This window comes from Schistocerca nitens, chromosome 6, assembly GCF_023898315.1.
Source record: "Schistocerca nitens isolate TAMUIC-IGC-003100 chromosome 6, iqSchNite1.1, whole genome shotgun sequence".
NCBI lineage: Eukaryota > Metazoa > Arthropoda > Insecta > Orthoptera > Acrididae > Schistocerca > Schistocerca nitens.
The window spans coordinates 657,814,100-657,957,054 of NC_064619.1; the positions used below are offsets into that span (position 1 = coordinate 657,814,100).

Consider the following 142,955-nt stretch of genomic DNA (forward strand, 5'->3'; position numbering starts at 1 on the left):
GCATTACCTGGGTTTGATTGTGTTGCGCTGTGACGAGTGCCTCCTGCTCCTGACTAAGATGCTGCAATGCCACAGTAAGAACCCCTTGCTGATCAACAAGCTGGGATAAAAACTCATCAGTAGCACCATCACACATTGTAGACACAGCGTAACTTGGACACACAACACAACTGAGAATGTTAGTACAACTTTATTAGACTGTGGCTTGTATGCCAATCGCTATAAAATACACTGGACACAATAAGGCAAATGTATGCAAGCAGTAATAACATGATACTGAGGACAAGTGTTGTGTGGCAGGGTTTAAATAGGCACTTGCATGTGCTCTAGTGGGAGTCCACAGTGCTGCTCTTTGGTGACACACTCTCACGGATGTCAACACACTACTAATGCACGTGGCTTTCAAGTGTGTGCATATTACTGCACTTATCAGCGTAGAAGTGCATGGAGTATTGAAGAAGTTAATTACTAAAGTAATTTTGAAACAAGGCACTGTGTTTATTGACTAGTTGGTTTGATTTTTGTTTAAATTTTGATTTGCTTTGTTTGTGATAAAGTAATAGCTCATGGAGCCCGAGAAAGATCATAGGTCTATTAAAAGGATGCTAAGTATTGTAGTTTTTCATTGCATCTCCTTTGTCAACTTGTGTGTTTAAACTATGCCTGTCAGGAATAGATTTTCCAGAGAGGTGCAAATTACACCCAGGAAATCATTACACACTGACCAGCAAGCTCTTCTCAAGTTTCTCTGTGTGCTACTCTCCTGTACTACATCACCATTGGCCATTAAAAGTGCTATTTTGATCTTCAAAGTTAATGGTTTTGAATTATGTTTGATGCTTGTGAGATGCATGTAGTTTGTAGGAATATTGTAATGGAGCATAAGACTGTGGCTGCAGGACAACTCTGCTGTCATAAATGTAATTTATTAAAATTTGCATTTGTGATAAATGCAAATGCAAATTATGTTTCAAAATCCAAAAACACGAATCTATGTAATAAATGCTATTTCATAGTGAATAGTAACCATCTGAAAAGAGAAAGTTTGAAAGAGGTTTATTTTGTGCATGTAAATAACAAAGCAGAAACCAATTTTCAGTTACTGGTACTGCACATCATCTGACAAATGGCAATTTGGAAAAAGAATCTGCTTAAGAATGCGTTTGGTTTGCAGCCAGAGACTGTGTGTGTGTGTGTGTGTGTGTGTGTGTGTGTGTGTGTGTGTAGCATCTATCCTTGTCATAATATTGTCATTACTCCATCTTGGATTTTCCATTGTTTGTTGTCAAGAATGCGTCACACAGCTCAGAAAGGACTCTGCAATATGCAGATTAAGGCTTATTATGCTACAGATTCAAAATCAGTGTTTACAGATTTTGTAATTTATTGAACTGGGTGAGCAAAGAAAGATAATATTGAGAAACAAATTTAACCAGAGAAAAAAAGTTCTGTTCATTGTTGAGAAACTGCTGCGCTTCTCAGCTAAAACAATTAGGCTGAAAGCAAAATAGAGGAAAAGAAAGAGAGGAACAAAAACAAAGATTATTTCAGATAAAAAGTGTTGGGAGTTTTCCCAGGAGCTAACATTCTACTCAAAAAGCTGTCTGTAGAAAATAAAAACTATTCATCCTCTTTTTTTTATTATCATTTTATCACCAATAACATTTTGATCACTTGTCTTCAGGCTTACCGCATCGCAAATGATTAGATTTATACGTTTAACCGTTTACAAAAATGAAGGTGCCAGTTGGTTATCAACCAGTTGTAAGCCTTCTCCATTATTATTCTGGGTGTACTGGTAAGGATGTGTTTGGGCTCTTTATCAGTACAGTTGTATCATCACCAAACATAACAATTTTTGAAGAGTCCCCAATAAATCATTCACTTGGACGAACAATAGGAAGGGGCCAAGCTGATCCTTGCAGCACTCCACAATTAACATTTCTTCTCTCTGAATTTTATTTATTCCTGCTATATCATTTGATAAATCAACCCTCTGTTTTCTGTTGTTAAGGTACATGTCTATGCATGCAGGAGGATCTTCAAGGCATATATGTCAGTTTCCGTAGCAGAATCCTATTATCCACACTGTCAAAAGAACATGCCAACAAGGGGATTTTTTTTATTTGATTGTAACGAGGCTACATTCTTCCTGATCGTTACTTAAAATTAATTAACTTTTTCCTGGAGTTGATTTTGATGAAAAAAAACATAAATTTGTATTATCTCATTATTTATTGACAACAGAACTGCATTCTCGACACGTTTAAATAAATCACTTCACAGACATCATTGATCTCTTTGACAAACAGACTCTCAAGCAAATTCAACAACAACAACTACTGACTGATTCTCGTGCAGTCTCCTGCATCAATTTATATAGGATTTTAACAATAGCTTCCCAAATAAAGCATTATTAAATTTGTACAATTTCAATGTTACAATTAAAATTTATGAAAGGTAAAGAAATTGCTGTTACAGCCGAATAAGGTATGAAAATACAATATTTGAATAACAATCTTTTCTGCTACGGAAACTGACATATATGCCTTGAAGATCCTCCTGCATGCATAGACATGTACCTTAACAACAGAAAACAGAGGGTTGATTTATCAAATGATATAGCAGGAATAAAAGTAGTTTTTCATAAGAAAATCATTCTGAACTTTAATTACAATAATGTCTCATATTATTTTAGTTGGGTAATTAATTACAGTTTGGATTTGGTTACTAACATGCAATGGTATTACAAATCTTGTGCTGTATCCGACTGCATATGAGAAAGTTACAAATAAAGCCTCAAATTTTGAAATTGAAAAACTGTGAGATGTAAACAAATGGAGAGTTAATTAGAAATGTAATTACAAGGATTATTAATTGCAGAGGAAGACATAAGAATAGATAACAAATGAAAATACATGGCTTGCTAATAACTTTCAAGTCATTTCTTAAGATAATGATGTTCTTTGTGTTAACTTGTTACTTGATTGTAATTATGGTAATTAGAGGTGCCAGCCACCTATGCCAGCACTTGCACAGCATTTTAATATTTTCCACCAAATATTTATTCCTTCAATTTCTTTGTTATGCGTTCACTCCAGCATTTGTACGTAATGTTGTTAATGACAACAATCTCTTGATAATGATGACAATATACCCTCCTCTAGAACATTCCATACGCCTTCGCAATGAATATCAAGATTGTTATCAAATAGGACAGAATGATATATATAAAGACATACATACAAGACCTTAGAAAGCACTGAATTGTCCACTAACTATCCGGATGCATATAAAAAGAAGGCGGTATCAGACATTTCATGTGAATTTTGGGGAAGGCTGTATCATTACATGGTTGTAATAGAACTGAGTTTATGAGGTCATATATTTTCTTCGCAGAAGTCAAGCTGAGTTGTTATGGGATTTGTGATGTATTCACGCCATAGAGAATGTCTAATAAAGCCAATTGCTGCATTCCTTCTTGGTTCTCAATCATGTATCTATGGACTTAAAGAACATGAGTAATGATAATTTAAGTTATGACATATCCTCGTGGAACATGCAGTGGTACTACAGTAGACTCTTGCTAATCTGGCCATTTCTTGCACGCATGAGTGCTGGATTATTGTCTTAAAATTAGCATAACACATAGAAGTTATACTTTATTAAATACAAAGTGAGGTGTTTTTCTTGTTGCGAGTTAAGTGATCGATATATTGTGGGATGCCAAGTCTTTACTCATTCCCTGTAATAATAGTTACCTTCCATTCCAAATTTCCCAACTGGCGTCTTGTTTTCTCTTGATGTTGTGGTGCCAAGTATTTGACTGCTAACTTCTTTTCTGACTGCAGAGGTGAGAGTGCTATAGGAGAGCTTCTACATTAAAACAACTCACTATGAAATCACAAAACACTGTTTCTGTAATTCTTCCATATTCAAATATGTTCTTATCTCACAACAACTGATAATTAACAAAGCTTTTAAGACGACATATTCATACATGATGCTTCAATGCTTGCCAAAAACAATAGGTTCGTACTTACCTCAAGATAACATAGCATAGAATCTATATAAAAATATTCAATTTTCTTTAATGCTCAACCATTGTCATTAGGTCCCTTTCTTCTTTTGAGTCCAAAGCATGACTGCAAAGTGCAAGTGACCCCTCACTGGCCAGTCCAAATTACACATCCATCATTGCATTCTGCGCTGCGTCCACATTTTTCTTTCTCATATGTGCACATAAATTCCAACAAGCACCACCACCGTAAATCCCCTTTAAGCTGCTACTAATTAATGTTTTTCACATGCATATCTTTCATTGGCATAGTAAAAGGAAAGTAAGACGTGTTGCTATGCTTTATAGCAACATGTACCATTACAAAATATACAATCATTTTTGCAGAAAACTTTGTCCTTGAGTGTCCATATAAGTAGTTTCACTGTGAAACATGCCGCACATTTGTAGTTGTCACATTTATAATACGCATCTGCAGTAAGCATTACCACGCAGTGGTTTTACAAGCATTAGATTAGTCGTGCATATTTCTGGTTGTTGCACAACGCACTCCAGGAAGATCTCTGCAACTTCAGCACCAGCAGCGTGAGATATCTTCGTGTTCTTTCCTCCTATTTCTCTTCTTCATCACTTTCATTGTAACTTTCCTGTACACATTTGATTATCTGTTCATCTGTTAAAGCTTGGGCATAAATAGTTGCTCATCCAACATTGTACTCAGCAGCAATGGCTTTCTGCGAAGAACCTCAGTTCAGCTTATCTCTAATGTTGAGTTTTTGCTTGACATCTAGCATAACTTGTTTCTTTTTAGAAGCCAAGTTACTGAGCTGTAAAGAAAACCACAATTTCAAACATATATGTAGCGTTATGTAACATTTTAATTAACAAACAACATCGTTGTACAAGAGAATTCATTCCTGTATGCGTAATTTTGCTTGAGCAACTAGAGGCTGGATGTGACATAGATTACTATGAGGCCAGATTAGCAAGATATCTAATGATCACTAGCCACTGACAGACAGAGCATCTGAATATAGCTTCAAGATATATTTCACATTTTCCCCAACATATTTGTTTTGTAGCTAAATTGTATTGCTCCTACATTATTATACACATGCAATGTTGTTGTTGTTGTTGTTGTGGTCTTCAGTCCTGAGACTGGTTTGATGCAGCTCTCCATGCTACTCTATCCTGTGCAAGCTTCTTCATCTCCCAGTACCTACTGCAACCTACATCCTTCTGAATCTGCTTGGTTTATTCATCTCTTGGTCTCCCTCTACAATTTTTACCCTCCACGCTGCCTTCCAATACTAAATTGGTGATCCCTCGATGCCTCAGAATATGCCCTACCAACCAATCCCTTCTTCTAGTCAATTTGCACCACAAATTTCTCTTCTCTCCAATTCTATTCAATACCTCCTCATTAGTTATGTGATCTACCCATCTAATCTTCAGCATTCTTCTGTAGCACCTCAATTCGAAAGCTTCTATTCTCTTCTTGTCCATACATGGCTACACTCCATACAAATACTTTCAGAAAGGACTTCCTGACAAATCTATACTCAAGGTTAACAAATTTCTCTTCTTCAGAAACGCTTTCCTTGCCATTGCCAGTCTACATTTTATATCCTCTTTACTTTGACCATCATCAGTTATTTAGCTCCCCAAATAGCAAAACTCATTTACTACTTTAAGCATCTCATTCCCTAATCTAATTCCCTCAGCATTACTCGATTTAATTTGACTACATTCCATTATCTTCATTTTGCTTTTGCTGATGTTCATCTTATATCCTCCTTTCAAGACACTGTCCATTCCATTCAGCTGCTCTTCCAGGTCCTTTGCTGTCTCTGACAGAATTACGTCATCGGCGAACCTCAAAGTTTTTATTTTGTCTCCTACTCTGAATTTTTCTTTTGTTTCCTTTACTGCTTGCTCAATATATAGACTGAAAACATCAGGGATAGGCTACAACCCTGTCTCACTCCCTTCCCAACCACCGCTTCCCTTTCGACTCTTATAACTGCCATCTGGTTTCTGTACAAATTGTAAATAGCCTTTCGCTCCCTGTATTTGACCTGTGCCACCTTCAGAATTTGAAACATAGTATTACAGTCAAGATTGTCTAAAGCTTTCTCTCAGTCTACAAATGCTAGAAACATAGGTTTGCCTTTCCTTAATCTATTTTCTAAGATAAGTCGTAGGGTCAGTATTGCCTCACGTGTTCCAACAGTTCTACGGAATCCAAATCGATCTTCCCCGAGGTCGGCTTCTACCAGTTTTTCCATTCGTCTGTAAAGAATTCGTGTTAGTATTTTGCACCGTGGCCTATTAAACTGATAGTTCGGTAATTTTCACATCTGTCAACACCTGCTTTCTTTGGGATTGGAATTATTATGTTCTTCTTGAAGTCTGAGGGTATTTCGCCTGTCTCATACATCTTGCTCACCAGATGGTAAAGTTTTGTTAGGCCTGGCTCTCCCTAGGCTGTCAGTAGTTCTAATGGAATGTTGTCTATTCCCGGGGCCTTGTTTCGACTTAGGTCTTTCAGTGATCTGCCAAACTCTTCACGCAGTATCATATCTCCTATTTCATCTTCATCTACATTCTCTTCCATTTCTATAATATTGTCCTCAATTACATCGCCCTTGTATAGACCCTCTATATACTCATTCCACCTTTCTGCTTTCCCTTCTTTGCTTAGAACTGGGTTGCCATCTGAGCTCTTGATATTCATACAAGTGGCTCTCTTCTCTCCAAAGGCAGTATCTATCTTACCCCTAGTGAGGTGAGACAAGCCTCTACATCCTTACATTTGTCCTCTAGCCATCCGTGCTTAGCCATTTTGCACTTCCTGCCGATCTCATTTTTGAGACGTTTAAATTCCTTTTTTCCTGCTTCATTTACTGCATTTTTATATTTTCTGCTTTCATCAATTAAATTCAATATCCCTTCTGTTACCCAAGGATTTCTACTAGCCCTAGTCTTTTTACCTATTTGATCCTCCGCTGCCTTCACTACTACATCCCTCAAAGCTACCCATTCTTCTTCTACTGTATTTCTTTCCCCCATTCCTGACAATCGTTCCCTAATGCTTTCACTGAAGCTCTCTACAACCTCTGGTTCTTTCAGTTTATCCAGGTCCCATCTCCTTGCTGTGCTGGTACTGCGAATGGCTGAAAGCAAGGGGAAACTACAGCCGCAATTTTTCCCGAGGGCATGCAGCTTTACTGTATGATTAAATGATGATGGCGTCCTCTTGGGTAAAATATTCCGGAGGTAAAATAGTCCCCCCCAATCGGATCTCCGGGCGGGGACTACTCAAGAGTACGTTGTTATCAGGAGAAAGAAAACTAGCATTCTACGGATCGGAGCGTGGAATGTCAGATCCCTTAATCGGGCAGGTAGGTTAGAAAATTTAAAAAGGGAAATGGATAGATTAAAGCTAGATATAGTGGGAATTAGTGAAGTTTGAAGGCAGGAGGAACAAGACTTTTGGTCAGGTGAATACAGGGTTATAAATACAAAATCAAATAGGGGTAATGCAGGAGTAGGTTTAATAATGAATAAAAAAAGAGGAATGCGGGTAAGCTACTACAAACAGCATAGTTAACGCATTATTGTGGCCAAGATAGATATGAAACCCATGCCTACCACAGTAGTACAAGTTTATATGCCAACTAGCTCCGCAGATGATGAAGAGATTGATGAAATGTATGATGAGATAAAAGAAATTATTCAGATAGTGAAGGGAGATGAAAATTTAATAGTCATGGGTGACTGGAACTCAATAGTAGGAAAAAGAAGGGAAGGAAACGTAGTAGGTGTATATGGATTGGGAGTATGAATGAAAGAGTAAGCCGCGTGCTAGAATTCTGCACAGAGCATAACTTAATCATAGCTAACACTTGGTTCAAGAATCATGAAAGAAGGTTGTATAAGTGGAAGAACCCTGGAGATACTAGAAGGTTTCAGATAGATTATATAATGGTAAGACAGAGATTGAGGAACCAGATTTTAAATTGTAAGACATTTCCAGGGGCAGATGTGGACTCTGACCACAATCTATTGGTTATGAACTGTAGATTAAAACTGAAGAAACTGCAAAAAGGTGGGAATTTAAGGAGATGGGACCTGGATAAACTGAAACAACCAGAGGTTATACAGAGTTTCAGGGATAGCATAAGGGAACGATTGACAGGAATGGGGGAAAGAAATACAGTATAAGAAGAATGGATAGCTTCGAGGGATGAAGTAGTGAAGGCAGCAGAGGATCAAGTAGGTAAAAAGACGAGGGCTAGTAGAAATCCTTGGGTAACAGAAGAGATACTGAATTTAATTGATGAAAGGAGAAAGTACAAAAATGCAGTAAATGACGCAGTCAAAAAGGAATACAAACGTTTCAAAAATGAGATCGACAGGAAGTGCAAAAAGGCTAAGCAGGGATGGCTAGAGGACAAATGTAAGGATGTAGAGGCTTATCTCATGAGGGGTAAGATAGATACTACCTACAGGAAAATTAGAGAGACCTTTGGAGAAAAGAGAACCACTCGCATGAATATCAAGAGCTCAGATGGAAACCCAGTTCTAAGCAAAGAAGGGAAAGCAGATAGGTGGAAGAAGTATATAGAGGGTCTATACAGGGGCGATGTAATTGAGGACAATATTATGGAAATGGAAGAGGATGTAGATGAAGATGAAATGGGAGATATGATACTGCGTGAAGAGTTTGACAGAGCACTGAAAGACATAAGTCGAAACAAGGCCCCGGGAGTAGACAACATACCATTAGAACTACTGACAGCCTTGAGAGAGCCAGTCCTGACAAAACTCTACCATCTGGTGAGCAAGATGTATGAGACAGGTGAAATTCCCTCGGACTTCAAGAAGAATATAATAATTCCAATACCAAAGAAAGCAGGTGTTGACAGATGTGAAAATTACCAAACTATCAGTTTAATAAGCCACAGCTGCAAAATACTAACACGAATTCTTTACAGACGAATGAAAAACTGGTAGAAGTCGACCTCGGGGAAGATCGATTTGGATTCCGTAGAACTGTTGGAACACGTGAGGCAATACTGACCCTACGATTTATCTTGGCAAATAGATTAAGGAAAGGCAAATATACGTTTCTAGCATTTGTAGACTTAGAGAAAGCTTTTGACAATGTTGACTGGAATACTATGTTTCAAATTCTGAAGGTGGCACAGGTCAAATACAGGGAGCGAAAGGCTATTTACAATTTGTACAGAAACCAGATGGCAGTTATAAGAGTCGAAAGGGAAGCGGTGGTTGGGAAGAGAGTGAGACAGGGTTGTAACCTATCCCTGATGTTTTCAATCTATATATTGAGCAAGCAGTAAAGGAAACAAAAGAAATGTTCGGAGCAGGTATTAAAATCCATGGAGGAGAAGTAAAAACTTTGAGGTTCGCCGATGACATTGTAATTCTGTCAGAGACAGCAGAGGACTTGGAAGAGCAGTTGAACGGAATGGACAGTGTCTTGAAAGGAGGGTATAAGATGAACATATACAAAAGCAAAACAAGGATAACGGAATGTAGTCAAATTAAGTTGGGTGGTGCTGAGGGAATTAGATTAGGAAATGAGACACTTAAAGTAGTAAGGGAGTTTAGCTATTTGTGGAGCAAAATAACTGATGATGGTCGAAGTAGAGAGGATATAAAATGTAGACTGGCAATGGCAAGGAAAGCGTTTCTGAGGAAGAGAAATTTGTTAACATCGAATATAGATTTAAGTGTCAGGAAGTCATTTCAGAAAGTGTTTGTAAGGAGTGAAGCCATGTATGGAAGTGGAACATGGGCGGTAAATAGTTTAGACAAGAAGAGAATAGAAGCTTTTGAAATGTGATGCTACAGAAGAATGCTGAAGATTGGATGGGTAGATCACATAACTAATGAGGAGGTATTGAATAGAATTGGGGAGAAGAGGAGTTTGTGGCACAACTTGACCAGAAGAAGGGATCGGTTGGTAGGACATGCTCTGAGGCATCAAGGCATTACCAATTTAATACTGGAGGGTAAAAATTGTGGAGGGGCACCAAGAGATGAATACACTAAGCAGATTCAGAAGGATGTAGGCTGCAGTAGGTACTGGGAGATGAAGAAGTTTGCACAGGATAGAGTAGCATGGAGAGCTGCATCAAAGCAGTCTCAGGACTGAATACAACAACAACAACAACAACAACAAAACAACATCTCCTCAAATTCCCACCTTTTTGCAGTTTCTTCAGTTTTAATCTACAGTTCATAACCAATAGATTGCGACCAGAGTCCACATCAGCCCCTGGAAATGTCTTTAAATTTAAAACATGGTTCCTGAATCTCTCTTACCATTATATAATCTGAGGCCTTCCAGTATCTCCAGGCTTCTTCCATGTATACAAGCTACTTTTATGAATCTTGAACCAAGTATTAGCTATGATTAAGTTATGCTCTGTGCAGAATTCTAGCACGCGGCTTACTCTTTCATTCATACTCCCAATCCGTATTCATCTACTACGTTTCCTTCCCTTCTTTTTCCTACTATTGATTTCCAGTCACCCATGACTATTAAATTTTCATCTCCCTTCACTATCTGAATAATTTCTTTTATCTCATCATACATTTCATCAATCTCTTCATCATCTGCGGAGCTAGTTGGCATATAAACTTGTACTACTGTGGTAGGCATGGGCTTCGTATCTATCTTGGCCACAATAATGCGTTAACTATGCTGTTTGTAGTAGCTTACCCGCATTCCTCTTTTTTTATTCATTATTAAACCTACTCCTGCATTACCCCTATTTGATTTTGCATTTATAACCCTGTACTCACCTGACCAAAAGTCTTGTTCCTCCTGCCACCGATTTTCACTAATTCCCACTACATCTAACTTTAACCTATCCATTTCCCTTTTTAAATTTTCTAACCTACCTGTCTGATTAAGGGATCTGACACTCCACACTCCGACCCGTAGCACGCCATTTTATTTTTCTCCTGATAACAACGTCCTCCTGAGTAGTCCCCGTATGGTGATCTGAGGGGGGGGGGGACTATTTTACCTCCAGAATATTTTACCCAAGAGGACGCCATCATCATTTAACCATACAGTAAAGATGCATGCCCTCCGGAAAAATTACAGGTGTAGTTTCCCCTTGCTTGCTTTATGGGGGACACACATAAAATAGAATAAAAATTAAAACAAAACTTGCAATTTATATCATACCACGGATATCCCATCTGCCTATTATTCACATAGAACAAATTATATATACCAAGTTGCCACTCACCATAAAGCGGAGATGCTGAGTCGCAGATAGGCATAACAAAAAGACTGTCACAGATAAATAAAGCTTTTGGCCAGTAAGGCCTTCATCAAAAATAGATCTCTCTCTCTCTCTCTCTCTCTCTCTCTTTCTCTCTCTCTTTCCCCCTCTCCCTCACACACACACATCTCACACACAGGACCATTGTGTTCTTGTTACATTTCATCCTGGATTTTCCATTGTTTGTTATTATACATGGAATCTAATATATTGGGTTGACATGAGTTAGGTAAGAGAGGAATTTCAGCTAAGTACTTCAAGAAACGATACTGAACAATTGGAACATGTACCACAAGCACAATGTAATCAATAACAAAAAACAAAACACAAACCAGGTTACCCAACAAAACAGTAGATGCAGTTGATTAATGTCTGATGGTTACAGGCATAGGTCGTGTGTGACGTAGGGATGGAAAATGAGATCACATGTCTTAAAAACTGCTTGATGCATTTCTTTTAATGCATGTCTCGTGAAACTCGAGAATGTATGCATGCCTCTGACATCATGTTTCTGCAGTACTCAGAGTCTGAAGACTACAACAGGCTTGGATGTCTTGTGGAATGGGGCAATTCATCAAGTCAAATGAATATATGCCTGTGTGTGTATGTGTGAACTGCTGGAACTGAGAGCAGACAATACATGATAAAAATGTGGTCATTTCATATGAGATGCATCGTTTTTTTCTGTGAATAAGAAAGTGCTGTACTGAACACCATAATTGTACTGAAGTTTGTGAATAGGAAATTGTGGGCCTGACAATATTTAACAAGTGTCAGAAGATGAGGTAAATTTCATATTTGTGCCCAGTAATGTTTTGAAAGCCAAAATACAGTGAACATGATCCGCCAATTGAAGAACCTTGAAATATTAGAGGCAGTCGGGTATTAGCAGTACCTCTTCTTCTTTGAATATTGCTAGTGTAGATATGACTAATAACAATAGCAAGTTACTCATTTTCTGGGTATGAAACATACTTCCATGATATGGTTAAAACCATTTGAGTTGTATCATCTTAAATACTGCAATATGTGGTCAGGTTTCTTTGCTGTTGCCCTATCAAATTTTTTCCATACTTGTGTGCTTTTGATCTGTCTTCATGTACTCAAAAAATGTAAAAGGTATTTGACTACCTAGATATTTCAACTTTTGAGTTTGTTTAGGGAATAAATTATTGTGCTAGCAAGGAAATATACTGTAGATGTAATTTACATCTGCTGCACAGAAGAAGAAGAAATTAATGTTTCAAAAGGAATAAAAGTTTAACAACCTTGCAATTTAAACATGAAGCAAATATTCAGGACGTGTACAGTGTTTTTTTTAAAAAAAACTGAACCTGTGGTCAAATTCATGTGGTAACATGGGCTGTGGATGTATTTGGAAATTATAGAAATTGTGCCTGAAGAAAGATAATTTGTTGAAGGATACATGGTGGTGACTTACTGTCACAGTATCAACATTCAGAGAGGGATGAAAATTCGAAATTGTGATTTATTTACAGAATTTGGTACAGAAACCTATTTTTGAAAAAGCATATATTGTCAGATTAAGTGCCATTGTAAAAGGTGTCTTTTTTTTTTCATCTGTGTAAGTACTATCTAGAAGTAGTTCTTAATTCTGTTAGTTTCAATGTCTCCACTGCTAGCACTTTGCTCCAGTTTTCTCAAAGACATTTTGTCACGTTGCTTTTAATTGCAGTGTGATTCCTTTTAGTAGAGGATTCTAAGATGTCCCACAAATTATCGACATACTTAAATCACGAGGCTGGAATGTCTTCGGCTGTATTGACATATTGTGCCGGAATAACATTATAATATTTGTGGCAATATGCTTAATATCATTTTCCTGTTGGAAGATCAAATTGTTGTGGTCTACACCTGTACTCCACAAGCAACCATTTGGTTTGTGGCAGAGGTATTTTATTTTATTATTTACCTCATATTCTATTGTTTGCAGTCAAACCTACTTTTCACACACACACACACACACACACACACACACACTCACTCACTCAGTCACTCACTCTTGCCTGTCACTAAACCATGTTGCCCATTATTCCACCAATGAAAGACAGGTTTTCGACACCATCAGAACTTATAAAGTGTTCCCAAATGAAAAGTAGTCTACTTTCATACTTGAAGAAATTTCAGTAACAATATTATTATTACAATTCATGTGGAAAAGTACAAATGTACATCATTGACACTGATACAGCGATCTCATCACCTAGGAAGGGAGTGGAAAACTTCAGTGTAGAAACTCCTGGGTTGCTGACAGATCCAGTTTCCCATGGTACCCTGCATTTCCTTGACACACGTGAACCTCTGACCTTTCAGAGACTGTTTCAAGGGACCAAAGGTATGAGAGTTACATGGAAAGATATCGGGGCTGTAAGGAGTATGTTCCAGGTCCTCATATATAGGCTGTTCTACACTGCATGTGGTATAGCATTGTCCTAGAGAAGCAATATTCCATTTGATAGCTTGCACCCGTGCTTGTTTTTGATGGTCTGTTTGAGCCTCGGCAACATGTTGCAATACGGCTTAGCAGTAACTGTTGCACCCCATGTTATCCAGTTGATGAACAGAGGTCTTCTTTTGTAGCCCACTGATGACTAGAAGTCCTACTTAGTTTGTCATTTCTGGAGCAGCGAGTGTTTTTGAACTAGGGGAGTCGGGATGCTACCACTCCACGCTCATACATTTGGAGGCAAGGCCAAAGTGATGACACTATGTTTCATCGCATGCCACTGAGCAATGAAATCCATTCCTTGCTCTGCAAATCTCAACGGACGGGCCAGGAAACCTCACATTCTCACCATCTGATTCTCAGAAAGACCTTGGACACCTACTGTGCACAAACTTTACCATGACGAAGCTTCTGTTGGATGTGATGCACAGTTCCTTTTGCTTATCGACAGTTCAACAGCAATGTCACATGTGGAGATCCAACAATTTGTCCATCTGAGCTTCTCCACAGCCAAAATCGTGGTACTGCCGGTAACAGCTTGCTCCCGTCCAGGGCATGGTATATCCTTGATGTTTACAACTTCCGCTTCACAGTGCTGACAGAACTGGAATATTGTGCACTGTGTGACACACTGCTCTCCATACTCCTCTTTCATCCTGCAATAAATTTGTGAAGTGTGTTCCCATTTTGCATAAAGAAATTGGATAACTTTTCTTTGTGCTGATCATGAGGAATCCATCATGCAAAGAACTGCAGATACAACTCTCCAGAATTGCGAAAGTGCTGCAATGCTGTTAACTCAATTTGTGCAACTGACCACCATGCCATCTCTCAGCAGCCACATTTGTGCTCTGAAATTACATACACCACCACTACAGTTAGGATCACCTTTTCAATTGGACATAACTTATTCTATTCGTCCACAAGCAAGCACTGGCTCACTTCTTTATTTCGTAGTTGGAATTACTGTACATACTGTGCCGACAGCTTTGTATGTGCTAGATATACAGTTAAAATTATAAGGGAAATCAGTGAAATAAATAGTAGCACCATGTGAAATGCATTGTTCACTACGATGTGGTGGTTACAGTCAATGGGCTGGCGATATACTGGTCACCAATTTACAGTTTTACAGTTCCTGCCTTCCACAGTTATTCAAAATTTGAGATTTCTGGAAGTTCCTGGAGCTTTTTTATAAAATATTGGAATTTGCTAGACCAGATTATGCAAGCAAAAATAGGAACATACACTGTTGAAACAGACAGTTTAGGTCTGTGTATGCTCAGCAAACTTGCAAAGTGCTGGTTCTAACAAGGAAAATCCAGAATGGAATGTAACAATATCAGAGAAGGAAAGTTTCTACTCACCATATAGCGGAGATGCTGAGTCGCGATAGGCACAACAAAAAGATTCACATGATTAAAGCTTTCGGCCATTAAGGCCTTTGTCAGCAGTAGACGCACATACACACAACGTGCGCGCGTACAATGCAACTTGCACACACGTCTGCAGTCTTGAAGAGCTGAAACCACACTGCAGTGACCTACTCACTAACTGGTTCTTAATTCTGGGTTTCTATATTCAGTATCCTTAATATAGATAACAAACTAAGTTTTCATTAAGAGCTGAATAAACTGTGTTCTGCCATTATTTATTTTATTTGGTCTTACTGACTGTAGAGCAAAACTTTTTATGTTTGATAGGAAGAAAATTCAACTTTGTTTAATGAGATACAATAAAATGTATTTGCTCCTGAACACCTTCCAAACTGGGTTTTGCTGTGTGTCAAATATGGTTGTAAATAAACACTTCCATATTAATGAAGAACAGGTGCTCCAGCCACAAATGTAGCCATCAAACTTGCATATCAACTGCTCAATTGCCACAGGTGGCTGTTTTGTCATATGCACACAGCTGCATTTGCGACTACAATGGTTGCGCTTTGTCAATCCACAGCTTAATTAAATAGGACTACTACCTCTGAATGCTCTTTACATTAACAGTATGTTCATTTACTTTTTCACATGTTACCTATTTAACTGTTTAAAACTAGAATGACAGAAGGATTCAAAAGACCCTTGCTGTATTTTTACCTTCAGTGTTATATCCATTGTTTTACTTTGTTCATGAAATCATATGACTATTCCTAACTTTTTTTTTCATCTTTACGAAGATGTATTAGGATTAACAAAATATTAACATTTTCTTGGAAATTCCATTTTATATATCTGAAGGGGTCAATTTCTGTTAATTATTTTCTGAATATATGTAACTAATCCAACAAGGAACTGGCAAACAATCAGCAATTATGCAGAATCGTTGCTGCTCGTTGTTGCATCATGGCACGTGCACATTCCAATCTGCCACATACATACCATGTCATGCAGGTAATATTATCTGTCCATGAAATATTTCTTCAAACATGTCATCTCAGCATGGACTTTCTGATGAAGAAATGTGACATTTCTTAGAGAATTCTGACACTGACTGAGAAACTGACTTCACTGATGAAGATGAGGATTTTGTAGCAGAGACAAGGGAAGGTGAAGAAGACATTGTGGACAAGGAAGGATTTGGGCAGGATGATTCATATGCAGATCTACATAAATCCTCACTTCATCCATAACAGCAGGCCGTGTTGAATGTCTCAACAAAGATAGTCACTAGGGATGGAAGCAAGTGGGAGACTGCAAATTTTTCGTCTTCTGGAAGGAGGTCAGCTGTGAACATTCTAAAGGAGAAAGGCAGTCCCGCTATTTATGTTTGCCAACGAGTAGTGGATCTGTCATCAATGCTTTCCACATTATTTTTGACAAAGCAGTGCTACATCTCATGAAGAAATACACAGAATCAAATGTTCAAAAAAGTACTAAAAAACAGTTATTGGATCGTGTCACTTGAGGAGCTGGAAAAATAGTTAGCTGTCTGAAATGCGCAGTGTCATTTGTACAAAAGGTATGTCTGCAGATGGTATTTGGTCACATTACTAGGGACCTACTTTCATCAAGGACCACCTTGTGAAGGAACAGATTTAAGGAGCTTCTCAGATTTCTCTGTTTTGATAAAAAATGAATGAGCACCGAACACCTACCAGCCAACAAATTTGCTCTTTCATCTGAAATTTGGGGACATTTATGGAAAACAGTATTAATTATTACTACCTTGGAAAAAATGTAATCATAGACAAATAACTATTACCAAGCAAAACAAGATGCAGGTTTACTCAGTTTATGCATGACAAACCTGGTCTCAAATTCTGGATTGCTGCCAATGTAATGACAAAGTATATACGGGGTGATTCTTAATAATGTTTAAAAACCCCTGAAGTGGCATAGGTGATGCTGATGCAAGTAATTTGATACACGTGGGGCAGCAAATGTTGACAAATACACCTAAAATGGATGAGAGAAATGTTGAACATGTGACGTCGGCAGGTGACATACTTCGCCACACCTGCAGGGCTGTGAAGGGGTGATTGAGTGGTGTGATATTTGCATTCAGGCAAACGCACAATTTAGTAAACGTGATCTGTTGTAAACATAGAAGTTACAAAATTATTGTCCTTTGTATAGCCAAGGAAAAGCTGTTCTTATTTTGTATTTCTTTCCATTTGTCGCTTTTTTTGTTTACAGACATTATTTAGTAAAGAAAATGCAGGTCATTTACCAGGAACAATGCAATTCAGAAGAATATACTCATTTATTGCATTTTTGTTGTACTGTACTTTGCACTAGACCAGCAGAGACTATGAGATCGTTAAATAAAATAGTAAATTTTACTTCAATGTCTACTCCAGTGAAAAAAGTACTGTCTGCTAGACACAGGTGAACCCTTATCCCCAGATGCTAAAGTCATTCGCGTGGGACCAGAGCCACACCGACTTAAGTACTTGACTAGTATTGGTATGATCAGGTGTGACAGACTGAAAGGCTCAACTGCTGCACATGTGGTGAGGTATGTCATCTGCTGCCATCACGTGTTCAACATTTTTCATCCACTTGTGTGAGATCTAAAGCCCCACGTGTCTCACGTTAAATTGCTTGTCTCAGCACCATGTACATCATTTCAGAGGTTTTTAAACATTAATAAGAATGTAGTACGTAATGCCTCACCACAGCTTGGCAAAAAGGACACACATAGAGAAAAACATCTGCTTGGGTAGTATGTCATTCTACGCCTCATGGTACAATTTCTAAATTAAGGAAGAAACGTGAGGACATACAGTTTCTTCACATCTCTTCAACTTGCAAAAAATTTCAAAGAAAATAAAACTTCATTACTTGGAAGATCAATCACAAAATCTCTGGTGAGGTAAAAAAGTCAATTGCTGAAATACGCTCCATCACAGTCCTGTACCAGACTTGCAATACTGACTGTGCTATGACCATATTCCAAGGAAAGAAGAATAAAAATGTAATTCTTCTGAGTACACTGCACGCCAAAGTAGCAATAGGGATAGAAGAGAACTGAAACCATAATATTATACAACGCAATGAAGTATGGGGTGGATGTGTTTGATCAAATGACCTATATATATATACTACAAAGGTTGCATGTAGGAGATTGCTGATGCATGTCTTCTACAACATTTTGGACATGGGAGCAATAAAGGCATGGATCACTTATACAGTAGCATCAAGCAAGAGAATGGGAAAGAAGTAGTTCATACTTCAGTTGGTGAATGAGTTCTTTTGAATGAAAGAGCTGGAAGAAAAACAAACAAAAGAAGAGGATAAAGGACCAAAAACATCTAGAAAGTTGAAGAAGCCTCTGCAAAGGCAACAAGATTAGTGACAACTGTGTAAAGTGTTCCAAAGCTGTGTGGAGCCAAAAATACAACAAAGCTGTCAGTAAAACACGGGAGACTATAATATGGACCATATGTACTACATGTGTGTGGAAGTTTCTACAAGTTCTTAAAATATGAAAGTCTGCAGTTTATGAAACTTGTTACATGAGTCATGACAAATTGGTTAAGATATTTTTTTGTGGAAATATGAAAGTAATTTACAAATTATTGTGTTAAACAGTTATTGTTACAACTCAAAAAAAGGTAGGGATTGAAAAACACTAAAATAATTTGTTTAAGTCAAATGCGGAAAAATTTAATGCAGGTCCAAAATGATCCCTTGATGCTATTTTAGGAATGTCAGACACTCATCCATTATAATGTTAAAGTTACTTCCACATATATCTATCAGTCAGCAAGTGGCATGTTACTTGTCCCTTCTAAGCTTGCTTACAAGGGTTTATGTAGCCACTCCTAAGTTAGAATTAGAGAGCAAAACACTAGTGTGTGACAGTGTTCACTACCACACACCCTGAAAGTTTAAAAAAAATGTGATTTGAATTAATTGTGTGAAAAGCCAACAAGATGTACAGATTGAAGTTTCAAGGCAGCCATCACTGTAAACAGAAGATATATCTTGCTGCTGACAATAAAGTTGTGAAATAATAGAGCTTTTAAGGTAATAAGCAATGCTGGAGAGGGGGTGGGCAGATAGACAGAAAAAAATGTCCTCTAACTCAGGACAACCAGGAGGCACATATACAAGAGCCTTCACATAACCCTGCAGAAAGAAACCAGTGGATGTCATGTCCTAGATCCAGATGGCCAAAAGCAGAACATGGTGTCATTATGTCTAGTATGACAAATCCAGCTGTTTTTAAGATGTTCATTTAAAAATGGACAAATCTCTGTACACAAATGTGGGGCTGCTCCAATCAAAATTTTGAAACTTCTTTTACATTCTATGTACTTCATATCAATGTACTTCTATGCATTAAATAGTTGTTTGTAATTGCTATATTCCTTTTGAATTTAGCTGTGTACAATGCTTTGGTGAGTATATCCATACACTATGAATGTGAGCATTGGTGTCAAATGGGAGATGAGCTCTGTTAGTGTTTCACTAGTGTATCTACATTACTAAAGTATGTTTCTTTTAGAGTGCAATGGGACAGTTTTTTTTTATTTATAAAGGTACAGGATGTAAATGCTCAATACTGAAACCATGATAAAATTTTCACTATGCACCCACAATAAGATCTGTCTTTAGAGAACAACCATCATTACATTGTAATTTTTTCAGTGCAAAAACATACATTTTAATTTTGTGTGCTCAGTAGGTAGGTTTTAATCAATCCAGAGTCTTCCAGGGCACTTAACTGAACCGTGTGTTACATCATAACAGGTGGTGCACACACTACAGATTGTGACACACCCAGCCATATGTGAGTGCTGCTCCTTGTCTTCAGCAAATAGAGACTCTTCCCTTCCACTGATGTAGATAATAACTTGCAACTGAAGCAATCCAGGAAGATGAACCCAGATTTGTTTATAAGGAAAAAGACATGTACACCATAAAAAAATAAGTTAGCTCAGAAAAACTCTTAACTGGGAGGAGCTTTAGAGTGCACCATGAGAGAGAGAGAGAGAGAGAGAGAGAGAGAGAGAGAGAGAGAGAGAGAGGGAGGGAGGGAGAGAGGCACTTTAACAGTAGACTGAAATAAGTTTTGTGGAGGGAAGTCTGGCTTCAGTCACACTTATATTTTATGTACCCACACATATTGCATTTCAAAATGCATGGCTTCATCATCAGGCATAGATTGCTCAAATTACAAAGCTTACTGTAAAAAAATATTAGTCCCTCTTTAAAAGCGCATACATAGAATAATCAACATGATCAGTCATGGGTAAATCAGGTGGTAGACTTCATTTTTTAGGTAGAATACTGTGGAAGTGCAATCAGTCTGCAGAGGAGATTGCGTACAAATCACTCATTTGATCCAGTCTGGAATATTTACTCAGGTGTGTGCAACCCATACCAAATAGGACTAACAGGGAATATTAAACATATACAGAGAAGGGTATAAATGGTCTCAGGTCTGTTTGTCCTGTGGGAGTGTGTCACAGAGATCTTGAAGAAACTGAACTGGCAGACACTTTATGATAGACGTCAACTACACTGAGAAAGTTTATTAATAAAATGTCAAGAACCAGTTTTTAAGTGATATTCTAGCAACATACTACAACCCCCTACGCATTGCTCTCATATGGATCATGAAGACAAGATTAGAATAATTACTGCATGCATAGAGGCATTCAAGCAATCATTCTTCTCACATTCCATAAGTGAATGGATTGGGAAGAAATCCTAATAACTGGTGAAACAGGATGTATCTTCCACTATGCACTTCACAGTGGTTTTCAGAACACAGATGTAGATGTGGATGCTCACTATGGAGAACATTAGATGGTGTAGAATTGGTACCAGGCAGTTATGTGACTAAGAATAGTTGACATAAGTCATAGATGCCAATGAAATGGCATGTATGTGTCAGTCACCTGTATGGAGTCAGCACAATTATATGGGTTGACCTGGAGATGTAACAATCAAGAATGAAGTTGTCTGATTTGTTGATGTGTCAACACAGATTGTCCAACAGGACTACAAGTAATGGTTTATCAGCTGCATCCAAGTAGGAAACTGTAGCAGATATGATCATTTTTCACAAGTAATGCGTGTTGTGTGGCATAATTAACGATTATTTAGAGGACTCAGAGTAGGGAATAGTAAATAATGAAATGGGATAACTACAGCAGCTTGTCACCCTTCAGTACGTGATTGTGGTTTACTGCTTTCACAAGGATCATGTGTCAAGAAGTATAATGTAAGACAGTAATGTCTGTTGGCTTAATTTTTCAGGTTGATAGTAGCACTTAGTTGAACATGGAGTCTGAAATTGAGGCTAGGCACACAGCAGCATCTTCTTAGTCCAGAAATAATCAGTGGATGCGTAAGTGTGCGTGGCAGTGAAGAGTGGAACCATGTTTTACATTGCAAGTGACCAGAAACAGTGCAGGAGTCATCAGCAGATGTACTCAGTGTGCGGACAGCAAAGAAGGAAATTACGTTTTATATTGCAAGTTGCCTGAAACAATGTGTGTGTAAACAAAAGAACATTATGCAATAGAGAATTACTGAATGAGGCAGTGCAGGTTTAAGACATTGATCACATATTTGGGAGAATGGAGCTGCTCTGTCCAGCCATCTTGATATGGATTTTCTGTGTCCTTGCTAGATCGCTGAGGCAAATAATGGGATGATTCCTTAAGCAAGGCTATGGCTTTATATTCATAAAGCCTAGGTATGTCTAATTTTGTTTTGCCTCTGGTATTATGGTGGTATATGTTTTCCCTCATTTCAAAATCTGCTATATTGTTTTTTGCATACAATGCTGAGGCGTATATATAAAGATTAATAACTGTTAATATTTTCAGTTGAATGAACAGTGGCCGGCAGTGCTCTGATCTACCAGAATTGCTCATTGCCCTTATCACTTTCTTCTGAATTTTTAGAACTTCAGTGATGTGAAGAGAGTGTCCCCACATCAGCAGTCCATACTCTATATGTGACTGAAAGAGTCCAAAATAAATAACTCTTAAATATTCTTTTGCCACCAGGCTCCTCACTTTCCACATTAAATATGTAACTCGAGACAATTTTGTGCAGGTATGGTTGATGTGTGTTTCCAACATTAACTTAGAGTCTACATGAATTCCTAGAATTTTAACTGCTTTCACCTCTACCTATTTTGACAATCCTAGTATACTCTGTTGGTTTTTATCAGGTTTGCAAAGCAGTATATTTGATAAGAACCAATTTAGTGCTGCTTCCAGGCAAACTTGCATCATATCTTGCAGAACTGATATGTTCTCAAGCTGAACAAGCAAAGTTGTGTCACCAGTATAACAAGTAACAGTATTGGGGATACAATGGGGTAAATCATTGACTGCAATTATAAAAAAGAAGGACCCAAGGACAGCACCTTGTGGGACTCCTGTCTTAACTTCTAGCAATTGTGAGTCTTTGTTTCTGACATAGGCAAACTGCTTCCTATTGTTTAGGTATGATTCAATAACTGCCAATGCAGAGTCTTGTACACCATAGAATTTGAGTTTAGCAAGTAAGATATCATGAGAAATGCAGTCAAATGCCTTACTTAAATCACATAAAAGAAGTGAGGCTTTATTTTTATTCTCAAAGGCTGTTATTACTTCATTCACAATTGAAAGAACAGCAGTGGTGGTATTTCTTCCCTTTGAGAAAATGGGAACTATTGTAACTGGTCAGTAATTTTTGAGATCATGTTTGTCCCCTTTTTTGCACACTGGGATAACTTTCGATATTTTTAGAGTTGTAGGATGGACTCCACACTTTAGATACATATTAAACAGAAAGGCCAATGGTTCACTAATTATATGCACTGTTTTTTAATTGTGTAATTGAACAACCAAGAGTAGTCCATGATCTTGGAGTTTGAGAACTTTGCCACTACCTTTGTAATCTCAGTGGGTGTGATTGTCCTCCATTTAAAGGTATTGTTTGCAGGTTGATGCTGCTTAAGTAGATCACTTGCATTAGTGTTTGTTGTTTCAATTTTGTTCCTAATATCGCTTACAGAGTCCATGAAAAAATGATTAACTTTATCCGGCTCAAGAGCTATGCTATGTTCATCATTCCTGCAATGCTCTTGTGCAACAACATTCCATGCAGCTTCGCACTTATTAGGAGCCCCTTCAACGTATCTTTCGTATGCTGTTCTTTTTGCCATTCTAAGCTTAGTTCTGTAGGTTCTCTTACATTCAAGATATGCTTTGTACAATTCATCTTTCTGCTCCATTCCATATTTAAGAGAATTTTTATACATGTGGTACAACAATAACATATTTTCCCTTGTATTGGTAAGTTCATCTGTGTATCACTTAATGTTTTTCTTTATAGGTTGGCTTTTATGATTGATTTTTATAAGAGGAGGACAAGAATACCACAAATCTAAATAAATTTTAATGAAGTTCTCCAAAGCAGTTTCAGTTTTATTTATTCCCACTTGACAGTTATATATACAGTCCCACTTAATATCTCTGAGTTTCTGAATGAGTTGGTTTACTACTTCTTCCTTCTGCCCTCTAACCCACATTACCTTTTCCTTAGCATTGGCACCTGTGTTGGAGGGGAGTCCTTTAGTTTTGTTTTGGTTGAGTGTGAGGAGTATTGTATCATGGTCTGCAAATCCCCCACCTACTATACTGACAGTGTACAAATCCCTATAAAAGTTAACAATGATGTTATCTGTACATGCTCCATCATGTGTGACATTTCTATTGCTACAATATACACTGAACATTCTGAGGAGGTTGAAAAAATACTTTGTGTCTTGCTCACAATCATTTCCCATTTCTGTATTGAAGTCCCCACAGATAGCAATTTTTAATTTAGATTTTAACAACTTTTCCATTATTAATTCAAATTTCTCAAAGAAAACACATGTCACCTGTCCTAGCCCCTGAAGGCATGTTATATGTGCCATATGTCATATTTTGACCCACTGATCAGCACTGTATTACCTTGGCAAATCCAATATCACTGTGAAATGATCCTTGGGTGAATAAAGATAAGTAAAATAAACCAATAGGGAATGGAGGCAAATGTCGTACATTGACAGTGACAATCAGTTTGAACCCAACGGGAACTGCTGCTGATGGTGAATGTGGTTGTGTCTCAACCAGTTTCCAAATGAACATTATGAAGTGAACTGCATACACACACTAATCTGCACTACGTGAGTAGGTTAAACAACAGAGAAAATGGACAGTAGCTGGATCAAGACATGTTTTGTGGTTTGGCAACTCACTCTTCAAATGATAGAAGGCATCAAGTACGCCAATGGCTCAGGTTGGAGGTGGTTCTTTGATGTTTTAGGGGTGTTTTCTATTCCATGCCTAGGGTCCACTCATTCAGGTTACTGTGAACATGTACCAGGATACTGTTAACATTGTTGGTGACCAAGCGTACCCTTTACTATGTATCTTCCAATTTGACAACAGCTGCGTTCACAGGAGTGCATGTTCACATGCCTTGTTTGACAAACACTTAGGCATCTGAATACATGATGACTGACTGATAGAACACCTAATGTTATTCCTATGGAAAACAACTACCACTATTTTCAACTGTAGTTGAAAGGTAATAGTCAAAATCTCCACAATTTGGTGGTTCTACAGGATCTAGTCATCCTCCCTGTGGGTGGCAATGGTTTCCATTGTCATAAGCTTCTGATTTTATTCAAATTTGATGTGGGAAGCTAAGCAAGAATTTTTCATCCAATGACAACTCCATAATTAGCACTCTTTTCTTTACACATTAGATGGGATTATATCTATGCTCAGATGATGCATAGAAGATGTTACAAGCAATACAGCGTATTTTGAGCTAATGGTAAACAAGTATGCTGTGCAGTTCTCTTTCTCTCTCTCATGTGCCAGGACTGTAAAAGTGTCTCCCCCCCTCCCCCTCTCTCCCTCTCCCTCCCCCCTCTCCCCCCCTCTCCCCCTCTCCCCCTCTCTCCCCCCCCCCCCTCTCTCTCTCTCTCTCTCTCTCTCTCTCTCTCTCTCTCTCTGTGTGTGTGTGTGTGTGTGTGTGTGTGTGTGTAAAACAAAAATCAGTAGGTAGTACATAGTGATGAGGGGGTACCGGATAATACAATGTAACCACAACATCATACCACACTCCTCCTACCTTCATGGCTGTCATGTATCATGTGGTTTTGTCAAAAATGTTGACCAAGCAATGGGGCATAGCAGTTAGCACACTGGAGTCGTCGCATTTGGGAGGACGATGGTTCACACCAGCATCTGGCCATCCTGATTTAGGTTTTCCATGATTTCCCTAAATCACTTCTGGCAAATGCTGGGATGGTTCCTTGAAAGAGCATGGCCGACTTCCTTTCCTATCCTTCCATAGTCTGATGGGACCAATGACCTTGCTGTTTGGCCCCCTCCCCCAAATCAACCAACCGACTAAATATGTTCGTTTGGTGCTGAAGAAATGAAATGTGTGTACTGGCTACATCAATGTTCTGACATTATCTTCTGCCACTTGGACTGGTGGATTGTGTATTGCTACATTAGCCTCCATTGTTGAGGTCATTAAGTACTTCAAGCAGCAATGGATATGTGGCAGTCATTGCTGGTGTGCTTAGAGGTAAGGTTAGTGTTCTCAAACTAATCCTATTCAACCTGTCCAACAGTGTCTGTGCTGCAATTGTTATAAGTAGAGCTATGATGTTATGTAATTACATATTCTGTTCCTTTATATGTAGTTATAAGAAAAAACTAAAATGTCTACGAATTACAGTGAAAGGACCCCTAAATCAGAGTTTTAAATTACATATTTTGAGGTATAATACATAGTTCACACTATATCATATAATTTTACATTTTCATAAGTCCCAGAGATTGTTGTGACATAGCAAGAAAGATAAAAAAAATTAAGTTTTGTTGTTGTGTTTCTCATATTGCTGTAAATCCCATTACACTTAAATCTAAATTGCACAAGTTCAATGTGCACAACAATGATTTATTTTAAATGCTTTCCTTTCTCATTCTCAAATGCTTCACACTGTGTAAAGTCAGTTGCATTTAAGTTAACCATGGTACTGGTTTCGTCTTCATTGTCATAAAAGCTGAAAACATGGATTTCTATCAACAGTGCTTTAACCACCGATGGCTGAATAGTCCTCTGTGAAACATGCGATAAATTTATAGGATGTACGATGAAATCTCAAACTGAACACCACTCACAAAGTGATCTACATGTGAGGAATAAATAACAGATTTCTTAGGTAATGAGGATCTACTTACACAGTTGTAGGGACAAGCTACATCATATAATAGTGAATTTTTAAAGAACTGTGCTTTGCATTGGTTGCAGGGAACATACAGCAGAAAAACTTCAGGTAGCCGGAATTCAACCTTTCTTACAGAAATACTGCAACTGCAACATTTCTAACTAGTTCATCCCCAGGAAGAATGATCTGGATTCTTGCTATGTTGACATATTAGGAGAAAAAAAAAGAAAAAAATCGGGGCTGACATTGGCAAATCACTTATAAGGATTTCTGCCAATGGGGCAGTGGATGTGGTAGGCTATTTCATTGCTAATATAATTGTGGGCAAGTTAGACTCTGAGGCTGCATCTAAGCCCTATTTAATTTGTTGTAGGCCTTTGGAGGAACAAATAGTTCAACAATTGCTAGATTCATTGATGATGGTCAGATGATGTAAAAGAAGAGAGTGTCATATTGATGTAACTGATGCTGGAAAGTGGAGAAATTGCTTAATGTATTTTATTCTAATTTAGTGCACGTTACATGTATGGCTCATGCATTGCAAAAAGTGGCAGAGAGAGTTAGACAACAATTCCCAGAAGTAAATACCCTGATATCAACAATGAAGAAGCTTTTCTTGAAATGTCCTTAAAGTATACACTGCTACAAGTAGCAGCTACCTGATGTACCTGTGCCTCTAGAGCCAGTGATAATGTGGGCAACATGGACTGAAGTTGTGATTTTCAACAGTAAGCATTCTGAAGCTGTTAAGTCAATGGTAGAGAATTTTTCTTTTGATCCTGCAGTGTCTAGCAGTGAATCCTTGTCAGCATTCATTCAACAGTTTTAAAGTGCTCAATTCAGTTTTATACATTGCTAGTCACTTCAGCTCGTTTCCCAACAGTATCAAGGAACTGGAGACTTCAAGTATGCCTCTCTAAGAGAATGTGGGAATAATGTAGGATGTAGTTCAGAAGGTTAGTGTTGTAGCAGATGAAGTGGGTGGTGTAGTTTCTAGCAATCTGCACTGAATAACAATCCTGGATGTTCAAATCATGTCATTTTGTCTTGCTTATTTAACGGTAAAATTGTACAACCCCCTGAGAATATTATTTCTAGCACAACCTCTCTGTATAGATACACACCATTGACTTCATGCGAAGTTGAGCAATCATTCTCTATTTATAAAAACACATTGTCAGACAGAAGACTGTGAATGGCAACAGAACATTTGAAAAAGTATATTACAATTTATTGTGTATTCCATTCCAGCATGATTTAAATACTTGAGTAGGAGACACTAGTATTTTAGTACTTTGTAGCAGAAGTGAACTTATTTACTTTACTTTCCATATAAAGTCTCTTCTTCCAGAACTCTGCAGCTTTAGTGGCCTTTTCATTGCACAAAAATGACCTTCTGTGGTATTTGTATTTGTATTTTATTTGTCTCATAATATACATTTACTTTCATCCGGTCCATACATAATTCCCTACACTACTTTTTACCAGAACAGGTTGATATTGGACATAGTAATATTATTAAATTGTTTTTCTTATATGATGTAACAGTACATTATATTTATATATGTATACAATATTATATACAATGCTATAATATTAAACAGTCACACTACTCAAATGATGGCCATAGTGCAAACAAATTCTACCTGTGGAAATATGAGCAAATGTTCAATTGTCTGTGTTTCTCCACATTCACACTGATGATCTTCAGAGTAGCCCCACTTAGCAATGTTTACTTTGAATTTTGCAACTTCTGTTCTTGATCTATTCAGTGTTCTTGTACTATACTGTAGTTGCTGCCCTTGGGGCAGCACCCTCTTTGGGGTGCAGGTTAGTATTTTGCAGAGTGTCTAATCATAAATATAGGGGACGTACCCTGGAAATGTTGAACTAGTGTAATGCCAATTTCTTGTACCATTGGGAAACATCAGAGAAAAGTGGCTAACATTTGATAAGTGAACTGATTAAGAATTAACATAGATATTTGACTAGCCTAACTGTAAACTTACATTTTCTAGCAAAAAAATAAAATTTTGAATTTGACATATAATTGCTTCATTGCATATTTATTTACGTATTTCACCAATTTTGGGCAACACATTTATGTACATATTTCTTAATTTGATATTAAATAAAATCAAGGTTTTAGTTATAAGCTGCTGTGGCAACTAAGATCAAACCTCCTGCATTGAAAGTCATAGTTGACAGTTGCCAAGTGTGGTGATTTGGGGCAATATATGCAACATATCCTGCAGGAAAATCTGTACAGCATCCACTACATTAGATTAGGTTCCAAATGCTGATGGACTGTTTCTTCACACAATTACACATTTCAGCAGGGCAATGCTTTCCCACATGTAGTGATGAATGGGCAAGCTTCCTTAGAAGAGCTACAGGTATGATTTCTTCCCTAGGCTGCCCATTGAACATATCTGGGGTATGATTTATTAGCATCTTGTTCATTTTAGTCCTGCAGCAACAACTGTAAATCATTAATAGGCATACATTCAAACCATTGAAATCCCATTATAGAGTATCCAGAGCCACCTTTGTGCGGATACCATGATAAGACATTCTGACTGGAACAACTGAGGACAAAAGGGGACAGTTTGAGGTCAGAGGTTATGTTAAGTTCTCTACTTGTAATCAGTTATGCTTAGTCATTCACATAATTTGCTGTACAAGATTAACTTACATAAGATTTATCCTTCGTGGTGTTGTGGTTTTACAAAAATACAAAATTTAAAACAGCATCAGTAAGGATCAGCCACTGCAACACCTATAAGGAAGTTCAACAGACTGCTGCTATATACCCGGTCTGGTACTGCGCGCCGCAGAATTTGAATCCCCGCCAGACGTCACGGACATTGAAGATCCTTAGAGGTTTCTGACCCATTGCACTGTAAGCTGTGGTGGCACGTGCGTCCTGGCCCGCATTTAGTGTAAGGGTGCCACAGCGGAACACGTGGTACCAGTGGCCAATAGTGGCACACCCGATAGAGTATTTAAGTGCCTGCCTTTCGCTCAGCCAGCGAGTCTAATCGTTGCCCGAGTCTTGACACATCGCCTCGACAACAGACAGTGTATTTATCGTTCTTCGTTTTCATTACTAGTGGACGTCTTGGATTCGTTTGGTTGTTTCTGTCACTCCATTGCTTCTTGTGTGTTATCGTCATCAGGTCTCTCTCCATCATCCGTCGTCGTTTCGTGTCCATCCTTTCCGTTCGTTTGTTTGTTCATAGGTCGCTCTCCGTTTGATCCCGCTGTACTTTCTCGGCCACCCCGCGACCGGAATGGTCATGCTCACAACAGGTTACAAAACCTGGGTACTGTACTGCATGCCAGAGATGGCACTATGGTGGCTATGGTGGTGGGGGATACACAACTGGTGGCACACAGAGCCGTCTTGGCAGCCAAAAGACCCATCTTCGAGGCCACGTCCTGCAGTGATACACTGGAGGCTACCAGTGGACAGGTCACTATCACAGACACTGAGAGCTGAGTGCTGCGCCAGCTGCTGTCCTATCTGTACATCCTGCATCTGCAAGGTGGAAGTCAGTGGTCTTAAAACTCTTGAAAATGACTTTTTGCCATGTCTGCTTAGAACATCCATGTATTGTGTGCCACTGGTTTCCATGATGTGTGCTCTGCTGGAACACACTATGAAGTGATACTGTGCAGGATGTGGACGTGACCAAGGTCAGTGCTGTAATTACAACGTTGTGTGTGTGCTGTTTCATAGTTCACGCATGAAGTCTGTGCTCAGTTCAGCCGTTAGAGGCCATCCAGCCTCCTAATATGACAAAAGCCGTGTGCTCAGCCTCCCCACGGTTCCCCCTGTTGGAACTAATTACCTTATAGGTTGGAGCACAATTTGCTGTATAAGATTGACTTAGATCAGATTTATCCTTCATGGTGTTGCGATTTTGCAAAAATCCAAAATTTAAAACAGCATCAGTAAGGATCAGCCACTGAAACACCCTGGTTTAAGTATGGCAATGATTTTGGCTGTTTTCCATTCTCTTCGGCCAAAATCGTTGCCATACTTAAACCAGGGAAGAGTGAAACTGACGCAGGGAACTTTAGGCCAATCTCATTACTGTGCATAACCTACAAACTGTTTGAAAGGATACTGTTGGAAAGACTTAAACCAGTACTGGAGGAACAACTACCAGTGGAGCAATCAGGTTTTAGACAAGGAAGAAGCTGCTGCGACCAGGTGTTGGCACTTACCACACACATTGAACGAGGCTTTCAAGAAAAGAAGAAAACAGGGATAGTCCTCATTGACCTGACATCAGCATACAACACTGTATGGCTAAATGGTCTTACGTTAAAACTGGCAAAGATAGTCAAATGCAACCGTTGAAGCTCATGAACAACATGCTGAGCGAAAGGAAGTTCAGGGTCAAATTAAATGGTGAAACCAGCAAGTGCCATACCCTAAAAATTGGTCTTCCGCAAGGGTCAGTCTTAGCTCCCTGGCTCATCAACATTTATACAGCAGATTTACCTGATCTGCACTCATTTTAATTTGCCTATGCAGATGATTTAGCTATTACAGCACAAAGTAACTCGTTTGAAAACCTGGAATCAACACTAAATGAAGATCTAGCTACACTGAAAAAATACTATGACACATGGCATCTAAAAATCGATGTGACAAAAACAGTAAGCACAGTCATGCATCTAAATAACAAGGAAGCGAGAAGGGAACTGCACCTGGTTATAAATGGTAAAGCTGTCAGCCATGAGAATTTCCCAAAATATCTCAGTATTAAGCTAGATCGCAGCATGACTTTCAGACAACACCTAACTGATACTGCCCAAAAGCTAAAGATGAGAAATAACATGCTCAACAGACTGGCAGGCACCACTTGGGGTTGTGATGCTGCCACTCTACAAACCGCTGCACTGGCACTGGTGTATAGCGCTGCAGAATATTGTGCCCCAATCTGGAGCAGAAGCCCGCACGCCAAAAAAGTGGATGTACAACTAAATGCCACTCTGAGAACCAGCACCATCACTCTCAGACCAACCCCCGTTGAGTGGCTTCCTGTGCTGGCAAACATAGCTCCTGCTTCCATACATAGAGAGAAAGCAACCCAGGACATAGTAGAAAAAATTGAAGCAAACCCAAGGCTACCCATACATGCCGACATGGGAAGACCCTCAAGATTCAAGTCCAGTAAACCTATAGTCTGGAGCAGAACATTGGGCACAGAGGGTCACGATGCTGAAGGGAAGAATGTATGGCAGGGTCTGAGAAGAGGCATCGTGGAAAACCATCACCTAATCCACGACCCAACCAAAAGGGTTGAAGGCTTCAATCTCAACAGGAAACACTGGTCGGCTCTAAACAGGTTTCGCACAGGAGTTGGACGATGCAGACAGCAAACAACCAAATGGGGCTATACAGACAATTCGTGTTGTGACTGTGGCAAGGTACAAACAATGGATCATCTTCTGGTTTGTAACATTCATGGTTTCACAGACAGCTCTCTAATGTCATTCCACAAGTTAACAGACAATGCCAGGAAATGGCTCCATAATCTTAATGTTACTGTGTCATTAATTGTCTTCAATTTATGTGATTTATGTTCCATTTAATGTAATAATGTAGTTTCCCTGACATAATTGTAATGTAATAACATATAATTTGTTTCGACATTGTAAGTTCCAAACATTTATTGTGATTAATATTAATCTTATCTGTTCTTTGTAAAAGGTATCTGGCTGATCAAACGAAAAATAATAATAACTGCAACACCTATAGGGAAGTTCACCAGACTGCCACTATAGACCTAGGTACCGTACTGGATAACAGAGATGGCACTGTGGTGAATTTGGTGGTGGGGGATACATGACTGGTGGCACACAGGGCCGTCCTGGCAGCCAGAAGACCCATCTTTGAGGCCACATCCTGCCATGACACACTGAAAGCTACCAGTGGACAGGTCACTATCACAGACATCGAGGTCCAAGTGCTGTGCCAGCTGCTGTCCTATCTGTACATCCTGCATCTGCAAGGTGGAAGTCAGTGGTCTTAAAACTCTTGAGAATGACTTTTTGCGATGTCTGCTTAGAACATACATGTATTGTGTGTCACTGGTTTCCAGGTTGTGTGCTCTGCTGGAACACACTATGAAGTGATACTGTGCAGGATGTGGAAGTGACCAAGGTAAGTGCTGTAATTACAATGTTGTGTGTGTGCTGCTTCATAGTTCATGCATGAAGTCGGTGCTCAATTCAGCCATTAGAGGCCATCCAGCCTCCTAATATGACAGCAGCCATGTGCCCAGCCTCCCAGCGGTGCCCCTTGTTGGAACTAATTACCTTATAGGTTGGAGAAAAATTTACTGTATAAGATTAACTTAGATAAGATTTATCCTTCATGGTGTTGCGGATTTGCAAAAATACAAAATTTAAAACAGCATCAGTAAGGATCAGCCACTGCAACACCTATAGGGAAGTTCACCAGACTGCCGCTATAGACCTAGGTACCGTACTGGATAACAGAGATGGCACTGTGGTGACTTTGTTGGTGGGGAATACGTGACTGGTGGCACACAGGGCCGTCCTGGCAGCCAGAAGTCCCATCTTTGAGGTCATGTCCTGTCGTGACACACTGGAAGCTACCAGTGGAGAGGTCACTATTACAGACATCGAGGTCCAAGTGCTGCGCCAGCTGCTGTCCTATCTGTACACCCTGCATCTGCAAGGTGGAAGTCAGTGGTCTTAAAACTCTTGAAAATGACTTTTTGCCATGTCTGCTTAGAACATCCATGTATTGTGTGTCACTGGTTTCCAGGTTGTGTGCTCTGCGGGAACACACTATGAAGTGATACTGTGGAGGATGTGGCAGTGACCAGCTGCTTGCATGGAGTTTTACCACAACCAAAAGCAGCCAAAATAGTCATACAGGGCATGGGTAGCAGAACTACATGAACTTGGCCAGCATTGCAGTTTTGTGGCCATTGTTCATAAGGAGTCCTATTCAGATAAAATGGTTCATGATGCTTTCATACATTTCCCCCCTGATAAGGAAGTTCAACAGAGAGCTCTGCACTGTGAAAATCCTATGCTTATGGCAGTACTGGACGTAGCTCAGTCATCCAAAGTTTCAAGGGCTGCAGGTAGTCAGATAGAAGCCCGGTCTAAAGTTTCAGAAATCACTTCTTCTCACCCCTCCCACCCTTCAGTCAGTTCAGAAGGGAAGGTAGACATTCTTACAGCAGTCCAGCAGATGCATCAGTGTCATATAGGGCATCAAACAATGGAAAATCGAGGATGGAATGTAAAACAATATGAGAGAAGAAAAGTTGCTACTCTCCATACAGCAGAGATGCTGAGCTGCGATAGGCACAATAAATGTGCAAGATGTGTGTGCAAGTTGTGCTTGCGTGAGTGTGTGTGTGTGTGTGTGTGTGTGTGTGTGTGTGTGTGTGTGTGTGTGTGTGTGTGTGTGTGTGTCTACTGCTGACAAAGGCCTTAATGGCCAAAAGCTATGATTGTGTGAATCTTTTTATTGTGCCTATCGTGGCTCAGCATCTCCGCTATATGGTGAATAGCAAACTTTCCTTCTCTCATATAGGTCATCATCATTCATGACCGCCGTAGTCCGCATCACAACAGCACCAAGCTCATACTCCACTGCCTTTGTGCCCATACTGCTTTATTCAATATGAACAAACTGACTGTCTCAAGTGCTGGGCAACATGTAATAGGTGCCATAAGGAAGGACACATTGCTTCTGTATGTAACTCCTTTCCAAACATGAATGAAGATGAAATGAACATAGATGTGAGCCATGTGTCAGCAGTGACAGTGTTTCAAAGCAAGTTATACACTGAAGTGTGTGTGTTTAGCAAGTCCTTGAGAATGGAAACTCTGTCAACCAATCTCAGTAAAAACTCTAAGAGGTTTTGGCCATATGTAAAAATTAGTAAGTGGGTTAAAATCATCTATTCATTCACCCAGTGACCATACTGTCACCAAAAGGGAAGATAACAGAGAGAAGGCCAAAATACTGAATTTGGTCTTCTGAAATTGTTGCACCATCGAAATTGTAACATGGTTCCGCCTTTCAATCATCGTACAAATGTTGAAATGGAAATTATTGAGTTAACTGATCATGGGATTGAAAAACAACTACAATTGCTCAGTAGTGGAAAGGCGTCAGGAACTGATGAGATACCTGTAAGATTCTACAAAGATTATGTGAAAGAACTTGCTCCCCTTCTGGAAGTAATTTACCATAGGTCACTTGAGCGATGATGGGTATGTAGCAACTGGAAGAAATCACAGGTCATTCCCATTTTTAAGAGGGGACATAGGACAGATGTATGCAGTTATAGCCCTTTTTCGTTGACATCAATCTGTTGTGGAATTATGACACATGTTTCATGCTCAACAATCATGATGTTTCTGGAGAATGAAAATCTCCTCTGTAAAAATCAACATAGATTCCACAGAAAGAGATCCTGTGAAATTCAGCTTGCTCTGTTCCTCCGTGAGATCCACAGCATCATAAACAATGGCACTCATGTTGATGATGTGTTCCTTGACTTCAGAAAGGCATCTGACTCTGTTCCACATTGCTGTTTAGTGAAAAAAATGAGATTATGGACTATCAGATCAAACTTGTAACTAGATTGAAGACTTCCTTTCAGATAGAACTCAATTCGCTCTTAACAAACAAAATTGACAGATGCAAAGGTAATTTCCGGAGTACCCCAAGGTAGTGTGATAGGACCTTTACTGTTTACAATACATGTAAATGATGTAGTAGAAAGTATCAGACACTCTTTAAGGCTGTCGATGATGTGGATTCTATAACAAAGTAGCAATGCCAGAAGATACTGATGATTCGCAGAATGATCTCCAGAGAATTGATGATTGGTGCAGGCTCTGACAGTTGACCCTGAACATAAAGAAAAGTAATGCATTGCACATACATAGGAAAATAAATCTACTACTTTATAGCCACACTATTTATGACAAACCACTGGAAACAGTATCTACCATAAAATATCTAGGAGTAACTATCAAGAGTGACCTTAAGTGGAATGAGCACATAAAATGAACAGTTGGAAAAGCTGATGACAGACTCAGATTAATGGGAAGAATATTAAGGAAATGTAACTCATCCACAAAGGAAGATGTTTATAAGGCACTTGTTCAACTGAATATTGAGTATTGTTCATCTATCTGGAATCCCTACCAGGTACGACATAAGAAGAGGTAGAGAAAATCCAATGAACAGTGGTGCATTTCATCATCAGATTGTTTAGCCACCATGAGCACGTTATGGAGATGCTCAACAAACTCCATTGACAGACATTACAAGAGAGTCATCATACATCACAGAAAGATTTACCACACACTATTCGTGGGTGAAACAGGTCTGGAGGGCTCAGTTAGTAGTATAAAAAATACCCTCCACTACACACAATTAGGTAGCTTGCAGAGCATGATGTAGATGTAGATGGAGATGGAGGTGGACATGGGTGCAGCAGCAACATTGGTAAATTCTTAGACTTAGTGGACATGGGTTTTCTGCCTCTGACTCCAGTGTCATGGAAACTGATGAGTTATACCAGACAGCATATTCCTATGCACCTGCAACTTGTGAGGCTGTGGTTTGTTCATTAATATTCCTAGTTGTGGACAAAGCTTACACTAAAAATCTGTTTGGTTTGGATGTTTTTAAACTGTGTGAGATTCTCTATCTCCTCTGGTTGTAGTCCAAGCTGCCCTTTGGTGTGAAATTATGTGTTTATTACATGTGGACTATTGGGGTGTGTCACGTACAAAGGCAGTAGCATGCAGATATGATTTTTGGCCTGGCATTGATGGATAAATAGTTCAACATGTTGCAGCCTGCCCACAGTGTGCCACCCATCAGGCAGATCCCCATGCTTCTTTCTCACTGTGGTTGGATCCACAGCAGCCTTGAAAACAAATTCTTGTAGATTTTGCAGGACTTTTTTTAAATTTCTACTGGCCTGTTGCAACCAATGCTCATTCATAGTCTCCATATGTGCTACATTGTCTGTCTACTTCTCCAGTGGCAACAATTTCCCCTTTGTCCAAATTAGTTACTGAGAATGACCCCCAGTTCATATCTCAGGAATTTGAAGATTATTGTAAAAAAAGTAGTGTCTGCCATGTCACAGTTCCTCTTTTCCATCCTCAATAGAACTACGCAGAACATTGCAGACTCAGATGACAAAATATGTTTCAGATGTATCGCCAGTAGCAGCTCTTGACCAGTTCCTCAGTTCTTATAGGATCACCCATGTTGGCAATAAGAGTCTGTCAGAGTTGTTACACGATCATCAGCCCTGGACTCTGCTACATTTGCTTCGGTCTATGCCAGGCCATCCATTGGCAACAGTGCCACAATGTTTCCAGCTTGGCACAGCTGTTTGGGCTCACCGGTTTGGCCGCCAGCTGAAATGGGTGCCAGTAGCAATTGAGAGCACCTGTAGCTAGTGCTGCTGCACCATCTGCATGGCTGAGGAAGGGGCGTCACAATGTGTTGGTTGGCGTCACAATGTGTTGGTCGACCAGCTACAACCGTGCACGGTTGGCTGAGCCCTGGGTGTGCCTCTGCTCCATCCAAGTCCTCCTCCTGCCTGGATGCCTCCCCTTGGCTTCTCTGCCACTGCCAATGTCTTCAAAAATGTCTTCTATGCTGTAGGTGCCCCTTCAGCTAACGGGGCCACAGCTGGACCCTGGCTCCTATGCTGTTGCAGCCGACTCCTCCACCACTGCTGCCTTTTCTGACCCCTTTGTCCCAATCGCACTGGTGGCAGTGCATCGCATGACTCGACATGTTGACCACAGAATAGGTGGATGTGAGTACAGTGCTCACTTCTCCACAAAGAAAGAGGAGTGCTGTAACTACCGATGTTGTGTGTGCACCACTTTATAGTTCAGGCATGAAGTCTTGCTTGATTGCCACTAGAGGCCACTCAGCCTGCTAATATGACAGCAGTTATGTGCAAAGCCTGCCAGCTGTGCTCCCTTGTTGGAACTAGTTACTTTATGGACTGGAGCACAAGGCTCAGCCCAGCCACTTGTGTATTGTTTGTTGTATTGTACCTAGACTTACATAGACATATATAGGTTGAGTAATAAAGTACATTGTTCTTGGGGTAGACAGTACGGGTCTAAAATTTGGGAAGAGTGGATTTTGTATCAAGGGTTGCCCATCCAATGTAAGTATAAGTTTCTAAATAACTTAGGCCAAATTACAGGATGGCTGCTTTGAGAAGAATATGACCAATCTCCTTCCCTATTCCCAGCCTGAGGCATGTAGGGTGGTCATATATGTGTAACAACCCTTCTAAAACAAAAACAGGTGGTTAAACAGAAGTCAAGTAGTATCAATTTTGAAGAAGGAAAAACCAATTAGGCAAGGTTACAACATGGCAACCATTTTGGAAGCCTGGATGCAACCTGTAATTTTTAAATGGAAAAAGAGCCATGTGATGTATCAAATGGGTAGAGACCTACAGAGTGAAAAAAAACAACAGTGGCTTTCATCTGAGCAGAGCTTTATTAATTCCTGAATTATGTTACATTTTTTGTGGCCAAAATTCTCATTTTTTATGTATGGCTGACCCCAGTTTCCTTCAAAATGTGGCAAGTACTGTGCTCTGGACTCCTACTGAATGATTCGAAAACAGTGGTTGATGTTACTTCATCCCTAGCCATTTTTAATCATACAACATTCCATTTGTCTGCAACACAACCAGTTTTATGAGGCTTTACAAGAAATTTCACCACCACATTGAGGTTTATGGGTGGTCTATCTGTATGGCTTTGGTTGAAATCTTCTGTGATAACACAGATGTCCCCCTCTCCAGATATCAGGATGATCTCAATGCATTCAGTATCATTAGCGCCATCAGATGCCACATCAACTTTACAGAAGGAACATTCAATAATAACTTGAGAATGAACAAAGCTATGCTCACATGAAAGAAACCATTATTTCTCATGTATTTCTCTACTTCTTTGATATGTGATATAACCCTTGTTCCATTTGAAAATCAAATATAGCGGCTTATGAAATGGCCATCTGGTTGGTAACAAACCTCACAGGTTTTCCTCCCCTGTCACCTCAACTAATTTCTTTAAAATTCTGTTTATTCACCCATTTTTCTTTGAGAAGGGTGACTCTAAACCTATTCACCACTCTGTAGATTAACCATGTTGCCTTGGAGATGTACCAAACATTTTCCTGATATTGTTATTATTAACAACATCTAGTGGGGAAACAGCTATTATTCACTGCAACACATGCATTTCCTTATGATGAAGGTGTCATACTGTGTTTACTGTATTTATTCCTCATCTATTGCTGCATAGTACTGCAGGGTGAATGGCTGTGTTGTATACCTTTAACACAATGTATATTGCGGCAACATAACATAGACTATGACAAAAATGTAACTTAGCAGTTCCACACACTTTTGAAATGGAAAGAAAACCATGATGTGCCATGATAACAAGGTAACTCAAACAGAATCACAGAACATACTAAATAGTGACCTCCAATTTTTTGAAAGTGATGCAGTTACCCAAAATCTGAAAAAAGTTCCATAAATATCCAGTCAGATCTTTATAAGAGTTCAAAGTTGTACAAAGTTTGGCAACTTGCTTTGAATTAAAATTTTACTCTTCACACAGAAAAGTGACCACAGTATCAATGAATCAGTACTGGAATAAGTCAACTCCTACAGGTGCCTGGGAGTAACAGTTTTTAGGGATACAAAATGGAATATTCTCATAGACTCAGTCATGGGTAAGGCATAGCAGTCTTGTTAAAGTGAAATGTTTATATTACCTCTCTTTGCTACATAGCATATCTCTGTATGAAATGTCTTTAGTTGTTATAAATACAAGTGTATGCAGTAAGAACTACACTGTGCATGTGTTTTATGCTGTCCCCTTTTCTTTGGGTTTCCACAACATGGCAGCTCAAGAAAGAAACTGGGTACTATTATTGTACACCTTGAGGTGGCAGTAACATGTTTGCATGTGTTGTTTGATTTGCATGTTTCATATGATATGTGAACAACTGTCTGGCACATTCTCACATGAAATTTTTGCAGCTGGAAATCTCAACTGTTTTACATGGACACAATGCATTTCCATGGCATAGAGAAACTCTGTGGTGCTGAAAATTAGACCGTATGGAAGTTTGCAGTACAAAACATATTATGTGCATCAAACTGCAAATATGAGGTATTTGTTGGTGAAGTGCAAAAAGCAGCAGCTTTGTTAGCATATGCAACAACAGCACAAATAGATGCATTTAATGCTGTGCCAAAAACACAGGACAAAGCTGATCATGCAGCGAGTCAGAACATCATTAGAACTGTGAAAACTGGAAAGACAATGGCATTACTCCCAAGTGAAATGAGTGTTGAAAAACTGGAGATTCATAATGAAAATGATGCAAATGAGTCTAAAGAACCTGCAGAAACAAGTTCTGCTGAGAGAGAACTGATAAATGGGCAACACCTGAAGAAACCAGATCATGTTATTTGAAATCATGCTGGCTGAAGTAAACAAGCCTAAAATCTGTACAGCTGCTATTGAGTCTGTGGACTATGAACAATGGAGAAAAGCAATGGAGAAAGAAATGGCTTCACTGAAGGAAAACATTATGTGGACTTTTGGAACCTCTGCCACCAAATCTTAAGCCATTACAAACTGTAGGGTCTATAGAATTACACACAAAACTGATGGTAAATTGACTGATATAAAGCAACACTAGTTGTTTGTGGATTTAGCCAACAAGAAGGTATTGACTACAATGAAACAATTAGTCCTGTTCTTAGATGTCATACAATTCAAGAAATCTTCAGTGCTGCCACAAGTGAGCATCTTCACTTGGTGCAGTTCAATTTAAATTTCCTTTTCTTAATGGATCCCTAAAAGCGGATATACATATGCAGCAGCCTGACAGATGTATTGACGGGGCTGATTAGGTATGCAAACTTCATAAAAGTTTATATGGTGTAAAACAATCTCAGGAGTGCTGGAATCAAAAGTTCAAGGACTTCCTAGAGGATCTTGGTCTTGTGGAAGGCAAGGCAGTTCTACCGAGAAGACTGCAATGATAAATTGATGGTAGTTCTGTATGTTGGTGAGGGATTAAGAAGAGGACACTAAAGTTTTCCTGAGGGAAATTTGAGATCAGTTTAAGAATGCTATAGAGCCAGTTGGATATTTCTTAAATATTAATATTATATGCCAAAAGAATGTATCAACAGAGAATATTCACAAAAGTTAAAGTAAAGACATGCTTTGATGATTTAACATAGCAGAGATAAATAATCTGTTATCTCCAAATGAGCAGTCTCTACGACCAGTTGAGCTGACCAATGTTAATCAAACGAATGTTCCATATTGTAAAGCAGTTTGCTATTTATCATATGCCTATTTATCATATGCCGTGAGTAAGCATATGGCAGAGATGGCAGAGATGGCAGAGATGGCATAGTGGTGACTTTGGTGGTGGGAGGCACACAACTGATGGCACATTGAACCATTCTGGCTGCTAGAAGCCCTGTCTTGGATGCCACATTCTGCCATGACATGCTACAGGCCAGCATTGGTGAGGTCACTATCAGAGACTTCTAGGTCCACTATGACAGCTGCTATCCTTCTTGTACATCCTCCAGTCCTCCAACCCCACCACAAACCCTCCTTCCCCCCCCCCCCAGCCCCCCCCCCAACCTGCTGCTGCACAGAGAAATTTTTCGCCGCAGCCACAGTGTCAGTAAGGATCAACCACCGTGCAACGTAATACGTAAGTTCAGCAGACTGCCACTAGAAATAAGGGTACCCTACTGGATGAAAAAGACGGCACTGTGATTACTTTGGTGGTGGGGGACATGCAACTGGTTGAACACAGGGCCATCCTTCCTGCTAGAAGCATAGTCTTCAAGGTTACATTCCGCCACGCCATGCTAGAGGCCAACAGTGGCAAGGTCACTATCACAGAACTCGACGTCCCCATAGTGTGACAGCTGGTATCATATTTGTAATCCCTCAAGTCCTCCAATAACCCCCCCCCCCATACCACCACACACACATGCACACACGCACACACTGGTGCGCAGAAAAGTTCTTTTGCCACACACACAGCATCAGTAAGGTTCGACAACCGTGGCACATAATAGGGAAGATTAGCAGACTGCTACTGTAGGCCCAGGTACCCAACTGGATGCCAAAGATGGTGCTGTGGTGGCTTTGGTGGTGGGGGACATGCAACTGGCTGCACATAGGGCCATCCTGGCAACTATCACAGACATCCATGTCCCAGTACTGAGGCAACTACTGTGCTACTTGTACATTGTCCAGTTCTCCAAAAACACCCCTCAACCCTCACTACTGCACAGACAAATTCTTTGTGGTAACTTTGGTGGTGGGGGACACACAACTGATGGCACGCTGAGCCATCCTGATGCTAGAAGCCCTGTCTTTGAGGCCACAATCTGCCATGAAATACTACAGGGCAGCAGCACCGAGGTCAGTATCACAGAACTCCAGGTCCCAATACTGAGACAGTTACTGGCATACTTGTACATCACCAAGTCCTTGAAAATGCCACTCTCCCCACACTGCTGCACAGACAAGTTCTTTGGCCGCACACACAGTTTCAGTAAGGATCAACCATCGTGGCGCCTAACAGGGAAGTACAGCAGACTGCCACTGTAAACCCAGGGTCCCTACTGGATGCAAGAGATGGCACTGTCGTGACTTTGGTTGAGGGGGACACGCAACTGGTCCCACACAGGGCCATCCTGGCTGCTAGAAGCCCGATCTTCAAGTTCACGTTCCACTGTGACATGCTACAGGCAAGGAGTGGTGAGGTCGCTATCACAGACATCCAGGTCCCAGTACTGAGACACCTATTGTCTTACTTGTACATCATCCAGTCCTCCAAAATCCCCCATCCACACATGCCTGCTGCCAGACAAGTAGTTTGTGTGACATTGCTGGTGTGTGATATGCAACTGGCAGCACACAGGGATTTCCTGGCTGCTAGAAGCCCTGTCTTTCAGGGCCCTTTCCACCATGACATGCTAGAGCACTGCATTGGTGACGTCACTATCAGAGACTTTGAGGTCGACTATGACAGCTGCTATCCTACTTGTACATCCTCCAGTCCTCTAACCCCACCACAACCCCCCCTCCCCCCCTTGCTGCTGCACAGAGAAGTATTTTTGCCACACCCAAAGCATCAGTAAGGATCAACCACCATGCCACCTAATAAGAAAATTCAACAGGCTGCAACTGTAAACTCAGGTAACTTACTGGATACCACAGAAGGCACTGCAGTGACTTTGGCGGTGGGAGACACACAACTGGCCACACACAGGGCTGTCTTGGCAACTAGAATCCCCGTCTTCGAGGCCATGCTCTGTCATGACATGCTACAGGCCAGTAGTGGTGAGGTCACAATCACCGACACCCAGGACCCACTACTAAGACAGCTACTGGGCTATTTACACATTGTCCAGTCTCCGAAACACCTGCCCCCTCACCCCAACTGCTGCACAGACAAGTTCTTTGTGTAGCTTTGGTGGTGGGTGATACGCAACTGGTGGCTCACAGGGAATTCCTGGCTGCTAGAAGCTCTGTCTTACAGGCCCCTTTCCGCCATGACCAGCATTGGTGACGTCATTATCAGAGACTTCAGGGTCATCTGTAACAGCAGCTATCCTACTTGTGCACATGAATCCTACTTTTACAACCTCCAGTTCTCCAACACCACATTTCCCTCTCCCGCCCACCTGTCACACACTGCAGCACAGGGAATGTTCTTTTGGCGCACCCACAACGGCAGTAAGGATCAATTACCATGACACCTAATAAGGAAGTTCAGCAGTCAGCCACTATAGAGGTAGGCACCTTACTGAATGATCCATGTTCAACGATGATGTACTGGAGACCAGCGATGCAAGGTCACTAGTCACTATAATATACATCCTTGTCCCGATACTGTGACAGCTGCTATCCAGTCCTCCAGCCACCACCCCCATGCTGTGGCTGCACAGACCAGTTATTTTGCTGCACCCACAGTGTCAGTAAGGATCAACCACTCTGGCACCTAACAGAGAAGTTCAGCTGCATGCCACTGTATACCAAGGTGCCCTACTAGATGCTACAGACAGCACGGTAGTGACTGGTTGTGAGGGACATGCAACTGATTGCTCACGGGGCCATCTTGGCTGCTAGAAGCCTGGTCTTCGAGGCCATGCTCCACCATGACATGCTCCAGGCCAGCAATGGTGAGGTCACTATCACAGAAATCGTGGTCCCAGTACTGAGACAGCTATTGGGCTACTTGTTCGTCATCCAGTCCTCCAAAACCACTCCTCACTATTGCCTAGACAAAATTTTTGTGGTGACTTTGGTGGTGGGGGCACACAACTGATGGCACACTGAGCCATCCTGGCTGCTAGAAGCCCTGTCTTTCAGGCCCCTTAATGCCATGAAATGCAAGAGCCCAGCATTGGTGACATCACTATCAGAGACTTTGAGGTCATCTATGACAGCTGCTATCCTACTTGTACACATGTATCCAACTTTTACAACACAAGTCCGCCAACACCACCTTTCCCCTCTTCCCCCCCCCCCCCCCTTACCCACATGCTGCAGCACAGGGAACATTCTTTTGCCACTCCCATAGCGCCATAAGGATCAATTACCATGGCACCTAAGAAAGAAGTTCGGCAGTCAGCCACTATAGAGCTAGGCACCTTACTGGATGCCAGAGATGGTGCTATGGTGACTTTGGTGGTGAGTGACACGCAACTGGCAGCACATAGGGCAGTCCTGGAAACTAGAAACCCAGTCTCCGAGTCCACGCGTAACAATGACGTGCTGCAGGCCAGTATTGGCAAGTTCACTATCACATACATCCTGGTCCCCGTCCTGAGGCAGCTGCTGTCTTACTTGTACATCCTTCAGTCCTCCAGCCCCCACCCCCATGCTGTGGCTGCTCAGACCAGTTCTTTTGCTGCACCCATAGTGTCAGTAAGGATCAACCACTCTGGCACCTAACAGGGAGGTTCAGCAGAATGCCACTGTATACCAAGGTGCCCTACTAGATGCCACAGACAGCACGGTAGTGACTGGTTGTGGGGAACAAGCAACTGATTGCTCACGGGGCCATCTTGGCTGCTAGAAGCCCGGTCTTCCAGGCCATACTCCACCATGACATGCTCCAGGCCAGCAGTGGCGAGGTCACTATCACAGAAATCGTGGTCCCAGTACTGAGACAGCTATTGGGCTACTTGTTCGTCATCCAGTCCTCCAAAACCACTCCTCACTATTGCATAGACAAAATTATTGTGGTGACTTTGGTGGTGGGGGCACACAACTGATGGCACACTGAGCCATCCTGGCTGCTAGAAGCCCTGTCTTTCAGGCTCCTTAATGCTATGAAATGCAAGAGCCCAGCATTGGTGACATCACTATCAGAGACTTTGAGGTCATCTATGACAGCTGCTATCCTACTTGTATACATGTATCCAACTTTTACAACACAAGTCCGCCAACACCACCTTTCCCCTCTTCCCCCCCCCCCCCCCCCCCCCCTTACCCACATGCTGCAGCACAGGGAACATTCTTTTGCCACTCCCATAGCGCCATAAGGATCAATTACCATGGCACCTAAGAAAGAAGTTCGGCAGTCAGCCACTATAGAGCTAGGCACCTTACTGGATGCCAGAGATGGTGCTATGGTGACTTTGGTGGTGAGTGACACGCAACTGGCAGCACATAGGGCAGTCCTGGAAACTAGAAACCCAGTCTCCGAGTCCACGCGTAACAATGACGTGCTGCAGGCCAGTATTGGCAAGTTCACTATCACATACATCCTGGTCCCCGTCCTGAGGCAGCTGCTGTCTTACTTGTACATCCTTCAGTCCTCCAGCCCCCACCCCCATGCTGTGGCTGCTCAGACCAGTTCTTTTGCTGCACCCATAGTGTCAGTAAGGATCAACCACTCTGGCACCTAACAGGGAGGTTCAGCAGAATGCCACTGTATACCAAGGTGCCCTACTAGATGCCACAGACAGCACGGTAGTGACTGGTTGTGGGGAACAAGCAACTGATTGCTCACGGGGCCATCTTGGCTGCTAGAAGCCCGGTCTTCCAGGCCATACTCCACCATGACATGCTCCAGGCCAGCAGTGGCGAGGTCACTATCACAGAAATCGTGGTCCCAGTACTGAGACAGCTATTGGGCTACTTGTTCGTCATCCAGTCCTCCAAAACCACTCCTCACTATTGCATAGACAAAATTATTGTGGTGACTTTGGTGGTGGGGGCACACAACTGATGGCACACTAAGCCATCCTGGCTGCTAGAAGCCCTGTCTTCGAGGCTACATTCCACCCTGACATACTACATGCCAACAGCACCGAGGTCACTATCGCAGACCTGCAGGACCCTGTAATGAGACAGTTACTGGCGTATTTGTGTATCGTCCAGATGTCCAAACCCCCTCCCCCCACACTGTTGTACAAAGAAGTTCATTTGCCACACCCAGAGAGTGAGTAAGGATCAACTACTGTGTCACCTGACAGCGATGTTCAGCAGACTGCCACTGTAAATTCAAGTAACTTACTGGGTACCAGAGATGCCACTGAGGTGTCTTTGGTGTTCGGGGTCATGCAACTGGCTGCACACAGGGCCATCCTGGCAACTACAAGCTCAGTCTTTCACGCCGTGCTCTGTCATGACGTGCTAGAGGCCAGCAGTGGTGAAGTCGATGTCACACACCAAGTCCCAGTACTGAGGCTGCTATTAACCTAATTGTACAGTGTCTAGTCCTCCGAAATACCTCTCCCCCCGCATTGCTCTACAGACTAGTTCATTCCCGCACCCACAGTGTCAGTAAGGATCAACTACCATCACTCCTAATGAGCAAGTTCAGCAGACTGCCACTGTACACCCAAGTCTCGCCTTGATGCCAGGGATGATGCTGTGGTGACTTTGGTTGCGGGGGACATGCAACTGGCTGCATACAAGGGCATCACTGCTACTAGAAGCCCAGTTTTCGTGGCCACGTTCTGCCACAACGTGCTACAGGCCAGCTGTGGTGAGGTCACTATCACAGATATCCAGGTACCGGTACTGGGGCTGCTATTAACCTACTTGTACATCATCCAGTCATCCAAAAAACCCCTTCCCCCCTAACTGCTGCACAGACAATTTATTTTTCCCCACGCACACACTGTCATTGTGGCTCCTAATAGAGAACATCATCAAACTGCCACTTTAAACCCCGGGGGCCTACTGGATGCCAGAGACAGCACTGTAGTGACTTTGACAGTGGGGGTCAAGCCACTGGTTCCACACAGGGACATCCTGGCTGCTAGCATGGTCTGCAATGCCATGTTCCGCCATGATGTGGTAAGCCCAGCAGTTGCGAGGTCACTATCACAGACATCCAGGTCCCAGTACTGAGACAGCTACTGGGCTACTTGTACATCATCCAGTCCTCAAAAATCACCACTCACCCTACACTACTGCACAGACAAATTCTTTGTGGTGTTTTGGTGCCGATTGATATGTAACTGGTGGCACACAGGGATTTCCTGGCTGCTAGAAGTCCTGCCCCTTTCCGCCGTGACTTGCTAGAGGCCAACATTGGTCAGGTCACTATCAGAGACTTTGAGGTCGACTATGACAGCTGCTATCCTACTTGTACATCCTCCAGTCCTCCAACCCCACCACATACAACCCGCCCTCCCCCCCCCCCCCCCCACCTCTTTGCATCTGCACAGAGAAGTATTTTTCCCATACCCACAGCATCAGTAAGGATCAACCACCGTGTCACCTAATAAGAAAGTTCAGCAGACTGCCACTATAGACACAATTACCCTACTGGATAGCAAATACGGCCCTGTGATGAAGTTGGTGGTGGTAGACACACAACTGATTGCTCACAGGGACCTCCTGGCTGCTAGAATCCTGATCTTCAAGGCCAGGTTTGGCCATGATGTGCTACAGGCCAGCAGTGGTGAGGTCACAATCACAGACATCGAGATCCCACTACTGAGACAGCTACTGGGCTATTTGCACATTGTCCAGTCCTCAAAACACTCTCCCCCCCCCCCCCCCCCCCACACCACCACCCCCTACCTCAAGTGCTGCACAGATAAGTTCTTTGTGGTGACTTTGCTGGTGAGTGATATGCAACTGGGGGCACACAGGGATTTCCTGGCTGCTAGAAGCCCTGTCTTTCAGGCCCCTTAATGCCATGAAATGCAAGAGCCCAGCATTCGTGACATCACTATCAGAGACTTTTAGGTCATCTATGACAGCTGCTTGTATACATGTATCCAACTTTTACAACACAAGTCCGCCAACACCACCTTTCCCCTCTTCCCCCCCCCCCCCCCCCTTACCCACATGCTGCAGCACAGGGAACATTCTTTTGCCACTCCCATAATGGCATAAGGATCAATTACCATGGCACCTAAGAAAGAAGTTCAGCAGTCAGCCACTATAGAGCTAGGCACCTTACTGGATGCCAGAGATGGTGCTATGGTGACTTTGGTGGTGAGGGACACGCAACTGGCAGCACATAGGGCAGCCCTGGAAACTAGAAACCCAGTCTCCGAGTCCACGTTCAACAATGACATGCTGGAGGCCAGTATTGGCAAGTTCACTATCACATACATCCTGGTCCCCGTCCTGAGGCAGCTGCTTTCCTACTTGTACACCCTTCAGTCCTCCAGTCCTCCAGCCCTCCACCCCCATGCTGCTGCTGCACAGACCAGTTCTTTTGCTGCACCCATAGTGTCAGTAAGGATCAACCGCTCTGGCACCTATCAGGGAGGTTCAGCAGAATGCCACTGTATACCAAGGTGCCCTACTAGATGCCACAGACAGCACAGTAGTGACTGGTTGTGGGGGACAAGCAACTGATTGCTCATGGGGCAATCTTGGCTGCTAGAAGCCCAGTCTTTGAGATCATGTTCCATCATGACATGCTCCAGGCCAGCAGTGGCGAGGTCACTATCATAGAAATCGTGGTTGCAGTATTGAGACAGCTACTGGGCTACCGGTACATCATCCAGTTCTCCAAAACCACCCCTCAACCCACACTACTGCAATAGACAAATTTTTTGTGGTGACTTTGGGGGCGGTGGGGACACACAACTGATGGCTCACTGAGCCACCCTAGCTGCTGGAAGCCCTATCTTCCAGGGTAAATTCCACCGTAACATACTACAGGCCAACAATGCCGAGGTCACTATCACAGACCTCCAGGACCGGTTACTGAGACAGTTACTAGCGTACCTGTGTATAATCCAGACGTCCAACCACCCCCCTCCCCCTCTTCCCCCACACTGCTGCACAACGAAGTACTTTTGCCGCACCCACAGAGTCAGTAAGGATCAACTACTAAATCACCTAACAGGGATGTTCAGCAGAGTGCCACCGTAAACTCAGGTCACTTACTGGATACCAGAGATGCTACTGAGGTTTGGTTGCAGGGGACATGCAACTGGCTGCATACAAGGGCATCATTGCTTCTAGCAGCCCAGTCTTTGAGGCCACGTTCCGCCATGACTTGCTACAGGCCGGCAGTGGCGAGGTCACTATCACAGATATCCATGTCCCAGTACTGAGACAGCTGCTGGCCTACTTCTACATCCTCCAGTCCTCCAAAACCCCCCTTCCCTCCTAACTGCTGCACAGACAAGTTCTTTTGCCCATCACACACAGTGCCATAGTGGCTCCTAATAGAGAACATCAGCAAACTGCCACTTTAAAGCCTGGGGGCCTACTGAATGCCAGAGACGGCACTGTAGTGACTTTGATGGTGAGGGGTCATGCAACTGGTTCCACACAGGGCCTGCTGGAAGTGCGGTCTGCAAGGCTGTGTTCCGCCATGATGCGCTACAGCCCAGTATTACCTCTCCCCCCCCCCTCGTCTCCCCCCCCCTCCCCCCTCACACACTGCAGCATAGAGAAATGTTCTTCTGCTACACCCACAATGTCACAGACATTGAGGGTCTTGGTACTGAGACAGATACCCTACTGGGTGCCAAAGATGGCAGTTTGATGACTTTGGTGGCAGGTGACAGGCAACTTGTGGCACACAGGGCCACCCTGCCAGCTAGAGGCCCAGTCTTTGAGGTCATGTACCACCATGGAGTGCTAGAGGCCAGCAGTGGTGAGGTCACTATCAGACATATCCAGGTCCTGGTGCTGTGGCAGCTGGTATCCTACTTGTACATTCTCCAGTCCAGTATTACCTCTTCCCCCCCCCCCCCCCCCCCCATCTCCCACACACACACACTGCAGCACAGAGAAATGTTCTTCTGCTGCACCCACAGTGTCAGTAAGGATCAACTACCATGGCATCTAGTAAGCAAGTTCAGCAGACTGCCACTGTAGAGCCAGGTACCCTACTAGATACCACAGATGCACTGTGGTGACTTTGGTGGTGACAGACATGCATCTGGCTGCACATAAGGCCATCCTGGCTACTAGAAGCCCAGTCTTTGAGGCCACGTTCCACCATGTCATACTGGAGGCCAGGAGTTGTGAGGTCACTACCACAGACTTCGACGTCAATTGTGACAGCTGCTATCATACCTGTACATGGACCAGTCTTCCCCCACCCCCCCCCCTCCCCTGTCCCCCCAGCTGCTGCTGCACAGACAAGTTCTTTTGCTGCATTGCTGCACTCACAGCATCAGTAAGGATGGAACCTAATAAGGAATTTCAGCAGAATGCCACTATAGACCAGGTATCCTACTGAATGGCAGAGGTGATGCTGTGATGACCTTGTTGATGGGGGACACTCAACTGGTGGCACACAGGGTCATTCTGGCTGGTAGAAGTCTGGTCTTCGAGGCCATGTTCCGCTATGATATGCTGGAGATCATCAGTGGTGAGGTCACTATCACAGACATCAAGGTCCTGGTATTGACAGGGCTATTGTCCCACCTGTACATCTTCCAGTCCTCCAACTGCCACAGATAAATGTAGCATTTTGGTTCTGAAGGCAGAGTGTGGACAAATGTGGCCACACAGCTACCTGTAGATAACACAGCTCCCACAGCTGTTCTCACACTGAGGTATTCCTGCAACAGTCTCAGGCAGACTGCCATCACATTCACGAAGACCTGCACCCACAAGGTTTCGGCCACGAAGGGCTGGGCTGTACGATGCACACACAGCCTGAGGATCTGATCGAAATGAGTCAGCTGCTCACAGAGGTGTTCACGGGCCTTTCTGGACAGGAGAAGTGCATGTGGCTGAGCCAGGCGTTTCAGAGGGGGCAGTGGGGTAGCTGTTCGCACCAGCCTCAGACAGTCTGCCAATCACATTCATGAAGACCTGTACCCATGAGGTGATGGCTACGAAGGGCTGGGCTGACAAGGTGCACACACAGCCTCAGGATGTGATCAAAGTGAGTCAACTGCTGACTGAGGTGCTCTTGAGCCTTGTTGGACACCAAAAGAACAAGAAGCTTATCTAGGTACCACAAGAGGCGGCAGTGGAGGAGCTGTGGGTGGGCACCACCCTTAGGCAGGCTGGCATCTGGAGGCTGGCACTGGGCAAATCACTATCATAAACATCGAGGGTCCAGTACTGCGCCAGCTGCTGGCCTACCTGTACATCCTCCAAGCCCCCCCCCCCCCCCCCCACCACCTCTCACTCCCCACCCCCTGCCCTGGAAGGCAGAGTGTGAGTAGGAGGTGGCCGCGCAGCTGAACGTGGAGACTGCAGTTGCCACAGCTGTTCTCACAGTGAGGCACTCACCTACCTGCCTTAGGCATACTGCCATCACATTCATAAAGGCCCACACCTATAAAGTAATGGCCATGAAGGGCTGGACTGATATGGTGTTCAGACAGCCTGAAAATGTGACTGGAGTGAGTCGGCTGCTCATTGAGGCACCAGGAGCTCTTCTGGACAGGAGGAGGGCAAGAGGCTGATCCAGCCATCTCAGGATGGGACAGTGGAGGAGTTTAAGTTGCTGCTAGTGGCAAGGGCAGACTTGGGGTCAAGAGAGGAGGCCTTACACAGCAGGACTGCTTGCACTGGGCAGCAGCCACAGAACACGTGAAGGCAGTGAGGTGCCTGGTAGAGGGCAGAGCAGTGGTGGACACAGGAACAGACGGCAGAACACACTGCAGCATTTTGCCACTCTTGTATCTCTGGTTTGGCTGCTGACAGCATGTTCTGCTGACATTGGCACTAGGAATGTGGACAGATGGATGCCTTGCATTGGATGGCAGGGGGAGGCCATGCAGAGGTGGCAACTGTCCTGCCTTGGACAGGGGCCAACAGGTTGGCCAGAACTAACAGCGGGGCACCTCCTTGGACCTCATCTGGCACAAAAACCACTAGCAGCTGATAGAGGTGACGTCCTGAAACTTGCAGCCCAACATACATCTGTGGAATAAAGTGGAAAGAGTTTCTTCACATAAAAATATCAAAAAATATATAAAAAACTATTTCAGCTTTACTCCACAGATGTACATTGGGCTGCAAGCTTCATGAGAGTATTCCTGTCAGCTGCTGGTGGCAGCTGTGCCTGGTGATGTACAAGGTAGTGTCCCCACTATTATTTTTGACCACACTGTTGGCCCTGCCTCGAGCGACGCAATCTCCATCTCTGCATGTCTACATGCCCCCCCCCCCCCACCCCCTCCCTTCCTTGCCAACCAATGCACTGCCATCCATTTGCATGGCTAGTTATGTACTTCATACCCAATGACACTGAACCTTTGACATATTTTTTACCAAAGGCCAATGATTCTCTTGAGGATTCTCTAAATATTTTGACACATGACTGACCACAGACGGAAGACTTGAGATATATACTGATGCTGCTTATGCCACTGATCCAGCAACTCACTGCTCAGTTAGTGGAGTAATTACTTTGATACATCGATATGTTTATGTTGCAATAATATTTTTCTTATGTGTATTCTTTCTTTTGTCACTATGATCTTTGTCGTACTTGTAACTCTGATTTTTGGGCGCGTAAGCGATTATTAGTTTGTTAGAGAGTCGGACCTTGAGAAAGTCAAGTCTTGGACGTCATGTTGGAAAGACGCATAACGTAGTCAGCTTATAAAATGTGAACTTTAACAGTGAGGATAATGTTTTCAAGTATGTTTTGTATTGTGAAGTGATGTTTTGTATGTTACGTGATATTGCAATAAAAGCCATTAAAAGGAAGTGTAACTTAAATTCGGAGTGCTGATTACTTTTTTTTTTTACATCACCATTGTCCTGCAAAAGTGTAATCTTCGAAAATGGTTTGTAAAACACATCTACAAAACTTTTGAATATAGCAGAATAAAACCTAAGCGTCTTTGCATCCGAGCTTGGAATCATCACCACCTAGATTTTCGACGATTGAGCCATGATTTTACGAGACCAGCGTGGGAAACACGAAAAGATGAATGCCTAGTTTATTCATTATTACATGAAATGACTTTATTAACTGTGCTCTAATGACACCTGCCACATAATAACTTTGTTGTTACCTGAAAATGCAGTATTTAGCAGCGTGAGCAACACCACAATCATTATTAAATTTTGACCTTTGTTGTGGTAGATGTTAGACAGTGAAGGGGCAAGAGAAGCAATATGGCTATGAAAACTCTATGAAAAAATTTCCCAACTGGAGAGTGTTCATTTTGTTTTTGTTGATAAAGCAAGTGCCGACCGAGCGAGGTGGCGCAGTGGTTAGCACACTGGACTCACATTCAGGAGGACGACGGTTCAATCCCGTTGGCCTGATTTAGGTTTTCCGTGATTTCCCTAAATCGCTTCAGGCAAATGCCGGGATGGTTCCTTTGAAAGGGCACGGCCGATTTCCTTCCCCATTCTTCCCTCATCCGAGATCCGAGCTTGCGCTCCGTCTCTAATGACCTCGCTGTCGATGGGACGTTAAACACTAATCTCCCCCCCCCCCCCCCCAAAGCAAGTGCCATTAAACTGGCCAAAAACTCTGAATTGCACAAGAGATCAAAACACATTGACATACATATGATCTACGTCTGTGAGAAAATTCAAGAAGGCCAGTTAGCTATTGGACTTGTACCTGGCAATAAACAAATTGCAGATATTCTCACCAACATAATGCCACATGTTCAACTTGAATATTTAAAATCATTAACTGCAATGTGTCTAGTACTATTTTTAGCAATATCAACATTTGGGGGATGTGCTGAAGTGAAATGTCTGTCTTTTCTGTCTATACAATGCCCTTTGTTATTTCCTAAATACAGATGTCATGCTTTAAGAACTATTCCATGTGTGTGCTTTAAGTGGTACCATTCTTTGAGTTTCTACAATAAGTCTATAAAGGACACTGCTTACAAAACACTTGTGCATCACATCTTACAATGAACCCCTTGAGTGGAAGCTCGCAAAAGGCTAATGATATTTACGTCATTTGAAACCGCACATATTATCTACCATCTAACCACAATATTGGCTTCTAATGGCAACAGAGGGCAGGACTGAAGGCATACAATGAGCTCAGATAAGGCTGTGGAGCATAGTTGAACCGTGTAGCTGATGAGGTGCTACAGTGTTAGTAGTGTTCATACAAAGCAGAGCAATGGCAACACTAAACAGACCAAACTTTGCATTATATCTACAACAACAGTTGCCAAAGTTAACATTTCATCAGAAAAGAACCCAAGGAATTTTGTAGAGTGAGAAAGAAGTAGCAGATCAAAGGTTAGCCTTTCTGCAAGATGAGTCAGTGGAATGTGCGATGTCATATACGCTTGACTGTGCAGACAATGTAGATGAGGAGTACAATGATGATGATGACACATGCTTAAAAAGTGAATGTGATACTGAAACAGGTGTTGGGCCAAGTAGTTTATCATCGTTGTCAGACAGGGAGCCACAAATCCTGTCTCCCATGAAATATAGTAAAGGACAATTCTTGTACAAGGAGCAGTTACTAAACATAATTACCCGCAGCATAGCAAAAAAAAAATTATGAACAGATTTTGAATAAGTGCACAGCAATATGACCACATAGTGCTTAAGAAAAACTATGGATTTTCAAGGGAGAAGAAAGTGCACTTGTTACAAAAACTGGTGTTTTTTGGCATTTCAAGGATGATAGATACAATTTACAGGATGGGCAGACCTATAACATTATGCACATATAACATTATGCACATCAAACTGCACATGATATATATTACAGTGATTTCAAGGGAAGCAGTGGGTGTTTGCATAAATTGAAACAGCGCTACAGAATCAGAAGACAGAAGATAACAAAATGTCAAACAAAGCACCAATTTGACAATGCACAGCAGACTGTGGAACTGACCCAAAATTTTTTTTAGATGAGATAAACAAACTTAACCAATTGTTCAGTAAAGAGTTTGTTTTCAGCTCTGACCAATTGGGATTTGAAGTGGAAATGCATGAGATTAAAAGCCCTGGGAATTAGAGGTACTGAGAGAGTTGTATCAAGTTGAACTAACATCAATGCCTTAACAAATTCAAATACAATTATGGTAACTGTTCATCTGGATGCTAAATTGACTGGAAAGTTATTTATTGTGCTGCAAGTAGTTGGAGATGCTCTGCCTCCTATGATTGTTTCTTGTGTATGTGATCTCGCAAAGGCAGAAGGAAATATTTATGTCACAGCAAACAAGACTGGGAAAATGGGTGTAGGAGAACTACAACTATGGTATGAACACTGCTTTTGGCCAAGAGCTAGTCAAAATAACTTGCTTTTGCTTGATTCCTTGATTCCTGGTCTGTGTACAAAAATCATTCTCCTTTAGAGCAAACTATCTCTTCTGAAAAGTGTGTGACACTGCAATCCACACCACTTGGAACAACTGGCCAAACACAGTCTCTGGATCTTTGTTTTTTTCCATGTGTGTAAAATATATTACCACACTATCTGCAGCTACACCTTAAAAGATAGCCAGTTGGAGCTTATGCTCCATGACAGACTGTGTCGCATTCTGTCTGATGCCACCACATTCCATCAGTTGTCTTCACCCTGTTACACCAATATATGCATTCTTTAAGGGTGGATATGTAGCTGAACATCTTGCACTGTTTGCACCTCCCAAGTAGTTCACCTTTGATCTTGATGGTGTGAACCTTTGTGATCACTGTGATGTGCCATTTTTCATTCAGTGTTCATGGTGCAAGTTAATAGTTTATTTTGAACATTTCTTGAATGACGGTAATGTCCATTTCGTGAAGTGTAATACATACATCTCACAGATGGTTGATCTCTGCATCTCCCGGACACTCATTTTCCTTCGCCCTCCTGATGCTCACATCCAGTCATTAGGAACTAATATTTTTCCTGTCATAATTGTTAACACAACACTTTTAAATGAGCCTTACTAAACACTGAACTTGTGACCTTGCACTCAAGGAGTTGTTAGAATATTTCTCATATGTGTGGGACCCGTAAGAAAGAGGAATAACAGAGGATATTAAAAGTATATAAAAAAAAGAGCAGCACAAATAGTCAAAGGTATATTTGACTCCTAGGAGAATTCCACAGAAATGCTGAAACATCTGAACTGGTATAAACTTGAAGATAGATGCCAGTTATCCCATGAAAGTCTATTTACAAAGTTTCAAGAACCAGTATGAAGTAAAGGATTTAGGAATAGACTTTAGCTCCCTATGTATCTCCCATGTTGACTCTGCCAAGACAAGATTTCACTAATCACAGCATTCACAGAAGCATTTAAGCATTCAACCCTCCTACATCCCATATGGTATTGGAATGGCCAGTGAGATAGGTATCTGATGAATTTGGCATTAACAAGGCTAGTGCTCATGCCATCATTCACAAGGATAGGGTAAGTGGAGGATGTGACAGGTAGAAGACATCACAACTGGTAACTGCTAGAGATTTCATTGCCTCATGTATCTGTAGAATCGTCTTTCCTGCAAATCATCATAATACAGGGTGAGGCTTGGTACAACCAGTTCCATTCAAAGCTGGGTCGGCCATCACAGTAGTCTCAGTACACAGCTCTTGCATCACATTTCAATGGATATCGAATATCTGACATCGATGCTACACTCAATTCCAGATGAAACCTTTCCAGAGTTTCCACCAGAGGAGTAACTGATGCTGAAAGTGTTTTTCAGCTAATGTAAATAATTTTGAAATTGAATACACATACCACATTTTGCCCATACTTTCTATGCTGTCGCAATACCACCCAAAGAACGTATTGGGCTACCCTTGTAGAATTTTATTTACTAAGATGCCTTTCATTAAATAGAAAATGCTTTTGGAGATGTCGGGAAGGCTGTTCCCATATTCCTTGGTAAAGGAGATAGCGATCTGCTGAAAGTGTTGAGACAAATTTCACTGATCAGTTAGTTTTAACTTTCTGTTTTTGGCTGAAATTGCGTTTAAGGTATGATGTGAGTTGGCAGAAGATAAGGCACAGAGTCAGTGCCACTGCCACCAGGAAGGTGGCAACATCGAGGAGCAGGAGCTCGTACCAGGTGAGGTCAAGGGCGGCGGACCTGAGATGTGGTGCCCCCTGGTGGCGCAGCACGTACTCCACCCAGTAGACCGCCTCCTCCAGTGGCGGCCGAGGGCGGTCGCGGAACAGCAGGGACAGATGCTTCGCCTGCTCCCGATACCTGCACACAGTGAGCAACTGATGTGGCATGAAATGGAGCTTACTTAACATCACTGATGAACTAAGTGACTCCTATTCACAAACACATATTCATATTTTTAAGTGTGTTGTTTTACTTCCACATAACACATGAAGGTAAGGTACTATAATAATATGGTACCAGAAATGTAAATGAAAAATGTATGAGACAGTAATACAGAATATCTGCATTATTTGTATTTTTTAATATATTTTTGTATCGATTTTTTTACACGTTTCTTGTGTAACATAGAAATGTACACTGTACAACACCATTGAAGGATCACAATTTAGAAATGCTGCAATTGCCTCTTGTTGTGACGGATAAGTTTGAAATTTGGCTCAAAAGTGTCTACGATCTTCCTCTGTAATGGTGCAAAAGTGTGGCACCCTGTAATGTTACCCTCAGGCCCAGCGATGCCGCAGACGGATAGGTGTCGACACTGCGTAAATGTGGCCATATGATTTCCTAGGAGATTCAGCATTTTCTCTAAAGAAATATCTCATGAGGCCTTTCCTGAAAGGTTAGTGACTGTAGATGATGCTAAAGACACATGCAGCAACCAATTATCTTGGAAAAAAATAGTGGTAGAATGTGCTTTTGAGTCTACATAGTTTGTTCTGTGATGATGCTACAAACTTTCAAGAATGGTGGGAAAGAGTAACTGTATCTATTTGAGGCAAGAGACCCTGGTCGAGAAACGACTGAGTCAAAAGTTATAAGAGAAAATCGTTCTGGCAACTCTGACAGTGGACTTCTTCTATCCAAGGTCCTTGCTTTCCTATTTTGGGAGGAGGTACTATAGACTGAAACAACAAAACCATTCCCAGTAAACACGGGCTCTAAAATGCTTACCTTAGGAGCAATGAGAACTTATTCAGCAGAAGAGGTTTCACAGTTGTGAAGGTGAACAAGCGGTCATAGGTCTTAGGACATGCATCTCAGACCCAATGTTTACTAGACATATTTTTCTTCTTTTGGCCCACACTAACACCTTGCAAAATATGGAAATCAAAGAGATTGCAGTAGAAGAGGTCCACAGTCAGAAGTATGAGCACAATTTTCACTTGTAACTTTTGACTCAGTCATTCCTGGTCCAGGGTCTCTTACCTCAAACTGAGATGTATACCCTTCACTCTGTCATGCCTGAAAGCTTGTGACATCATCACGGTATCATCCTTTATAACATCTAAAATTGAAATTTTGCATAAACCTATCAAAACCAGTGTAGAAAATGCAGTACGTATTGTGAACGCTACAACTGTATTACACATTGCGTGAGATCTTTAATCAATAAATGAGACCAACACTGCAATTTTTTCCAGGATTTATACCAAAATATATCAAAAACTGCACAACAATTTACAAAACAGATATAATGTTTCATCGTGAGCAGTCTTGAAGGTGAGGCAAAAATTTTAAATTGTATTCTGAACCAAATACTATACAAAGATTGCAAAATATGATTATTAATAAATCTGTTGTGTGTACTTATGTATAGTACCAATTACTTTGGAAACTTACATGCTTTCTCATATGATATTAAAAGGTATTATAATTTTTATTTCTCTTGTCTGTACTTCATAGATATGTGCTTCTGTGTATGAGATGGGCGACCATGTGGAATTGGCACTTTGTGAATTGTAGAAAGTCTTGGTCGCAGTTTAATTTATTGATGTGCTTTGATACATCATCATCATCATCATCATCATCATAGCTTAGCTGTGTTAAAAAGGAAAGGAAGAGTTACAATATGAAAAGCCACAGAGCTATTACACTGATCAGCCAGAACATTAAGTCTACCGACCTACTACTGATATAAACCTGTACAGGCGATAGCAAGTCACCTGGCGAGGAATGACTGCTACTCATGGTGCATGCAGCATCAGTGTGTAGAATGGGGAAGGTGAATGATCTATCTGAGACTGACCAAGGGCAGACTGTGATGGCGTGGAGGCTTGGCATGAGCATCTGGGAAGCTGCACGACTTGTTGGGTGCTTGAGTAGTGCTGTGGTGAGTGAATTCAACACATGGCAAAACCAAGCTGAAACCACAACAAGACATTGTGCAGTTGGACAGCCACCACTCATTATAGATGGTGGATGTCGCAGGCTGGTAAGACTGGTAAGACAGGACAGGGGCGTACTGTGGTGGAACTAACATCACACTTTATTGCTAGGCATAGCACAAACATGTCTGAACTAAAGTGCAGCAAACTCTCCTAATGATCGACTTCCATAGCCGACGACCAATGCACATGTCAATGTTAACACCACGGCATCAGTAACTACACTGAAATGGGCACCTGACCAAAGGCAAAAGATGCTGGCGCAATGGCAGAGTGCTACACAATCTGATGAATTCTGATACTTTCTTCATCATGCCTAAAGGAGGGCGTGAATCCGTTGTCTTCCAGAAGAATAGCTCCTTGACACCTGTACTACAGGATGGAGACAAGCACGTGGCAGCTCCATTACGCTCTGGGGAACATTCACATGGACATGCACGGTTCCAGTGGAGCTCAAGCAAAGTACCATGATGGGCGAGGAGTGTCAAAATTAAAAATATTCCGTGCCCCTAGGTGTCGGTCACCACTACAAATTTTTGTATGGGCCCTCTTGCACGAAAGGTATTGAAAACAGCCAATACATGTATGAAGTCTAGTGCCAAACTGTACATACAGATAAGCAGTGGCATGGAAAACAACTGCCATCAGCAGATGGCATTGGCAACTAATACAGTGCATAAATGATTATCAAAAAATGTAACCAACAGGAGATCATCCACTGAGGATTGATTTGAAAACCATGTAAGAATCATACAGGCATAGTATTTTAAAAATCTATGTGATAGAGAGAATAACTATAAGTAATATAATAAAATATGCAGATTTCATATGGAATGTTAGCTGCTGCAGTTACTAAACATAGAGCAAGTATCAATAAGATTAAATTATAACAACGTGAAAGACATGAAATACATAAGCAATACAATTTATGTTCATAAATGACTACACTGTGAGTGTAGAATGCAACATAGCTTCATACAAATAATCTTATTGATACTTTCCCTGTGTTAAGTAATTGTAGCTACTATGCTTCCGTATGAAATCTGTATACTTTGTTGAATTATGGTATTTATTGCGATCCTGTGCTCCACACAATTTTTTAAAAACAGTATGTCTGCATGATTCCTCTATGGTTTACAAATTGTGTAGTACATAATCGATGTTTGGTGTATGTATCTCTTGTTGGTTATATTGTTTGTTAGTCATTCATGTGCCGTATTAGTTGCCAACACCATCTGATGATGGCACTTGTTTTCCTCACCCCTACTGGTCTCTATGTACAGTCTGGCACTATGCTTTGCACTTGTATGGACTGTTTTCATTACCTTATTTGCCCACTCTCGGCTCAATCTTTTATTCCTTTGTAAGTACTGACCATTGTGCATTAATTGTTTTGTGGGATTTCATATTGTAGTTCTTACTTTTTTTTAACACGGCTATGTTCCAATGATGATGTACCAAAATACGTCAATAAATTAAATTGCTACCAAGACTTTCCACATTTCATTAAGTGCCAATTTTATTTCTCTTGGTCCACAATATAAACGTTCTTAAATAGCTCTGACTAGAATTTCAGACACTTGAACAAAAGGCTACAAAACGTGTCCACTTCGTGTGGAAGTATCAAACTGAAGGATTGCGTCTGCTTCGTTGCATCGCACTGTAATGGGATGTCCTCCTCTAGCATTACATTTCCTCAACTGTAGTAGTCGATACTAGTAATATTTTTCTAATTTTGGACAAGTCAGTATTATCTCAGCTGTTTTTCTGAAAAATATCATATAATTTTATACACAATATGTTACATTTCAAACTAAAATTTATGAATAGGAATTGTTTTTGGGATGTTATAATTGATAAATACTAGTTCTGAATATACAGTTAAAATTATTTTTTTTTAGATATATTTGAAATTATGAATTATTTGGCACACTTAACATTTTTGTTATTAATTACACAATCTAGTACCGTTTATTATGTTTATTTCTAGATTCATTTATAAAATAATTATCGAAACTAATATAAATTCATTTGTCAAGAAAAACTGTAAACCATTTGGAATATTGTTATTACTACAAAGTGAAGTATGTAGTAGTAAACATGCTTCTGATGTGATTGGACGTATTTTTGTATTTAAGGAAAACAATGGAATTTTGGCTTTGTTAATAGGAAAAATCAAAAGACTGTGTGGTATACTAAAATGTGACAAAATAAATTAACGTAAAAACAAAAATTTTGCTGCAACAATCTTCAAAATTATTTAGATCAATTCAACCATGAGGACCTGAAATGCGATAATTTCAGCTTCAAGAATCAGACCCCTAGGCAAGAAGAGCTGGAGCAAACTCTACAAGAAAAGAAGAGTAAACTAAAAAGTTTATTGTAATCTTACTCTTCTCAAATCTTCAGAAATGACTTTGCACACTGTGGACAACAGCTGAAACTAAGAAGGAGGGGGTAGATTACAGCGCTTCGCCCGATGCCCCATGCGTTTGCGCTCACATGGGAGACAACTCAACCGTTGGCCACTGATAATTCTGTGTGGTCATCATGCCGCACCTCATTCGCAACAGTTTGTTCACACAGGACAGTGCGTTATCAGTTCCCAAAGTATTCATGCAAACCGCAGCCGTGGTTAACTTTAGTGAAATGGCCATACTTTGTACCGGTGAAGAAGTATACGAGAAGGATGGAAGTGAAGCAGGGCGCTCTTGTCTTCATATGCCAGGAAAGTGCAGAATTATTCAGAAACACATAACAAATGTGGATCTTCTAATGTAAGATGCGCTTAAGCTTAACATACACAATAAATCATTTTCATCGTAGAGATCGGCCTACATTATATAAGCTTTGCATGACACTGTGTGACACTGAACTTTTAAGGCAGTTAAACATCATTGCAAGTGGTTCTGCAGAGCCTTGGTTTTAAATACAAAAATACTTCAGTCCATAAAACATTTCCTGTGACGTGTGTAACATACAACAGCATCAACCACCACTACTCACTAGTTGTTAACATGTCAGATCATGTAGTTATTGTGAGGACAGTGTCAGATAACCAATGAAACTGAGAAATTACAGTTTTATTTTATCTGTCTTGAGTTTGCTTTTAGAAGTTAGCTTTAATTTCTATGAACAAAGTGAGTATGGTTAATAGCTCTGCCACAAGGTGCTAACCGCTGTTTTCACAAGATACATTGTACATCATGAGGTTGTGTTTAGGTTAGGATACGAATTTAAATTCGTGCAACAAAATGTGTCATTTGCCGCAGTTCACTCATTGGTCAGCTGTCAACAGAGCATATGGCATTCCCTCCATGCCTCATGGTGGCTGGTTGCAACATTACTCCACATTACACATAACAGCACTTGTCCAATGACATACCTTGTCGGTGTGTCGCCTATTACTCAGTTGCAGCTGATGTGGCAATATTGCAGCCGCAAGCGACAGGCGTCAACTAACAGGTAACAACTGTAATCAGACTATAGTACTGAATTGGTAGAAGGGGCAAAAATTGGAAGGCTTCAGCTGATAGTCATTTGTTTGTGCCTGCAGCCAATGTTACCTAGCTTAGAGTACTGTTTGAGGAAGTTCCATATTGGTACAACAATTCTAATTTTCGCTTGAGACAGCAATCGGTTTCATTTTCAAAACAAATAAAACCTTAGTTCTAAATAATATACTTACTCTGAAACTGGTAATCTGATTCTGAAGAGTAAAACACCTTGGAATTTGTACATTTTACAACTACGATAGTGGCAGCAGAAATTACTGTAGTTTCTTTTGTGAAAGTGAAGTTGATACCAATATCTCTGTAATTTATATAACTATGAAATGACAGTGCATGTCAGAATGAAATTTTCACTCTACACGGAACTGATACGAAACCTCCTGGCAGATTAAAACTGTGCACTGGACCGAGACCTCTGCCTTTCCTGGGCAAGTGCTCTACCATGTGAGATATCCAAGCACAACTCACAGCTTTAATTCTGCCAGTACCTTGTCTCATTCCTTTGAAACTCCTCAGTCTAGCACACAGTTTTAATCTGCCAGGAAGTCTCACGTTAAAAGTCATTTGGTAAGGATTTTTTCACAGTTTTTTAGGTGAAAACAGACTCTCGATATCTTAACTGGTTCCAGAAATAGTTGAAGCGAACAGCTTACCTGAATCACACTTGCATGATCTTATCCATTTGTCAATTAAGACAAGTTCCCTTTCCAGTCTTGTGAGACCACCTCTGAGGTAGTGCTAACATCAAGGTGAGGTAATTTAGTGTAATAGGAAAGGGCTTCTACCATAAAAAATTCTTACAAGTTTTAAGAATATTTGAGATAGGCCAACACTGGGTGATGAAGGTTGGTGAGAATGTAGGACACAGTGAATGTTTCGGATGCAGAGCGGGCTGGCGGCTTTACCTGGTGTCGTTGACGAGAGCATCGAGCGCGGCCCTCAGCGTCTGTGTGGTGAGGTCCTCAAAGTGCAGGCAGATTCCGCTGCCTGAGGCAGCGACCCTCTCTGCATTGAGGTACTGGTCGGCAAACAGAGGCACCGCCAGCACTGGTACACCTGCCATCACAGCCTCCTGGATGCCCATCAGTCCACCATGCGTTATGAGGACGTGCACGTTTTGGTGGTCTGAAACCGAGAGTGACTCATTTTTATGACCACTCTCCCCTTGAATGAGAAGTGCTCTGAACATTCCCCATCTTCTACAATGTAGTGACACACTTCTGAATAGAATAGATATCCTGACAGCAAATTTGTCCCACCCCAACTAAAACACAAACAGTTCCATATCGTCACACATATATATCACAAAAAGTGCCTAGAGGAGGAAAGGAACACACGCCTAAGTCTCTGCGACTCAGGGCACAGAATACCGTAAGGAATATCAGGGTGCGCATGGATACATATGGGGTTGTTGTAATTGAACTCTGGCTACTTGAAAAGGCCCCTGTGAAAACCAAGAGGTCGCCAGACAATGGAACTTCCTGGAAACATTTGTAAGTGCATGCAGAAGAGAAATTCTGAATGAAACACTGAAAGAAACAAATTTTAAATTCCACATGATAGGGTATAATTTTTTAATAGCATGTTGACATTCCATAATACAAACGTTGCTCACTGTGACGACTATTTGCATCCACGTCATCCTGGAATCGCATTATAGATTGCTCTGTTGTTGACCATAACATTTCAGGTGGGGTTTTGGCTACCTCCCTCTCTATTCTGATCTTCAACATCCAGCATTCTCAGCCATGGCAACAGGAAATTCTTCAAGAAGTTTTTCGGAAAGAAGGTTTTAGGAAACAGCGGTCATGCGAGACACAGCTGGCTCTCTTTGTGCATGATATACAACAGGCTCTAGATACCGGCTCCCAGATTGATGCCATATTTCTCGACTTTCAAAAGGTGTTCGACTCAGTTCTGCACTATCGCTTGCTCCAAAAAGTGAGCGCTTATGGTCTATATGATGACATATGTGATTGGATAGAAAGTTTTCTAACAGACAGCAGAGGGTGACTTCAACAGAAACAAGCGTAAATTCAGGTATGCTCCAGGGCAGCGTAATATGTCCGCTGATTTTTACGATTTACATAAACAATTTGGTTGATGGTATTGATAGCGGCATTAGACTGTTTGCCTATGATGCTGTAGTCTACAGGAAAGTAGTATCACATGAAAGTTGTGAATGAATCATTGAGGATTTGCAGAAAATAAATGAGTGGTCTAATGACTGGCAATTATCTCTCAATATTAGTAAGTGTAACCTACTGCGTATAACAAGGCGAATATCCCCATTAATGTACGAATACAAAATAAATGCCCAGCCTTTGGAAGCGGTAACATCCATCAAGTATCTAGGTGTGACTATTCGAAATGATCTCAAATGGAATGATCAGATTACACAAGTAACGGGCAAGGCAAGCTCTAGATTGCAGTTTATTGGTAGAATCCTGAATCGATGCAGGCATTCAAGAAAGGAAATTGCTTACAATATGTTAGTTCATCCAGTATTAGAGTATTGTTCGTCTGTATGGGACCCTTACCAGTTGGGTCTGATCCAGGATTGAGAAGGTCCAAAGAATAGCGGCAAGACTCGAGACGGGTAAATTTAGCCATCGTGAGAGCATTACAAATATCATAGAAAGTTTGAAGTGGGACACACTGGCAGCTAGACGACGCGCTAAACGGAAGGGGTTGCTCACTAAATTCCGAAGTCTGGTCTTCGCCGAGGATGTAGAGCATATATTATTACCACTAACTTTCAAATCGCGCAATGATCACCATTCAAAGATAAGGGAAATAAGAGCTCGTACTGAGGCGTTCAGACAGTCGTTTTTCCCTCGCGCAATCCACTAGAGGAACAGAGGGGGGGAAATATGACTTTGGCACGAATTGTGCCCTCCGCCACCCACTGCTTGGTGGATAGTGGAGTATATAAGTAGATGTATTTAGATATAGATATAGAAGAATTTGTGGTGCAATTGGCTGTTGGCCTCTCCCATGAGCAATTCCCAAATCGCCATTTAATTCAAACTTCCGAAACATGTTCTTCAACCCTGGTGCAGAAAGAAGACCTCTTTGTATTCCTTTGTGGCGTCGATACTCATGAAGAGCAGCACCACTACTGATGTTGTTTTGATAAAACAGCTTCACAACTAAGGCCTTGCTCATCTTGTCCAGACTCATGTTGACTGTCTCCAACCGTAATTCACACTGATGCACACGGTTCCGCTCCACATTGCCATACCAGTACCACTGCTTAAAGGCAAGTCATGACACTAACACTACTAACAACATAAATCCTGCGGTGCATAGTCTGAACATGATTCCTATAAAGTTTGCTACACATATGGTATATAGTTTTTGTCTACATTGGCTCAGTAGCGAAAGTTTCACGATAACCATCCCGTAGACTATCTGGTCAAATGTATCCGGACACACACATAATAATTCAGAATTGACCCAAAATGCCAAGAGAGGTGGACTCGCTACTATGAAAGAAGGCAGGGACTATTGTGTTGTTTGCAGAGAGGTAGTGACAGCAGCATAAATCCGTGAGAAGAGCTCAATGACTTCCTTGTTGACTTCTCATTGGATCCACCTGAGTAACTAATCTGTCAGTGACATGAAACTTCCTGGCAGATTAAAACTGTGTGCTGGACCGAGAGTCGAACTCGGGACCTTTGCTTGTCGCTGAGTCTTGCTGGTACATTTAGCCTACAGCATCGCTGCTCACCATGCTTCTCACTGCGACCCTCGCCAGGTGAGGATATGGAGCTGGTTTATGTTTAAAGCTGTGACCATCGCCATATGTCCTGAAAGTTGAGCTGTGATTGGCTGCTTAAACATCAATCAAGCTTTGCCATTGTTTAGAGTAGTGTTCCTCATTTACATGGATGTCAGACACCATACATTCACAATCTGCTAATGGCTGTGAAGTCCATTCCTATTGTTCATGATAGGCTTTCTTTATGATCTGTTTGCCTACAGAGTGTGGGAAAAATGACTGCTTAAATGCATCTGCATACGTTGTAATTAGTTTAATCTCATCTTTGTGAACCCTACAAGGGTGAACCCTACATAGGGGCTGTAGTATATTCTTAGATTTCTTACTAAATACTGGTTCTTAAAGCTTTGTAAGCAGTGTTTTGCGAGAGTTTCATCTTCAGACATTAGCCAGCATTAGCATAATTTCGCATGGAACAAACAAACATGTAACGATATGTGCTGCACTTTTCTGTATAGTTTAATATCCTATTTGGTAGGGATCCCAATCACTTAAGCAATATCTTAGGATGGGTAGTATCAGGATTTTGTAAGCAATTTCCTTTGTAGACTGGCTGCATTATCCCAATGAACTACTAATGTAACCTTCATTCACAGACAGTAGTGTTTTCTCGGGAGCTTACAAGATGGTTTCGAGCGTGAGAACTGCAAGCGACAATTTGAAACATCCACGTATTTAAGTCTTTTTTGGGTTCAAATCTGACCAGATGCATACATCACACACACTTCTTGCTGGATAATGTTAGGTGTAATAATTGTTGTAAATTTGTCTGTTTCACCTAATTAATTCCCAGAATTAAACAGAATTCCCTGTGATGAGAATGCCTGCCACTGGAATAAAACAGTATTTACGGACTGGCTGCCTTGCTGGGAACTCTTACTGAGTATGTCATTCTGCGGCATCCACGTCTCTGCCCTGACGTTGGGTGGCAGCGGTGGCAGAGAGGACGGGTCCACCCTCCACAGGACGTTCTGCGGCACCGCAGCAAAGGCATCGATGATGGAGCGCAGCTTCTCCGCCGGTAACGAGCTGGTCTTCACCATGGAGCCCAGGCTGAAGTAGATCACTCCGTGACGGCTCTTGTCGATGTACGAACGCAAGTCCTAAACAGAACCGGCACTTGAATGTAAAAAGAATGTGTTCACTCTGTGTATAAAGACGTGGAAGTAAAATGTCTGAGAGACAGCAGAAATATTTTCAAATACAGGGTGTTATGAAAAGGTACGGCCAAACTTTCGGGAAACATTCCTCACACACAAAGAAAGAAAAGATGTTATGTGGACATGTGTCCGGAAATGCTCAATTTCCATGTTAGAGCTCATTTTAGTTTCGTCCACCTACGCTCAATGGAGCACGTTATCATGATTTCATACGGGATACTCTACCTGTGCTGCTAGAACATGTGCCTTTACAAGTACGACACAACATGTGGTTCATGCGCGAGGGAGCTCCTGCACATTTCAGTCGAAGTGTTCGTACGCTTCTCAACAACAGATTCGGTGACCGATGGATTGGTAGAGGCGGACCAATTCCATGGCCTCCACGCTCTCCTGACCTCAACCCTCTTGACTTTCATTTATGGGGGCATTTGAAAGCTCTTGTCTACGCAACCCCGGTACCAAATGTAGAGACTCTTCGTGCTCGTATTGTGGACGGCTGTGATACAATACACCATCCTCCAGGGCTGCATCAGCGCATCAGGGATTCCATGCGACAGAGGGTGGATGCATGTATCCTCGCTAACGGAGGGCATTTTGAACATTTCCTGTAACAAAGTGTTTGAAGTCACGCTGGTACGTTCTGTTGCTGTGTGTTTCCATTCCATGATTAATGTGATTTGAAGAGAAGTAATAAAATGAGCTCTAACATGGAAAGTAAGCGTTTCCGGACAAATGTCCACATAACATATTTTCTTTCTTTGTGTGTGAGGAATGTTTCCGGAAAGTTTGACCGTACCTTTTTGTAACGCCCTGTATAAGTTAAAGTTGTTTCTCCTTACGAACTCCTGTACCATGAAGGAGTCTGAGTAGACTTAAGGAGAAAATACAAACTCATAACTGCCTAACACATTAGCAGGGCGCAAAAAATAAAAAAATGGGACCAGAAAGAATTTCGTGTACCTTAAGACAGGCAAACCAACTTACATCATCTGCCCCTACTGCAGACGATGTAAGAAAAAAGAAAAGACGCACCACAAAGGAATTACCCGAATGGGACGGAAATCGGTAGATGTGATGTACATGTACAGGCAAACAAATGATTACATATTCAGAAAAAATTGAATAATTTAGTCAAGAGAAAGAGGTTCACAAACTGTGCAGTGAATAACGTGTTGGTCCACCTCTGGCCCTTACGCTCGCAGTTATTCGGCTTGGCATTGATTGATAGAGTTCTTGGATGTCCTTCTGAAGGAGGCTTGGACGGGTGGCCATCCAGTCTGCCGAGCGCCTTTGGCAAGCGGGTGCACTCAGCCTTTGTGAGGGAAACTGAGGAGCTACTTCATTGTGAAGTAGCAGCCCCGGTCTCGTTAACTGACATAGTGCATAGTCGTGTAGTGACCACATGCCTCTCCATATCTGCATCCAGCGGCGCCTGTGGGCTGTGGATGACACGGCAGCCGGTCAGTGCCGTTGGATCCTCATGGCCTGTTCGGGCAGAGTTTTTTCTTTTTTTTTGTCACATTAATGTGACCACCTGTCAAAAGCCTGAATAATCACCTTTTACAGTGTGGACCGTTGCGAGACATGTAGGAAGAGAGCTGTTGACGTTCTGGAAGGTACTGGCAGGGATGTGGAGCCATGACGACTTCAGTGCTGGCTGCCCTAGGTTTCTCGGTTGAGAATCCGTGGTGTGTACAGCCCAATTGAGATGGTCCCACAAATTCTCGATTGGGTTTAAATCCGGGGAGTTTGGTGTCCAGGAGACTACGGTAAATGCGTGCTGGTTCTCTTCAAAAAATGGCTCTGAGCACTATGGGACTCAACTGCTGAGGTCATTAGTCCCCTAGAACTTAGAACTAGTTAAACCTAACTAACCTAAGGACATCACAAACATCCATGCCCGAGGCAGGATTCGAACCTGCGACCGTAGCGGTCTTGCGGTTCCAGACTGCAGCGCCTTTAACCGCACGGCCACTTCGGCCGGCGGTTCTCTTCAAATCACACGTGTATACGGCAAGCTGTGTGAGACGTTGCATTGTGCTGTGGCTAGATTCCAACGTGCCAAGGAGAAAGAAACTGCATGTACGGGTGGACATGGTCCTCGAGGGTAGATGCATATTTGTGTTGATCCGCTGTGCCTTCCAGAATGACGAGGCCATGCAGGGAATACCACTAAAACACTCCCCAGACCATAATGCTCCCTCCGCTGCCTTGGAACCTTTCAACAATACAGCAGGATGTTTTCTCTGATGAAGCATAAACAGACCATCTCAGTGGACGTCCAGTTGTGGTACTGGCGTGCAAATTCCAGCCTTCGTCGCCGATGTACAGCAGTCAGCACGGGTGTACGAACCACGAGCCTGTCTCGGAGGCCCATACGCAGCAAGATTTGCTGAACAGTCGTTGAGCCGCCGCCCGTACACATCTCTGCAGCTGTCATTCAGCCTTGACATCTACGGCGCATGATGCACCCTTTGGCCAGGAAGCTAATGATCATGCTCTTTTGGAATTGAGGTGAATCGCCCCGTTTCCGCATCACAATGACTGCACTGTTACTCGCACCCCCGTACCCCCTCCCCCCCCCCCTCCCATTTTTTATATGCACTCAAATGCCAGTACTGCTGTGGTGTCACCGCCAGACACCACACTTGTTAGGTCGTAGCCTTTAAATCGGCCGCGGTTCGTTAGTATACGTCGGACCCGCGTGTCGCCACTATCAGTGATTGCAGACCGAGCGCCGCCACACGGCAGGTCTAGTCTAGACTCTGGTTCACTGTTTACAGACGCTCTAATTTGCCGACACGACAGTTTAGCATAGCCTTCAGCTACGTCATTTGCTACGACCTAGCAAGGCACCATATTCAGTTACTATTCTGAACAGATAATATTGTGACTCATGTACCGTCAAGAGCGACGTTCATCATTAATGGATTAAAGTTAAGTATGAAACTAATTACGTCCGCTTTCTGAATTCTAACTCCTTGTCATGTTCCAGACCTCACGTCAGTATAGTTCTTCCCTCCTCACGCCAGCCTGCCTGAGCTAAAAAGCGTGCACTTCGGCCTCCTCTAGTAACACGGTGTTGGCTCTTCAGCCAACACAACTACTGCCACCTTCCGTCTGTGAATGGTTATTTCACGTTGACGTCAAACATAGGCAGTGGTCACATTAATGTCATTGGATCATGTACACTGACGGAAAAGAAACGCAGCACCAAGAAAAAGTTGTGGGAAAAGAACGAAAGTTGGTAAGCGTGTTCCTACATCTGAACAGTGGCGTCTATTCAAATTTCGCGTCAGTAGCGTAAGAGTGGCGCTAGTAGCGCTATTATGAGGATGAAATTCAGGTTTGCTTTAAATACACGCTGTAACGGTCGTGAACGTTCGTTACCTTTGAGACTGGACGTGGTGAGTTGACGTTCGTCAAAAAGGCCTTTAAGGCGACACAGACGCCATTGTCAACACCTCACTGAGTTTCAACGAGGTCGGGTAATAGGGCTACGAGACACTGGTCTTCAGGAGCGCCTCCGATTTGTCATTGCGGTTTGCAGCGAAACCTCTCTAACGTCTGTGGTATCGATATGTGTTGCTGACTTTGGTGTAGCACTGGGATCTCCCGACAATAGAGCAACAGATGTTGTAAAACAAAATCAGCAAACACGAACAAGACTCCACCAACTGAATATTAAAGCAAGGAACACGGTAACTGGTGAGTTGGTGACGCGGCATAAATGACTTAATCAATAAGATTACTTCGAAGAACAACCGACCTAAAACGCCGGGTGATCAAAAAGTCAGTATAAATTTTAAAACGGAATAATGAAGATAGAGAGGTACAAAGTGACACACATGCTTGGAATGACATGGGGTTTTATTAGAACCAAAAAAATTAAAAGTTCAAAAAATGTCCGGCAGATGGCGCTTCATCTGATCAGAAAAGTAATAGTTAGCATAACAAAGTAATACAAAGCAAAGATGATGTTCTTTACAGGAAATGCTCAATATGTCCACCATCAACAATACTGTAGTCGAGGAATAATGTTGTGAACAGCACTGTAAAGCATGTCCGGAGGCATAGTGAGGCATTGGCGTCGGATGTTGTCTTTCAGCATCCCTAGAGATGTCGGTCGATCATGATACACTTGCGACTTCAGGTAACCCCAAAGCCAATAATCGTACGGACTGAGGTCTGGGGACCTGGGAGGCCAAGCACGACGAAAGTGGCGGCTGAGCACACGATCATCATCAAACGACGCGCGCAAGAGATCTTTCACGCGTCTAGCAATTTTTTTTTTTGTTCTAATAAAACCCCATGTCATTGCAAGCATGTGTCAATTTTTACCTCTCTATCTACATTATTCCGTGGTTTATTAAGTTTTCAAATTTATACTGACTTTTTGATCACCCGGTACATCTAACTGCCACGGGAGGAACCCAATAACATTCCTTGGCCGCAACGACGACACGTGGAAGTCCATAGTTTCAACTCAGTGAGTGCCCCGCACACCAACGTAGTCACAACCGTTGTGGCATGTCGCTCTCCTGGTTGATGTCCAGTAGAACTCCATCAGAAAGCTCTCCGCCGACGGCAAGTATCCGTACACGTCGGCCAAGGGGAGGACAAGAGTGCCCTCATTATTGCTTGATTACCTCAGTCTGCAACGCCACCAGGAAATTAAAATCGAACAGTGACGTGCCCATTAGTTAACAACAATCAGGTCGAGACTCACATGCCTGTTACTAAACACTTCATGGTGTTCATTTGTTGAGTCCCCGCATTCGTAACTCAATCCGCGAAAGTTCGTCTGGGCACTTGGTCATCACGTCAGTCGCATATCGCCGTATATCTTCCTTTACAGAGAGGGAAAGCTTTCCACCTCCAAGTTATGTGATGTCACGTAGACGTCCAACATCTTGTCGCCTGCTCGTAATTTCACCATCTTTCAACCACTTCCGATAGATGCTCATGACAGTGGCACGTGAAAATCGGAGCAGCTTCACCATTTTCGAGATGCTCGTTCCCAGACACCAGGCCATAATTTTGTGCCCTTTGCCAGTGTAATTTACACTGAGGTGACAAAAGTCACGGGATATCAATATGCGCATATATAGATGATGGTAGTACAGCGCACACAAGGTATAAAACGGCAGTGCATTGGTGGAGCTGTCATTTGTACTCGGGTGATTCACGTGAAAAGACTTCCGACGTGATTGTGGCCGTACATCGGAAATTAACAGACTTTGAACACGGAATGATAGTTGGTTCTAAATGGTTCAAATGGCTCTGCGCACTATGGGACTTAACATCTTAGGTCACCAGTCCCCTAGAACTTAGAACTACTTAAACCTAACTAACCTAAGGACATCACACACATCCATGCCCGAGGCAGGATTCGAACCTGCGACCGTAGCAGTCCCGCGGTTCCGGACTGAAGCGCCTAGAACCGCACGGCCACCGCGGCCGGCAGTTGCTTCTAGACGAATGGGGTATTCCATTCTGGAAATTGTGAGAGAATTCGGTTTTACGAGATCCACCGTGTCACAATTTTCGAACTCAATGTATGTTCCAAAATCCTGCTGCAAATCGACGTTAATGATGTTGGCCTGTAATTTAGTGAATTACTCCCACAGCCTTTCTTGAATATCGGTTTAACCTGTACAACTTGCCAGTCTTTGGGTACCGATCTTCCGTCGAGTGACTGTCAAGTACGGAGCTATTGCACCAAGCATACTCTGACAGGAACTTAATTGGTATACAGTCTGGACCGGAAGACTTGCTTTTGCTAAGTGATTTAAGTTGCTTCACTACTCTGAGGATATCAACTTCTACGTTTCTCATGTTGGCAGCTGTTCTTGATTCGAATTCTGGATTATTTACTTCGTCTTCTATGGTGAAGGAAGTTCGGAAGGCCGTGTTTAGTACGGCAACGGTCTTGCCGCAGTGGAAGCACCGGTTCCCGTGAGATCGCCGAAGTTAAGCGCTGTCGGGCGTGGTCGGCACTTGGATGGGTGACCATCCAGGCCGCCATGTGCTGTTGCTATTTTTCGGGGTGCACTCAGCCTCGTGATGCCAATTGAGGAGCTGTTGTTGTTGTTGTTGTGGTCTTCAGTCCTGAGACCGGTTTGATGCAGCTCTCCATGCTACTCTATCCTGTGCAAGCTTCTTCATCTACCAGTACCTACTGCAGCCTACATCCTTCTGAATCTGCTTAGTGTATCCATCTCTTGGTCTCCCTCTACGATTTTTACCCTCCACGCTGCCCTCCAATACTAAACTGGTGATCCCTTGATGCCGCAGAACACGTCCTACCAACCAATCCCTTCTTCTAGTCAAGTTGTGCCACAAGCTCCTCTTCTCTCCAGTTCTATTCAATACCTCCTCATTAGTTATATGATCTACCCATCTAATCTAATCGACCGAATAGTAGCGGCTTTGGTTAAGAATACCATCATAACGACCGGGAGATAGGTGCGCTGACCCCACGCCCTTCCTATCCGCATCCTTCCTTGAGGATGACACGGTGGTCGGATGGTCCCGGTAGGCCACTCGTGGCTTGAAGACGGAGTGCTTTTTTGTGTTTAGTAACTCTACTTTCGCAGACTGTCATCGATAGTATTTCCATTGTAATAGCGCAGAGAAGGCATTGATTGCGTCTTGCCGCTGGTATACTTTACTTATGACCAGAGTCTCTTTGGATTTCCTGCCCGGTTTCGAAATAAAGTTTCGTTGTGCAAACTATTATAAGCATCTCACAGTCCGCGCTAAATTTCGAGCTTCTGTAAAAGATCGCCAATCTTGAGGATTTTGCGTTCGTTTAAATTTGGCCTGCTTTTTTAGTTGTTTCTGCAACAGTGTTCAACAGAAAGTTTATAGGTGTGAACGGTGATTACGTGGAAAAGTGAAGTAGATATGCAGTAAAGTATTGCTGTGAATAAAAGCTTTTCTCATGAGCTTTTTTTTTGTGAGCAAACGGACTTTAGTTTTGGAATACATACGCCTCGCAGATAAAATTTGCTAGGTGTTTACGCCAATACAATCCCCCTGCCCCAGCCACTTTCCATTCCCACTAATTAATTAAGCTTATTTCAAGGTGGATATTGAGTTTAGGTTCAGTTGAAAATTCAAGATCGAAAAATCAACCTGTTACACAGTTTACATCAAGCTGTAAAAATTTAGCTTGAATTAAAATAATTTTCCCAAGCTTGAAATAAACTGTAATTTCCCTGGAAGGCTGTACAGCAGATGCGCCCGCAGCATAGCTTCCATAGACGTCCACGGGAAGCGCCACAAGCGTTTATAAGCCTTGCACTGACTGCTAGGTTTACGGCCATTTTACCTTTGTGACGCGCGTTAATGATTGTCGACTGTTGTGAAGTTTGTTTTATACTGGAAAACAGTTCGGTAAGTGTGTGGCGTCTCCTGCCTTACTGCTACACCGGGTCTGAAGAGGATATATAGTGTATTACAGGTACGTTGGTGCATTTTTCTCGAGTGGTACATTAATATTACAAATGTTAAATATTATTACGTAACGTAAAGAAATATATTCTTTTATGTAGAAAAATTGAGCCTGGATGAAAGTGAAATGGATTACCAGCTAAGAATACATATTACAAGTTGTTCAGCAAAAAGAGGTCATTTTAAACTAGCTCTCTAGTACGTAGCACCAATAAATTAAAACTTAATGTTATTTTACCTTTTTAAAATCTCGCCTTTTTATATATATCGCCCTATTACATTTGTTTACTTGTAAGTACTCGCATGTGTCACACCATGAATGAATAATCGTGAAGTGTGAAAAGTTTCTTTGCGAATACAAATAGTAATGACATTTTTTATGTTTAGGTATGACTAACATTTTCTTTTACCTGTTACAGGATCATTATAACGGCAGAAGTCAGCGATATTTGATCCTGCTCTGGTCTGTGTGCTGGGGCCGGAGGGGCTTCAGAAAAATTAAATTTTAAAATAAAACAATTTTAAACACTTTGAAAATAAAAAATTTAAACATACATGTCTTGATAATTTTTTTCACACCATTTCCATTCTGATATTTACTTAATTAATTAGGTTCAATAAATTCAGATTAATAATTATATAGCTTAAAACAAGCTGTAAATACCAGGCTGTATTCCACGTGTGTAGATACAGCTGGAGCCACACTTGATAAGTCAAGCTTGAAATATAGCTTGAACTCTTGCAGCTTTGATGTTTGTTTCAAGCTTGAATCCATCTCACAGGCCTGAATATTCCAGCTTTGATCAAGCCTATATACTTGAACTTTACATCTGGAAACAAGTTTGAAACCGGCTTACTGTGCTATCTCTTTCCTGTGTGACAATGGTCGTAATGTTTTGGCTCATCAGCGGGCACCGCATGCAATAGGCCCACTTCTCCCACTCCTCTCCTGCTCAGGATCAATAACAAAAGTGAAATGGGAGGGAAACTGGAGCACTGTACCTGTGGCAGCGCCCGGGGTTCCTCGACGTGGAGGCCGCCCACCTGCACGAGAGCCGGCACCGCTGGCAGCGGCTGGTCCCAGCTCGAGTGGCTGTTGACCAGCACCAGGCTGGTGTTGTGCAGCACATCCTGCAATCTGGGTGTGTCTCCGCCCAATACCGCACGCACCTTCTCCTCGAGGAAGGCTTCAGTTATCCACCAGTCAGCGGCGCGTATCGAGAGGTGCACCAGGGTGCTCTGCACTCTGCCCCAGAAGCTGAAGGGCGCCTTCAGATGCAGGTCGTACTGCTCCATGTACGCCGGGTTATACGGATTCCCAATCTGGAAAATACAGCAGAAGGATTTGCAACCACGAGACTTAGCACTCGTATGGAGTGTGGAACAGCTGGCCATCGCAGGGATCAACTGAAACTCAATTATATCGCTGAATGCCGTGCTACACCAGTAGCAGTACCATATGTTCGTCACAATAATATTTTTAGTTGTTACAAACAACTTTCTCAGGAGGGCGACCACAGCTCAGACACATTATGAATAATAATAACAACACTCAATACTCAATAACCCTTCAAATTATCATAAAAGTTACAAAAGTTAAAAAGTCAAGAATGATGAGGTGTTTCCAAAAGGCGCATAGCTGTATGAACGTGCTTTATTCGCAGCTGACGGCTTCATGTCAGTATAGATGCATCATCAGATTTATCTGTCAAAAATACGAATTATTGTGTGAAATTTTTGAAATGACTTGGAGAAGGCTTTTGACAATGTTGACTGGAATACTCTCTTTCAAATTCTGAGGGTGGCAGGGGTAAAATACAGGGAGCGAAAGGCTATGTACAATTTGTACAGAAACCAGATGGCAGTTATAAGAGTCGATGGTCACGAAAGGGAAGCTCTGGTTGGGAAGGGAGTGAGACAGGGTTGTAGTCTATCCCCGATGTTATTCAATCTGTATATTGAGCAAGCAGTAAAGGAAACAAAATAAAAATTCGGAGTAGGACTTAAAATCCATGGAGAAGAAATAAAACTTTGAGGTTCGACGATGACATTGTAATTCTGTCAGAGACAGCAAAGGACCTGGAAGAGCAGCTGAACGGAATGGGCAGACTCTTGAAAGGAGGATATGAGATGAACATCAACAAAAGCAAAACGAAGATAATGGAATGTAGTCGAGTTAAATCTGCTGATGCTGAGGGAATTAGATTAGGAAATGAGATGCTTAGAGAAGTAAATGAGTTTTGCTATTTGGGGAGCAAAATAACTGATGATGGTCGAAGTAGAGAGGATATAAAATGTAGACTGGTAATGGCAAGGAAAAACGTTTCTGAAGAAGAGAAATTTGTTCACATCGAGTATAGATTTAAGTGACAGGAAGTCATTTCTGAAAGTATTTGTATGGAGTGTATGGAAGTGAAACGTCGACGATAAATAATTTAGACAAGAAGAGAATAGAAGTTATCGAAATGTGGTGCTACAGAAGAATGCTGAAGATTAGATGGATAGATCACATAACTAATGAGGAGGTATTGAATAGAATTGGCAAGTAGAGAAATTTGGGCAAAACTTGACTAGAAGAACGGATAGGTTTGTAGGGCATATTATGAGGCATCAAGGGATCACCAATTTAGTACTGGATGGCAGAATGGAGGGCAAAAATCGTAGAGGGAGACCAAGAGATGAATACACTAAACAGATTCAGAAGGATGTAGGTTGCAGTAGGTACTGGGAGATGAAGAAGCTTGCACAGGATAGACTAGCATGGAGAGCTGCATCAAACCAGTCTCTGGACTAAAGACCACAACAACAACAACAACAATACCAATATATAACCATAGTGTTGACACTAATCAAGAAACAATAACGAGTACTCACAACGGTTATATTTCCATAATTTATATGGACAACTACGGAGTCCCAGCTTTCGGAAAGTTACCCACGTTAAAAGTCAGGCCACAAGGCTTGCTTGTCATTGCTTCTTGTTGAATGTCAACACTATGGTTCCGTATTTCTGCAGTTTTAAAAATTCCAAACAGTGATTTGTATTTCTGACAGATAAACTACTTAAACCTAACTAACCTAAGGACATCACACACACCCATGCCCGAGGCAGGATTCGAACCAGCGACCGTAGCGGTCGCGCGGCTCCAGACTGTAGCGCCTAGAGCCGCTCGGCCACTCCGGCTGGCTCTTTATTTAGACCTCGTCTACCCGCTACAACAGCAAACCACAGAGTAATGTCTCCACGCAACAGATAAACACGTGAAACCTGCAGTGAGTGGAATATTGTTCACATTCTATGTAACCTGTACACTAAAACAGCCACGTGGTCTACTCATTCTGTGTCGCTGATGCTGCATGATTAACAGAGCCTCATACATACCCAAACAGGCCGTAATGCATTGTACATGTCTTCAAAAGTATTGTTAAAGGGTAAATAATATGACATACAAACTCGGGGTAAATAATATGACATACAAACTCATTTAAAATAACACAGTTGACTGTCATAATCTCCTCTAGCCTTCCACCCACAAAAAAATGATGAACACCACAAAAAATGGCTCTGAGCACTAAGCGACTTAACTTCTCAGGTCATCAGTCGCCTAGAACTTAGAACTAATTAAACCTAACTAACCTAAGGACATCACACACAACCATGCCCGAGGCAGGATTCGAACCTGCGACCGTAGCGGTCGTTCGGCCCCAGACTGTAGCGCCTAGAACCGCACGGCCACTCCGGTCGGCATGAACACCACACTATGTTCCGCTTCAAACTAAGCAGGTTTTGTTCGAGAATTTTCTTCTATGAATAAAATTGTTGGGTTATTCAGGCGTCCTGTCTTTAAGTGCCTCATTCTGTACGGTTACGAAAGTTGAGTCACTGCTATGTCGTAGACATGAAGAGCAGCAGAACTGGCTTCTTTCTTTTATAGCCTAGCGGCTACCCTGTTATTCAGTATTTAATTTATTTTTGTCATATTCCAGAACTACCAGTTCGCATGTAACAGAATCTTATTAACCAGTAACAACAAGCCGTTAGACAATGGATGTGCTAAGATGATAAAGGAGCTCAAGCTGTAAAGGACAATACATAATCCACCAGTAAGAAAATCTATGCAATCCCTCAAGATCAGCAGTTAAGTCCCATAGTGCTCAGAGCCATCTGAACCAACTACATAAAGTTATCAGATCTTCACAATGTTACATGCAAAAGCCGAGAAAATGGATAGATTTTTATTTACGGCGAATGACGTCAAAATATGAGAGCAGCAGTGTCTTTTTATATTGAGAGATATCCTAAGCGTTCAGCATCATCGCGATCTATTTTTGCGAAGATAATACAAACATATCAGGAACCAGGTAAACGTCGATAAAAATAAAAAACGTGTTGTTGTTGTTGTGGTCTTCAGTCCTGAGACTGGTCTGATGCAGCTCTCCATGCTACTCTATCCTGGGCAAGCTTCTTCATATCCCAGAACCTACTGCAACCTACATCCTTCTGAATCTGCTTAGTGTATTCATCTCTTGGTCTCCCTCTACGATTTTTACCCTCCACGCTGCCCTCCAATGCTAAATTTGTGATCCCTTGATGCCTCAGAACATGTCCTACCAACCGATCCCTTCTTCTAGTCAAGTTGGCCACAAACTTCTCTTCTCCCCAATCCTATTCAATACCTCCTCATTAGTTATGTGATCTACCCACCTTATCTTCAGCATTCTTCTGTAGCACCACATTTCGAAAGCTTCTATTCTCTTCTTGTCCAAACTGGTTATCGTCCATGTTTCACTTCCATACATGGCTACACTCCATACAAATACTTTCAGAAACGACTTCCTGACACTTAAATCTATACTCGATGTTAACAAATTTCTCTTCTTCAGAAACGATTTCCTTGCCATTGCCAGTCTACATTTTATATCCTCTCTACTTCGACCATCATCAGTTATTTTACTCCCTAAATAGCAAAACTCCTTTACTACTTTAAGTGTCTCATTTCCTAATCTAATCCCCTCAGCATCACCCGATTTAATTTGACTACATTCCATTATCCTCGTTTTGCTTTTGTTGATGTTCATCTTATACCCTCCTTTCAAGACACTGTCCATTCCGTTCAACTGCTCTTCCAAGTCCTTTGCTGTCTCTGACAGAATTACAATGTCATCGGCGAACCTCAAAGTTTTTACTTCTTCTCCATGAATTTTAATACCTACTCCGAATTTTTCTTTTGTTTCCTTTACTGCTTGCTCAATATACAGATTGAATAACATCGGGAAGAGGCTACAACCCTGTCTCACTCCTTTCCCAACCACTGCTTCCCTTTCATGCCCCTCGACTCTTATAACTGCCATCTGGTTTCTGTACAAATTGTAAATAGCCTTTCGCTCCCTGTATTTTACCCCTGCCACCTTCAGAATTTGAAAGAGAGTATTCCAGTTAACGTTGTCAAAAGCTTTCTCTAAGTCTACAAATGCTAGAAACGTAGGTTTGCCTTTTCTTAATCTTTCTCCTAATATAAGTCGTAAGGTTAGTATTGCCTCACGTGTTCCAACATTTCTACGGAATCCAAACTGATCTTCCCCGAGGTCCGCTTCTTCCAGTTTTTCCATTCGTCTGTAAAAAATTCGCGTTAGTATTTTGCAGCTGTGACTTATTAAACTGATAGTTCGGTAATTTTCACACCTGTCAACACCTGCTTTCTTTGGGATTGAAATTATTATATTCTTCTTGAAGTCTGTGGGTATTTCGCCTGTCTCATACATCTTGCTCACCAGATGGTAGAGTTTTGTCATGACTGGTTCTCCCAAGACCATCAGTAGTTCTAATGGAATGTTGTCTACTCCGGGGGCCTTGTTTCGACTCAGGTCTTTCAGTGCTCTGTCAAACTCTACACGCAGTATCTTATCTCCCATTTCATCTTCATCTACATCCTCTTCCATTTCCATAATATTGTCCTCAAGTACATCGCCCTTGTATAAACCCTCTATATACTCCTTCCACCTTTCTGCCTTCCCTTCTTTGCTTAGAACTGGGTTGCCATCTGAGCTCTTGATATTCATACAAGTGGTTCTCTTCTCCCCAAAGGTCTCTTTAATTTTCCTGTAGGCAGTATCTATCTTACCCCTAGTGAGACAAGCCTCTACATCCTTACATTTGTCCTCTAGCCATCCCTGCTTAGCCATTTTGCACTTCCTGTCGATTTCATTTTTGAGACGTTTGTATTCCTTTTTGCCTGCTTCATTTACTGCATTTTTATATTTTCTCCTTTCATCAATTAAATTCAATATTTCTTCTGTTACCCAAGGATTTCTATTAGCCCTCGTCTTTTTACCTACTTGATCCTCTGCTGCCTTCACTACTTCATCCCTCAGAGCTACCCATTCTTCTTCTACTGTATTTCTTTCCCCCATTCCTGTCAATTGTTCCCTTATGCTCTTCCTGAAACTCTCTACAACCTCTGGTTTTTTCAGTTTATCCAGGTCCCATCTCCTTAAATTCCCACCTTTTTGCAGTTTCTTCAGTTTCAATCTGCAGTTCATAACCAATAGATTGTGGTCAGAATCCACATCTGTCCCTGGAAATGTCTTACAATTTAAAACCTGGTTCCTAAATCTCTGTCTTACCATTATATAATCTGTCTGATACCTTTTAGTATCTCCAGGATTCTTCCAGGTATACAACCTTCTTTTATGATTCTTGAACCAAGTGTTAGCTATGATTAAGTTATGCTCTGTGCAAAATTCTACAAGGCGGCTTCCTCTTTCATTTCTTCCCCCCAATCCATATTCACCTACTATGTTTCCTTCTCTCCCTTTTCCTACTGACGAATTCCAGTCACCCATGACTATTAAATTTTCGTCTCCCTTCACTACCTGAATAATTTCTTTTATTTCGTCATACATTTCATCAATTTCTTCATCATCTGCAGAGCTAGTTGGCATATAAACTTGTACTACTGTAGTCGGCGTGGATTTCGTGTCTATCTTGGCCACAACAATGCGTTCACTATGCTGTTTGTAGTAGCTAACCCGCACTCCTATTTTTTTATTCATTATTAAACCTACTCCTGGATTACCCCTATTTGATTTTGTATTTATAACCCTGTATTCACCTGACCAAAAGTCTTGTTCCTCCTGCCACCGAACTTCACTAATTCCCACTATATCTAACTTTAACCTATCCATTTTCCTTTTTAAATTTTCTAACCTACCTGCCCGATTAAGGGATCTGACATTCCACGCTCCGATCCGTAGAACGCCAGTTTTCTTTCTCCTGATAACGACATCCTCTTGAGTAGTCCCTGCCCGGAGATCCGAATGGGGGACTATTTTACCTCCGGAATATTTTACCCAAGAGGACGCCATCATCATTTAATCATACGGTAAAGCTGCATGTCCTCGGGAAAATTTACGGCTGTAGTTTCCCCTTGCTTTCAGCCGTTCGCAGTACCAGCACAGCAAGGCCGTTTTGGTTAACGTTACAAAGCCAGATCAGTCAATCATCCAGACTGTTGCCCCTGCAACTACTGAAAATGCTGCTGCCCCTCTTCAGGAACCACATGTTTGTCTGGCCTCTCAACAGATACCCCTCCGTTGTGGTTGCACCTACGGTACGGCCATCTGTATCGCCGAGGCACGCAAGCCTCCCCACCAACGGCAAGGTCCATGGTTCATGGGGGGGGATAAAAAACGTAAGCAGATCAAATAAGAAACCGACAAGCCACATGCAGTTGCCATCTTGGTAACTGCAGAACACACTCCACGTGTAGTACAAGACAGCTCGAATGTCCGGGTGGAATCAGTCAATGAAGTATTCTGGAAATACTACATTGCAACAAATTTCACCCATACCGCATAATACTTCATCAGGAGCTCCTCGGTGATGACTTTTGTTAAAGGGTACAATTCTGTCAAAAGGCCCTACGGAAACTGCAAACACACGACGTGTTCTTGATCGAGATGTTATTTACAGATGAACTATCATTTACACACCACTGGCACGTTAACCTTCGCACCATGAACTACTGGTCCTTGAACACTCACAGTGGCTGAGAGGAGCGGACAAAGACCTTGGTCAGTCAACGCGTGGTGCAGTCTTCTAAATAACCGAATTATTGGTCCATATTTTATTGATGGGAACTAAAATAGTGAGAGGTATTTTGACTTCTTGACGGAAGTACTGTCACTTTTACTAGAAGACATCCCTCTGGACATACGACAAGTCGTGTGGCAACAACAAGAAGGATGCCCTGCGCGTTCTGCACGGAAAATTGCAGGGGTTCTGAACAACGGTCTTGAATATAGTTGGACTGGTCAATCTTCCAATCCAAAATGGCCTACGCGTTTCCGCGACCTAACGCTTCTGCACTTTTACTTGTGGGGTAAATTGAAAGAACTACTTATCGAGAAGTTCCAAAATAGTCGGGAAGACATGAAATATCGTATTACACGAAGCTTGCTCTGCTCTCAGCTCGTCTGAAATTCAGCGTGCAGTATTGTACACATCCAATCGTTTTACAGCATGCATGACTGCTAATTGTCACCATTTTGAACAGATATTGTAACAACATTATCTGATGCCATTAAATCACTTATTGTACCTTTCATCCTAATTCCACTGTATACGTTTGCAAAGGGACTTGTAGAAGTTCAACACTATGATCTGACGAAAGATCATTACTGTACAACCTAATGAACTGCACGCGTCTTCAGACATATTATTAAAAGATTAATAATATAACATGCCAATCAATTTCAAATAACAAAGTTGAGTATAACAACTTATCTGCCCTTCCACCTACGAAAAAATGATGAACATGACACAATATGCCCTTTCAATCTAAGCAGCTTTAGTTTGAAAGATTTTCTTCTGTCACTAAAAGTGGCCGAGTTATTCAGGTAGCCTGTCTTAGGTGCCTCATACTGTATATTACTGGTGGAACTTACAAATTATGAGGGCATTTTGGTACCATGAGGCACAGTAAACATTCATCGAAATTTAATTTAAATTATTACCAAATACTGACAAAAAAGATCAAAAATAAAAAAGCAATAAATAAATAAACAACAAATCGTCTATACAGCTAATTCTTGAGACTCATTCACGTGTGCTATCGCAGTTCCATAGAGCTTATAGACAGCCAGTCACATGGACCACGTTCCTGCCCAGTAGGTTTAGTGGGCTGGCGTCTCCTCGAACTTAACTGCACGACTTTGTCATCGAGCCAATCAGCGTTCGCCAGATTCCCACCACATGCTAGATCGCCCGCCCTTGTTGCAAATATTGACTTAATATGTGCAATTAATTATAAAACACGCATCACTTCAGGTCGCTCACTGTGTAAGCAATTCGTAAGTTACAAGTTTTTATATAGTGATCTAGTCGCGTCCCACGGTTTTTCCGTTCATTCAGAATTTTCCTCTTCTGAAGTACTGGTGGCGGGGAGGGGGAAGGGAGAGTGAAGTCCATTCAGTAACGCCTCGATCGCCCCGTGCTACCCCCCCTTCCCGCATTCCGCAACAACCCTTCCCCAACACCCATGCGCCAGACACGTCTGCTTCAAAAATGATCCGAGATTGCAGTTTTCTTGGAAACTGTTGCCAACTCGTTACCTTTGAATCACCAGCATATGAGTTCTGTTTACACGTTTTTTTACTTGTTAATATCAGTTATTTACAACCGCCCCCCCCCCCCCCCTCATTGTTTAGAGGGGTTGTGCTGGCAATAGCCTTACTGTCAATTTTCAGCCATTGTAGAACAGATAACTCACGCTTATTCCTCAGTTTTTTCAGCTGACATTTCGCTCGTGTATCTTTTCAGAAACGTGGAAAGTGAGTACGTAGAAGACAGAACTTCGTGAAAATATAGCGGTCGAGGGCTCTTTAAAAGGGGAATGAATGACTTTTTTTCCCGTGAGATCTAATGTGCTTGGTTTCCTGTGAATTTTGGATCTTACTTGCTCTGAACATTTGTCTTCTCAATTTTTTACGGCATTGTATTGTTATAGCTGGGAGTGAAGTGGAGGCAGTTAAGTGGAGATCCGATAGCGATGTATATCTCCGGTTCAAGGTTGAAATTTGGAACTAAACGTAATGTAATCAGGTTGCTACAGAACTGATAGTCGCATGTAGATGGTATCGTTCTTAGCCTCGTTTCGTGGATCAAGGTTAGGCTGGTAACCATTGTCTGAACTACTTCGATGGTACTCTTAAGTGATGGAAATTGAACGTGTCCGCTGATAAATTTTTTGCTTGATAGCTTAATTGCTTCGTGTACTGAGATTGCACACCTTATCGCACTGGGACTGCGTTGCTTGTCGCCTCGACCGTAAGCTGCGAAAGTAAGAAAACGTCTATGGAGTTTATTCAAATGGTTCAAATGGCTCTGAGCACTATGGGACTTAACATCTGAGTTCATCAGTCCCCTAGAACTTAGAACTACTTAAACCTAACTAACCTAAGGACATCACACACATCCATGCCCGAGGCAGGATTCGAACCTGCGACCGTAGCGGTCGCGCTGTTCCAGTCTGAAGCGCCTAGAACCGCTTGGCCACACTGGCCGGCTATGGAGTTTATTGGTCGTTTGTTCGTTACTTAGGGACAATTTAACCAATATACACAACGAACTCCACGTGGTGTCTGAATGTTTAATCTGTCTCACTCTTACACTATTTGAAACAATTGCATAAGCATTTTTCGACTTCTTAATGGCTTTGTCAAGTTCTTCCATGGCGATTTCAACTGTGGCGTTGCCAGTGGCAGTATCTGTTTTTCATTCCATTATGTTATATTTGGCGATGCGCAACTTTTAGTTAAGCCAGAGCTGAAGAGTAATTGTTTGAGGAGATAGGATGATGTTCCCAGGACCTATCTCGAATGCGGTATTCTACTTTACGATAGCCTCCAAGTGTTTGGACTTGTTTAGGATATGCCTAACACTTTATCGCGTGAAATCAAACTTTTTCGTTTACATACCGTTTAACATAGCTACACTATGTCGTCAAAAGTATCCGGACACCTGGCTGAAAATGACTTACGAGTTCGTGGCGCCCTCCATCGCTTGAATTCAATATGGAATTGGCCCACCCTTAGCCTTGATGACAGCTTCCACTCTCGCAGGCATACGTTCAATCAGGTGATGGTAGGTTTCTTGGGGATTGGCAGCCCATTCTTCACGGAGTGCTGAACTGAGGAGAGGTAACGAAGTTGGTAGGAGAGGTAACGAAGTTGGTCGGTGAGGCCTGGCACGAAGTCGGCGTTCCAAAACATCCCAGAGGTGTTCTATAGGACTCAGGTCAGTATAGTGTGCAGGCCAGTCCATTAAAGTGATGTTATTGTCGTGTAACCAAACCACCACAGGCCATGCATTATGAACAGGTGCTCAATCGTGTCGAAAGATGCAATCGCCATCCCCGAAATGCTCTTCAACAGCATGAAGCAAGAAGGTGCTTAAAACATCAATGTAAGCCTGTTCTGTGATAGTGCCGCGCGAAACAACAAGGTGTGCAAGCCCCATAAAAAACACGACCACACCATAACACCACCGCCTCCGAATTTTACTGTTGGCACTACACACGCTAGCAGATGACATTTAGGAATTTCATAAGTTTTTCACGGTCAGGCCTAAAATGTACTGAATCTAGATTATGAGAAACTTTACACCACAGAGGGTTTCTTAAGATCTCATTGCCCATTTTCCGTCTGGCAGTTTAAAGAAGACGAGAAACGCAGATGCAGTACACTGGTCCTCCAGCCAGATTAGAGCACACAGCTAATAAACCGATGGCTTCAGAGTGAGTGTACTTGAAGGTGCTAACCAACTTTAAAACATTCTGCTCCTAATAGTTATGATCATTAGTCCGCAAATGAAGTAAATACTGGTGCAATGTTGTTCAGCACACTATTCTCAGTCACCAACCATAATATCTGCACTCATATCCCTAACACCCTGAAAACGAAGGGACTGCAAAAATGTAAGCTGCAAGCGTCGTTCCACGCTAACATCACTGTGTAACAAGAGAGGCGCGCTGTTAAGGATACAGGGTACTTATAAATGGTGGAAAAATCGAATTTATTTGTGACTTTATTAAATTCTATAGTCTTTCCTGATTACATTATAGGGTTTCAAATGAAAAATGACCTATGAATGCCAAATTTTAAAGTTACAGTCTTGTATGCCACCACGGCCCCTTTATTTCTGTTACAGAAACCAGTATTATTTCGAAAAAAACTGAATTTTTGTTTCCAGTGATTATACGTATGATACATTGTATGTGTTGGTAACAGTGCAGGTTTCTAGTGTCTAAACGATTATCTTTGCTAGCATTTACTTTCGTTCCGCTGGAGCACTTTGTTCACGTGTTACTGAATGTTTGTTGCCCAAGTGCTACATATATTTGTGGAAGTACATATCCGTTAGTGTGCAATAAATACGAACTATGCCACGCATCATGAAATTCAATAAAAGGAAATTCCGTGGTAACCAGTTCACAAACAAAGCAAGCCGCACTGTTGAAAGTAACCCAAGTATCAGTTCTTCAGGGAAGAAACTCCCACATGGCACGCCTCCTGGTGATTCAAATTTTTGTGTTAACAATGACGCTGTTTGTAGTGGATTTGTTCTTGTTGATGTGGGCATCTTATCTTCTCTGATAAAGGAAGTGGCGAAATGTAAACAATGTGATGGTGTTGGCTGTCTGGAAATAACTGAACAACAAAGTAGCAGGATGGGTTTAGAGTCAAAATTAGTTGTTCTGTGTACATCCTACAATAAATCTGTTTCGAAAATGACTTCGAACATTGTGCATAATTCATATGATGTGAATTTGAAGTTAGTGTATGCAATGCGTGCAATAGGAAAAGGAAAACAGGCTGCTCAAACGTTTTGTGGTTTGATGGACCTTCCTCCTCCTCCCAGTAGGTTCAGCAAGTAGATAAAAATACTTTTAGGTGCCTTGACGGTTGTGTCTAAAGAATCTATGAAACGTGCAGTAGAAGAAACTGTAAATATTAGTGCAGCCAGGGACATTGCTGTTGCACTTGATGGAACATGGCAACGTCGAGGACATCGTTCCTTGAATGGTGTTGTAAGCGCTACTTCTCTGGAGAATGGAAAAGTTGTTGATGTTGAGGCTTATCTAAGTACTGCCACGATAACACTGAAGGACATATTGAACATCAGTGTTCTAAGAATTATGATGGTTACAGAGGAGGTATGGAGTGTGATGGAGCTCTACTAATATTTCAGAGGTCGGTGCCCGTTTATAACGTTAGATATACGAAGTACCTAGGCGACGGGGACTCTAAAGCTTTCAATGAAATTAATGAGTTCAATGTTTGTAGTGATACCTTGGTAACAAAACTGGAGTCTTGTGGACTTGTGCAAAAGAGGAGGGGTGCTAGATTGAGGAAGTTACGAAGTTAAATGAAAGGAAAGTTACTATCTGATGGAAAATCTCTGTCTGTCCGAGGCAGATTGACAGAAACTGAAATAGACCTTCTACAGAGTCATTATGGACTGGCCATTAGACGAACTGCAAAAATGGTTCAAATGGCTCTGAGCACTATGCAGCTTAACTTCTGAGGTCATCAGTCGCCTAGAACTTAGAACTAATTAAACCTAACTAACCTAAGGACATCACACACATCCATGCCCGGGGCAGGATTCGAACCTGCGACCGGAGCGGTCTCTCGGCTCCAGACTGTAGCGCCTAGAACCGCACGGCCACTCCGGCCGGCAGACGAACTGCACCTCTGAATGATGTTACAGCAATGAGAAAAGCTGTATGGGCCACCTACTTTCATAAGTTGTCCACAGATGACCACCCTGTTCACGGACTTTGCCCTAAAGGAGCAGATTCTTGGTGTGGTTACCAAAACGCAAAAGAAAGTGATCAAATATACCATCATAAGCATTCTCTTCCCGAGCCTGTTACGAATGAAATAAAACCAATTTTTAGAGACCTGACTGACCCTGGCTTGCTTAGTAAATGTTCTCATGCGGGCACTCAGAATACAAATGAAAGTTTCAGTCATTGCATATGGGAAAGATTAACCAAGAAAGTTTTTGTAGGACTTAATACATTAAACGTTGGTGTACTAGATGCAGTTATACGTTTCAATGATGGAGTGATAGGAAGGTTGGAAGTCTTGAGAAATTTAGGCATAAAACGTGGCTCTAATGTGGAAGATCTTTTGCATGCGTGTGACAGACAACGGGTGCATGAAGCTGAAAGATTCGCTTTTCAAGTTACCAAAGAAGCAAGAGGTGCTAAAAAGGAATGCCAAGAGAAAGCTTGAAGATGAAGAAATGTTGCAGGCTGAAGACTATGATTCAGCAGTGTTCTGAGGCACAGTTTAATTGGACTCATATCTTCATTCGCAACTTCCCGCAAGTTGTATTTTTCAGAATTCAGGTACAAATATTTTCTAAAGTTTATAAAGCATTGCTCTAATTTTTTTCTGTAACTTGCAATAGTCCATACTTATGCAGCACACCTAAGCTTTATTACAGAATCGACTAAAATATAGAAAAAATAATTATTATTAGGAAAAAAATTATAAAAATTAAAATGTAAGATGCGATATTTTTTTTATCTTTGTAATATACATAATGGGTGGAATTAAATAGGTCTAGTAGCTTTGTCATCATGTCATGCATATCTGGTAAAACTTTGGTCTCCTTCAAACATATAACATTGGATTAAATGGTACCTCAATCTGAGGAAGCATTTTCGAAAAAAAATTGAATCAATTTCTTTGTAATTTTTTTAATAATCATAAGCAGGTTCAAAAATGTTCAAAATAATTTCTTTAGAAAGTGCGCTGCATTACTTGATATCAACAAAAAATCTGTAAAACATATACATTATAAACAGTGCCTGAAAGAAATAGGTGTTGATCTTTAAACAATATGGAGCCAGAAAAGTAGCCTAGAGGAAATTTTCTAGGTTTACTGCAAGCACGATTCTGCTGCGGTACCGACAGCAGGTGCTTCACAGGGTGCGGTAAATGCAGACGCACTCCAAAGTAAGAAGGGCAGAAAGATTCTTGGCGTAAAAAAACTGAACCGGACACAGATTCACGGTGGAATTCTAGCGGTATATGTGCAAAATGCTGTGTTGCGTCAAGCCTTAATGAAGTTCAAAATGTTCAAATGTGTGTGAAATCTTATGGGACTTAACTGCTACGGCATCAGTCCCTAAGCTTACACACTACTTAACCTAAATTATCCTAAGGACAAACACAGACACCCATGCCCGAGGGAGGACTCAAACCTCCGCCGGGACCAGCCGCACAGTCCATGACTGCAGCGCCTGAGACCGCTCGGCTAATCCCGCGCGGCCCGTAATGAAGTGGTTTCAATAATTTGACCGAGGCCACACAGACGTGGGTGATGCGCATCGGGAAGGAAGGTCATCGACAACGACCACAGACGACAATGTGGAGGTAATCGACGAACTGAGTCCGTACCCATTAATGAAAAAAGGTACTAGGAGTAATCGAATAAATTAGAGACCTATATCATTAACGTCGATATGCAGCACGATTTTGGAACATATATTGTGTTCGTCCATTATAGATTACCTCGAAGAGAACGCTCTATTGACACACACTCACCGCGGATTTAGAAAACATCGTTCTTGTCAAACACGACTAGCTCTTTACACGCACGAAATGCTGAGTGTTTTTGACAAGGGAGTTCAGATTGATTCCGAATGTCTAGATTTCCAGAAAGCTTTTGACACTGTACCACACAAGCGACTTGTAGCGAAATTGCGTGCTTTTGGAATATCGTCTCAGTTACGTGACTGGAATCATGATTTCCTGACAGAGGTCGCAGTTCGTAGTAGTTGACGGAAAGTCATCGAGTAAAACAGAAGTGATTTCTGGGATTCCCCAAGGTGCTCTGCTGTTCCTTATCTACATAAACGATTTGGGAGACAATATGTGCAGTCTTACTAGGTTGTTTGTAGATGATGCTGTCGTTTACCGTCTAATAAAGTCATCAGAAACCGGCCGTAGTGGCCGTGCGGTTCTAGGCGCTTCAGTCCGGAACCGCGTTGACTGCTACGGTCGCAGGTTCGAATCCTGCCTCGGGCATGGATGTGTGTGATGTGCTTAGGTTAGTTAGGTTTAAGTAGGGGACTGATGACCTAAGATGTTAAGTCCCATAGTGCTCAAAGCCAAAGTCACCAGAACATCAAAACACATTGCAAAACGATTTAGAAGAGACACTGCATGGTGCGAAAATCTGCAGCTGACCCTATGTAATGAAATGTGTGATTACATCCACATGAGCGGTAAAAGGTATCCGTTAAACCTCGGTTACACGATAAATCAGTCAACCATAAAGGCTGTAAATTCAGCTAAATACCTAGGAATTATACTTGCGAACAATTTAAATTGGAAAGAACACATAAAAAACGTCACAGGTCTACTAAAGAGACAGCCTACACTACGCGAGCACGTCCTCTTTTGTAGTACTGCTGCGTGATCTGGGATTCTTACCAGATAGGATTAACGGAATACATAGAGGAATTTCAAAGAAGAGCAGCAAGTTTCGTAATATTGCGAAACAGGGGAGAGAGTGTCACTGACAGGATAAAGGATTTGGGTTGCATATAATTATAAGAAAGGCGTTTTTCGTTGCGGCGGAATCTCCTCACGAAATTTCAATCACCAACTTTCTCCTCCGAAGGCGACAATAATTTGTTGACGCCGACCTACATAGGGAGAAATGGTCATCATAATAAAATAAGGGAAATCAGAGCTCGCACGGAAAGATATAGGTGTTCGTTTCTTCCGCGCGTTGTTCGGGAGTGGAATAATAGCTGATTGTTGTGAAGGTGGTTCGACGAACCCTCTGCCAGGCACTGAAGAGTGATATGCAGAGTATCCAAATAGCTGTAGACGTAGATGAGTCGTGGTAGTAGCAAATTTCACGGCGATGAGGATGTTCACAGAATGGTTCTCAAATAATTCTGTGACCAAGGAGCGACTTTTATCGTCGATGAAGTGCACGATTGGTAGTACGTACCAACCGTTGTTCACAGAGACTTCGTGACAATGTTGAAACCAGTGTCATGCATGTGTGCCACTTTGATGTGAAGTGTAGCATTCAATAGAAGTTACTTTGCCTGCCACAAGAAAGTTGAACTTACCTTCTAGAATCCCCCGCGTAGCGTATTTTGTAAATACATTAAAAAGTAGTTTCCGGTAACGAGGTGCGTATTTTAGGTTACCCATGTTTTCGAGCATTCGTGCAGTCTTTGTTCTGCATTAAGACAGATAATCAGGATTCGGCTGTATGTTATACCTGCCTCCAACTACACATATCAACAAAATTGTTGCATCTGCCTAGTATGTCGTGCAAGTGTGATGCATCGTGGCTGTTCCTGTACCGAAACGTTCACCACAGATGTTCTTTGTAAAAGTACACATAGTTACAATGAGCGCTTCCTAAGGGTACAACGCCGCACTCGAATGGCTTGCAGCATTTTACTTAAAAGTAAAGCACCAGTAAGGATGCATTAGAGACGTCTGTAGAACAGTAGAGTCGGCATCCATCAAGCTACGAACAACAATCGCGAGCAACGATCGGATCCATACCATCATATAACGTGCATGAGGCTTGTCAACCAGGGAAGTTGCTCGACGTGTGCATCGGAGTTGATGTGATGCGGACATGGAATCGATTCCAATTGACAGGTAGTGCTTGGGACTTACACCGCACAGGCCGTACACACTAGAACGGTGCACAGGATGATCGATACCTACGACTTTCGAGTCAAAGGAATAGTGTACTTCGTGCTCCCGAAATGAATTCGGCGTTCGAAGAAACTTACAGGACGTCACGTATCGAATAAAACTGTTGCATGATGCGAATCTTCATTGCCGATGGTTATGGTAAGCATCACGCCTTACACCACAACACCATTGACTCCGTTACAGACGGGCAAGAAAATGGACGCGCAGGACTGGCACCTAATGTTGTTTACGGACGAAACTCGGATGTGTTTGTACGCTGACAGTCGCAGACGACGTCACTGGAGAAAACCTGGGCATATTGAACCTCTCCAACACTGTGTCTCACATATGCAACTGTGTGGTGGTGGAGCGATGCTATGGGCCAGCATTACAAGGAGCCACCATATATCTCTCGTAACTATAGAGGGCAATCTCACTGCTCTATGGTGCGTGGACGAGATTCTGCAACCATTAGTGGAATGGTATTGACAACAATTTGGTGACACTTTCATCTTGATGCTCATGTAGGCGCTTTCTCATTGTGCTATTCTCATGAACAAGTTCCTTCAGCATGCTAGGATCTCCAGAATGGTGTGGCCTGCCATCTTCCCAGGAATGAGCCCAATGAAACATGTGTGGGATCGATTGAAACGAGCTTTTTCTGGACGACGAAGACAACGCTCACGTACTCTGCACGACTTACACACAATCGCCATTGAAGAGTGGGGCAGTTTGGACAACGGCTTGCTTGATGATCTCATCGATGTTATTCATCAACGATATGCAACGACAGATTCAAGCATGCATCCGAACAAGAGACGTTCCACTTTTAGATTATATTAGTTTTCGTTCCATAGATCCGTGTTGAGGAGATCCTCGTGGATGTGGAACATGTCAATTTTTTTTAAGCTGAAATAACAATACTAATAGTATGAATATATACAATACATCATTTGTTTCTATTAAAAAATTCGTCAATGGAGTATGGCATTGTTCAGGAGTGCTGTGTAGAAAAGGAAAAATCGGAAACAAACAATTTTACCGTTACACAAATTTTTTATTTCGTATGGTGATCTGGATACGTTGCTAATCAATTTATACGCATGCCTCAGAACCAACTTTTATTCTCTGTGTCATGAATTTCAAAATAAAGGGGTTATGCAATACTTACGTCTAGCACATGTGTGAGATTCTATTGTTGATATTTTAAAAATATTGTCTAGCACATGTGTGAGATTCTATTGTTGATATTTTAAAAATATCGTAAGTCCGATATATCGATATTTAAAAAATACTATTGCCGCCCATAGAGAGCTCGAAAAATATTAGCGATATCTCGATGGAAAGCCCCAAAAAATATCGGCTGTAGACTGTAAATATACTGCCGATTTTAGAGCTGTGTATTTAAATACTGATTTACTATTAGATATCCCCCCTCCCCTCCACAGTGCAATAGGAATTCTTTTTTGTACCGTCTATACTTGCTTCACACAGTCAAGGAGAAAGACTGAACGTAATGAAAGCTCAAAAAGTAATAAAACTCCTTCACACAGTGAGAGTAAAATTGCGTTCTACTACAATTTCAAAAGAACAATTTCAAACATTTAGCGCAAAATGGCGGAAGAAGTGTAATGTAAAATAAAAATATCGGCATTCGATATTGCTGTTTCGATATCAATATGTCGTTGAAATAATACTGCCTATGCGTATCGACATTTTCCCCAAATATACGTATCGATATCTTTTGGGAAAAATATCGATACACCATTATGTCGACATTTTAACAAGAGTCCTACTGTGAGGTAGCGGCCTTTTTTAAGCTTTTCTGCCACATTTTGTCCTATTTACATACTGAATTTGCATACGAGACTCTCTTGCTTCATTTACTTTCCGATTCAGTTTTTGCTTTTCAACTTTTCACCGGTATTTCGTGCTGATTACATGAGTGATTACGAGTAGCTTGTAGCAACTTGAGTTAGCCACCTCTCTGTACCTAAACTATCATTTCATTCTCAAAACAGTTTTTCCCATTAAATGACTCTGGTGTTGACCACAGGAACTCCTTTTCGCTCAGGTGAAAAGAGGAGGAAATTTCATACTCTCTGGAAGATCTGTCAGACACTCAGAAGGCAGCTCCGACACGAGCAGACCGCACGGATAGAAACCCGAGCCTTTCAGGGATTATCCTCCTAGCTCAGCCTCCGGAGACAATGAGCAGCAGAATGGAAAACTTATGTCGTCTATAGCAGAACAGGAAACCATTGGTGGAACGGGGTGAGAACTCTGCCTGTTAGTAACCTTTCGGTGGAGTGATTACGAGTAGCTTATAGCAACATGGATTAGCCACCTCTCTGTACCTAAACTAACATTTCATTCTCAGAACAGTTTTTCCCATTAAATGACTCTGGTGTTGACCACAGGAACTCCTTTTGTGTATGATCTCCTGCCACTCGTGCGTCTGCAAATTTCCAAATTTTGCTCTTCGCATGGGAATGCTGTGTGAAGCCCAACCACGTTTCCACAATTTCCGACGGGAAAGTCTGTATGTGGGAATGGAGCTACACGTGTTTCCTATATCGTTATATATGCATCTCATTGGCGGGTACATCTTTAACTTTACGATGATATGTAGGGAACGGACTTCCAGATCCCTGACTGGAAGGGCACTTAGGCCATTTCTGGGAGTGGCTAGAAAATATTATGCGGGTTGTCTTTCTGGGCTCTGAAGGAAGGCTACCAAAAATTGAGAGAGGCATTCGGTGTCGTATTGGGATTCATATGGGTAGTTCGATTCGAACTTCTGCTTGGTGAGGCTACTCTGGACTCTGCGGTCATATGTGTTTTTCTTGACTTTCGCCTTCTGCCAAGTGTTCGAAGGTTCACTCTGAACTTACGCGCATCTGCGACGAGTAATCAGGAGGATGTTGAGATCCGCCATTCGCAATCTTATCACATCAGCACAGCCCAGCAACAGCAGCGGTCAAAGTTCGGTAGCCACCTCGGTGACAGTTACGACGCTTGCAATGCACGCTCCCGACTTCGGGAATCGCAGTGTATTGAGGGAAGAAGATTTCTTTCCTGGTTTCTATTTTTTAGTCTTCCTAAGTTGATTTAAACGGTTCACACTCAAGTTTTTCTGCAACCTAATTTTTGCTTCAAAGGAGATTCTTTTCGTAACCAATCGTGTTTTGTTACGTAATCAAGTTAACTTATTGGAACTCACCCGCTTAGAGACGTTTCTTTCTGATTCTTCCTTTACTCACTGAACTGTTGTATGCTTCTGTTCGATTTCATACTTCTTTTCGTGTAATTATATAATTTTGCAATACCAGTTAAAAACGTAAGCCGGCCGGTGTGGCCATGCGGTTCTAGGCGCTTCAGTCTGGAACCGTGTGGCCGCTACGGTCGCAGGTTCGAATCCTGCCTCGGGCATGGCTGTGTAATGTCCTTAGGATAGTTAGGTTTAAGTAGTTCTAAGTTCTAGGGTACTGATGACCACAGATGTTAAGTCCCATGTTGCTGAGAGCCATTTAAGAACGTAATTGTCCAGCATCATGCCGGTGGCAACTATAACAGCCATTCATTTTCGTATCATTGTTCTATTTTAATTATGTAAATTCATTCTCAAATTGTTTTATAACCTCGACGTTTATGTGTCCCGAATAATTTTTACACACTTCTTGAATAAATATTATTTTTACCAGATCAAAAAAAAAATCGTTCAAATGGCTCTGAGCACTGCGACCGTAGCGATCGCGCATTTCGAGACTGTAGCGGCTAGAACCTCTCGGCCACCCTGGCCGACTTACCAGATCAAACTGTATGATTCAGCAACCATTAAAGTAAATTATTCAACTGAAATGCCCACGTCCTCCAATTATTAGCAATAGGCGCGGCCCCTGTCGAGTTCAGGAACTTACCAAATAACATTTTCCGACGTGTCTGTGGCAGTTGATTTTTTCAGGTAGCCTATTAGCTTTATGGGGGTAATCTACATTAATGCTCAGAAAAAAAGGAACACCTTGAACGACTAGAGACAGGACGTTCATATTCACAGGAGACGTACATTAGTATGTTCTACAGAAATGATTAGCATTTCAGTCACCTGTGTTCAGCTTGTGTTATGTTCCCTAGTAGGCACACGGTCCGCCATCGACCCTGACAACTTGTTCCATGCGTGATGGTATCGACGCGTATAAGGCACGAATGGCGTCATCTGATATAGCCATCCATGCTGCATTCAGCTAGTTCCAAAGTCCATCTGTGGTGGTTGGCATTGGGTCACAGTGCTCCACCTGTCGTTCCACCATATTCCACACATTTTCGATTGGCAACACGTCGGTTGATTTGGCGGGCCAGGGCAGAAGGTTGACATCCTGTGACACCAAGAACGCACGTGTTGGTGCAGCAACACGTGGTCGTGCATTGTCTTGTTGAAAAATGGCGTCTGGGGAAGCCTACAGGTCGAAGGATGTCATTCACGTAGATCACACTGGTCACAGTGCCCTGGACACGCACCAGCTGTGGTTTGTGGTTGTACCCAACAGCACCACACACCGTAAGACCTTGAGTTGGCGCTGTATGTCTTGTGCATTTGCGGCCACTGTGATGCCGCTCCCCCTGTCTGCTGCGAATCAATACGTAGACCTGGTTTTCAAACAAACAGGACCCGGATTCGGTCGAAAACACTGTCTGATGCCATGCCTGCCCCAGCGACGTCGTTCCATACATCATTGCCTCTAGCTTGTTTCTGCACATTCGTCAAAGGGACACGGTGAAGTGGACGACGCGCATTTAACACATAATAAACGGCAATGCACTGTCATCACTGATAGTGCACGATGGGTTGCACTGTTGCGCCAGAGTCGAGGTGGACGGCAGTTCTGTCCTGCAATTCCACTCGGATGAGATGTCGATCTTCTCGGCGGGTGGTCTGGGTGGTGCGACCTGACCGATCTCGTCGTGTTCTACGGCCTTCAGTGAACCGTTCTGCACACACCGGTTCACTGCCGAAACACTTCGTCCTGTGCGAGCAGCGGTTTCCCAGATTCATGCGTCACATTCCACCATGCCAATGATGTGCCCTCTTTCAAATTCACTGATTGGATAGTTGAGGCGTAGCGCCATATACCGATCCTGCCTTGGAGGCGGTTAAGTGGGACATGTGTCTCAGAGCTGGATAGTGACAGATAGTGACGCGAGACTGGACGCGCACGTAGTTTATGTATCAGCCGTCAGAGGACAGTATTGGATAAGGGACTGATTTAGTTGCGATTGTGCCCACTAGAGTGCACTAAAGTAATAGAATGTTTTTCATAAACTGTTGAAGTATTTTCATAAAGTGTTATTATGTCTTTTTGTGTAGGTAAAATGTTATAAATGTGTTTTAGCAGTATGAATGATGCGTGAGTGTGGTTTAACGTTAATATAAAGATAATTGTTTAACGAGTTATGTAGTGGGATTTAGTGTGGGAACATTTCGAAGAAGTATGGATGTGGACAAAGGGGATTTTTGTAGAATAGATTTGTAAAGTAAGTTTATGGTAAAGGGAAAGTTAATTCAGGTATAAATAACAATAGTAAATAACTGTATGCATAAAGAAAACTTCAACATATTAGATAATTACGTCGGTCGAAAGTGCAGTCGTTAGGTTTACTATTTTGCGATTGGTTATTGATGAAAAGCGCGGACTGGCGCGGGAGAATGTTGGTTTGCTATTCGCTGTTAAGTAAACTGACAAAGGGTAATGCAATATTCTTCGCGCGCCTTTCTCAGCGGGTAGAGAAGACTTCAAGTATTCTAGAGAAGAGTCGGAGCCTAGCCATGAAACAGTTCGGATGCGTGTAGTAGTAGTTCCGACGGAAATGATAAGTTGCCGGATCTAGCAGTGTTTCATACATCAAAAGTGTGGTAAAGTGACGGCATAATTATTCCGATGGGCGTGTAGAAATTTCGGAATTTTTAAGTGAATTTTTTGACGAGAAAAGGCATATGTTCCGTGTGGCGTATTGAGCAGGTCGGTGGCTAAAAACTGTGACTGCATTTGGTACCGACAGACTTAATATTTGGCGAGCATTATCAATCAAAAACAATCAGTATTTTTGTAGCTATTACGTTTTCGGGAAATGCAACACCATAAATTTGCTAAAGTGAGTGAAAGGGATTGTGAGTGACTGTGTTAAGACTAGCACGGGCTTGGCAGTGATACTTGTTCACCTAAGTTTCAGAATATTTTAATTGAGGACAACATTTCCAACCTTTCTTTTCGTGTGAAAACTTTCTCCCGAAACGTAGATGAGTGACTTTAATTGCAGCCTGATTCACGTCGAAGTACAGTAGGTTTCACTCGGCTTTCCTACTGATGATCTGCTGAGACAATGATCACAGGTAGGTGCAGGTTCGTCGTAAAGGGACGGAAAGAACCGCGCCGCCGCATAGTGCGTTTCGCTCATACATGTCCGAGGCATCCTGCACGTCTGCTCAAGTCACACTGATGCATTACCTTCGGTTTATAGCGACAATGAGAGCCGCAGGCACATTTTACCGGTAGGTGGTGTCGTGTCGCGATGTCGTTGTTGACCTTGAACCCGCGGGTCGACATGGTACAAATGCCATACCAATGTACATGTTCTGTGAATATGAACGTCCTATCTTCAGTCGTTCAAGGCGTCCTTTTTTTCTGAATAGAATGTATCGTTTTATATGATCTGGGGTGATTCTGCATCATTCTAATCTGCATAACGTTGGAGCACCTGATCAGCAAGAGGTCATGTTCGCAGCACACGCGGCTTTTGGCACATGCACCACAGTCGTGCTACAGGTGACATACTCACCCTATCATACACCCTAGGCAGAGCCATGCTGGAAGTGATGCCGACCAGCGGGACTCCGAATTTTGCGGCAAACGCGGCCATGCAGTCGGCGTGGAAGAACTCGGTGATGACGAGGTCGTAGTGGTCGCCGGAGGAGAGCACGCGCCGCACCTGGGGCAGTGCCAGGGCGTCGGTGCACTGCTGCCTGGCGATGTACTTCATGATGATGGCGCTCACCGGCGGGGAGCGGGCCCGCTCTATCAGGTCCCAGGTCAGCTGCAGCCGGAACAAACACACACACTGTACAGTTTATGGGACCAGTTAGTCAGGCAGTAGCGCGCTGTTTCCAAGCTCGCTATTTACTCGTTTCCTGTTCCATTTGGATCAGTACAAAAAAACTGCTTGATGTTGAAATTGCAACGCCACAAGGAGTCTATGAGATCGGGAGGGCTATACTCAAGGCCATACTCTCAACAACTCTATGCGACTAGTGCCCGAGAGGAAATACAGGTGGCGGACAAAAGCATGGAAATCCCAGAAACACAATACAGGGTGATTCAAAAAGAATACCACAACTTTAAAAATGTGTATTTAATGAAAGAAACATAATATAACCTTCTGTTATACATCATTACAAAGAGTATTTAAAAAAGGTTTTTTTTCACTCAAAAACAAGTTCAGAGATGTTCAATATGGCCCCCTCCAGACACTCGAGCAATATCAACCCGATACTCCAACTCGTTCCACACTCTGTGTAGCATATCAGGCGTAACAGTTTGGATAGCTGCTGTTATTTCTCGTTTCAAATCATCAATGGTGGCTGGGAGAGGTGGCCGAAACACCATATCCTTAACATACCCCCATAAGAAAAAATCGCAGGGGGTAAGATCAGGGCTTCTTGGAGGCCAGTGATGAAGTGCTCTGTCACGAGCTGCCTGGCGGCCGATCCATCGCCTCGGGTGGTTGACGTTCAGGTTTATACCAACGTTTAATACACCACCTATCAGGAGGTTTAACACCATACTTCGTTCGAAATGCACGCTGAACAACTGTCATCGATTCACTTCTGCCGTACTCAATAAAACAAAAAGCTTTCTGTTGAGCGGTCGCCATCTTAGCATCAACTGACGCTGACACCTAGTCAACAGCGCCTCAACCGAACAAATGTACAACTAAATGAAACTTTATAGCTCCCTTAATTCGCCGACAGATAGTGCTTAGCTCTGCCTTTTGTCGTTGCAGAGTTTTAAATTCCTTAAGTTGTGGTATTCTTTTTGAATCACCCTGTATATTGCCATGCCTAATATGGTGTAGGAAAACCTTTGGCATTCAAAACAACTTCCAGTTGTCTCGGAATGGATAAATACAGGTCCTTTATTAAGACACAAAGGAATTACAGACATTGGCCCGAGTGGACACTGATTTAAATCAGTGGGGTAAGTTGAGAATTTGTGCCAGGCCAGGACTCAAAACAGGGTCTCCTGCTTGCTACGCAGATGTATTGACCACTGCACCATCCCGACACAGTGGTCATCGCAACTGCGACTGCACAGACGCCTCCTGTCATACCGAAATTCGCAACTTATCCACAGACTACTAATGTAGTACCCATTGCCCATTATTCTCATTACTCACAAAATTCCGCCAGTTCCTGCAAGAGTTCAAGTGTGGTGTCCACCTGCTCTGAAGTAATCATTGGCCAGCCTCGCTTTAATTGTACAATGTAGAGCCGAAGAAACTGGTACACCTGACCAATATCGTGTAAGGCCCCCGTGAGCACACACAAGTGCCGCAGTACGACATGGCATGCAGTTGACTAATGCAGTGCTAGAGGGAGTTGACAACATGAATCCTGCAGGGCAGTCCATAGATACGTGAGAGTACGACGAGGTGGAGATCTTTTCTGGACAGCACGTTGCAAGGAGCACCAGACATGCTGAATAACGTTCATGACTGGGAACTTTGGTTCAAAAATGGCTCTGAGCACTATGGGACTTAACATCTATGGTCATCAGTCCCCTAGATCTTAGAACTACTTAAACCTAACTAACCTAACGACATCACACAACACCCAGCCATCACGAGGCAGAGAAAATTCCTGACCCCGCCGGGAATCGAACCCGGGCGTGGGAAGCGAGAACGCTACCGCACGACCACGAGCGGAAGTTTGGTGGCCTGTGGAAGTGTATAAAAACAAAAGAGTGTTCCTGGATCCACTCTGTAGCAATTCTGGATGTGTGGAGTGTTACATTGTCCTGCTGGAATTGCCCAAGTCCGTCGGAATGCACAATGGACTTCAATGGATGCAGATGATCAGACAGGATGCTTACATAGGTGTCCCTGTCAGAGTCGTATCTAGATGTATCAGGTGTCCCGTATCACTCCAACTGCACACGTCCCACACCATCGCAGAGCCTCCACCAGCTTGAACAGTCCCCTGCTGACGTGTAGCGCCCATGGATTCATGAGGTTGTCTCCATTTCCGTACTCGTCCATCCAATCGGTACAATTTGAAACGAGACTCGTCCGACCAGGCAACGTTTCCAGTCATCAACAGTCCACTGTCGATGTTGACGGGTCCAGGCGAGGCGTAGAGCTTTGTGCCATGCAGTCATCAAGGGTAATCGAGGGGGCCTTCGGCTCCGAAAACCCGTATCGATGATGTTTCGTCGAATGGTTCGCACGCTGACAGCCGTTGATTGCCCAGCATTGAAATCTGCAGCATTTTGCGGAAGGGTTGCACTTCTGTAACGTTGAACGATTCTCTTCAGTCGCCTTGGTCCCATCCTTGCAGGATATTTTTCCGGTCGCAGCGACGTCTGAAACTTTACGTTTTACCAGATTCCTGATATTCACGGTACAGTCGTGAAATGGTCATATGGGAAAATACCCAATTCATCGCTACCTCGCATTTGCTGTGTCCCATCGCTCGTGCATCGACTATAGCACCACGTTCCTACTGACTTAAATCTTGATAACCTGCCATTGCAGCAGCAGTAACTGATCTAACAACTGCGCCAGACACTTGTTGCCTTACATAGGCATAGCTAACCGCAACGCAGCGCCGTATTCTGCCTGTTTACATATCTCTGTATTTGAATACGCTTAGCGCTGCAGTGTATGTGAGGTATCTGTTCGTTCAGAATTCAAGTAGACCACCGTGTCTGGATAGCTTAGTAAGTAGCAAGCCCAGGTTCGAATCCTGATCTAGCATAAATTTTGAAGTTACTCCATTGATTTACAGCAATACTCACTCCCAGCCAATGTCTGTAATTCCTATGTGTCTTAATTGATAGAGGCTGTTTGATCAAAATGATGCCTGTTCTTTAGGACAGTTCCGAAAAACAGACATCACGTATACACAGGTCCTCTATGATTTTGAAGGGAATCTTATGCCATTCCCCCTGCAAAATAGTGGCAAAAACTGGTAACAATCATCTAATTGGGTAGTGATCACACAGTCTTCTCTCCAAAGTAGACCACAAAGGCTTAATAATATTGAGATATGGTGATTGTGGTGGCCAGGAGTGACGTGATAATTCAATCTGGTACTTGCAAAACCACTCCTGGACCATGCGAGCTGTGTGTGTAGGCCCCATCGTCTCGGAACATACTATCACCATTGGGGAGCAAACATTGTGCGATGGGATGGACAGTCAAAAAGTCCATGTAACCCTTGGCAGTAACGCGACTTTGTAGAGTGCTCATGAGGGCCCATGGACCACCACGATACAGCTGCCCATATCTTCGGAGAACCCCCGCTGTGTTTCATTCTTCGGATGTAAACTCGACCAGAAGTCGGAAACAGTGTGCAACAAGACTCCAGTCAAATGACTTTCTTTCATTGCCGCATAGTCCACGTCTTATGGATCCTACACCAATTTTACCTGCTATGGGTATTTGCATCACTGAAGACTAGCTTTGGAATTCCTGCACGCTCTGCAGTTCCCTGCTTATGGATCTCTCTTCTTGTAGTTTTGGTGCTGACAGGGTTCGTGGAGGCGCCATTCAGTTCCGCTCCGACTTTTGCTGCTATCGCCCTCTTACTTTTTGTCACAATCCTCTTCAATGTCTGTCTGCCAGTATCGTTCAACACACAGTTTCGTCCCCATTGTGACTTAGCAGATGATGTTTTTCCGCTTTCCCCACAGATCTTCGATGTGGTGCCTTTTGAAATATCAAAAATTTTGGCTCCCTTGATTATGGAAGCACTCACCATACGAGCAACAACAATTTCCCCACGTTCGAACACAATTAGCTCCCATGTGATGCACACACAACTACATAACACATTGTTCTGGCCACGACTAATACTTGCAACATATTGAGGACACTGTACAGACGTTATTCGTGGTCAAACTTGCAAACTTGGCTAGCATCTGCATTTATGTTCAAATATGCATTTCACGCGGTGTTTCTATATTTTTTGTTTGACCCCTGTACACTGCTCGCCTGGCCGTGCACCATCATGCTGCATTGGTTAAGAATCTTGACTCAGGAATTGGGTTTGTTTGTAGCCAAACACGTATCCACAATAACAGTGCTCCAGACGTGGAGTACAACAGACTGCCAGCACGGCAACCAGTGTTGTGACTTCCCCTGACATGGCAGCAGTGAGAGGTATGCCAAGAGTGGTTCGTCCAGCTGCAACACTGGACAATGGAAGTGGCACCGTGGCACCTCTCAGACAAGTCTTGGTTCTGTGTAAAGCATTATGGTATACGTACCCATGTAGGAGGTTCCAAGAAGTACGAATGTTGCTCGATTGCATTCATTATTCCCATATGGTCGCAGGACCAAGCATCATGGTATGGGATGCTATTACGTACACAATACAATCACTTCTGGATCATGTAGTCAATAATTTGGACAACAGCCATTACACATCTGACACATTAACGCAACTGGCTGTGCACTATCGCCGAGGTTGCCGAGTCGCTATCTTTCGACAAGATAACGCAAAACCATATGGTGTCCGTGCTGTCCCGGCCAGCATGCACTCCAGATCTCACACCCACTGAAAACATCTGGTCACGGGTTGCCAAGACACTGGTATGCCTCCATTCACCAGCTGCAACGACTGGTGAACTCTGGCAGAGATCTGAAGCAGCGTTTCTGTCAACCTACCTCACTTCAGTCGTGCTCAGCCGGATTAGATCCACTCTTGCTCCCATAGGTAGCATCTCTATATACTAAATTTTGCATCCTGTATACCACAATTCGCCTACAAATTCTATCATGCATTCTTCCTGCTACAGTGGAGACTCGATTAACAGGACTAATTGTTGCCGTACGTCTTTAGGATTATAGAAAATCCGAATAATTGAATGGCTGAAGAAAAGCGATTTTTGTGTTATTAACTATAGAAAGATCATCTAGATTGCCTGTGTTTGGTTGTCTTTTAGGTACACTGTCATATTGTTATCTTTCTAAGATTAATAAATAATGTTAGGTGTTTATTCAGAATAATAAAAACAAATTCAACTTATTAAACTCAATAAAAACAATGTTTATTAAGAAAATAGAGACATTTTCGTACATAGCTACATATTTTAATAAAATTACTAAAATACTGCAAGCTTAATCATGAAATACCTAACAAAAGTCACACTAGTTTTTGTTTAAAACATTTAGTAATTGTCACCCGATGTAAACATTTTTTTCTCTTCACTGCTGCCACATCACGAATTCGTTTTAATTGTAGTAAACTCGCGATATCACACGCTTTATTTTCGAACCATTTGAAAACTGTTCCCATGGCTTGAAATACTTCCGCATGACGTGATCCTGCATCATTTTCTACATTTACGGCTTCTTTTGTTTTATGTTCTTGCATTTCCTGGTGTTCGTTTGCCTGCAATATGTTTTCAATAATTTCGTCATCCCACATGATCTGATCATTACAGTCACAAGTGAGCTACTCTTTCATATCATCGGCATCACATTCCTAGCATATCTGCATGTTTGTCGATATCTCATTTACATCCTCCAAAACGGAATCATCCGTATCGGTTATTGAATTTTCGTGCTCCTGTTATAGTATTATGTTCCAGACTTTGTTCAGAGTCTTCCTTTCAATCAAATCTCACGCATCTACAACCATGTAACAACACTTCTTTAAACAGCTGCGACACGGCGCAGCGGCGTAGCGATTGCCTACTGTATACTTCAAACAATAATGAAACGGGCGCTGTCTAACTCAATATACGAGGTCTGTTCAAAAAGTTCCGGAACGTTCCTAATTTCCCGCCGATGATGTGTTGGAGCGAAATGCACACGCCTGTGTTTAAGGTGTAACTACAAGAAGTTTCATTGCTGTTGTATGTCTGTTAATTATTGTTCAGTGCTGTATTGAGCAGCGGGTTACTAAAATCGTACTAATCAATAAACGATCCAACTGATTAGCGACACGTGAAGCAAATTATCGACTTCCAGATTGATGAGTAAAGAAAGGTGAATGTGCGGCGATAACTAACCTCTGGCTTTTTCTCGTTTGATGCTATGCTCACGTCGCGGTAGTTCTTGAGAGGAGTCTTCAGCGGGAACTGGCTGATGACTGTGACGTTGTGCCCTCTAGCCGCCAGCTCCCTGAAGAGTCGCCCGAACATGGCGAAGTGGCTGGAGCCAGAGAACCACACGGGCGCCAAGATGTTCGCCGCCTCCGACGGAACACCCACTGCCAGAGCCAGCAGGACCACAGCCAAAGGAGACATGGTGGTCTTGTACCTGAGCAGACGAAGAAGTCACTGAAAACACTGCCTTATGTCCCATATCTGGTGTAAAGCGAAAAGCTTAGAACACGATGATAGCACAAAAGCGATTCAGCAGCATCCGACATTAGACGAACACTCCAGAACCTTGAAGGACTGTAACAACTTTCCATGGAATCAGATCAAGATGTGGATGGAAGTCATCAGAAGAAAACCTAAGCTATCCTGTCTTAATAGTTGCTCACCGTTCCTAATTTTGTTCATGGATGGTTGTTAGTACCAACTTAGCTCTACCACACCCCATGGACGTTTGAATGGAGTAATATCGCAAGAACGTATATGCTAAACTGAAGCGCTAAAGAAATTGGTATAGGTATGCGTATTCAAGTACAGAGAAGTGTAAACAGGCAGATATGCTACTGCGGTCGGCAACGCCTATGCAACACAACAAGTGTCTGGTGTAGTTGTTAGATCGGTTACTGCTGCTACAATGGCAGATTATAAAGATTTAAGTGAGTTTGAAGATGATGTTATAATCGGCGCACGAGCGATGGGACACACCATCTCCGAGGTAGCGATGAAGTGGGAATTTCCCCGTACGCCCATTTCACGAGTGTGCCGTGCTTATCAGAAACCCGGTAAAACATCAAATCTCCGACATCGCTGCGACCGGAAAGATATCCTGCAGGAACGGGACCAACGAAGACTGAAGAGAATCGTTCAACGTGACAGAAGTGCAACCCTTTCGCAAATTGCTGCAGATTTCAGTGCCGGGCCATCAACAAGTGTCAGCGTGCGAACCATTCAACGAAACATCACCGTCATGGGCTTTTGGAGCCGAAGCCCAACTTGGGCACACTTGATGACCGCACGACACAAAGCTTTAAGCGTCGCCAGGGCCCGTCGGCACCGACATTGGACTGTTGATGGCTAGAAACATGTTGTCTGGTCGGACGAGTCTCGTTTCAAATTGTATCGAACAGATGGACGTGTAGGGGCATGGAGACAACTTCATGAGTCCGTGGACCCTGCATGTCGGCAGAGGACTGTTCAAGCTGGTGGAGGCTCTGTAATGGTGTGGGGCGCGTGCAGTTGGAGTGATATGGGACCCCTGATATGTCTAGATACGGATCTGACAGGTGACACGTACGTAAGCATTCTGTCTGATCACCTGCATCCATTCAAGTCCATTGTTCATTCCGGCGGACTCGGGCAATTCCAGCAGGACGATGCGACACCCCACACATCCAGAATTGCTACAGAGTGGCTCTAGGAACACTCTTCCGAGTTTAAACACTTCCGCTGGCCATCAAACGCCCGAGACATGAACGTTATTGAGCATATCTGGGATGCTTTGCAACCTGTTGTTCAGAAGAGATCTCCACCCCCTCGTACTCTTACCGATTTATGGACAGCCCTGCAGGATTCATGGTGTCAATTCCCTCCAGCACTACTTCACACATTAGTCCAGTGCATGCCATGCCATGTCGTGTTGCGGCACTTCTGCGTGCTCGCTGGGGACCTACACGATATTAGGCAAATGTACCAGTTTCTGTGGCTCTACAGCGTATAAGTGGAATGGCACCTATGTACAAGAATACGGCCGGCCACGGTGGTCTCGCGGTTCTAGGCGCGCAGTCCGGAACCGCGCGACTGCTACGGTCGCAGGTTCGAATCCTGCCTCGGGCATGGGTGTGTGTGATGTCCTTAGGTTAGTTAGGTTTAAGTAGTTCTAAGTTCTAGGGGACTTATGACCTAAGATGTTGAGTCCCATAGTGCTGAGAGCCATTTGAACCATTTTGAACAAGAATACGAACACAGCATTTTTCTGTGTTGTTGATGTGGTCCTCAGTCCAAGGACTGGTTTGATGCAGTTCTCCACGCTAGTCTATTCTGTGCAAGTCTCTTCATCTCTGCGTAGTTACTGCAACCTTCATCCTCTTTCACCTGCCTACATTATCAAATTTTGGTCGCCCTCTGCAGTTTATTTCTCTCACTCTTTCCTGCATTACCAAACTGAGTATTTCTTGATGCCTCAGGACGTGACCTGTCAAACTGTCCCTTCATTTAGATAAACCGCAGATGTACCTGATGCAGTATATCTCTAACTACAGCCTTCAGCCCACACGTGTAGAGTTAGGCTGTTATAACCAGTCACCCACGCACGATTTTTACAGAGTGGAGATGTTGTATATGGCATCCGTTGCAGGGTTGATTTGTATTGACTGTGGTGGTGAAGAATTGTAGGAAAGCGAACAGTGAACCTGCAATAACAGTGACTTTATTTTTACGACAGAACAGTGTCTTTTAATCATTGCAGTAAAGACCACACATTTTCTGAACGGGAGAACATTGCTTACAAACTGTGAACATGACTTTGACAATTTCTTTTTCTGGGTTAAAATTTTGCAACAAAAAAAGACCACATCTATTTAAACTCATTCTATTCGCCAGCAATCATTCTATACATTATAAATGACAGCGTGGTTCCACAATAAAGTAACAATTTCATTTACATAATTCGTAATATCTGTAATGTATCTGTATATGTAACATTTCTACACAGAGTAATAACCGCTACCAGTCACAATACAAGGTGATTTTGTTTAGCACACGACCGATTTCGGGCTTGTGCCCATCTTCAGGCGGTTTACATTCATGTATATGTTTTCATATTCATTGTTGTCCGTTCACAGATGGTTATGACTATGGGACCGCAAGAAACAAAATTATTGAGTTTAGCAAAAAAAGTAGGACAACAATGGTTCAAGAAAGTAAGATTTACTAAGTCACGTGAAAAGGAGGTGGAAAATACATGCAAAGATAATATAGAGATACAAGTAAAAAGCATCATTTGATAAAATGCACTGTGCAGAAAAGCATGCACGTAGCTTCAGACTCAGACATAAGTAATATTTAGCGCTACCTTGTGCTACAAGAGGTACACCTCATTTAATTTGATTGTTTTGGTAACCCATTTGTAAATCCATGGAACGATGACTCGTTGAACATTTGTGCTTTAGAAAACATTGATTATGAGCAGAAGGGAGGATTGTAAGTTACAGTATAAAGAAAGTACAAACGAGAAACAAGAGGTAAGCCAAAGTTATAACAATCTGATTTACCGACGAGAGTATAGACCTCTTTTTACGAACTGATCCACCAAATGAGACTGCAAATAGAAAAAGAGGAAAGTTAAGCCAGTGCCGAAGGGGAGAAACTGGAAATGGAGTTACTGAAAAGCCATGAGGAGTTCATTACTTATATGGTAAAAGCTGAGTGTAGTAGTCTACAGTACAACCTCAGAGACTTCGTACTTTGCAAACTTTCTCTCTGTGTAACACCACATCAAACATAATTTATTTACTTCACCACGTAGCCGTTTCCGATAGTAAATAGCTAACTTTTCAGTAATTATCATTACAATAGATCCAAGACCATTTTATAGGTACATTGATCCCGGACTGGAGCATATTGCGTTAAGCAGAATCTGCCTGAAGAGCGTGGCACTTTGAAATAAACGTTGATCAGGAAGGTTCAGATGTGACCACGCTGTGCTCTCATGTGCTAAAGTGTTTGCGGCAGTTCATTGAACACTTGCTATCAGAGCATTATGGACAGTGGGATGAAAATATGGATTTGGATATCATATTCCATTACAGAAGGATGTGTTCTGGCTTATCTTAACGATTTTTAAATTTAATCAAATCTTGTAAAACAGTCTTAGCTAATCCAGTTCTGCAGAGTAATAGCCGTTAGGGTTAATTAGGACCGTTAGAGAATGGCCCTAAGGGGATATCCATAAAGTGATTATTTTTTTAAATTTTATATACCACAGTGAAGCTATAAGCGGTAGTACTTGACAGAAAGGCGAGGCTCGACTAAAAACACCCACCCACCCACCCACCCACCCACCCACCCACCCACCCACACACACACACACACACACACACACACACACACACACACACAAACTGTGATATGCTAAGCGAATATGTGTCGGTTTTTACGTTACGTGAGCCGGTGAAACAGTCGACTGAAAGATCCACTTCTTAACAGAAAAACATCGAAGCGCAAGGGAATACGATCTGTTGCAGAGAAACGAGATATAGCATTCCAATGGTTTCCCAAACAAATAACCTATGTCATTTAGACGCATACAGCCCAACGGTTACACTACCGCTCCATAATGTGCACCAAACGGACCAATTTTTACATTTATTTGTTGCTGAAATACTGTAGCTGTTAATATTGCTCCAATACACCCAAATATTGAGGAAACGTGTGCTATGGCCCAGATATACGTCCGATACAACAGGTAGTCACAGGCTGTTGCCAAAGGGTTACCGTGTTGTCCACGGTAAGGAGGACAGTGTTTCGTGTGGCTGTGCTACGTCTGAGTCCGAGTTTGTAACTGCTTGCATCTCACCATTTCATCAAATCAAATGGTTCAAATGGCTCTGAGCACTATGGGACTTAACATCTATGGTCATCAGTCCCCTAGAACTTAGAACTACTTAAACCTAACTAACCTAAGGACAGCACACAACACCATTTCATCAATCAGTTTCCCAACAATGATTAAATGTGCTCTCAAAACACTGTAAGAAGCAAACATACAGAAACTCTGCGATGTGCTTGGGCCTTGACTATACTTTCCGTTTTGTTCACCTTCACTCTTGAGCTCACAGATGGTGCAATGAATATTTTATAAATTTTTTTTATGTGTTTGACAGACCAACGTTGTGTCGCGTCCTATGGGCGGAACGTGTCCTCGTTGTATTGGTGCCATGTGTGCACGTTAATAAGAATATTCCGAAGATCCGATGATGACAGCACTATTCTGTCGAAACTGGTCACTGTGAAATATAGTAAAAATACCAAGTGATCTTGGCTGCAGAAGATTTCCCTATTCATCAATGACAGATCGCTCCCTACGAACATGTGGAGCCTGTATAGTGAAGAACAGTAAAGCATCTGATGACATTCTAGTTGCAACTTGTGTTAGAAGACCACGTGTAGTGTTACTACATTTATTAAGTTGGCAGACATGTTTCTGTACCTGAAAGACGATGAATTGAATTGAATGAAATTTTATTGTCGTTTAGCTATTACAGCAACTGACAAAGTCAAGTTACATATATACAAGTTATACAGCATATATACATGAAGATCATTATGTCACTTTTGGTTTTCCACAAAGTTCAATATTTAACATCAAATAATATGAAAACATTGCATCATAAATTACTCAGTTAAGGCAATTATGCTGTACTCTCCAAACCGGTACCACTATGATATTTTACAGTCATAAAATTCCTGAAGTGAGTAGCAAGGATTTGCAGCTAACCAACTGAATAATTTGGTCTTCAAACAAATTAAATGGAGCTTCTACCCACTCTAGTGGCAGTTTGTTTAACATCTTCATACCCACCACTTCGTAGCTGTTCAGTGACTTGGATAATCTGCAGTAAGGTATGTCAGGATGGCTACTATTTCTGGTTCCATGAGAGCGTACATCTCTTCTACGCTGGTATTCTGATACGTTGCCCTTTATATGCAGTAGGGCAGTGTAAATATACAATTTTATAACAGTTAATATTTTTAAGTTGATAACCAGTGGTTTGCAGTGGGCTAGTTAATCACTGTTTGTGATAATTCGAATTACTTTCTTCTGAAGTACCAAAATGTCCTGAAGGTGTGAGCTATTGCCCCATATTAAAAGCCCATAAGATATAATGCTTTGAAAAAAAGCAAAGTAGGCCGATCTTACACAGGCCGCAGGTACATGGTTTTTTATATTCCTTAACCAATACACCACTCTAGACAGCCTTGCACTAATGTATTTAATATGTGGCTCCCAAGTCAATAACAATACCTAAGAACCTAACACTATCCATGAAGCCTGCTACTGGCAGATCTCTTAAACTAAATACAATCTTTTGAGTTTTACTTTCATTATGCAGGAACCTATTAGCTCGAAACCAGACTGATGCTTGTGATATTGTGTCATTTGCCACAGTTTGGAGCATATCCATGTCTGAGCTGATACTGAAAAAAGTGGTATCATCTGCATAGAGAATGGAGTGAGTATTTATGTAAGATGGTAGATCGTTTGTCATTAGGATAAATAGCATAGGTCCTAATACTGAGCCTTGTGGCACACCGCACTTAACTTCAGCTAGGTGTGATTTATGTTTACCAATACAAACAATTTGTTTACGGTTGCTGAGGAAAGATTCGAAGATGTTGTCAACTTCACTGTTTGTGATTCCATAATAAACTAGTTTGTTGAGGAGTGAAATATGCTCCACACAATCGAAGGCTTTGCTAAGATCACAAAAGGAAGCCTGAGCAAAATTTTTTCCTTCATAAGCATTAAGCACTTTTTTAATCAGGGAGTGAATGGCATGGACTGTGGATTTGCCCTTCCTAAAGCCAAATTGTACTGCAGTAATAATGTTATTACCTGTCAGATAATCACACAACTGGGAGTTGATCATGGATTCCAAAACTTTAGATAAAATAGGTGTCAGAGATATTGGGCGATAGCTAGATGGGCAATTTTTGTCTCCTTCCTTGTCTATTCAAATTTCGCGCCAGTTGCATAAGAGTGGCGCTAGTAACTGCTGCGAGAAGCTGCATGTTACTTTTGTGATACTGCAGAAAGACTTAGTAGAAATGTAACCACTGTACATGATTGCTGGCAGCGGTGGTCAAGAGAGTGGATGGTCGCAAGATAACGTGGCACTACCGAGAGTGAAGACCATCGTGTTCGGCCTGTTGCTCTGGCGCATCGGACCGCTTCTTCAGCAGCAATTTGAGCAGCAGTTGACACCTCAGTGATGTAATGAACTGTTACAAATCGGTTACTTTAAGGGCAGCTACGAGCCGGACGCCCTCTAGCGTGCTTTTCACTGACTCCACACCACCGCTATTTCCGATTTCAGTGGTGCCAAGTGAGATCTCTTTGGAGGCCAGGGTGGAGGGCTGTTGTGTTTCCTGATGAACGCTGGTTCTGCATCGGTGCCGGTGATGGTTGTGTGGTGCTTATAAGGAGGCTAGTTGAGGGCCTGCAACCATCCTGTCTGCGTGCAAGACACACAGGACCTAGATCTGGAATAATGGTCTAGGGTGAGATTTCGTACGACAACAGGAGTACTCTCGTTGTTATCCCACGCACCCTGACTGCAAATTTGCACGTTAATCTGGTGATTCGACCTGTTGTGCTGCCATTCGCGAACAGCATTCCAGAGGGCGTTTTCCAACAAGATAACGCTCATAACCTAACATGCCCTACAGTGTCGACATGTTGCCTTGGCCTCCTCGATCACCAGACCTGTCTCCAATCGAGCACATATAGGATATCATCGGACTACAACTTCAGCGCCATCTACGAACAGCATTAACCGTCACTATATTGCCCGACCAAGTGCAACAGGCGTAGAACTCTATCCCACAAACTGACATCCGGCACCTGTAAGACATAATCCACGCACGTTTTGCACCGATTATTAATGTACCACCATTTCACATTGCAGTGGCTTATCTTGCGGGTACATTAACCTGCGATCTTGCAATGGTGCCGCGCCGGATTAGCCGAGCGGTGTAGGGCGCTGCAGCCATGGACTGCGCGGCTGGTCCCGGCGGAGGTTCGAGTCCTCCCTCGGGCATGGGTGTGTGTGTGTTTGTCCTTAGGATAATTTAGGTTAAGTAGTGTGTAGCTTAGGGACTGATGACCTTAGCAATTAAGTCCCATAAGATTTAACACACATTTGAACATTTTGCTATGGTAATTATTTAAATACGTTGCCTAGATAAATGTATTCCCGAAATTTCATTACTCTACACTAATTAATTTTTGGTGTTGCGCAGTTTTTTCGTCAGTGTATTTGTAAGTCCAAACGACCACGCGGTGTCACGTGTACAGTGCGTGCTCAAAGTTATCTCCATTTCTTATTGCGACACTTATTGACTCACTCTTTATTATCAGCTTATCTGTAAAACTCAACGTGTACGATCCACGAGTACCACAATCTATCAGACCTTGTAATTCTCCAATGGGAATCAGTGTTCCACCTTTATAATCTTGCGGTACAGTCTTTGAAGCTAACTGTTACCTGAAGTGAATATTGCTGGCCAACTATTGGTCACACGAATTAATAACCCACGAATTACTACCCTATGTTAGATGCGTCAAGGCACTTCTCATCAAGATACAGGACAGCTTTTTTAACATACTTTTTGGGCGTTATTTGACTAGCGCATGATTCTACTTTCTCGTCGTTATTGTCTGCATGTTGTGTTTCATTTTGCACATAGCCTGTCGCCTGTTTTTATTGTTGTTGCTTGTAGAATATTTCTTGGCTCTTTCTTCCATCGCGTTGTCTGTACTTTAACTTCGCCACTGTTTGTTCTATTGCTTCCCACGTTTCATTCAGGCTATATTTCTATATAATTCCAAGGTAACCACTCACCACTGTACGTTGGAAAAAAAAAACTGCCCATTTCGATATTGTGTCTTTTTAGTTATGTGACGATAACACTCAAAGTGTTACTGTTTTGTAGGTGTTAACAGAGAATTCTGAGCTGTCACTGTCCTTCAATTGATTAGTTTATCTGTTAATAGACTATTGGTCGAAAAGGATAAAAATGAAGAAGTACAGACAATTGAGCTTAAAATATTTATTGCCTCAGCTAGGTGTACCAAATCCGTTACATGTGATCTTCCTTTCTGGAAATAAAACCAAGCTGTTTCACGGTATAACCAAATGAAAATCTCGGGCACTTAACTAAAAAGTTAACAGTCCGAATCGTTATGTCGAAACCTAGTTTGTTTCTTCCCTGGTAGTCAACTTGTAAGAATTTCACTGCTGACATGAATTTAAAGTTAAAAAAAGGTTATTTTTTATTAATTAATTTATTTATTTATTGGCTTTCTATGCAGTCAACTGATGTGCACCCGATCCTAATACTGTCTTGTCGCTTCTTCCATTGGTTTCCTAGCAGGAGCGATAAAACCACCGACTGAAACAACTGAAATGTCAGTGAATTTGCATAGATAAATACAACTTATATTCGATCTATAACTTTCTTTTCAAACCGGTAAGAAGCATTCGCAATACAGTAGATACAAGATTTCCAACACTTCAACAATCATATCTTGTAGCTACTGGAAAATGTTAAATAGCTATACAGTGTTCCAACGTCACATCTCTTGTGCACCGTGAATATAAATTAAGGACAATATGTCACAGCCATGTGAATCGGAGACAGAATTCGACAGTTTCACACAAGACTAGGCCTGAGTTGGGAATGAGTCCGACTGAGTATGTGAATAACTTAGGAAGACCACACACATCTGGTTAGACTTTTAAACAGAAGAGATCAAATTTAAAGTATATTAATATATGAAATGAATTACGAGGGTGGTTTGAAAAGTTCTCGGAATCACCACGAGAGGTCAGCGCTAGCGTAACGAGTTGTTCACGTGATATTCATTGGACTGTTGCCTGCAAGGAAGGTTGCCTGTAAAAACGTGCCACGTCAGTGCTCTTGGAAGAGAGCTGTGGTGGTGACGTGGTTGTGTTGTTCCCGCATAGTGATTTGCGAAGATGGAAAAAAAATCGAGATTCGAGCAGTGGATTAGTACTTCCTAAAGAAAAGTATGAAAGCAAAGGACATTCATGCCGATTTCCCGGAATACTCTGCTCCTTCATATTCAACTGTTGCCAAGTGGACAAGTGAATTTAAATTTAGTTGGTAGAGCTTAGATGATGATCCGCGCAATGGTCGGCCAAGATGTGTCACTACTCGAGAAATCATTGTATACGTGCCCAAAACGGTCATGTAGGATCGCCGAAGTGTGTGAAATTGCTCACGTTTGCCAGATGTCATCTGAAAGGGTATATCGCATTTTAAGTGCAGAATTACAAATGAAGAAAATTATCTGCAAGATGGATGACGCGACTCTTGACGCTGGATCAAAAACGCATGAGAATAGACATATGGGAACAATGTTTGGCTCGTTTTAGAAGAAAGGAACAAGTTTTTTTGCGCCGGTTTGTGACGTCAGATGAAACCTGGGTGCACTACTATACCCCAGAGACAAAACAACAGCGAAAACAGTGGAAACATGCTGATTCTCCGCCCCCAAAGAAAACAAATACAATTCCTTGAGGGGAAAGGTCATGGCATCAGTGTTCTGGGTTGCGAAGGGGATTCTGCTTGTAGATTATCTTCCCACTGGGCAAACAATTACTGGAGAATACTATGCTAACCTCCTTGACAAATTGCAACATAGGATACGGGAAAAAAGGCAGGTTTAGCAAGGAAGAAAGTCATCTTCCATCAAGCCAATGGGCGTCAGCACACATGTGCAAAAATACACGAACTAAGATATGAATTGTTGCCACACCCGCCTTATTCACCTGATATGGCTCCGGCAGACTTCCATCTCTTCCCAAAATTGAAAATTTTTCTTGGTGGGTGAAGATTCATTTCAAACGAAGAATTGATAACCGGAGTTGACAACTATTTTGCGAGCCTGGAGGAAGCTCATTTTCGGGACGGGGTCAAGGCATTGGAACATCGCTGGACAAAGTGCATTAATCTACAAGGAGATTACATCGAAAAATTTAAAAAAAACGTTTCAGTGATGTAAGTAATTTTTTTCTATTCCGTTCCTAGAACTTTTCAAACCACCCTCGTATATGTTCTGTATATCCCATAATAAGAAGACAATGATAACTATTAGTCTACCAGAATCAGCAGCTGCATATGTCACAACTGTACAGATGAAGTTGAAAGTATGTCAGAAAGGCCTGCAGGCAGGGGTGGGAGGGGCTGCCTGGCCGCAGGCGCCTAGGACTACTCCACTTGTCCCTATACAGGCATATTTTTAAAACTCTCAATAAAGGTTGGCAGGTGCCACTGAGGGTGTGGCTAAATGTGGGTCTTAAGAGGGACACTTTGTCGTTTTATTCACTCAAGTCTAGTGTGCCAATACTATTCGTTTTACATTTATTAGTTCTCAATTCCTTTTTATTCATTAATCTTATGGTTTAAAGTGCAAGTATTTGCACAATTTACTCCATGCGCCAAATATAGAGATGTTGTCAATAGCAACGCTACTGATTACCGTAACTTTTGTTATAAATTGTATGAAGGAGAGTTAGATTATATGAAATGACGAAAGACCTAAATATAACTGTGTAATGGATTTATCCTGAACATTTAAATTAAAAGTCCTCTTAATACTACAGAAGGTATGGTGTAATTCTGTTTAAATGATAAAACTTAATAATGCGTATAATTATTTCATTAAAACTCAAAATTCAAGGAGGGTGCTCACTGTATCACGACTTTTACAATACATTTCCCATCAGTTCTACTTATATAGCACAATCTTCAAAATGCTAATCACAGCAAAAAAAAAAAAAAAAAATGGTTCAAATGGCTCTGAGCACTATGGGTCTCAACATCTTAGGTCATAAGTCCCCTAGAACTTAGAACTACTTAAACCTAACTAACCTAAGGACACCACACACCCATGTCCGAGGCAGGACTCGAACCCGCGACCGTAGCAGTCCCGCAATCACAGCAAAATCAGAAGGTTTTTTGTACTACTTTTTAATATAAATGGCAACTCCGGATTCCATTACACATCTCAGAGAAGTTCGCGGTCGCTGGATAACTATAAATTCTAACGTAAATTTCTTACTCAAGGTGGGCAGAGCGAAACGAAACAAAACTGCACAACCACGCTTGATAACCAGAGAAACGGATCGCAGCCATATTGCCACACACTGCTGCTAACCAGCCAGGCAGCCATATTGCGTACACGAATTGCATGTGATCCACCAGATTGCCTGGGACTTCAAGCAATTAGCGGCCGATCGCTTCGATTTGCCCACAAATGTGCCGTCTACGAAGCGATCGGTTTCCCATGCAACTGATCGCTTGGAACGGTGGCTCGTGTGTGTGGCCCTTCAGATACTGCTTACGAGATTGCAGAAGTGGTACCAAACGATCTACACTACATATATTGCCTGTAGCAATCCTAGATTGAGTGCAGAAATTATGATCCGTCCAGTTGCCAAAGGCGTACACAGTGACAAACTTTCATGGGATGAGCAGTACTTACCGGAGGCGTGGTAGCTATTGAAATGCCCACAGGTGCTGTCCGTCCACGTTGCATGTCTGCTCGATCTTCGGTTGCCTTATCGAAACACTCCAGCGAGGCTGCCAGCTCCCCAGTAAAATCTACTATCTTATCGACTACAGGCCTCCGCTATCAAGAAGCGGGCATGAGGCTACCAAATGTGAACGCCATTGCCTGAGATAGATATCTACGCCGAGCAACACACTGGCCTTATCCTATTTCATATACGCAAAAATTTAAACTAACGTGCATAAGGATAAATCATTTGTACTTGAGTAATATTGTTCAGTTCCTTTCGGCTTATCGTGGTTTCTTTTTTTTATTTTTGTCAAAAAAAAAAAACTAGGCTTCTATGTGAATGTAACCAGATAGACTAGAATCCTGAGCACTACCGTTCAGAATAAACGTGAAGCACTGAACAGGTAAGCAGAGATAAATCGTGTTGAAGTACTTCCGAAGGGGTTACTCGTTCTTTTGTTAGGATTTTCGGGAGTAAGGTTTATTTAAACTCATTAATAACGGTAGGCATGTAATGATTAATTATTTTGAAACTTTGCTTTTGAGTCAGTGGGCAACGTTTCACAATACTATTAGCGCTTGTGCTGCGAGATGTTACTTTAGTTTTAAAGGAAGAATTGACTTCAAGTAGCGAAACAGTCGTCGATATTGCGGTTTCGTGTGATCGAATTAAAATTTCGGAACTAAAAAGGAACCCCTTGAGTGCGAGGTCGCATGTTCAATATTTAGTGAAAGTGTTCTATTAACAATTACGACAGGAAAAAAAACTAAGCTGCCACCGACGGATGGTCTAGGGCTTGCGGGCACGGTAGCTCAGCACGTTCAGTGAGAGAGCTGGTGGTCTCTGCAATATATATATAAACAAAAAAAAAAAACGACAACTGAGTTAAGGGATCAACAACGAACTTCAACGGACGTCATGTGACGTCCGTTACGCCCAAATACAACGAACAATAACGAACAAACTGCAAAAAAAGGGGGAGTAGAGTCATTGGTCCCTGGTTCAAAATTCGCCACCGCTTAAATTTTCATTAATAAGCAGCATTGGCGGCCGAAGACTTCCTGCATGAGAAGTCGCCCTCATTCTGCCAACGGCCTTATCAAAGAGGGCAGATGAGCAGACAGAGATTCAGGGCACACTCTTGCCCTAGGGGTGGGAAACTGCCCGCAGAGGCAGGAGAATGAGCAATGATCAACGGCCTGAGGACGCAGAAGGCAACGGAAAACCACTGCATTACAGACACATAACGTGTATTAACAGGACACGTGGCCTGTAATTGAAAAAGTGTCATAATGATCTCTCCGTTGGCAAAAGATTCCGGAATAGTCCCCCATTCGGATCTCTGGGAGGGGACTGCCAAGGGGGAGGCGACCATGAGAGAAAGACTGAATAATCGACGAAAGGATAACGTTCTAAGAGTCGGGGCGTGGAATGTCAGAAGCTTAAACGTGGTAGGGAAATTAGAAAATCTGAAAAGGGAAATGCAACGGCTCTATCTAGATATAGTAGAGGTCAATGAAGTGAAATGGAAAGAAGACAAGGGTTTCTGGTCGAATGAATTTAGGGTAAACATCAACAACTGCACAAAATGGTATAAAGGCAGTAAGATTCGTTATGAATAGGAAGGTAGGGCAGAGAGTGTGTTACTGTGAACAGTTCAGTGATAGGGTTGTTCTGAACAGGATCGACAGCAAACCAACACCGACAACGATAGTTCAGGTATACATGCTGACGATGAAGAGATAGAGAAAGTACATGAGGATATTGAAAGGGTCATACAGTACATAAACGGAGATGAAAATCTAATAATTATGAGGGACTGGAGTGCAGTTGTAGGGGAAGGAATAGAAGAAAAAGTTCAGGAGAATATGGGCTTGGGACAGTGAATGAGAGAGGAGAAAAATTGAGCTCTGTAATAAATTTCAGCGGGCAATAGCAAATACTCTGTTTAAGAATCACAAGAGGAGGAGGTATACTTGGGAAAGGCCGGGTGATACGGGAAGATTTCAGTTAGGTTACATCATGATCAGGCAGAGATACCGAAATCAGATACTGGATTGTAAGGCATACCCAAGAGCAGATATAGTCAGTTCACAATACAGTAGTGATGAAGAGTGGGCTGAAGTTCAAGAGATTAGGCAGGAAGAATCAATACGCAAAAAAGTGGGATACGAAGTATTAAGGAATGACGAGATACGCTTGTAGTTCTCTACGGCTATAGATACAGCAATGAGGAATAGCTGAGTGGGGAGTACAGTTGAAGAGGAATGGACATCTCTAAAAAGGGCAGTCAAAGAATTTGGAAAGAAAAACATAGGTACAAAGAATGTAAGTGCGAAGAAACCAGTGGTAACAGAAGAAATACTTCAGTTGATCGGTGAAAGACGGAAGTATAAAAATATTCAGGGAAATTCAGGAATACAGAAATAAAAGTCGCTGACGAATGAAATAAATTCGGAGTGCAGGGAAGCTAACACGAAATGGCTGCGTGAAAAATGTGAAGAAATTGGAAAAGAAATGCTTGTCGGGAGGACTGACTTAGCATATACGAAAGTCCAAACGACTTTCGGTGAAATTAAAAGCAAGGGAGGTAACATTAAGAGCGCAACTGGGAGTCCACTATTAGATGCAGAGAAGAAAGAGCGGATACGTGGAAAGAGTACATTGAAGGCCTGTATGAGGGGAAAGATTTGTCTGATGTTACAGAAGAAGAATCAGAAGTGGATTTAAAAGATATAGAGGATCCAGTATTAGAATTTAAGAGAAGGCAGAAGGGAGAGATAACATTCATCAGAATTTCTAAAATCATTGGAGGAAGTGGCAACAAAACGACTATTCACATTGGTGTGTAGAATGTATGAATCTGGCAACAGACTATCTGACTCTCCGAAAAATATCATCCACACAATTCCGAAGACTGCAAGAGCTGACAAGTGCGAGAACTATCGCATGATCAGCTTAACACCTCATGCAACCAAGTTGCTGAGAAGAATAATATACACAAGCATGGAAAACAAAATTGAGGATGTGTTGGATGACGATCTATTTGGCTTTAGGAAAGGAAAAGGCCTCAGAGAGGGAATTCTGACGTTGCAGTTGGTAATGTAAGCAAGAATAAACAAAAATCAAGACACATTCACAGGATTTGTCGACCTGAAAAAAGCATTCGACAGTGTAAAATGGTGCAATATGCTCGAAATCCTGAGAAAAATATGGGTAAACTATAGGGAGAGAGCCGCGCGGGATTAGCCGAGCGGTCTTTGGCGCTGCAGTCGGACTGTGGGGCTCGTCCCGGCGGAGGTTCGAGTCCTCCCTCGGGCGTGTGTGTGTGTGTGTGTGTGTGTGTGTGTGAGTGTGTGTGTGTGTGTGTTTGTCCTTAAGATAATTTAGGTTAAGTAGTATGTAAGCTTAGGGACTGATGACCTTAGCAGTTAAGTCCCATAAGATTTCACTCACATTTTCATAGGGAGAGACGGGTAACATACAATATGTACAAGGGCCAAGAGGGAATAATAAGAGTGGACGACCAACAACGAAGTGCTCGGATTAAGAAGGGTAGAATACAGGGATGTGGCCTTTCGCCCCTACTTTTCAATCTGTGCATCAAAGAACTTATGACGGAAATAAAAGAAAGGCTCAGGAGTGGAATTAAAGTTCAAGGTGAAAGGATGTCAATGATAAGATTCGCTGAGTGAAAGTGAAGAAGAATTACATGATCTGCTGAATAGAATGTACAGTCTAATGAGTACAGTATATGGATTGAGAGTAAGTCGAAGAAAGACGAAAGTAATGATAAGTAGCAGAAATGAGAACAGCGAGAAACCTAACATCACGACTGATGGTCACGAAGTAGATGAAGTTAAGGAAATCTACTACCTACGCAGCAAAATAACCAATGAGGGACGGAGCAAGGAGGACGTCAAAAGCAGAATAGCACTAGCAAAACAGGGCATTCCTAACCAAGAGAAATCTACTAATATCTAACATAGGCTTTAATCTGAGGAAGAAATTCCTGTGCATGTACAGTCGTGGACAAAACGAGCGAGACCCCTCGCCTTTTCGTTATGCTGACCCGCACAGCTTAAAAGTCTGCTACACAGCATAACAGGCAAGGCGACGAAGTGCTACCAACATACTATGCACAGGCATGAAATTGACAAACTATCCGAACTTCGTCAGACTATTTTCAGTCATGTGTAAGACTATATTAATGTTTAGTAGTGTGTTAAACACAACACGTAAATCTAAGATCTGAATGATAGAAGAAACGCTAATTAGTATGAATTGTACTAATAAAAATTAATTTCAGGTTATCGAGATAACACAACTGTTCTAGTAAGACAAAGTACCCCAGATCGTTACGAAATAGCAAAATATTATGCGCATTCGGCCTAGAAACGATTTGTGTCAACTTTCAGACCAGTCATAGTGGATTGCCGTTGCTAACCTACCATGAAAGTTTGCAAATTTAGCAATGCGTGAAGATTCATAACGAAATTCAGTTAAAAATCGTTCAGTGCCACACGTAAATCAATTCAGTTATTGACAGAAGTGGTAAAAGGAAGGCAGTAACAAGTATGAAATTCTACAAGAGTTTCATATTGACATCCACAGGGCTTTACTGATAGTCTATCTGCCACCATCGAGATTAGAACCGAAAACAAACCAGACCTCCCTTGCAGTAGCAAACATCTTTCACTACGCTAGCTGACAACCCAGGCAAACAGCCCTCTATTATTACCCCAGACATGAATAAGCCAGCAATTTCGCAATGAAAATGGCAAAATGATCTGCAGTTTCTGTTGCATGGAGCTTTCTGGACTCTAAAACATGAATTTTCTACCTTTATGTCACTCCTTATGTGACAATCAATAGGGATGTTTATCGAAATAACAAAATACTGTTATTAGCGAGTAAATTTAGTAGGATAATTCTGCACCACTCCAGGAAATAAACGGCTACATAGCTGCCAAACGTATTCTACAATGTTTTGAATTTTCGATTAGACTCGCCACAACCAGAAGACGTTCATTAGCCGAAGTGTTTCTTAAGCTAGCTAGCAATGTGAATGCTCGCACTCCTAAAACGCGGTGGCATTAATACTATGATCTGAATTACCACGTGTGTAAGAAGATGGATTTTATTTGCATTCCTGTAAACGTGATTTGGATCGAAAGTGTAGCTATGAATAATATGCTCTTGTATCGACTGCAACTATAACATTTCGAATAAAGAGTAGGGAGAATTATTTATGCGGCCCTCATCTGCAGTAACTGTCGAAGCTATTTTCGTTGTTAGGATTTCGTCACCTAAATCGGTAAAAATTGAACCCTACTAGCCTCACTTTCTTCACCATCTATCTGTCTACCCAGCCCTTAAAACCCGTTTACCTCGAGTACGGGTAGACATAATAAGCGGAAACGTATCGCACTTCCTGCGGTATACGGTCGCTTGGTGGTGTAAAAAAGTGAGCTTCTATGTCAAAGCAATCTAAAGATACGCCCGTAAAGAAAATTTACGCGAAAGGTCAAAAACTGGCTCTAAGAACTATGCGACCAAACTGCTTAGGTCATCAGTCCCCTAGACCTTGAACTACTTAAACCTATCTAACCTAAGGACATCACACACATCCATGCCCAGGGAAGGATTCGAACTGACGGCGCAAGCAGCCGCGCAGTCCGCAATATGGCGCCGTTGAACGCACGCCTAATCCGCGTCGGCAAGCAGTTAATATCATCTGATGTTGCTAAAAAGTTAATCACTTCTGATGAATGATTTTCTGCGCAGTTCATTTAAGATAGAATAACTAAAATATATTTGATGTTGCGGAAGAGGAAGGAAGCGTAATTCATTTCCCCTAGTATTTATTTATGATGTTAGATTCGCAGTCTGAGCATACGTACTATCCATAACCACACTTGAGCGCCAAGTCATAGTCACAGATATGCGAATACAACACATTGGCTTATACTTGAGGTATGTAGTTTCCCTCGAAGTGGTGGCAGACGATGCTGCGGCGTCTTCGAAGCGCGAACTTCGCCAGCACATCAGATGAGCAAACGTTTTCTTCCTGCTACTAGTCTAAAGGACAATGGGAACACCGTAGAATACATTTGACAACTATGTGACCATCGAGTGGTTCACAATTATGTTAGTAAATACACTCAATATTTTTATGTCCTTTAAATTACATTTACTACATGATTCGCACTGAAGACGTAGGAAATCTATGTTATTTGGTCCAGGAAGCACGTTCCAACAGAAATTGCTGCTTACATGGACATTTACGTTGCGAATTAGTCATCGTATCCATCAGGATGCTCTGTATTCTTACAGTTGTTTGTTGGTGGCGTTGCCAGTTTACATACTGCGCATGTAACGCACAATAAAAGCGTTGTATGCCTACAGTGATCAGTCTACTTGAAAAACTTTTGTTGTCATCATATTTTATGTAACTTGCTCTTCGACTTCTAATTTGACAATTTGTGGAAAATTGTTTTACCATGCTTGTCCTAGTTTCAAACATTGTCTGACTGAGAAAACGTAGGCATGAAGGAGTCAGTGAAAGCAATTATTCGCTATTATAGCAAACTTTTGAATCCACTGGACACTTGAATTCTCTATATTGATTCTGAGAGTTTTGTAATTCCTCTTGTTATTTACCGTCTCAATGTCATCAGTGAGAATAAAATTAAAGCCAATGGGATTAGGTTCCTGATCTATATACTGTATATTAATATTCTGCGCTGCCACGTAAGTTTTTAAGGTTAAATTCTTTCGTAAAACAGAGTAACGGTTTCAGTCCTAGGATCGACGATAAACTTCAGGAGTACAATTACAGAATAGTAGCATATCGATTATGGCTCCTCACCATCAACAATAGTTGTTAGCCATACTTTCGTATTTGCTATTTGACTGTCGTCACTCTTTACAAACCAACCTGATCTTTCCACAATGCCATTTTTGATTTGCTTCTTAATATGTCCTATAACTACAGATTTGTTGAAAATATTAATTGTTAAATAAGCTATTCCACACATTAAAAACTTCCAGTTGTTCTTTGTATCCTGAAACTTACTACCGTTCACTTTCACTTAAGAGAAGATGCATAATAATAAATTGAAATCATAGATTAGAATCTCAAAGAATACTGTGAATAGTTAAAATGAAATGAACTAAAAATCATCTTCTTGACTAAAACATGTTCCTGTTAGAGAGAACTTCGGCACCTCTCAAAATTTTTTACACCTCTGATGTTTATCCACATGTGGACATGTCTCATGTTTAGACGTCACAAAATAAAGCCTAAAAAAAGCCGTTTATTTCATGAGGTGGTGCAGAATTATCCTACTAAATTTACTCGCTAATAACAGTATTTTGTTATTTCGATAAACATCCCGAATGATTGTCACATAAGCGGTGACATAAAGGTAGAAAATATATGTTTTAGAGTCCAGAAAGCTCTATGCAACAGAAACTGCAGATCATTTTGCCACTTTCATTGCGAAATTGCCGGCTTATTCATGTCTGGAGTAACAAAAGAGGGCTGTTTGCCTGCGTTGTCTGCTAGAGTAGTGGAAGGTGTTTGCTACTGCAAGGGAGGTTTGGTTTGTATTCGGTTCTAATCTCGATGGAGGCAGATAGACTATGAGTAAAGCAATTTTAAGAAATTCTCGCGCCCCCAATACGTTTTATTGTTACCTTTATTCTGTACTGGCGCCCTGTGGGTGTCAATATGAAACTCTCGTAGAATTTCATACTTGTTACTGCCTTCCTTTTTCCGCTTCTGTCAATAATTGAATTGACTTACGTGTGGCACTGAATAATTTGTGACTGAATTTCGTTATGAATCTTCACGCATTGCTAAATTTGCACACTTTCATGGTAGATCACCAACGGTAATCCACTATGACTGGTCTGACCGTTGACACAAACCGTTTTGTGGCCGAATGCGCATAATATTTTGCTAATTCGTACTTTGTCTTACTAGAACAGTTGTGTAATCTTGATAAGCTGAAATACATTTTCATTTTATTTCATACTAATTAGCGTTTCTTCTTTCATTTAGATCTTACATTTACGTGTTGTGTTTAACACACCGACCAGCATTAAAACGAGGATTGGAACTTAAATAGTGGCAACTACTTATTCACAACCGATACAAAAGAGTTACATGTTTGCACCTGTTACTGTCCTTCAAAGTAGTCACCAGTGTTGAGTAGAACCCGTAACCATCGATGTGGAAGGCGTATACCGTTAGCAGAGCCTGTTTTGCTGATGGTGCGAATGGAGCGGTCTAAAGTTAAGGTGATTGTCGTGTACGACTGTGATGGTGTTGTCCTAGCGCATTACGATCCTCCAAGCCAGACCGTCAATGCACAGTATTACTGTTCGTTTTTGGAGCATCACGTGAGACCGGCTTTGCGAAAGAAGCGGCGACACTTTCTGCACAACCCACACATCATTTTTCACGACAATGCGCTGGCGCATACAGCAAAAGCTGTGGCTGCTCTGTTCGGTCGATGGGTCTGGGAAGTACTGTACCATCCAAAGTCCTTGTGACTTTGATTTGATTGCGAAGATGAAGGAACCACTTCGTGGCTTTCGCTTCAGAACTATTCCAGAGATTCGACAGACAGTAGACCGCTCCATTCGCACCATCAACAGACCAGGCTCTGCTAACGGTATACTACACCTTCCATATCGATTGCAACGGGGTTCTACGCAACGCTGGTGACTATTTTGAAGGACAGTAACTGGTGCAAACATGTAACTCTTTTGTATCGGTTGTGAATAAATAGTTGCCACTATTTTGGTTCCAACCCTCGTATAGTCTTACACATGATTGAAAACAGTCTGACAAAGTACGGATAGTTTGTCAATTTCACGCCTGTGCATAGTATATTGGTAGCACTTCGTCGCCTTGTCTGCTATACTGTGTAGCAGACTTTAAAGCTGTGCGGATCAGCATAACGCAAAGGGGAGGGGTCTCGCTCGTTTTGTCCACGACTGTACGTCTGGAGTACAGTATTGTATGGTAGTGAAACGTGGACTGTGGGAAAACCGGAACAGAAGAGAATCGAACCATTTGAGATGTGGTGGTATAGACGAATGTTGAAAATTAGGTGAATTGATAAGGTAAGGAATGAGGAGGTTCTGTGCAGAATCGGAGAGGAGAGGAATATGTGGACAACACTGACAAGGAGAAGGACAGGTTGATAGGACATCTATTAAAACATCAGGGAATGACCTCCATGGTACTAGAGGGAGCTGCAGAGGGCAAAAACTATAGAGGAAGACGGAACTTGGAATACATTCAGCAAGTAATTGAGGACGTAGATTTCAAGTGCTACTCTGAGATGAAGAGGTTAGTGCAGGAGAGGAATTCGTGGCGGGTCGCATCAAACCAGTCAGAAGACTGAAAAAAAAAAAAAAAAAAAGATTCAAAGAGTGCATCAGGAGGGCGTCAGAAAATGAGTGTTTGGGAGGTGCAGAGATCAACTTTCTGTGCGATGTATGCATTACACGTCACAAGGTGGATATCGTCGACATTCAGGACATATTCAAAACAAACCATTAACTTGCACCACGAACACCGAATGAAAAATGGCACGGCACAGTGACCACAAAGGTTCACACCATCAAGCTCAAAGGTGAACTCCCTGGAAGTTACAAATCATACAACACGTTCAGCTAGGTAATCCAGTCTTGAAGAATGTATATAGAAACATTTTACTGTAACGTGGTGATGAGAATTGATGGAATGTTATGGCATGCAACCGAATGCGAAAGAGTCTGGAGGTTATCGTAAAACTGGCTATCCTCTAAGGCGTAATTGCAGATAGTATGATAATATGTTTCATAGGCACGGAAAACACAAACACCCATAGGTTGTAAATTTGTCCAGTGGTTCCAGGTGGTGTAAAGTGCAACGTCACATACTTTTCAGGAGGGAATGTTTGCTCTAAAGGAGTATAATTTTTATACGCAGACCAGGAATCAAGCAAAAGCAAGTTATTTTGACCAGCTATTGGCCAAAAGCAATGCTCATACGATAGTTTTAGTTCTGTTACGCCTATTTTCCCACTGTTGCTTGCTGTGACGTAAATATTCCCTACTGTCCTTGCAAGATCGCGTACACGAGAAGGAATCGTAGGAGGCAGGGCCTTCCCAACTTCTCGCAGCACACTAAATCACTTTCCAGCCAATTTACCATCCAGATTAACACTCGGAATAATTGCATACGAATACGTTAAGGCACTGATGTTAGCTAATCTTGATACAACTCCTTTGGTACCTCTGTTTCCAGGGTTCCTTCCATATACATTTCCGCTTCAAATTTCGATTGTTCAGAGCTGAACACAAATTCTTTACTGAACGATAAGTTTGTTTACCTCATCTAAAAATTTTCGGGCCGATTCTGCGGTTTGCTGCGCATCGTCAAGTTGGCGCGTTGTTTGACATTTCATTATCTTACCTCTTCCAATTTTATAGCACTGTTTTAAGTCATGCAATCATCCATTGCTATCCTTGATACTACTATAATCTATGTCGCGCGCAATTTCATGTGCATAACGTGCTAGATCACTATCATATATACCCTGGAAATTGTTTGACATTTCGCTATCTTACGTGGTTTAATTCTACAGCATTGTTTGAAGTCATGCAACCATCCATTGCTTCCCTTGAAACCACTATAATCTATGTCTCGCTCTATTTGATGCCCCGGGGTCCACACAAAACGTCGCTGAACGACCACACTCGGCGAGAGCAAAAACAGCATCTTGAATACAGCACACCAAAGGATCCCGAGAAAAACACTGGTCGAGTGCTTGCTATCCACTCAGGGAGTCACTGCATATGACAAATGACTCCCCAGGGCAGGAGGAAAGGTGAGCGAGTGCACGAAAAGATCAACCAGCTCCGCAGTGAAAACACTGCTCCCACAAGGCAGGGAATGCTGCTCAATGTAGTCGCCGTGGAGGAAAGCAAACCCAGTGCGTCCATCGACCACAGAACCATCGGTGTAGACTACATCTGCATCGCGAAACGAGGCAAGAAGAGCCAGGAACTGTTGACGAAGACTGGCAGGTGGAACGGAGGACTTGGAGTCACAGGACAAATCCAAGCAAAGCCGCAAGCGAGGGAGCGACCAAGGAGGGGTAGAGGAAGAGGGCCGGACGGATGGAGGAAGGGGAAAGGACTCGAGTGACGAGAGAAGGGAACGAATGCGGACCGCGATCGGGAGACCCGACCTAGGCGACCGTCGTCGGGAGGGGAGTGTAGAAGATGGAAAAAGAAGCCTGCGGTTTGGGTGGTCGGGCGAGGCATGGACGCGGGCGATGTATGACGCAAGCAACTGTTGTCGGCGGTATCGTGGGGGAGGGATTCCAGCTTCTACAAGAGGTTAGTCACCGGACTAGTGCGGAAGGCACCTGTCGCTAGGCTGACGCCACAATGGAGAATCGGGGCGAGGATCTGCAATGTTGAAGGTGCTGCTGAGTCGTACACCACGCTCCCGTAGTCGAGATGGGACTGGACTAAGGCCTTATAGAGCTGTAGGAGGGTTGTTCGTGCAGCCTCCCAAACAGTGTGGCTGAGGCAGCGAAGGATGTTGAGGTGCCGCCAGTACCGTTGTTTAAGTCTGCGAAGATGAGGTGTGAAAGTGAGCTGAGCATCAAACAGCATGCCAAGAAAGCGATGCGTCTCCTCAATATGGAGTTCATTGGCAAGGTAGAGCACTGGATGGAGGTGGACCGTTTGACAAAGACAGAAATGCATCACTCGGGTCTTAGAGGCTGAGAACTGGAAACCATGGTTGGATGCCCAAAAATGTGCCTTACGGATAGCTCCCTGCAGCCGCCGTTCAGCGACACTGATGCTTGGGGAACTGTAATAAAGACAAAAGTCATCGACATATAGAGAGGAACAGACTGATGAGCCCACCACAGCCGCAAGACCATTAATTGCCACCAAAAAGAGGGGAACACTGAGAACTGAGCCCTGCACGACACCGTTCTCCTGAATATGAGCAGAGCTAAAATAAGTGCCAACTCTAATCCGAAAGGAGTGATTGGAGAGAAAATTCCGTAGAAAAATCGGAAGTGGACCCCGTAAGCCCCATTCGTGCAGTGTAGCAAGGATATGATGGCGCCAGGTGGTATCATACGCCTTCCGAAGATCAAAGAAAACAGCAACTAGATGTTCTCGCCGGGTAAAAGCTGTACGAATAGCCGACTCTAGCGAGACTAAATTTTCGATCGCTGAGCGGCCCTGACGGGAACACCCCTGTTGCTGGGCTAGGAGGCCCCGAGCTTCGAGTATCCACATGAGCCGCCGACTCACCATCTGTTCCAGGAGTTTGCACATAACGTTGGTGAGGCTGATAGGGTGATAGCTATCAACCACCAGCAGATCTGCACCAGGTTTCAGCACTGGGATGGTAACGCTATCCTGCCGAGTTGGGAAAACGCCCTCCATCCAGATGCGATTAAACAGGGCGAGTAGTTCTCCCTGACAGTGCACCGACAGATGGCGAAGTAACTGGTTGTGAATTCGGTCTGGACCTGGAGATGTATCAGGGCAAGCTGTAAGGGCACTTTGGAACTCCCATTCACTAAATGGGGCATTGTATCGTTCCCAACGGTGCGTGCGAAACGACAACTGTGTATGCTCAGCCTGCACTTTAATGGCGCGGAATTCTGCGCTGTATCCTGCTGTCGCAGTATTACAAGCGAAGTACTCTGCCAGATGTTCGGCGATGGCGATTGGATCAGTACACAGTGTACCCCGAAGAGAAAGGCAAGGGACAGACGCATGACGGCGAAAGCCAAAAATGCGCCGAACCCGCGACCACACCTGATATGGGGAGGTGCGAGAACCTATGGTGGCAACATATCGTTCCCAGCAGTCCTGTTTTCTCCTCTGGATTAACCGGAGCCCGGGCCCACAGCCATTTAAAGGCAACCAAATTCTCTAGGGAAGGATGACGCCGATGTCGTTGTAGGGCTCGCCAGCAGTCCCAGATAGCTTCTGCAAGGGACTGACTTACACCTTAGGGTGCTTGAAGAGCAGGGGACAGTTGCCTCGGCAACAGAAACAATGGCCATAGTGACCTCGTCCACTGCCAAATCAATGTCACCAGGAAGTGGGGCAATGGCCATAATAGCTGACGTGTAGGCTGCCCAATCAGCTCCACAAAGAGACCATCGTGGCAGCTGGTCAGGGGGTTGGGATAGAGGAAGAGAAACCAGGACAGTAAAGTGGTCACTACCACAGAGGTCGTCGTGGACCCTCCAACTGAGCTATGGAAGAAGACCTGGGCTACTAAGTGAGAGGTCAATGGCCGAGTATGTGCCATGAGACAAGCTAACATATGTGGGAGCACCAGTGTTAAGGAGGCAAATGTCCTGCTGTGCCAAGAGAGCCTCAACATTACTACCCTGGCCCAAGATCTGGGCCCCAACCCATAAAGAGTGGTGGGCATTAAAGTCCCCCAAAAGGAGGAATGGCGAGGGGAGCTGGGCAAACAAGGCAGCTAGGTCGGCCAAGAGGGACAATCTCATCTGGGGGAAGGTAGAGGGAACAGATGGTAAGCTCCATTCCTGCCCGGATTCTAACAGCCACAGCCTCGAGAGCCACGTGACGTGGCACTGGGGCACTAGGAACAGTGGCAGGAACATAAACACAGACACCACCAGACACCCAGTCGTATTCTACGCGGTTCTTATAGTAACTCCGGTAGCCACAGAGGGAGGGGGTCTGCTGAATAGGAAACCAGGTTTCCTGTAGGGCCAGACAAGTGGCAGGGAAGTAGCACAAAAGCTGTTTCAACTCAGCAAGGTGGTGGAAAAAACTACGGCAATTCCATTGAAGGATAATGGTATCTGACTGTGAAGACATGAAAGAACCTGGGGGAGTGGGGATAGGTCATGCCTTAGAAGCACTCGCCGCCACCAATTGCGAAGTAGCCTAATCAACTTCCATAGGAGCTTTGGGTCGAGCAACATCTAGCTCCTGAGTGGACGCTAGATGCTCCACATCATTTTCAGGTGCAGTGGTGAACTCCTTTTATGTCTCTATGTCCTTCTCCTTTTGCTTTTTCTTCTTTTTGGTAGGGTCCCATTTGTCCTTTGGTTTATCAGGCTGCGTGGGCTTTTCCGACCCAGTCTCATGGACCGAGGAAGACCTGGAAGCCCTACGACCCTCAGGTGGTGGCTTTTTCAGCCACTGGCTGACATCTGGAGAGGCAGTAACTGTGGAATGGAGGGCACCAAGCGATCACTTCCGCGCGACGGGAGCCGGAGGAGGCGGGAACTTCTCCAGCTCAGAGGTGGGTATTGATGTCCCCATAGAAGGAGGGGTTGTTACTCCCAATATTGAAAACAGGGGAGCAACGGAAGAGGGTGTTCCCCTATCTACCAGAGGGGCAGGAATAGACGGCCGGGTTGGAGGGTCCACAAAAAGTGGCTGAGCTTGGGGGCTCAATGCCAGGGATGGAGACATCAAAGCTGCTGCAGCATACGTCGATGAAAGGCTCACAAGGTGAAGTCGGTCGTACTTGCGTTTAGCCTCTGTGAAAGTGAGCCTGTCCAAGGTCTCATACTCCATAATCTTCCGTTCTTTTTGATAAACCGCGCAGTCTGATGAGCAAGGTGAATGTTTCTGTCCGCAGTTGACACAAACAGGGGGCGGCAAACATGGGACGTTCGCGTGGGAGGCACGTCCACAATCCCAACAGGTAGGGTTGGCGTCACGTCTCGATGACATATGCCCGAACCTCCAGCACTTAAACCAGCGCATGGGAGGAGGGACGTAAGGCTTAACACCACATTGACATATCATCACCTTGCTCTTCTCAGGCAGGGTGTCACCCTCAAAAGCCAAGATGGAGGCGCTGGTGGCGACCCTACTATCTTTAGGTCCCCTGAAGACACGTCGTACAAAGTGGATACCGCGGTGTTCCAGATTTGCACGGAGCTTGTTGTCAGACTTCAACAACAGGTCACAATGAAAAATAAGTCCCTGAACCATATTGGGGATCTTATGAGGCGTAATGGAGACTGCAACAGCACCGAGCTTGTCACAAGCAAGCAATGCCCATGACTGTGCTGGGGATGCTGTCTGTATGAGGACTGCTCCAGACCTCATTTTAGACATGCCCTCAACTTCTCCAAACTTGTCCTCTAAATTTTCCACAAAAAAACTGAGGCTTTGTGGTCAGAAATGAGTCCCCACCTGTTCAGCTGCAAACCAGAAATCGAGGAGAATACGTCTCACCAGGTAATTTAGACTGCCGTTCCTCCCCTGGTGTGGGCAGGGAAGGGAACGATTGGGGGTCATACTGTAAAGCATTGAACTTTCCTTTCTTAGAGACTTGTGCTTGCACACTATTCGTATTTCTTTTCATGGTGGTCCCACGAGCAGCTAGGGAAAGGAATGTCCACCCAGACAGAGCCCTGCTTCCCTGGGTAAGCCTAATACAACCAGGGGGCGGCAGGTTCCCCAGAGGTCGGCCGCTAGCAGCTGTTCTACATCAACAGCCATGCGTCTCCTCGGCGCGCAGCACACCTTGAGATTGAGGTTTTTTTTTATAGTGATTTATACCATCCTCGCGACCCAGGCAGTTAAGCCAAGATCCCCGGGCTCTGTACCGTCCAACGTTCCACAGTCGCGCCTTACGGTGGTCGTTGAAGCACGCTCAGAGCTTACGGTATTGAGGACTAGTGGCGCTTCCCAGTCCCCAGCTCAGGGACCCCGGGGTCGCCAAGCCCGTACCCAGCAACTAAATGCTGAGCCCCCTAAGGGTAATCATTTGGGGAATTGCCCACATAAGCTAATAGCGCAAACAAATGATAGTGCAGCAGTCATGAGTGGTTCGTCACATTGGGGTGCAGGCTCTTGTCAAGGAAAAGTTTTCCAATGCTTCATACATTCATTGTTATGCCAACCAGTTGAATCTCATTATGCTTAAAGCCGCTTCCAATAATAAAAATGTGCGAATATTCTTCACTAAACTTCAGGGACTTTGCAGCTTCTTTTCAGCATCTCCTCAAAGAACAGCAGTTCTCGACGAAATAGTACGAAAACGACTGCCACGTTCAGTGCCTACTCGTTGGAATTTTCACTCAAGGAGCGTCAATAACTGTGTAATGAGAACACGATCCTGCAAGCATGTGGCTTGGTAACAATTTTGAAGGATGGAAAGTTCATTTTTTGGGTTTCATTTTTTCATAAAATCTTGATCCATGTGGATATTTTGTACAACTAGCTACAAAAAAGGGATATTGACCCAACTTACGCACAAAATCAGCTGACAGCTTTTGAGCGTGAAATTGCGAACATTAGGGAAGGAGTGAGTGAAAATTCAACAGGTTTACACGAGTACCATAAAAGAGGGAGAACTGAATGAAGATGGCGCAGCGATGTGTAATCTACTGCGGGAGGCAAAAGAAGTATGTGATGACATAAGTTACGAGGCAAAAGAAACATTCAAGTTTCCTGGACACCTAGTTGCAGCCTCTCTCTTTCTACCAGAGAAATTCACTACTTACTCTTCCTGTTTACCAGAAACTTCTTTCAGAGCTGCTATAGAATGCTGCTCTTTTTTTGGAAGCAAAGAAACTTCGAACAGAACTCTCTGTTATTTATGGAAGAGAGAAGTTCAAAAGCTTGTGTGGAGCTTTGAGCTTTCTGGATTACATAACAGACAATAATCTTTGTGATACACTGAGCGAATCTGTGAAGCTCCTGAAAGCGATAATTCCAATTCCAATGACCACACCAGAAGCAGAACGTTGTTTTTCTTCGCTGAAACGCATCAAAACCTTCTTGCGGAATACTATGGACCAAGAAAGACTATCAGCACTTGCGATGCTCTCTATTGAGCGAGACCTCGTCTTAGGAATTGCAGACATCACTCAAAGAGTGATTGAAAGATTTGCAAATATGAAGGAAAGAAGATTGGAGTTCCTGTACAAGTGATCACCACCACGTTCAAATTTAGAGATAAAATCGAACGGCGTTAACATCAGTCCTGCTGAAAAGGTTATTAAGGCATGCCTACCACTTTTTGAGTACATAAAGCTGCAGTTGATTTTAATTCCTTTTATTCTGCAAAAGTAATACTTTTTTCTGTGTACACTTTTGGTTTTATTATGAGTAGATGCAGGAGTGACACGAGCGAGCAGTCTTTATATCAGGCATTACAAAAACATGAGCATTCTCTCTTTTGTTGATGTTTTCCTTCGTGAGCAAAGTGCACCACATTCTTCTCTGGTCACGAGCCGCCGCTGATGTACAGTACAGTACAGCGCGTAATAAATGCAGGACTGTTCCCTGACAGATTTCGTTCAAACTGTCGACCACCATGAGCATGGCAGTGTGTTTCAGCGACGCACCATCGACTGTCTTACACGCTCAAGAATTCCAGGCGTTTTGGCGTACTACTTCGGCGTCTGCGATAATTCAAACAACCAGATCCGTGCGAATATCACCCGGAATCTCGTAAATTCGGCTCTGCACTTGCATCCAGAAGAAGAAGTCCATTTGCGTCATGTCAGGCGACCAAACTGGCCAAGGCAGAGGACCGCCACGACCAAAACAATATTGTAACTACTGTACATCGATTGGGTTCCTAACATCGAGTGCAAAGTTAGAGCGTGAAAAAAAAAATTATACACAACGAATATCACCGACATTTGAAATTTGGTGCACGATTTTCAGTGCAATACAGATACAAAGCTAATTGGGGAAAGAAACCAATGGAAATGCAATAATCACGTAACGAGCTGCAGGAGAGTTTGGGACCTTCGTATTAAAATACTTAGAAGGTATCCCTGAACAATCTTTGAAAGAAAGTTCTGGTACAGCGTCCCCATATGGAAGAAACATTTTAAATAATGTAAAATTTTACACGCATCACCGTGAAGAACATCCCATGTGGCATCTGATTATTAATTTTCACACGTGTTACGATGAAAATGTGATAAACACTGTTGATTTGAGAAAAAGTGTGAAAGAATTTTATTTACCTACGCAAAGAATTAACAGAGTGCCGTAACATCTGTGAATAGCATATTATGTAATAAACTCTGAGGTCTTCTTCTTAAAAGGATGCACAAGATCGGACATTAATGAACCTTGTTCTCTGGAGTAGCCGAATGTAGACGCATATTACTTACGCTGTTGTATACGGTCTGTATTGTGAGAAATAACAATAATATATGTATTAGGCAATACTTTGCGGTTATTTATGTAGTAATGGCACCCTCCATCTCAAATATTTAAGCATTTGTCATGTTTTACGTAAGACTGCAGCTTCGAGAAATAACATAGTTGGCGCGCAACAATACGCCGCCATTATGCGGCAGACTTAATTTTCTTTAAATTGTGAGACAGGAAAGTAAATTATACATTCTGATTTTCGGCATATTAATGAATGGGAGCAACATAATTTAAAGTCAGTTTGCAGTTTCTTAATGAGTATTTTCGCAACAGGCTGTGGCATGTTCTTACGTACCGATAGAAATATTTTCACTAAGAATGATGTTCATCAACCTTATTCGAGGCTCTCTAAAGCATTAAAATTAAGACAGCAAAAATTTAAATTCAGAGAACATGATCTCAATTAACAGAAGGGATAATTAAATAATTTTTCCATTTTTTGCTATTGCTTGTACTTATCTCTACCACGTACAGCCATATACGTAGCACGTATTTACTTTAAAAGTAAAAAGAGAGAAATATTTAACAGTAGCGGGACAGTATACTGGCTCACCCAGTATACCTAGACCGTTACACGCCGACCACAGGCCATGAAAAGCACTCACTACCGTGGCAAGTTTCTCTCTCTCTCTCTCTCTCTCTCTCTCTCCCCTCTCTCCCCCCCCCCCCCTCTCTCTCTATTCGTTGACCTAGCGCCTCCTAACGACAGCTGGGTTACATTGTTTTAATCTTCTGTTTGTATTCTGAAGCAAAAGATTTGATATTAGTCACCCATTTGGATCTCCGGAAGGGGGACTGCCAAGGGGGAGGCGGCCATGAGAAAAAGATAGAATAACCCACCATGGGATTACGTGTGACGAGTCGGGGCATGGGATGTCAGAAGTATCAACGTAGTAGGAAAGCTAGAAAAATCTAAAAAGGAAAATGCAAAGGCTCACTCTACATGTAGTGAGAGCCAATGAAGTGAAATGGAAAGAAGATAAGGATTTCTTGTCAGATGAATATAGGGTAATGTCAACAGCGGCAGAAAATGATATACCTGGAGCAGGATTCGTTATGAATAGGAAAGTAGGGTAGAGAGTGAGCTGCTGTGAAAAATTCGTTGATAGGGTTGTTCTCATCAGATTCGACAACAAACCAACTCCGAGAACGATAGTTCAGGTATAGATGCCAACGTCGCAAGCAGCAGATGAAGACAAAGAGCAAGTATATTACAATACTGAACAGGTAATTCAGATGAAAATTTAATAATCATGGGGCACTGGAACACAATTATAGGGGAAGGAATTGAAGAAAGCGTTACGAGAGAATATGGGCTTGGCAGTAGGAATGACGGGAGAAAGATTAATTGAATTCTGCGATAAATTTCAGACGGTAATAGCGAATACTCCGTTCAGGAATCACAAGAGGAGGAGGTATACTAGGAAAAGACTCGGAAACATTGGAAGGTTCCAGCTTGTGGAGTTTCAAAAGTCTAATCAGGAAACATCGCGTTTCTTTACCGCTTGAGCGATGCCAGGTAAGAAATGTTAATATATGTATTTATTTATTTGTAGTATGTAAAGTGGAGACTTGTTATTTAAAAAGATTTTGTTTCTTTTCTTTCATGTGGATCGTCGCAGCAAAATGATCCAGTGGGGACTCCAGATGCGGCGGACGACGAGAGCTAACCACTATTGCATCGTAGTCGACGGCCGGCGGCTGGAAGAACCGTTGAAACATCATGCTGACCATTATTAAAATAGGTTTTATGTTTTTTTTAAAAAAATGAAAAGGAGTTCAATGTTGAACGTGGAATGTTGAATGTGGATGTCAATTGGTTATCAACTGTTAAAATAAACTTCGAATTGGAAGTTAAAACAGTCAGTTGACTCTTGTTTCGACGTACATCGTAAATATTACTTATGTGTGAAATTTGCAAATTTTTTTAAACTTCAGACTTCTTGAAGAGGTTCTGGCAGAATTTTATCAGGAGTGTGGACGATCTTCAATAATTAACTAGTTTAAAGTTTTATTAATGAGAAGTCGACACGTATTGACGTTTTGAAAATAATCGGTACTATGAAGTGTATTAAATTTCTGTTTTAAAACTTTATCGGCGATTGTGGTCAAGAAGATCGGTTTTAAAGTGGAATATTTCGTTAAATGAGAACAAGATTGAGTCTTTAGTGACATTAATTAATTATTTAAGGAAAAATTAGGAGAATTTCAATTTATTCTGGCAAAGATATCAAGGAGTGTCAGACCGCACAATAAACATATAAAAACTCTGTGACTTTGTTGAACTGTTAAAAATATTTTTTACGATAAAACTATTCTACAACAGGAACTGGTGAATTTTGTAGCTTCTATCCTTATCTTCTAGGTTGAATCTGCTACAGCTTAATGTTTTTCTTTATGGATTTTTCAAGAAACTGAGAAAAGAATTTATAATTTGATCTGCGGCGGACCGTCGATATTGGGTACACGGTTAGGCTGTTGTGAAGCCTCTTGGTTTGCAGATTGCCTTTCTTTCCTCTGCTGCAGACATCGTTGCTGAGTTGCTGCGACAGGATCGGCGGTTCAGCGCAAGCTAGATTACATCAAGGTCAGAGATTTCGATATCAAGTATTGGACAGTAAGGCGCAGGTGCAGATACAGACTCAGACCACAACTTAGTAATGATGAAGAACAGAATGAAGTTTAAGAGAATCGTCCGAAAGACTCAGTGTGGAAGGAAGTGGGCTACTGAGGTAATGAGGAATGACGAGATGCATTTGAAGTTCGCTAAGGATGCGGATACTGTGATAAGGAGTTCCAGAGAAATATTTCAGTTGAAAAGGAGTGGATATTTCTCAAAATGGCAATCACAGACGTTTGACACATAAACATAGGTACAAGGAAGATAACTGCGAAGAGACATTGGGTAACAGACGAAATACTTCAATTGATCTACGAAAGAAAAAAAGTACAAAATGTTCAGGGAAAGACAGGCATACACCAATATAAATCTTAAGAATGAAATAAATTGTACGTGGAATGCAGCCAACGCGAAGTGGATGCAGAAAAGAAATTATCGTCGGGAGGACTGACTCAGTATACAGAAAATCCAAAACAACCTTCCGCGAAATTCAAAGCAAAAAAGGTAACATTAAAGAGTGCAATGGGAATCCCACTGTTAAACGCAAAAGAGAAGGCGGACAAGTGGAAGGTGTACATTGAAGGCCTCTATGAGAGGGAGGGCCGGCCGAAGTGGCCGAGCGGTTCTAGGCGCTACAGTCTCGAACCGCGCGACCGCTACGGTCGCAGGTTCGAATCCTGCCTCGGGCATGGATGTGTGTGATGTCCTCAAGTTAGTTAGGTTTAAGTAGTTCTAAGTTCTAGGCGACTGATGACCTCAGATGTTAAGTCCCATAGTGCTCAGAGCCATTGGAACCATTTGAGAGGGAGGACTTACCTGATAATGTAACGGAAGAAGAAATTCGAGCCGATATGGATGACATAGGGGATCCTATATTAGGGTCAGAATTTCAGAGGTCTCTGAAATAAGATATTCAATAAGGCAGAAGAAGTAAATTACAGTCTATTGGAATTTCTAAAATCGTTGGGGGAAGTCGGTATTCAAGCTGGTGTGTAGAATCTATGAGACTGGCGCCGTACTATCCGATTTTAGGAAAGATATCCACCCAATTCCAAAGATGGCAAGGGCAGATAAGTCTGAGAACTATCGCATAATCAGCTTAACAACTCATGCATCCACGCTGCATGCAGGAACAATACACAGAGGAATCGAAAAGAAAATTGAAGATCTGTATATGTTAGGTGACGATCTTTTTGGCTTTAGGAAAGGTAAAGGCGCCAGATAGGCAATCCTCACGTTGCACCTGATAATGGAAGCAAGGCAGGGGAAAAATCAAGACATGCTCACAGGATTCGTCGATCTAGAAAAAACATTCACTAGTGTAAATTGGTGCAAGATGTTCAAAATTCTGAGAAAAATAGGGATAAGCTATAGCGAAAGATAGGTAATATACAATATGTACAAGAACAGGGTGGATGGGGACGGTGGAGGATTCACGGTGTTGTACCGATCCCCCTAACCAACAAGTCTGAGGTGCTGTCTCTCACCGAAACTGAAATTGAGCCTGTGGTACTCATAGTTCAAACGTACGGCGAATGATGGTACCCCATAGGGAAATGGCGCCAAGGGACAGGAAAGGGCACCAGGTGCACTCAGTGTGTATTCCTGGAGGCCTCATTCAGCATGTTGAAGACGCTATTCAGTCATTGAGGAAACAAGGTGCAACCCACTGCAGATTGTGGCACACGTTGTAACAAATGATGCCTATCGTCTGAGCTCTGAGGTCATTCTTGGGTCATTCCAGCGACTGGCAGAGAAGGTTGAGAAGACCAGCCTTGCTCATGTACTTCCAACGAAGCCCACAATTTGCAGCATTGCCTCCAGAACTGGTTGTGGCTCTTTGGTTCTGAATCGAGTGGAAGGGCTGAATCAGATATTTCGAAATTTCTCTGACAAGCTAGGCTGCGACTTCCTGGATTGCACCATAGGGTTGAGAACCGTAGTGACCCCCTAAATGGTTTCAGGACTCTCTCCAACCAATCCAGATAGCTATAGGAAACCCAGAAGCATCAGTGTAAGATCGAAAGGAACGCGTCTCTCAGGTGAGAGTATTAAAGTCCTAATGGTAAGCTGCCAAAACATTCGCAACAAAGTGCCAGAGTTTGAAGCACTGGCGAAAAGCGGTGAAGCTCACATAATACTGTGTACAGAAAACTGGTTGAAACCTGAAATTGATAGCAGTAAGATTTTTAGGGAAAATTTAAGTGTGTATCGAAAGGATAGGCAAATGGGAAATGGAGGAGGTATATTTGTTGCAGTAGACAAGAAACTTAAATTCACTGAGATAGAAACTGAAACTGCACATGAGATGGTTTGGGCAAGACTCAGCATCAGGGGTGACATAGTATGATAACTGGATCCTCCTATCGCCCTCCGGACTCATCTCCTGACGTAATCTAGAGGAAACCTCTGCTCTGTTCGCTTGAACGTAAATTGAGCAACCATACTGTAATCATTGGTGGAGACTAATCATCCAACAATTAATTGGGAAAATTAGTATTTTGTTAGTGGTGGGCGTGATAAGACATCATGTGAAACATTACTAACTGCCTTCTCTAAAAACTACCTAGTACAGATAGTTAGGAAGCCCACTTATGTTGAAAATAAGTTGGACATAATGGCAACGAATAGACCTGGCCTCTCTGAGGCTGTCTCCATCGAAACCAGCATCAGTGATCATGATGCGGTTGTGGTAACAATGATTATCAAAGTACAAAGAACAACCAAAACAAGCAGAAAGATACACATATTCATTAATGTAGATAAAAAATCAGTAATGCCATTGCTCAATGAGTAACTTGAAACTTTCAGTACAGTGCAGGGACACGTAGAGGAACTATGGCACAAGTTTAAAAGAATAGTTGACCACACACTGGATATATATGTATCTAGTACAACAGTCCCTAATAGAAGGGCCTCCATGGTATATAGTCACTCTAAAGAAACTTTTAAAGAAACAGAGATTATTGTGTAATAGGTGTAAAACAAAGCGTAGGACTATAGATAGTAGATGCTGAATGAAACGAGTTTGGCTGTCAAGAGAGCAATGCGTGATGCCTTCAATGACCACCGTAGCAGAATATTGTCCAGTGATCTTTCACAGAACCCAAAGAAATTCTGGTGGTATGTAAAGGCTGTTAGTGGCAACAATGTTAGGGTCCACTCCCTAGCGAATGAGACAGGAACTAAAATTGAGGGTAGCAAAGCAAAGCTGAAATGCTTAATTCCGTTTTCAAATGTCCCTTTACAATGGAAAATCCAGGAGAATTGCCTCAATTTAATTCTCATACCACTGAAAAGATGAATGAAATATGTATTACTGTCAGTGGTGCTGAGAAACAGATGAAACCGTCAAAACTGAAAAAAGCTCCAGAGCCCAATGGAAAGCCTATCAGATTGCATAATGAATTTGCGGCTAAGTTAGCTCCTCTTTTTAACTATAATCTATCGT

At 42.4% G+C, this 142,955-nt stretch overlaps 1 protein-coding gene and 1 pseudogene across 1 annotated transcript; one reads left to right on the forward strand and one right to left on the reverse strand.

The window, feature by feature from the left end:
* Positions 1-55,934: 55,934 nt before the first annotated feature.
* On the reverse strand, positions 55,935-118,693 carry LOC126263199 (UDP-glycosyltransferase UGT5-like). The gene is made up of 6 exons (XM_049960260.1): positions 118,623-118,693; positions 106,244-106,493; positions 99,789-100,043; positions 67,466-67,688; positions 63,707-63,926; positions 55,935-57,202 (listed from the first exon to the last, which is right to left on the reverse strand). The coding sequence occupies exons 2-6, from the start codon at positions 106,478-106,480 to the stop codon at positions 56,926-56,928; spliced, it is 1,212 nt and encodes a 403-aa protein (XP_049816217.1). The 5' UTR covers positions 106,481-106,493; positions 118,623-118,693; the 3' UTR covers positions 55,935-56,925.
* Positions 73,668-73,785, forward strand: LOC126263910 (5S ribosomal RNA; annotated as a pseudogene).
* Positions 118,694-142,955: the final 24,262 nt, after the last annotated feature.

Excerpts from the sequence above, each read along its gene's own strand:
- LOC126263199 (XM_049960260.1), bottom strand. The coding sequence starts at position 106,480 with ATGTCTCCTTTGGCTGTGGTCCTGCTGGCTCTGGCAGTGGGTGTTCCG. Across the intron at positions 100,044-106,243 it reads CAAACGAGAAAAAGCCAGAG|CTGACCTGGGACCTGATAGA; the intron begins GTTAGTTATCGC and ends TTCCGGCTGCAG. Across the intron at positions 67,689-99,788 it reads TGCCTAGGGTGTATGATAGG|GACTTGCGTTCGTACATCGA; the intron begins GTGAGTATGTCA and ends GGTTCTGTTTAG.